The sequence below is a fragment of the Cyprinodon variegatus genome, unplaced genomic scaffold (assembly GCF_000732505.1).
Source record: "Cyprinodon variegatus isolate N-32 unplaced genomic scaffold, C_variegatus-1.0 Scaffold6, whole genome shotgun sequence".
NCBI classification, from domain to species: Eukaryota; Metazoa; Chordata; class Actinopteri; order Cyprinodontiformes; family Cyprinodontidae; genus Cyprinodon; species Cyprinodon variegatus.
The window spans coordinates 2,234,146-2,339,138 of record NW_015150459.1 but is presented as its reverse complement, the minus strand read 5'-3'; the positions used below and the strand labels follow the sequence as shown (position 1 = coordinate 2,339,138).

General features: G+C 37.5%; 2 protein-coding genes across 4 annotated transcripts; one reads left to right on the top strand and one right to left on the bottom strand.

The window, feature by feature from the left end:
- The first annotated feature begins 38,150 nt into the window (after positions 1-38,150).
- LOC107085119 (cbp/p300-interacting transactivator 3-like) lies at positions 38,151-44,351 on the top strand. Its single transcript, XM_015375282.1, has 2 exons — positions 38,151-38,377; positions 39,210-44,351. The coding sequence occupies exon 2, from the start codon at positions 39,215-39,217 to the stop codon at positions 39,986-39,988; it is 774 nt and encodes a 257-aa protein (XP_015230768.1). The 5' UTR covers positions 38,151-38,377; positions 39,210-39,214; the 3' UTR covers positions 39,989-44,351.
- An 11,370-nt stretch (positions 44,352-55,721) lies between these two features.
- On the bottom strand, positions 55,722-78,636 carry scmh1 (sex comb on midleg homolog 1 (Drosophila)). 3 transcript variants are annotated; one of them, XM_015375023.1, is made up of 17 exons: positions 78,494-78,636; positions 77,822-78,039; positions 76,714-76,782; positions 76,485-76,562; positions 76,276-76,349; positions 75,949-76,183; positions 75,400-75,488; positions 74,335-74,581; positions 64,067-64,311; positions 63,149-63,334; positions 62,850-62,976; positions 60,743-60,943; positions 60,334-60,504; positions 58,790-58,912; positions 57,687-57,806; positions 56,538-56,671; positions 55,722-56,424 (listed from the first exon to the last, which is right to left on the bottom strand). In XM_015375023.1, the coding sequence occupies exons 3-17, from the start codon at positions 76,736-76,738 to the stop codon at positions 56,305-56,307; spliced, it is 2,175 nt and encodes a 724-aa protein (XP_015230509.1). In that variant the 5' UTR covers positions 76,739-76,782; positions 77,822-78,039; positions 78,494-78,636; the 3' UTR covers positions 55,722-56,304. The 3 variants fall into 3 exon arrangements, with proteins under 3 accessions (XP_015230509.1, XP_015230518.1, XP_015230514.1); XM_015375032.1 differs by having other exon boundaries at positions 74,335-74,578; XM_015375028.1 differs by having other exon boundaries at positions 77,822-77,929.
- Between the last annotated feature and the right edge of the window lie 26,357 nt (positions 78,637-104,993).

Sequence of the window (104,993 nt, the reverse complement as noted above, 5' to 3'; positions counted from 1 at the left end):
TGATGCTGAGAAACTAGTCCATGCATTTGTTACTTCAAGGCTGGACTCTTGTAATTCTTTACTATCAGGAAGTCCTCAAAGTGTAGTTAAAAGCCTTCAGCTGATCGGAAGTGCTGCAGCCAGAGTCCTGATGAAAATTAAAAATTTTAAATTTATCCTATCTTAGCTTTCCTTCTTTGACTTCCTGTTAAATCCAGAATATAATTTAAAATCCTCCTTCTCACATATAAAGCCTTAATTGGCCAAGCTCCATCTTACATCAGAGATATGATTGTTCCTTATGTTCCTAACAGAGCAGTTCGCTCTCAATCTACAGGTTTACTAGTGGTTCCTAGAATGTCTAAAAGTAGAATGGGAGGCAGATTTTTTAACTATAAGGCTCCTCTCCTGTGGATCCAACTACCAGTTTTAGTCCATGAGGCAGACACGATACTGTCCAATACCAGTGTTGGATACAAATTTAGGCAAAAGTTAGTGTGAAATCCTAAAAAGTTTTATTTACTTCAGGTATTTTATGTGGTGAGAGTAATTTAATAATATTAATAAGGGAAGCCTATTCATGTTTTTACAAGGATTTTATCCAAATTTGCTTAGTACTTATGCTTAGCTTAGGCTATCAAGGAGAAAATCTGCAGTGTTATTCCACTAAATGTCATATTTATTTATGAGCAGGGACAGGGCAGTCAAAGTAGCACCTCAGGTAATGTTTGATTTTGTGCAAGGTAGGATGTATTAAGGCAAGGTATGCTGAAACACGAATGCATGCATTCTGACATATCTAAAAATCACACAATTTTATGCAGTGCAAACTTTTAGTATAAATGCTGCAGTCATTTAAACATGATCCTGCTTTACAGTAAGGCATTACATTAAAATAAAACTATCCTGGTTTAAAGCATATTTATAATTTTAACCAAGCTGAATTGCTCAGTTATAAATGAAGGACTGAAAAACCTACACGTCAATAGACGACGGCCTGGCCAAGAGCTAAAAAAAAAGACAGCAGACAGAAGTCTTTCAGTATGGCATGTGATTTATTTACACAGAGGTGTAGCACAACAATATTTACAAAAATCAAAAAGAATCAAATCATTGGTGAACTTGCAAAATTGTAAAAGCTAAACATAAAACAAACCAAAAATAAAGCCAAGTGCAAACTACTACACTCACCCAGTTCTGTCCTCCCAAACAGCTAAATTCTTACTGTTTAAATACTCAGTCTAAGATTACAAAATGGCCTCCAAATAAATATAATATACTATAGGTAATCTTAAACTTACAAATCCTTAATTCTTCTGTTATAACAGTCACAATCAGGTAACTTATACAGTATAGTCATTAAAATACTAATGAGTAATAATAATAAATAATAATGAGTTCAACAAAACAATGATAAACTCAAAATCTAAAATAGTTCTGATAATATTCATCCATCCATTCATTTTCTGTAACGTTTATCCAAGTGGGGTCGCGAGGGATGCTGGTGCCTATCTCCAGCTGTCTACTACAGCAAATAATCTGTATACATGTCAGCAAAATAAACCCGGGGCAGTGAATGTTTGCAGACCACAGAATAGATGGTCTAAGTCTAAATAAACCAATCAAGAATCTCAACTTAAAGGTATAGTGGAGGATGTTATTATTCCAGGTGGATCATCAAAATAAGTGGTCCTCCTAATTGTCATCATTCTGGTGATATGTTTACCTAAGGCCGTCCTACGTGCTTATCCCCATTTTCATTTACCAGTGGTGAGGTTGACATAGTGGAATAATTGCAAACCATCTTTTGGAAAGTAAGCTTGTATGAGCGATGCAAATAGCAACTTTTAAACAGAGCGTGCACGAGGAGAAATGGGCTTCTGCATGCTGTTGCATACGTTTAATAGGTCTTCCCTCCCCGGGAGCAGGTACAAGGTTGTGCATGTCCATTTTAAATTTTTTTTTATTTGTTAAAATCTTCCACTATACCTTTGAGATAATCTGTACTCTGGGCAAATGTTGTTCTCTCCCACATTGTCATATTTCACCATTAGAAATCTAACTGATTTATATATGTATGATTTGCTAATGGCCATTCAGTATGGAAGAAGCCATTTGTCCAAAAGCAACATAGAAACCTTATAAAACTTTATACAAATACATGCAGGGGAGCAACTCAACAAATCAGAGCAGAATTTCACAGTGCTGTGTATGGATTTAGAACTCATTTCTGGGATTACTGTACGACAGAAGCACTGAGCATATGATGCGTCTGGCATTTCCCCTATATTTGGCTGGGCTATGTCTATGTTGCAATCCCAATAGCTGTTGAATAAATTCACTGCTTTAAAATCAACTATGTTTCTGAGGTTAGTCCTAAACATGTTGTTATCGATATTAAAATCTGCTGATGAAGGCATTTCTCAGATAGGACAGACACTTAAAGATGATTGAGAGGTTCTGGACTCTGTCTGCATACAGAATGTCAAGGTTTGGTCTCAGTGCTAACAAAATATGGTATCAACATTTTAGATTCATTGCACAACCCTGTGTCACAGCTCATGGTAGTCACCACGCTGTGAACCACTCAAGCTGGAAAATACAAAGACAAACAGGAGTGGGTTAACTTACAGCTCTTATTCTGTGTCTGAAACTGTAAGACAACAGTAAAACATTAAAAAACAAATTTATATTACAGATAGATTGATCTTAAACGTGCTTATGCTTGCTTGTTCCATCAAATCCAGGTTTGGGGGAAAGACACTCTTAACCTGGAAGAGTATGGCCTACCATTGAGAGACAGAGACACACTTGTGACTTTTTTTTTTTTTACATAAAATAAGACTGTCAGTTTACGGGCAGAAGAGGCTTTGGCTGGGTAGTTAACTAACCATGTTACCTGCCTTTTTAAAGTAAATAGGTTAATGTGTAATATACAATAAATCTCATGGTTGGTTGCAATTTAAAGAGAGTGTTAGTGGCTTGCAGCCCCATAGCTGTGAAATTATTGCTTCTTCTGGCAGGCACTTTTGCATATTGGCTTAGTTACTACTTCAAGCCATGAAAATCAAATAGGTCTTATAAACATTTGGTAAATATAAAATGAAATTCAGAAAAATGCTGAAACAACAGGATGTGAATGGAAAGTAGAGGCAACGGTCCAGCAGTAAAAGTAAATATCATATAGCATGACTTTTGGACCCAATGCCTGTTCAAAGATGTAAAAAATGTATGGTGGGATGTGCAGAGAAAAATATACTGACAAGTTCCTTCAGAAATCGAAACAAAGTGGGTATGTTCCATATGCCAATAGCTATTTCATTGTATTTATGCCTCCAAATTAATTGATTTTTTTTTTTTTTATTTCAAATGCACTACATTTGTCTTGGCAAATTAAATGGTCTTAGCCTCAAAGTTAGCAATTCCACGTTTTCAGAGCAAGACTTAGAGATAATCTTTCAGTCATTACCCCAAGATTGTTTTAATGGATATGGTTGTTCCTCCTACACAGGTTTGTCATTTTTCACTGCACCACTCCCCTCTGAAGACTAACCTGTCCATGTGGCTCAAACCAGTCTACAACAAAAGACTGAAAACAATACCAGTCAAAGTCAGAGCTATTAATACCTGGACTGAGAGTGGCCAAAATGGCCTGCAGGGCTGACTCATGACCACTGAGTGGAACATCTTTAAGGCCACCAACAACATCCATGAATACACAGACTGTGCCTGACTACATCATCTGGTGCACATCCATCTGTGCACCTCCCAGCACTGTGCATACTAGATGTCCCCCAACCAAAAACCCTGGTTTAATGGGGAAATAAAAAAGAAAACCAGGAAGAAGAAGGAATCATTCAAGTAAAGAGACCGTGAGGAATAAAAGAAAGTCTGACATTATCTGGTAAAGTCCATCAGAGCAGCTAAAATGGCTAATTTCCACAAATTTGAAGTTTACTACCGAAACCACAACACACATACAGTAGTATGTGGTAGGGAATCCAGTCTGTGAAAAACTACAAGGGAACCACAGCAACCACTAATGCCTGAGATGTCCGTCTCCCAGTCAGTCTAAACACCTTCTATGGTAGGTTTGACAGGCTGAATATGCATCCTCTCTCAAAAGCCTCTTGTAACCTCATGGACACTCTTTTAGGTGGGATTGACTCAGGTCCTGAGGACTCTGAAGAAGGTTAACCCCCACAAGGTATTAGGACCCAACAGAGTACACCCCAGAACACTGAACGCCTATGGGCCTGTGTCACTGGTGTGTACAATAAGTTCTTTAATATGTCACTATCCCAGGCTGCAGTTCCCTGTATTTTCAAGTCTTCCACTATTATACCAGTCCCCAAAAAGCCAGTCACACCCACCCTAAACGACTTCAGGACATGGACACTTCACAACAGTTACCATTAAGGACCTAGAATAACTGGTTTTTTACCCACATCAACAATCCCATACCAGACACTGTGTAGACACTTCAGTTTGCCTACGACCCCAGCAGATCAGTGGACAATGCAATAGCACTAGCCCTCCACCACATCCTGTAACACCTGGATGGCAGCAGAATGTATGCCAGAAGGCTCTTCCTGGACAACAGTTCTGCCTTCAACACTGTCCAGCCAATCAAGCTGATTATGAAGCTGTCAGAGCTCTGCCTCACAACTTCACCTGTAACTGGAATTTGGATTTCTTGAAAGAAAGACTACAGATGGTAAGGATAGGAAGACAGTTGTTCGCTGAGCTTTTCACCAGCACAGGATCTTTACAAGTCTGATGTCTCAGCCACAAAGTCTTCACCCTGTATACACATGACTGCTTCTCAGCACAGGACAACACCATCATCATCAAATTTGCAGACCATGCCACCACCCTGAGACTCATCAAGGAAGGAGATGAGTCAAGATACAGGACTGTGGTAAACGGCATCCTTGTCTATGGAGAGGAGAATGACCTTATCCTCAACTTAGAAAAGACAAATAATTAACTTTGGACTTTCTTATAAAGTATCTTTTCATCAGATGGACTTAGGTGGAGAGGGCTGACTCTGAACACAATAGCCACAGTGAAAAAAAGCCCAGCAGAGGCTCTATTTCATCAAGTTGCTCAGGAAAGCTGGACTGAACTATCATCCTCTCACCTATAGGCCTACATAGGACAAAAAGAGAGCAGCCTAAAGAGTATGGCTCTGCAAAGTGTAATAAAGACCACAGAGAGGATTATAGTGACCAAATTTCCTATCTTGGACTCCATGTATGTGCAGTGATGTCAGGAAGGAGCAGAAGGAGTCATCAACATGAGTCACAGCAGAGCAGACAGTAGTACCATCCATACAGCTTACAATCAATTGCTTCTTTCCCACTTCAGTCAGACTGATGGCTAAACAATAACTGCCTAATAACAATACATGTACAATAATGCCTCACTGTACTTGGACAATATGTTACCCATCCAATATGTTTCTATGCAAATATGTGAAACCCCACAAGTCAGTCTATTTATTGATATTCAATGAATAGATTAGTTTCTGTCCAGCTGTCCAAGGTTTTGTGATTACTCCTATGTGAATTTAAGCTCCTGTTTGTTACCTGTTACCAGTCGAAGCCTTGTAGTGTCTATCCTAGTCATCTAGTGTTGTCCTGCCTCTGACTGTGTGTAATTAAGTCATTGAATTGATACAAAAATTTAAATAAATAAAAAAAAAATAAATAAAAAAATAAACAATAAAAAATAAAAAAAAGTCATTGAATTGAGAAGGCATCCTGTGTACATTTTTGGTCTAATTCTATGCCTTTTCACTTCATAATTCCTCACCTGCTAATGTTATATATGTATATAGTATCCATATCTGTCCGGTTGCTTCGTTATACTTTATTTTTTCAATTTTTTTTCAACATAATTCATTTATTCAATATCCCTTTTAAGTTTATTTACATTTTTCTGTTAACCACGAGAGCTCTACACAAAAATTCCAATGCATCTTGATTGTAGACTCTCACAAATGGTACTAAAAAAATCTTGAATTTCCTCTCTTTTAGTTAGCATTTACGGATGAGAGCATAATTAAGAGCAATGTTGTGTTTAGTTGATACTCTTGTAATTTAAAATAAATTTTGAAGTGGAATCTTTTTTCCCTCCAAGATTTAAATGCATTGTACACTTAAGTGTTAAAAACAAAGATACATGGGGTTAAGGTTGTCCTACAGTCTATGAAGCTTCCTTAGCCATTTTAATGTGACAATATTGCAGCTAATTTGGAAAAGCTCATATTGGTATCATAACAATATTATTATATCATTTCCCAAATAGATTTTTCTGTTCCCTTTCCTGACAAATTTGACCAAGATATGCCAAGATGTATCACTGTTTTTGTCACAATTGGAGAAATAAACCTGGCTAGGGTAGGTTTATGTGATCAGCCGATTGCTCATCTCTGATATAACAAGCAAGTTAACAAGAGTTAAAACAATTAACCTGAGAGTGTGTGCTGCTCATCTTAGGTCGGTGATTTATTTATCTATTTATTTATTTATTTATTTATTTATTTATTTATTTATTTATTTATTTATTTATTTATTTATTTATTTATGTCCTTCTATTACATATTAGGCAGTAAAGTTAAATTATATTAAAACATTTGTGCTGCTGAGCAAAACTGAGTTTACCTATCTGGTCTGACAGACTGATTTAACAGTCTGTTAAGGCTTGGTAACAGATCTTAGATTTCTTGGCATCACCTTCCTATACATTGTCGTGTATTTAACCCCACTAGCATGAGGGTTTGCCAAGGAAAGCAAGTTAGACATCAATACATGGATCTGTCAGTATAGGAATCAACTAAAGGCTAGGGGAACTCAAATTGTAGGATTTGCAGCAAGGGAAACAATTATTGGTTGTTATGAGGTGGATTAAATTACAGAGATGTGGATTCAGAGCAATCAATGGCTAGCAAATAGTTTACCGCCTGAAGTGTATTGATTTGCACAGCATTCTTTGTATGCTGGAGGGATTTTGCAAGGCAGTGATGAGTCCAGGTAAAGATATATTAGGTTAAGGAACAAAGAAATGAGTCACAAGGATAGAAGTGCATTGAATTCCCTCTTTGCTTTCAGTGTTCATGTTTCTTTTACAACTGAACTGAGTGGAACCCAGGAAGCTGCTGTAAAATGGGGCTTCCATTCCTAAAAACCTCCTGTACTGTAGATATGCAGTTATCTGCCTCTTCTACCAATGCAATAGTTTCACAATAAAAGTTTGATGTTAAAGATACCCCTGTTGTCAAAGAAGGATCATTGCGTTAAGATAAAGCAGAAGTGTTTTCCTGTTATGCAGTGTTTTGTCCTCTGTTGAAACCCGCCTTTGCATCTAAGTGGAGTGCCAGGCTTGTCTCTTTATGAGTCACTTTAAGTTTGATGCTGCCTTTAGAGAGCAGCTCACACATTCACTCAGAGCTCTTGCCAAATAACTTGCAGGCAGCCCAGAAATCAAGCAGCTACGACAGATGCTAAGTTGTTTCTATCATGTTCATACCTTAGATATATTATGTAGTAACACCTTGATTACTGTAAGTAAGACATTTATGTTTGTCAGCTCAAGTTAACAGAATACAAATATCTATAAAACTCAAACAATGGGAATTAGTTTATGTTTATTTGTTATTTTTATGAGGCAGTTTGCATACATATGTCTCCAGATAGCCAGGAAATCCCAACAGGAGGCAGCTTGTGGCATCTCACCAGTAATCAAGTATTTATTGTCCATTCACAGGAAGAACTGGGAATAAAGAACTTTGCTTACTGCTTATTGTTGAAACAAAGGAAACTTGCTCTAGATTAAAAAAACATTTATGTTTACGTGGATGCAGTGGAATATTTAGGAAATAATAAAGAACAGTAACAATATGTTTCCCAGCCATTAACAGCCTAACATTCCTAAAGTATTTTTTGTTTTGTTTTTTCCCCCATGACAAAAACAGACTTGTTCTTTTATTTTTGGTGTTTTAGTTCCTGGTACAAAATGGCACATCACATGAGGGTGATTAACGAGTGTTTTTTCCTTCTTTTTATTCAAAAGAAAATGGAGTCATTAAAGCTAACTTGGGAATGGCTCCTAGCTGTAGTCTTCCTCTTGGCACAGTTCAGAAACTGGCTTTATGTTGCCTTTTTGGAACACAAGTCACGCTTCCCAAAATAGATATGGAGGTGTCAAATGTTTTGCTTAGTTGTGGAACAAAAAGTATCCCTTGGAAACAGTTATTTAAAGTGTCCCAGGAGCAAGTGCAAGCAGATGTCCATTTTCAGTCAGGAATTAATTCCTTTTCCTTTTAGTTAAATTACTAAATTCCCAGCTTTTGGTAAGTTTTGATAAATTAATATTTTTTTATTAATTTTTCTGACTGAAACAAATATATATTTAAAAAAGGATCTAGATAGAAAAAATGTCAAAGTCTTCATGTGAGATGGCTGAACTTAAGAGTTTGGGGTCTGCCAATAAATCTGTGTTGAACTGTAAGTTCTAACTTCTCAAAATAATAAAATAATATAATAATTTTGGTCTAACAGAAGTCTGTTTCCCAGGCGTTGTTTTATTTTGAGCTATTATTATAGGCTTGGCTCATAAAAGTAAGCGCTTTAAGGTTGACCCCCAGCATCCATTTTCAGACACATTTCTGGACACAGAGGTATGAAGTAGTTCTTTCATTGCTTATAGTAAATAATCAACTAATTTAATGCTTTTTCTGGAGAAATATGCCTTGCATGTAATAATTATTTTAGTTGGTGCTGCCCTGGCCTTCTTTACCCTCCCTTAACATACACTGGCAGCCTAGACTTCACAAGTAGTTTTCTACAGTTATAGCAGGATATACTACTCTGTCCTCATTTAGATAATGACACTTAAGTATAAATACTTGTTTAGAAAAGGTAGCATTTAGGAAAGAAATTAGTTTTGAGTCCCAAGGATTAATGTGTTTGGATTAAATTGTTCAAATGGATCTCAAAGGAAAAAAAGCGAGACCTTAACAAGAGGCTTGCTGAAGTTATTATGCACTGTAAAAGGACTAAAGCCCTAATTTAATAGACATGTCTTGTAGTTTGATTAAAGAAAAAAAATTATGAATCTTGGAAGGAAAAGTCAACTGTTTTGACTTTAAAATATGGCAATGGCAGAATCATGTTGTGTGGGTGTTTCGCTTTGCACAATGTGGCTGAAGGACACAAGTCAATCTTTCTGTACTGTACCGGTAAGTATTTTTAATTTTACTTGAGTATTATTATTACTGAATTAGATTTTAATGACAACTTAAGCCCCTGCAACTAACTTCACTGAGTTAAAAACATGCGTGCTTTTTATAAAAATGCATCAGACACACCTATGGTTTATGTTCAAATGAGATATTTTATGTGTCTTTATTGGTTTGTTACTTTATTGGTTATTTTCCAACTGCTTTGTTTGCTGTGCCAGTTGGAGATCAGATAAATATAAAGTGAAATCCCCATTTTACTGTTACTGGAAGTAGCTAACCATGTTCAATTATATATAATTGTCTTCCACTTAAATTTTTTGTTATATCACCGTTCATTGCATTTTATTTTTTATTTTTTTGAAACACCAACATTTGCACATAAATTTAGATTTTTTTTATTAGTTTTATACATCTAATCAGTCATTATGATCAGTTACTCTTTAAGTAACCTTTTAAGCAAATACTCATTTTTTTATCTTTACTTGGGTGAAATTAGGCAGTTACTATTGCTATATTAGGTATTCTATTCAAAATAGAAATAAAAATCCATAAAATCTGTGGCCTTAAAATGTATGTGTGAGTAAAGCAGCCTAAAAACTTGGCTCAGTTTTGGAATATTCTGATAGGAAGAATGTGCCAGAATTCCAGCAAGCTGTTGCAAGAAACTGAAGTGTGCTGACACCACAGCATGACTTCTAGCTCCAGATAAACTGAGACACTGGCAGCAGCAAAATAGCTGAACAGACCATCTCATTTCTATGGCTAACACTTTCTCATTCTCAAATGCTTATAAGTTAAGCCAACAAAAACAATTAGATTTTTAAATATTTTTCCACTATTCTCAGGTTTGCAATGAGAACTGCAGTGTCAGCAGGTGGTTAATGAATGTGGAAAAAACAAATGGCTCACCAGAAGTATGCAAGTTGCATTTCAACATTGTTAAAAGTCAATGTGACGAGTTATTTTGTAAGCCAAAACACTCATTTCTACCATGGCTTTGTTGTGAAATTACTGTGATGTAACTTTTTATTTTCCTTTTTTTAGGTGTAAAGTTCTCTAGAGGATCTTTCTGATGTTATAGCGTTCTTTTGTGCATGTTCTGATCCCATGCCATCTCTTTCCCTGACAAACTCTAAGCAGCAGACTGGAGGTCACCGCCGAAGCTGCAGATAAGAGGGACAAAAAGGGAAGGAGAGAGAGGAGGGTATATTCCTTGACTGTGGCGCATAACATCTTATCTTGTTCTTTGTCCTCCGTGTGGTTATCTCCTGCATGTGTCTGTGAAGGTTGCATACAGCAAAAATTGAAATTGGTCACTTTTGTTTTAATAAATTGACAGTACAACATTAATATTTTAATTATTTGCTTTATTGGTAAATTACTCATCAACTATTGTAATGCTCTTAAAACAAAAACAGTGACAAAAAATAGTACCAACAGCTGTTTTGAGATACATAAAGCATATGTATAAAAGTTGCAGTGAAAATGTGTAAAGTTTGTTTTAATCTTCTCATTGATATGCATGAAGCTTGGATGGGGAATGACAATACGGTGCATGCCTTCCGCAAAAACTGATACATTTTTACCTAAGCCACTTTCTTACTGAAAACCTGGGTTTTTCAAAACTGTGTTAACAATCAGCCTTTGGCTCTTTTCCCATTTGACCGAAAAGTCAAGTCAGACCTCCTGCTGGTACGCTGCATGGCTGATGATGGCATCACGTAGGTGAGTGAGTGTTGATGATGACGACAGTGCCGCGGAAATCAGGGAAGTAAATAACGGAGGATAACATCGACAGGAGCCAGAGCGTAGTCAGTATTCTTTATTATTTCGCTCTTTTATCTGTCTGAATCTGCGTCATTTATTGAATATAAACAGAGTTGTTTCAGCTTGTTAGATCAGCCGCAACTGGTGTGATGTGTTGATGTCCCTACGTTGTGCTCAAGGGTGTCATGTAATTTAGCCGGTCCACCCGGGTCTGGTGTTCCCCCAGTATGCCGTTCAGAATCGAAGCTGAGGGTCTCTACGCCTCAGCTCACCGACCCACATCAACTAAAAGCCAATTGCTCCCAGGTTCAAAAGGTTTTTCAGCCAGTGTGAAAGAGATATTAGTTTCAATTACTTCAAAAGCAACAGGCTTGATGAACTGTGAACAATTTGTTAATTTCTTTGTTGCTATAGGTAGCAATGACAGTGCCGTACAAGCTTCAAACCAGTGTGATTGTACGAAAAACATAACTACTTGCATGAGATGCTTTCGCTCTCATGCTGACTGTCTTAACTGATCCTGGGTTTAAATTAGGAAAGTCTAAGTCATGCGATTTTGGCCAAGAACAAAATTAATTTGTCCAACGCTATTTCAAAGCCCAACACGTTATTAAAGTTGATGAATATCATGTCACAATTTCTCTTTTTGACTGCCTGAAATCAATGACTGACTCCATATGTTATTATTGTATACATTATTACCTCCACTAATAATCAGATGCATTAGTTTAAATATAAGGCTGGTGAACCGTTTGTGCCATGACAGTGTGATATCTTGAAAGTACAGAAGCCGGTGAGGGAAAAAAATAGTAGTAACAATGCATTTACTCTTGCTGGCACTTCAGTATGATAATAGGTTGCGGGGAGATCATTTGGAGACGCTAAGCCACCAATTGAAGTTTTGCCTTTTTCCACCACATTGCGGGCCCTTGCTTTTGCGGCGGCGGCCGAGGAAGGGTTTTCCCGTTCAAGGAAGTTGAAAAGGGGACTTAAAAGGCCACAAAACCCGGGGCCAAAAAAAGAGTATAAAAGTCAAGCAGTTTTCTCCAGGAAGTCTAAGCTAATAAAGGAGAAAGACAAAAAGGGATGCTAAATTTGATATGTTCTCCTTGACCACTGACAACTGAACTGTCTAAATTTGTGTAAAGCTAAATTTTTCCATTTGGCTTAATCAATGTGTTGTTTGTTACCATAGGAAGTATAATAATAGATCCTGCAAACATAGACCAATCTTCTTACAGAATTGTAGGTTTATGTGGGTATAGCAGCTTTCAAAGCTGCAGTGACTGCTGGCTTTTTGTCATAGTAAATGCCAGCTGGTAGAGACTTCACTTCGGATGACATGGTTACATCTGCGTTGTCATGGCTTTTTGAAACACGGCTGCAATACGTGGTGCACTATTGCTGAAATACATTTAATACAGTGACGTGCTAGGGTTTTGTATTCGTTTGAGTGAAATACCCCCATTTCATCACTAGATGACAGTCATTTTTACACAATGTCCCTTTAATGAAAAAAAAAATGTCTGCAAGCTTACCACACATTGCATTCCAGCTGTACAGCATTTACTCACTAACCAAGGTCCTTCTGGATGCCCATATCTCATCTGTTCCTTTTCTTTTCTTAAAGGTGCAAACATATCATCCGAAATCTGAGTTTTCACAAGAAACTCACAAAGATAAGATGGTAAAGAAGGCTACTATATTTAATTACCCTCAAAAGTAGAGGTAGATTGGGTGCTGGCAGTGGAAAAAGTTGATCAGTCATGTGAGGTAAATGTTTGCTATGTCAGAACTTCTTTTTTGAATATATTGAAAAATGACCTCAAGTGAGCATAAAAACTTTTGTTCGAAGTTTAGTTTACTGGTTCAAACTGTGACTAGGAGAACTCTATTTTTTATTATTCTTTTTTTTCCACAGTTCGCAGTCATATAAACCCTAGATAAACCCTAGTCGATTAGCCATATTGCCTAAAATAAAACAGCCCTCGACCTAGAGATGAACTTGGCCTGAGATTAATATCTACAAAGTGAGATTGTTGTGTATTAGATTCCTTTTACATCGGATGAGGCCGTGTATTTTCTGTTGACCGAAGAGGACAGCTTGGCTGAGCAATGCTGAACCTTTTACCCCTGCTGAACATATTTTAAGTTGAGGTCAGCGCTTTATTTTTTTTTTTTTGCTTAGCTGCAGAGTGAGTCTAAACTCTTGCAACTCTACTCAGATTGTTGTCTTAGTAATATTAGATAGAGCTTTTCTTTGGCATGTAGCACCAGGCTGTGTTTGGACTATGCCCTGCAAAATTGCTTCTTCCTTTGGTCTTGTTACAAAAAATATCATTAAACCTGGGCCTTCATTCTAGGTGAAGGATTTTTTTTTTAGGTTTTTGCCCAACTTCACCAGTATAAGCTGTACTTGCTGCTTGATTTGTAAACAACTTTCAGTAATGTGTTTTTTTTTTTGTTTTTTTTGTTTTTTTTGCAGCTTCTTTAAGAAAAACCATTAAATTGCTGAAGATCCCATCGAGACAAAGCATGGTATATGACCAGTTTCCATGTCAGTCAGGAAGCCCATCAAGACAAGCGGATGCAGAATCAACTACATTTGAACCCTAGAATACCTCATATGTAAAATAGACAACACAATGCATGTTCAAGCCAATCTATCCCCAACAACCATTAACTTAAATGCGCCAACAACAAAAAAACAGCTATGGCAGTCTTGTGTGTTTTAAGAAGCTACTAAATTTATTGTGGAATTTATTATTATTACCGTTTACTCCTCAACAATTCTTTTTCTTTTCCTCTGCATTTGTTGTATACACCCTACTTTTTTCTTCCTTCTTCTACCTTTTTTTATGTTTTACAGCAGTAGTGGTTAATTTTTCTGACAGTAGGCTGACAGGAACGGGGGTATGAGAGAGGGGGAGAGACATGCAGCAAAGGACCACAGGTAGGATTCGAACCCGGGTAAGCCATGTTGAGGACTAAGGCCTCCAGACATGGTTCGTGCACACTAACATACTTATTAAGTATTAAAGTTGTACAAAAGAAGATACAAAAAAGAGAAAAAAAATCTTGAGGGAAAAAATATTTCACAAAGGTTCATTTGACCATTTTGAAAAACAACTGCAGTCTATGGTGACTGATATATAGATAACATGGTCTCATGGTCTGTTTTTTTTGTAAAGAATTATACATTTCAGAGAGGGCAAACTGACTGTAAACCATGTTAGCCTAATCAAAATAATTGTCAATGGACTTCTGTCCATTTTTATTTTTATATTAGCTAGCTACATTTACTAATTATCCCTTTTTTGTGTGTTGGTGCTAGTTACTTTGCAGTAGCCTGATAAACCAGACTAAATGTGAGATTATATGTTTAATTTAGACTGGCCCCGATGAATGAGACATCTAAAGATTGTTGATGAAAGGAACCTGTTGTTTTTCAAAACATGTCTGTGCCTATTGGCCAATGCTGACCAATGAGAGCAACAGACTGTGATGTAGTAAGCGTGACAGAAAGCTGGTGGGGGAGTGTCAACAAGCAGCCTGTCAGTAAAATGGTGAATACGTCCTACTTAAAAATTAATGAGCGTAGAGCCTCTTCCTGCTCACGATTCAATGAAAACCCCAAGTCTAATCCTTCCAAAACTGATTCCAAAGCTGAGTCAAATGAGAACTGTTCAATAGTTGTTGCCATCTTCCTTGTTGTGCTTTCTTCAGCATTGCGCAGCTTTGTCGTCACGCCCTGAAAACTCCGCCCGCTTTGCATCCAGAAATTAAAAACACATCTCTGCATTGTGATTGGCCTGCCAGTTCTAGGGCCTGGGGCATTGATACAGGCTAGACCACTTCGCAGGCAAAAATGATTTTGGTTGCTGGTGTGTGGGGCTAGTTTACTAGGCTAACTTTGCAGAGCATAAGCAACCACCTTCAAATGCCAATGTTGCCTCCGAGCCAGGTTCAAAATGATCAATCCTGGCTCAAGAGTCATTCATATTTGAATGACTCTTAGTAACAGAGGAATAATTAAAGTTAACATGTTATAAATTAGTAAAAGTAGGTTCCTAAAACAAATCTTTTACGCTTTTATGCAGTTTTGGAAATGGTAAAATAACTAATTACATTATCTTGATTTAGATGTCATTTTTAAGATGTGGAAGCAAATCCTTTCAAGTGTGAAACATAAATAATTCTAAATAACCCTTTATACTAATTTAGGGGAGAATGTTACTAATTATAAAACAAGAAATTTGAACCATCCCTTTGGGGAGCAGTGGGCTGCTATTGTGTGGTGCCCGGGGAGCAGTGTCCGGTTAAGGGTCTTGCTCAGGGACCCAGAGTGGAGGCTGTGGGGATCAAACCGGTTACTTGCAACCTTCTCAAAAAAAAGGAAAACAAGCAAACCGCTCTACCCCACTAGGCCAACGCTCCCCATAACTGTGAAAGATATATAATATTCTATTCTCTGAGACAGTTGTTGGAAGAAAAGGGATGAATTGTGCTTTTCAGGGCCACCTGGAAGTCGACTGAATTGTAATGTTTCAAATTGCATTTGGTTTATAAAAATCAAATCCCAGAGAGCTTTTAAATCCCTTCTGAGGATGTTCATTTGTTAGCTTATCAATATCCCACTTACTATCTACTCCATGAATTAGGAAATAAATATCATTCTATTAACCCACATAATAAGTATTAGCCTTGCTAAAACTCATACCCTCTTTACTGCCATTACTTTTAATTCACTGCAGCCTAAGTTTAGTTTGAAACATGTATGACCACTCTTTAGCAACCTTTCCACATTATTGTTTTCACTGTGGTTCTTTTAGATTCTCTTTAAATTTTGTCGAATTTAGACATAGAAATTGATACAACAATCTGTTGCTATAAGCCTAAACAGAAGCCAGATGATGTTGTTGGAATTAAGAAAAAATGCCAATAAATCTCCACCATTTCTTTACTCATTGTAAAGAAAATACCACTAGAGATCTTTGTCCTTATTGACTAAGTAGTTGTTGTATTAAATGTTTTTGTTTAAAGACTGTCCAACTAATTGTATAAAATGATCTTGCAGTAGGAATCTGTTGTCAAAGGTCCTCAGAAAAAATATTCCGCAAAGACAAAACTTGACAAATGGTTCATTTGAGAAGGCCTTTCTTTTCTATCTCCAGCTCTTTTACATTTTACACAGGGCAGGGTTATGTAATTGCATCCACTTAATTCATTCTTTTAAAGGTCAGCACTGTTGAGATTTCTTGTTAGTGATTATTGGCATAAACACAAGTGAACCAAAGCAGAATTTAAAATATAGATTATGTCTGATGTAAAAAAAAATATCAGCTTAACACAGTGAGTCCAACATTATTAGATATGCTTCTGGTTTTTAAAACCAATGTCCACATACATCTAGCATTTTAAGAATTCAATGTACTTTTTGAAGTACATTAAATATTAGCAGGATATTTGCTTTGCAGTAAATTTAGTTTTATTGTGGGTAGATAGCTCCGGTATCTTCGGCTTTATTCTGTTTCTTCTGCTCTTCGTTCTTGGTTTCAAATACCAATATCCAGGGATGAGCCCAGAGTTGATCTTGGATAAGCCTCTAGCCCTTAGCTTAGTTCCCCACCCCCATCCTACTGGTGCTTTCTCTCTTTCTTTCCCTCTCTCAAACACACACATACACTGACTCCAAAAGCACAACAGATACTCGTTGCCAATTTAATAAAGAGAGACTTTGTCATGTGTATCTCTCCCACAGCTTCCTGGCCAGTGTGACAGGAGTGTGGGTGAGTGGAAAAACAGGAAGTGGACAGGCAGACTATATAGGCAGTGGAATTTTTTTTTTGTTATGTATATTTGTACGTGTTTACCTCTTTCTGAGGATGTGTCCATGTGCATGCGCAGCATATGTGCTAACCCGCAACGACATCTGCTCACCAGGGCATTGCTCAATATTTAGAGGATGGTGCAACAGAGATAGGCCTCTCGGTCAGGAAGGAGAACTTGTTGTTTCCTGATGGGTATGTCGAGCTGTCAGCAATCATGTAGGAGTAGGATGTGGCTCCAGCATTAACAGACCTCATGATGGGAGGACCAGTGGACAAAGGTCGCAGGGAGAACTGCAGCTCAGCATGGAGTATTTGGAAGAAATCAATAATGTATGATTTGTGTTTCCTTGGTAAAACAGTTTGGTACCAAATATCCCTCCAGAGAATAAATATCTACTGTTCTTAAATGATATACTCTAAATAAATTGCACACTTATTATAGGAGTTGCATGTTTTAACTAGCTATTAAGCTCCCTAAGATTTTTCAACATATTGAAACAAGCAGTGCGACGGTTTCACAGAGTTTCAGTATCCCAGAAAAAAAGCAAATCTGCAAAGACATTTCCATCTGATGGGTGAAGTTAGGTGAACATGGATCAGCAGCTAAAAAAGTCTGCACAGAAAAACATAGTGGTGCCAGGATCAGGCTGCGGTGATGCTTTTCTTCAGCAGGAACAGGACAAACTGGTTTGAGTTGATAGAAAAATGCATGATCATGCATGTCCTGTAAGCAAACCTGTGTTTCAATGACCCAGTCAAAACTACAACTTCAAACTGTGAAACTTGAAAGAGCTGTTCACACTCTTCATCCAGTCTGTGCTTGAGCTGTTTGGCCAAGGACAATAGGGGAGAGTGGTAGAGGCATACCCCAAAGGACTGTCAGCTGTAATTACAGCAAATTATTTTTGTCCACAAAAGATTGACTTGGGGAACTAAAACAGACTGCAAGCTTAAACTTTTTGGGCTTTGTATACATGTATAATTTTCTTTTTCCAGTCACTAAAATAACACTTTATGTATGTCTGTTATCTAAAACAAACTTGGGTGCATATGACAAGTACTTTTTTTTAAGTATCTTTACTTCACTTGAGTACTTATAAATTTCACTCCACTACATTTCAAAGTCAAATATTGTACTTTCTGCTCCACTACATTTCAAGGAAGCTGCTAGTTCCTTGTTCCTTTTGGCTATGATTAGCTTTGTAATCTGCTGTTGCTGATTTTCTTTCTTAAGATGCAATTTCAACATGGAAGATAGTAGGCCTTAGGCTGTTGTAGAGATTCATATGACATTCCACAAATTCAAAAGTGAGTACTTTAATACCTTAACCTGAGTAGATTATTGACTGAGTAAGTTGTAGTGGAGTAATATTTGACTATGAGTATATTATTTTTACTTAAGTACTACTGTTGAGTACTTAGCCCACCACTTGTCTTGATCTTTGCTTATTTCATTCACCTGCCTAGCTCCACCCAATTTCTCATTACTGTTCATCTTATTCACCTGCTCCTGCCTCTATTTAAGCTGCTTGCTCCCAGTCTTCAGTGCCTCTTCGAGCCTTTGGTGAGAGGTCTCTAGAATATCCTGTTGTTGCTCTGATTGCCTGATGAGGTCCTCCTTTGGTTGCTTGCTCCCGTTCTGATCTGTTTGGCTGATGTGTCTTCAGACTCGCTGGATTCTGCCTACTTACAGTATGACCCTGGATCTGTCTCCTGACCTCGACTTGGATTTCCCTTCGGTACCTCTTCAGATCTCTGATCTTTTGGCTTGGAGTCCTGTTTACCTTGTCGACACCGGCTTTGGCTTCACCTTCTGGAAACTCCTGCCTACCTTCTTCGGCTTGCTTCTGCTCGTCCGCCAGCTCAGCAGCCTTCTTGCTTTGGCTCTTGGATCTCTAGGCAGGGTTCTCCACGTGCTGTTGGAAATCTTCCAGCTGGATTCATCTCCCTCTTCTGGGCTCAGACTGAACTTTAAAACAAGGTTAGTGACTCACACGCACATAATCATCGTCTGTCAGATTTACGTTTTCACTAACCTGAGTTTTTCCCTCTACAGAGATTCTGGCCTCTTACGCTCTAGCTGCTGAGTCGCAGATTCAACATTAAATGTTAAACGCTTCCGTGAATCACATCTGTCTGCCTGCTTGAAATTCTGGGTCCTCAGTTGTGGTTCCTGACACCACTGCATATTACACATACTGAAATTCATACTTGCTATAGCTTGAATCATAGCTGACTGGCAGGTTTTCGACATCTTCGTTGGCAGATTTTCTTATTTCCAATTGTGCCAAAATATTTTGGAAAATTAAGATACCAAAAAGTCATTAACTTTCATGCTTTGATAGCTAATGGTTGCCTCAGCTCCCTAAGTGTATCCCTTGAGAAGAGATAGTAGCCTTGCACTTTATAGTGCTAAAGCATTGTTAACGTTATGCAAATTCCAGTAGTAAAGGTGAAATCAATCTGTTAATCTGCCAATTGTACACTACAGGTATTTTAAAGACTGCTAGAAATATTTTGCTTGATATGTTTAAAGAAAACATCCACTCTGGAGAATAAGCACAGTCTCATTATTTTTGCATATTTAAACATTTCAGACCAGTATTTCTGATACATTTTCCTTTCTCTCCCCAAATAATTTTTCCTCTCTGCTGCTTGAATACTAACTGTTTGTCCAAACAGATATCTCCTGTGAGTGAGTCATTCGACAAATATAAAGAATGACAGTGCTGACTTTCAATTTGGGCTCAGCTGTTTAGCAGTCTCAATGAAACACACAAACATACGAACACAATGACAGCCTTGCTCTCATGTGCGCACCTGTCCGTGGTTCGGACGTTCACAGAAGAATTCTACATCGCATCGGGGAGGAAATTGAATTGCAGTGGGCTAACATGGTGTGACATGAAACCTCGGCTTGAAAATAGGTCATTTCACAGGTTGTACAGTATTTGAACTGCCTGAAGGGTTATTGCACCAATGTATCAGAAGATGAGACCTGCCTCTGTTTGACAGCTATGGGGGATCTGCAGATGGTAAAGAGAAAAATGTAATTATCACCACAATCCAGATCTGTGTGCTTCTGAGAAGGCTGTTAAGTTCCAGGAATTTTCCAAGCCTAAAACCTTCATATTCTTTGTTTTAGAATTGTTATGGAGAAATGCATATAGCCCAGTCTTGGTTGTTGTGATTTAGGTGCACGTTGAGATTCAGTCTAACTGATTTCTTTTGTTTGTTTTTGTTTTGTCTTTTTCCTTTGCCACATTTGAATTATTTAAATGACCAAAGCTCGATTTAATATCAGCCAAAGATCATTTGTATAAATACCAATTTACACTTTAAATAGCGATGCTATTCATAATTAAGAAACAGTCCCTGCACTTATGTGAAAAAGTAACTTGTACCTATTTATACAAAGCTCAGCTCTGTTTAATTTTAAGGTTTGAATAAACAAAAATAAAAAATCTAATCTTTCATAGGAACATTTTTTAACGGTATGTGGTAGCAACAACACAAGAATGGTGAAAACAACGAATTGTGGTGAAAAGGGTTGGGCATCAATTGTACTTGAACTGTTCCTGTTCCGATTCCAATTCCTTTTTTGATTCTGGCTCCCATTTATTCTTGATTCTGATTCTTTTAAAAAGAAAAGGAAAATGTAAATTAGCTGGTTAACTTGAGTTCTGTTAGAATGGAATAGTTTAAACTTCTCAGAGAAATTTAATTCCTTCTACACCTACATTTGTGTTAACGTTACTATAAATTATCGCATGTTTTTTTTTGCAGCCAGAATATAAATCTAAAACCTATGAACTCTAATATAATCTTATGAATATTCCTTTCACAAACATTTTGACATAGGGCTTTATGCTTTAAAACCTCATTAAAAGATTTACACGTGTCCAGTTTCTCATGCTGCAGGTTCTTATGTTTTATAAGACAATTTCATTATTTCATTTACCTAATTCTTACTGTGGTGCGGCGCTACATTTTGTGTCTGACCTGAAAAAAAAGAAGCATAGGCATCCTGACTGAGATTATGTCCTAAGTGTCATTTACTGCACCTCAGTTCCACTCAACTTCACATGGAAGTAATGACATTTACTTTTGTGTATAGTGGAACAATACAATTTTGTCCTCAGTCATTCAGTTTGTGGGTTCTTGTCATATGAAGGCGATTCCAAATCAAGTAAAATAAACAACGGATAAAGTTACGCATTATATTATTTATAAGTTCGGCAGATCTATGTCAAAGTGCTTCTTATTCTATCCAGAAAGTGTATGAAACGAGATGGAGACATAAAGACGCAAAGTAAGTAGAACAAGAAAGAATAAAACAGGCTCAGCTCTCCCTGCAGAAGGTGGACAACAAATTTAGAGGAGGAACAAATTACTTCAGGAAAACCTACATGGCACAACACCGGTGCAGCAGGTGAAGTATTAGCCTCTCTTTCTGACTTCGGCGGGTGGCGGTGTTTAAACATGTCAGCCATGCATTACATAATCCCAAGGTCAGTGTCGGACCTAGCCGATTGGTCATTTGCTTAATTAACTTTAAACCAAACTTTTGTCGCATCAGTTCTAAAAACATCTTTAGGCGAACCCTTGTTGATCCCCGAAGAACCACTGAACCATATTAGCACCTTAAAAGGATTTTTCAATCATTCTGTTTAATTTTAATCAGAGTCTATTTACTCATCCCAGCTGCAGCCAATGGTGTCTTACTTTTTAATGATTAACTTGGTTAATGTTAAATTTCCGGTCTTCATCTTTAGTAAAACAAAATACATTGAAGCCCTTTTTAATTAACCTGGGCCATACCAAACATTTATCACAATAATCAGCCCAATTCAAATTAAATGAACCAATTAACAAACACACCATAACAGGTCAGCTGCTACCCGTTCTGATTACTTCTTCTTTTCTATTATGGTGGATTGCAAGTAACGTAAGGCACATATTGCCACCTACTGTACATAAGTGTGTAGCAACATCATAGCTATCAAATTATAGTTTTTATTGTTGTATTCTGAAGATGAATAAGTAATGCTTTCCTTAATATTTAAATATCCTTTATATTTCCTTAATTTGCCAATATTCCTCCAAGACTCCATTCTTTGCCTGTCCTTCCAACCATTGTTCTCAATTTTTCCCTTTCATATTCATACGTTTTACAGTTCATCAATAAGTGTTCTACATTTTCTTTCTCTCCACATTCTTCACAATTATCATTATTTTTCCTCCCTATTAAATATAAATTGATTTCTGATAACGAACTTCCTTGTTTGTTTTAAAAGTGGTGCGCTGTGCTCCTCATCTATACGTTAACAGCTGCCAATCAGCTAGCTAACAGCCTGTCTGCTCTGGATTGAACCGGGTAATTGCAACCTTCTCAGCGCACAAGCGCACTGCTCTAACCACTAGGCCAACACACCAAAGGACCCAGCATATAGGCCGAACAGCGTCTCCATTGGTGCTGTGTTCACTTTCAATTTTTTTTCAAAGCCATGAAAGTATACTGTGCTCATCTGCTTGTGGACAAAATACTGTTTTTGAATTGGCCCAGTTTGTTGAAGGCCCAAATTGGTGTTTGGCCCAGCTTTGTTTGGATAGTGTAGCCTGTCCCACTGGATTCCCCAGAGGGCTTCTGGCAAAGTTATCAATATTATTTTTGTCATGCAGGATTGTGGTAGTGGACAGTGTCTGTTGTTCATACTTCTGATTCTCCCCTTGCACCCCAGGGCCTCTGCATGTTACTGTAGTTAAGGACAAATAGACTGATTAGAAACAAAACACCCTCACCCACTTCTGTTCCCTGGTGAACTACATCACAACTCTGCAACTGAAAAACAACCACTCTAAAATCAAATGTTGGCTATTTCCTTAAGTTAATGGAGAAAGTATTTAGAAATATTGCTTTGAATTGATATCTGATAACATGGTCTAATATCAAAGTGTATCAAAAATTTTGACTTGACAAAAAATTAACAAAAAACGAAATGTGTAAGGGGCCAAACACTTCTTTTTGGCGCTGTTTTCTGTTTACTGAGGAGATTTGTGTGAAAGAAACAGATGGTGAGACCACAGGTACCTAAGCATACAGGAGTGCAAGCACGTAGACAGTCTTTCTCTCAGTGCAATGTTGTTATGAGGTGTTATGTTTGTATGTGGAGGCAAAAAGTGTCAATGGGTGATTTAGCCCCACCGCAGACCAGACTCCTCCTGACATGTGTGAGGTGAGTCAATTAGCTGACGGAAGAAAAAACATCCCTGCCCCCTCTCACTCACAGTGTCTCTTCTTGCAACCAACCAGGGAGCCAGTTAGGTAGCAAAAACAGCTCCTGTCTGCTCTGGATAATGGGAGTCACGGGGGGAGGGTTGCTAGTCATGGCTGGGGGTGGGAGGGTAGTGGGGGTGATGAGGTTGGATGTCAAGAATGTGGCTCATGGTCTGCTCTTTTGTGTGCTTTGTATGGGATGAATAGGTCGTGGCAGGCTGGTTTGCTTGCTGGCTACGGTTCTCCGTTGACTTGTGTTTTAAAAAGGCCTGAAGGCCCCAGCCAGACCCTCTTGAAATGAACGAGTCATATAATAAAAATTGCCAGGTGAACAGCTTACTATACAATCACTATATATAGACATAACTATTTCAGGGGGTTATCTCCTGCATGGCTTATCCTTGTCTCAATAGTGCATACACCTTCCTAATCTCTTCCCTCTTTATTTTCTGTCTGTGTGTCCATGTCATCAAGAGCCTCCTATCAGGATAGCTATTGTTTGCTATACTGAAATGGGAGTCTGTTTTTTGTTTTCATTGCTTTCCATATTCCCTTCCTCACTCATCCCCATTGCCCTTTGTATCCTCAGGCAAGTGCAATGGAAATATGCTACAGTCACACTGCTAATTATTTAAAAGTCATCACCTCATTAACAGCACAGGGAGATAATGAATGATTAATAGGTCATTCTTTACTTCATTGTCATGTTCTCCCACTCCCACTTTCTATAATGGCTTCTTGTTTGACAGGTTTTGCTTGCTGTTGTTGTCCATTTAGTTAATGCACCCCCCCAGCAAAGCAGGGCTGTATATGGATGTTCCTGGAGGTAACTTGAAACATAGCTGGCTTTAAGGCAGGAAGTGAGGTGAAGGGAACATGATTAGTGTTTGGAACAGCAAAGTTCCCTTCAGGCTAGTAAATGCTGAAGACTGGTGATGCCTGGAAACGCAGGGAGTGCACTCGTGGTGTGGACTGTAAATGAGTTGCACTGCATTATAATGTATGCTTAAGATGTAGAGGACTCTGGCGTTTGCATAGTTTGCATTAAGTCATCATTAGCAAGCCTGTTATGAAAATATTAAATGGAATCTTAAGTGTTCATTCTGGGCCTCAGCTTTATTCATTTCAATATCTGACAGACTTTCCTCATGAGCTAAGGCCGCATCTCTTTAATGATTTTTAGAAATTCTTTTGACATGATATCTCACAACAAATAAACCCAAATTAAATAATATATTTCAAATAGCTGTAATGGATTTCCTGCTGATAGGGATTAGAGTTATTAGGAAAAGTGGAAGACTCTCATGTGGTAACTGGGGTTGACTCAGAAAGTCTAACAAATAGTTTATTGATTGAGCTCCTGACCTTAAAGTTTTTACAAGAAATGTCAGCAGGGCATTGTAAAGACAAGACCATTTAGACTGTTTAAAGAAAACATTAATTATCTTCAACTCCCTAGTCTTAATAATCTGACATGAAGAGTAAGCAGATTAGACTACATTTAATGTTTTTCTAATGCACAAACTCTGTCCGCCTCCTGTCTTGATGTTGCCCTTTTAAATCCTTAGACACAAAATCAGGCATAACTAATTTGGCAAATGTGCCATGTCTTCATCCGTAGACATGTTTTCATTAACGTTTTGAATTTGTTCTTATTTTTAAGTATTGCATTAGAAAACGTGATGGAAACAACAAAATAATTTTTAATTATTAACTTCAAAAGTAAATAAATAGGCTTTTTTACATTTTTCATAACTAGCATTTACCTTACATGGGTGATCAGCTGATCTCTGTCGGTATCCCGAATGAAACCATTGGAATGGCACTACTCTCTCGACATCTCCAGAAGGCATTTCCATGCTAGTGCACATAGACATATAGGTTATACGTAGACACCTGATTGGGCACAAGTTCACACTTTGACGTCACCGGCATATTGTATGTGGCAGAAAATAGTTAACGTTTGCGGGTGTATTAAAGAGATAAAATTACTAATATGAGGTAAAAAAAAAAAAAAAAGAAAGAAAGAAAGAAAAATGTTTTAATGTTATGAGGAAAAATTTAATATTATGAGAATTAAGGTGGAACATTTTCAGAATAGTCACAGTTTGCAGAACTATTTCAGTCATGGAGTAATAGCCAGGCTAGATTATTTTAATTGTTTTTATTCTTTATGAGAATTACACCAAAGGGATACCAAATAAACTCTTATTACTATAAAAATATTACGAATATAAAGTACATTTTGAGATTAAAGTCCCTCTGGTACCGTTTAAGTGTCTGAGTCTATCAGCAGGTTTGCTACATTCAACATGGTGGACGCTCTGACTCATCCGCAGCATAGACAGACCCAGTCCAACAAGGCGTCTAGGAATATAATGTCTAAACTAGTGCACCTATACTTCCTCTTTATCAGTGCCAAGCATAACCTAAAGGTATGACATAACGCTTAGAATCACAACATTAATTTTCCCAATTAAACAAAGCTTACTAATTCACGTTTTCTTTTTTAGCATCTGAAGTTTGATCAAAATTAATGTTAAATTTACATGGAAACATGTCTATATTTATTCTAAAAGGGAAAGTGTCCTTAAAGTTCCAGAATTTCGACTGAGGCTTGTTAAAAAAGTTAGTAAATCTTATTTCTGTAGGATGATTTCTGTAAAGTTTGATAGGGGCTCGCTGACCTGACAACTAGCGGTGCATAAAGACAAGACGAACAAAACTGAAACTGAAACTCAAAGTGGATCCTGAACAAAAAATGATATATATATTAGTGGTGGGCTGTTTTGCCGTTAATGCCAGACGCTGATCGGCCAATAAAAAAAATATCACCATTAATCTATTCCCACAGTTGGGTTGGGTTGTCTATACTAATGATGACTTTCACCTCAAAATTTTAGTGCGGATGTATATCTGGGGGCGAGAACGAATCAGTCTCCCAACCTGTGTTGGCTTACTGTTAAATTACCACATCAAACGTTATGTGCTGACATGGATGCAGCTATAAGCACAGCTCTATCAGCCAAGCTAACCAATCTCTTCGCTCAGTGGATAGCAGCAAGCTGCAAGCCCATCAGCCATTTGCAACCATACTTTAAAATAAGTGAATCAGGCATGTGTTTTAGATCAAATTGCGTTTGTGCTTGGTGTTGGTTCCATCTGACCATCATTGCTGTCAGATCTCTTCCCTTCACACTGACTAAGAACTTTAGCTTACAGCAGGATGCACCCACGTAAGATATGGAAAGTGTGACGAGTAACATTAGACAGCCATTTTTAAAGCTTGTATTTGTTAAAAAAAAACAGGTGTCCTAAAACAGAGGAATCAGTTCTCGGAGCATAAGTTTAAAGCTACAGTGTGTAATTTTCAGCGACATCTAACGTCCAGACTGCAGACTGCAGCAACATGAACGTCTCCCCCCCACCGCTTCTCCCCCCCAACAGTACGGCGAGCGTTACTGGACAAAATGTCTTCCACGACGTCGGAATCACCTACTGTACCTTCTCAAGTGATGAGGTTTGTTTACATAGATAATTTTACAGATAGTATTTCATTAGTCTGTGTAGGGTATAGATTTCATGTAGACTTTAGATAATAAATATACCCGTTATTTTTTCTACATCGTTGTGACGTTTTGGTGAGCTGCTTTGCATGGTGATATAAACAGACGAAGTAATTGTAGTCATTAGTTTAACAGCAAGATTGTGTTCGCTGGAAGAATATATATTCCCCGTTTACAGAGTCCAAGTCTTGTTTGTGGCACGGGGGTTACAAGGCGAGGAAGAGGGAGAGGAAGAGGACGAGGAAGAGGGCAGAGAGGCCGGGGTGGGCGTGCAGCTAGGGCCAGGCGAGGGAGGGGAGCCAGCGGGGTGACTAGAGCAGAGGAGGAAAGGCTTGAAGATCTCCAAAGGAGCCGGAGAGAAGTAACCGAGGTATATATCCAGAAAATTATTTTACAGAAAATTACTGAATCATTACCTGTGAAACGTCAGGGACGTTGCTGAATAAGTATACTGGAGAGTAACAGCATCATCACGCAGCATGTTATTGTTTTAGACAGGTCTGAGCATCCTGTACTCCAAAAACTGCAATGATATTAGACAATTGTGTGTGTAGGATTAATTACCTGTCCAAGAGAAAACTGGCAACTTGAGCGTCACTTTGAAAACCTCCATCAGTGACTTCCATCGTGTAAATGCCGTGCCAATGTTGATCCGTGTTTTTTGTCGTTTCTTGTCACGCTTGCGTTTATTCTCGTCGTATTTCCGCTTCTTAGATGACGGGGGTTCGGTGTCCACCGCTTTTCGTTGTGATACAGAGTAGGCATGATCCTCCATTCGTCTGATGTTTGGCCACACAGTGCCAAACAGTTTGCAAAGTCACTCACGCCTGCCGCCTTGTTCACCTTTCTTGTTACTGAGGCGCAGTATACCTGCTTCTTCTTCTTCTTTGGTTTCAGGCAGACTAAACGCTTCTCAGGCATAGTACTGCCATCTACTGTTCAGTACCGTCTCAGTTAATCTCTCTCAACTTGCCGTAGGTATTTTCGAGCGTAATGGGAGATCTCGCAATTGCTAGTTTGTTGCCTCTGCGCTTGCCGTAGCGCAAAGATGTCTGCCTCCATGGCTGCGAGACCCGCTCCTATGTAATTATAAATAACGAATTCTAAGGCAACGCAAATATTATGGTTAAAAGGCTGAGCTCATAGGTGATGATAAATAACATAGTTATGTATAATATATTAAATTTCTGACTTTATATCCCTGTAATTATTACACACTGTAGCTTTAAGTAACATATGGACACAATTATCATTCACTCAAAGAGCATTACTTCAAATGTGTTAGCATTCATCTAATATTGTTTATGATTTAAATTTCAGAGTCATAAACCTGTAGTTTGGGTATTTCTAACCTGTGGGGAAAAAAAAGATAATTTTTACCTATCTATAATTCAATGGTAAAGCCTTTTTCCCCATGTCTTGTAGATTGTGATTTGTTTGTTCAAAAATATTTCATGTGGTTCTTATTTTGGCTATTTGGAAAAATGGATTGACATAACAAAGATTATAGAAGGGTCCGAAGAGGCCACTTTCAACAGAGTGTACCCTCAAGGGTCCCATTTGAGCTTAACAATAATCAATTAAGAAAAGGATTGTTTTCCCATTTTCTGAACACATCTCTCAAAACATTTTAATTGCGATATCCATGTAATTCTTGGATTCTTTTGATCTCAACAACATATGCATGTGTACAAACACTCCACACTCTTAATTTCTAATGATTTTGACAAGTAAGTTGACTTTCCCATGCAGGCAGATTCAGTTTGTGTACACGACAATGAGATTTTAAATTTTTCCACTGAAACGCCCATTTTTTGAATTCCAAAAATAGTTTTCTCTTTAAAAAAAATTAATGTTCCCATGTTTGTAAAGTCAAAGACTTTTATTCTAACATAAATTAAAGCAGGTTTAGCCTTATACTTTTTTATTTCTTTATGTATAATGTTTTTACTGACAAGAATAGGTCACACCAATAAGAGAACAAGTTATTATTATGGTATTTCTTCAGAATATTTGTTTAGGTTGCAACAAGTCTAACAGAGTGGGACTTTTGGGATTTTCCATTCACAAGAAAATAGGTCATAATAGGATATAGGTGTCATTATCAAGCTGTGAGAGATTGAAAAATCCCAGAGAACATCACTCATATATTATTGTCATGTGTCACAATCAGAGACTGTTGATGAAATACTCCCTCCATGAACCACATTCCAATCATGTCTCTATCCAAACCAAGACCTTCACACAAGGGCTCCCCCACTCATGGCAACTTCTTAGTGAATGGCAGTTACCAAGACCCCCCCCAAACACACACATGCCCCCCTTCCATCCAAAGTCCTTCCTCACCTTTTTTTCAAAACATTAGAATCAAATCTTCCCACACTGCTTCTATCTCAGCCTTGACTCAGATTTAAAGCTCTTTCATTGCTCTGCTGAACAGTTACTGTTGATTGGTGGTTGAGGAAGGACACGAAAGCCCTGGGAGTATTTATAGAGACTCTCTCATTTACCAGAACAATAACAGCCCTCCCCCACACTGACTGGGAGAGAAAGAGAGAGAGAGAGAGAGAGAGAGAGAGAGAGAGAGAGAGAGAGAGAGAAACTAACTTTTAGTTTCAAGAGCAGAAAATTAGTGCACAGTTTCACCAATTCAGTTGAATTATAAGTTATCTGTCAGAGCCATGGCAAGGATACACAAAATGATAAAAATATGGAAAACAGACTTCATACCTCAGTGATCGTGTGAAACGTGCAGAATGCCCTACAAACTTTGCTTATTCAATTCTGGTAGCAAAAATTCCCCCAGTGACTTAATAAGCAATGATTCTAAAGAACCACATGCAACCCAGTGATGTAATGAGTTTTATCGGGTTGTGTTGGTGCTGCCCTTTTTCCTTGGTACCAAGTCATGTTGCTCAGCTTTTGGAAATTCATTTATTCCTTTACGATACATTAAGGGAACTTGAAAGTGCTCATCTCAGCTAATGTTGAACAACATGATGTACCATGGAAGGATTTTTTTTTTTCATTACGTAGAATCATTTTAGCTAGTCATAACTATTGCGCTTTTTTATTAATTGTTTGTAACAAACAATGTGTTAGATGACTAATGTTTCTGTTGGGAATCATAATTGGTCTCTCGCTTCTTCTGTTTAGATGAAATCTCTTACCATCTGAATAAATAAGATTTAGGCTACATTGTGACACTTCAAGAGGTTGTTTATCAAAATAAATACAGATAAATAAACAACCCTTTAAAACCATATCCCTACCATACAAAAGATATGTTTAGCTTTCATTAACTAAAAATCTAATAAAAAATGGAATCACTGTTGTTGTCACTTGTATGGTAATTTTAAGTGTAAAAATAACAGCCAACAACTAAAAAAACCGATGATACTGGTCAGACACATTAAGAGAATCCAAGAGTTGCATCTAAAGGCTGATTTATACTTCGAAACTATGTCGTCTGCGTAGGTGTTGCAGTGAACAAAAAGATGTCCCCGCCCCCTCCATAGACACTCTGCTGCACCTCTCCCAAATTGTAGGTGACCGCAGACGGAGCTGCAGACGGAAGACCGGCTTGTTTTGTTTGTACGACCGCAATTGCGGAAAACATCTCGTGAAGTTGGACCAGCTAGAAGAACGAGGTGCGCGAGAATGCTGGGACTCTTTTTCCACCTGGATCTCCGCTCTTTTTCACCGTGATGTCCCGCTGTTGTCGGACAAACTCGCCCCCACTTCCTCACCGCCTCGGCGTACAGCGCAGACCACGCTCAAAATTGAGCATATATCGAAAATGTCTGCATCAAGCTCACTGCGACACACTGCCGCGGGGAGTATAACCAGCCCTTTAGACTGTTATGAGCATGTCTTTAGCCCCATTTACACTAGCCTTTTGAAATAGTGCCAAGAACGGTCCAAGCACAGTACCAAGATAACTGTTGATTGTAAATTAAATGCAAGTGAACTGGACCATGCCAGACACAACTGAACTGGGGCTAAATCTAGTACTAGTTCAACAGTAGGGCTCGGCACGGTTTAGTACTCTGATAAAAAAGAGCAAATGAGGAGACTGCGTAATCTCTTATTTACAGTCAGCAGACTCATTTTGTGGGTTTTCCTGTGTTTTTTTATTTGCAATTCACAGATCTCTTCAGCTGTTCACAACACAAACTTCTTCTCAGGTCATAACCAATAAATTACATCATAACAGTGTGGTGCAACCTGGGATAATGCGAGATCGAGGCTCCGAGATTCAGACGGAGGACGCTATCCAGGCCCATAAGTTACTGAATGTTACAGGCAGCGCCATTATAATTCATGTAATTCCCCACCTTGAGAGCTGTAGTACCGTGGACCGCCAATAGGAGGTGAGGAACTGTGCTAGAGTGATGTGTAAATGGTGGTAAGAACCAAGCTTGGCGCGGTTGACTGAACCAAGCTCGGTGGGGATCAGTTTTAGTGGGGTAATGTAAATGGGTTATTAGTAATTCATCAATTTTACAGCATGCAATTACCTCTTTAAGAAAAAGAGTATTGTCTACTTCTTTGTCTTTAAGTCCTATGTCTAGAAAGGTACCGGGAAGGTAGTGATTTGTTTTTTAAAACCTATAAACTAAGGTGTTTCAGACAGTTGATATGTATTACTGTGATAAAATGTGAGCTCTACCCTCAGTCGTAGCCCTGAGCACAGCCGCCTTATTGAATAACTTAATCTGTTTATACTCAGAAGGAAAACAGAATGTCGATTAAGACCATTTTCTAGGCAGCTAAGATTACAGCACAGTTTACAGAATCTTGGATAAAAAGAACTCTACTGCAACCAAAAAATATCTGCGGTTATTTTGAATGAATTATAATTTGAAATAGCAACATTTAAGCAGGTATTAAATTTTATGTTCATTAAAGCCACATTTATGTAAAACATGTTTGTTCTTTATTAGTTTTATATAATCTATTTTTTTAGTAGAAAATCCTCATAATTAACAGAGAAAGGCTTTAATATATATGTCCCTGTGTAGTTGTGAATATACTAAAATAATACAACTTTTCAAAATTTTTCTGACTTTGTTTATCTGATTTTAAGCACTATAGAGCATTGGTGAAGTATTGGGATGGGCCATTAGGAAAGCAATAGTTTTTAGATGCTCTTTGACCAAAACATTAAGCTCATTGACTGTCTGTGGGAACCATCATGTTTATCCATTATGCCATTGTTGAGACATCTGCTAAGTTTCTTTTCTTCAACAAACTTTCAGAGTCAGGGAAAATGGTTGTTATCACATCACTTAGCAGACAGTTACCGTGTGCCATCTTCACTTTAATGCACTTCAGCCGAGTTTTTGCTTTAAAGAGATTTTGAGCAAAGGACCCGGTTAGAATAGTGAGAAATACATTTCTAGATTGAGTCTGTAGGCTTTATTGAAATCATGCAGAGAGTTCAAAGAAGTGGATGCTGGTTAATGTGTTTTGGATCATTTCCCAAAATTATACTCTACTCTATTAGGACCATCCATTTGATTGTTTGTTAATTAACTTATTAAATGCATTTAAGCACAGAGATAACTTGCTGAGGTTCAAACTGAGTATCATAAATGGGATTCAATGGGTAGCATGGCCAAACCGGTCTAGGTTTATGGATCCACCAATCCACATTTTTCACTGCTAATCCGATCCCAGAATTTGGGTATCTGCCAATGTAGATACCAGAGCTCCTTTTGCTGTTGTTCTCAATATGTTGTCACAGATGCTGAAAATTCTGAACTTTTTTTTTAAAGCTACAGTGTGTAATAATTACAGGGATATACAGTCAGAAATGTAATATATTATACATAACTATGTTATTTATCATCATCTACGAGCTCAGCCTCTTAACCTTAATATTTGCGTTGCCTTAGAATTCGTTATTTATAATTACATAGGAGCGGGTCTCGCAGCCATGGAGGCAGACATCTTTGCGCTACGGCAGCGCAGAGCCAACAAACTAGCGATTGCGAGATCGCCCATTACGCTCGAAAGTAACTACGGCAAGTTGAGAGAGATGAACTGAGACGGTACTGAACACGCAGACTAATGAAATACTATCTGTAAAATTATCTATGTAAACAAACCTCATCACTTGAGAAGGTAGGTGATGTGGACGTCGTGGAAGACATTTTGTCCCATAACGCTCGCTGTACTGTTGGGGGGGAGAAGTAGTGGGGGGGAGATGTTCATGTTGCTGCGGTCTGCAGTCTGGACGTTAGATGTGGCTGAAAATTACACACTGTAGCTTTAAATTCTCATTGTGAAATCCATTCAGACAGTAGATATGACTGTGACCCACAGAAGAGATTAGCTTTTTTACTCAAAATCGAGGATAGAGAAGGATAGATGCTAGCCCTGGTTGGACACTGCCTCTTCCTGCTCTTTCTTTCTAGCTGACTTATCTGATCTACTGCTGTCCTCCTCCCTGTCTTCCTGCCTCTCCACAGCCTTCAGTGCTCTGTTGCCCCAGCAGGTCTCTCTGATCTACTGCTTTGGTCCTCCGCTCTCCTCCTGAGCTAGATCCGGCAAACTGCTGCATCTCCCTTGCTTTGGCCATGGTCTATCTGATCTAGAGCTCTCAAACTGATTTCCCGCTTCACCTGTCTAAGCTCCATAATGGCGTCTCACCTTACCTCTGTTGTCCAGGTGATTTGTTCTCCAACCCAGGACAGCAGTGGCTCAAACCGGGTCACGGATAGGCGGAAGTCCCACTGAAAGCAACTGTCAATGTTAAGTGTAAACATTCACAGTAACCTGGATTTCCTGACAGGAAACAGATTTCTTCATGAGTGGCGGAAAAAGGGCTCTCTTCTGGATATTAGCAACCAGCTAGCAGAACAGCCAAAAAGGCAGACTGGAGACTTTCAAGCACAAAACATTACAGCACAGAGGCAGCCATTGGATTGGAAATGCTTGCGGGTTGAATTGGAATTTTCTTATCTGTAAAATACATTGGTATCTGAGCCCAATACCTATACTGGATCAGATGGGTATTGTTTTGGAGAACTTAGAAATAAAAGGCAGTACATAAAAAAGGCGGATAGGGTTAAGCGGTTAAGGTGATAAAATAGGGTTTAAACTAGCACCATAAGGTGTACCTAAAAAAATCCACAGATGGTGATCAGTTGCATGTCACTAGAATTAGTTTGGTGACATCAGACAATGGGAAATGTCTTAATTGCTTTGGCACGTTGCACATAGCATGTGGTGGGGCAAAGTTCAATTACTAACGTTATCAAGCTACAAAACTGAAAGTTCTGAATGCTTCAAACCTTTGTGACTTTTATTTATTAAAGAAACACAGAGATATTTAGTGGAAAAGCTCTTGCAGTGCATATTGATTATATCATGTTTGATTGGTAGCTTGGAGCAGAGAGAGAAATTGTGAAAAAAAAAAATATTTCCTGTTCCTATCACATCATCAATGTTTGATTTTTTTTTACATTCTAATTTCCCACAAGCTGTAAGGAATAAATTTTGTTTTGTTTTCACATAAAAGTAATTGTTGCATTTTATTAGAAAAAAAGATATGCATAAGACTTTCCAAACACCCTTAATAATGAATATAAGCTTTTTAAAGTTTCTAAATCAAGTCTACCTCTTGTTAGCACATAGATGCTTTATAAGTGTTTCCTCCTTATCTTGTTTCTCAAGCATTTGCCTCAAATAACCACTTCCAACCGAAGCACTCTCACTGCCATAAAATACAGACATTTATCAGATTGGACTTTGTAAAGATTATCCAGTATCTTCCACACAGATAGACACAGTGTCTATGATAGGATCATAAAGACAAGAAAAACATCTCATTTTAAAAAAGCCATCTTTTGGAAATCGCAAACCCAAAATTTAAACTGTAAACGTAAATGTATATTTCACATGTATGGCTATTATAAAGAAAACACAATTATTACCATTATCACTGACTGAAAATGTGTTACTAAAAAGATGTGAAACAACGCAAGTCTTCATTTTTGCTTCAGAAGATAAAACTATCATGAAACTGTATGGGGCATTTATTTTCGGTTTTACAAAGTTTCATGGAGGTGTCTTTTTGTTGTTTGTCTATTTCTTTCATAAATATAGTCACGTGAAACTCTCTGGTGCCTGTGTTTCTTCTTGCAAACATGGAGCCACACCTACAGTATATGCCCTGACAGAAAGTCAGATATCAAGAGGCTGCAGGCAATGTTTGCGAAATCGCTTCCCCTAAAAACAATGACTACATCCAGAAAAGTGAATCAATCTATGGAGTAAAATCAAAACTGTTAAAACAGTAGGGCCATATATATTTTAAAGGCTACAAAATGCAAAATATGAATGATGTATTTTCTACTTTTACTTCCACAATCGTTGCATAGCGAAAGTTCCATAAGCATTCAGCTTTAGACTAGTAAGTAAACAAACCTGTGCTTAACTTTTTTTCACATGGTTACCTCTGAAAAATATTTTGACCCCCCCCCAGTTTGAGATACAATAGGAATACTCACTGATATCAAGACTACCTCTAGAAGAGTCAGAAGTTGCACAACATCCATAATATTATGTATTCAATACAGTTGATGCACATGCAAAATATAGTGAACGTTGCATGGATGTGGTTTATCAGCAATTCTAACAGTTTGTCTTTCATTAAACCAGTAGCAAACATGGCTCTTTGCAACCTCCTTTTATAATAATTAACAATTCCCCACTACTTTTGCAACTACAACGTGTTCAGTTTGGTAGGTGACATTATTCCCAGCTTTGGCATCCAAGACAAATTGAACAGACCATAATTGGTTTAGGCTTATCTTTAAGTAGGAACCCAGCTGAAACTCTGCTCAAGGTTTCCAGACTACCACTGGCTAACCATGTTAATGTAGGCATTTTCTTTGCAGTCCTTTGTAGACGTTAAAAGTAAAGAGGTATTTAATAGTTTTTTTAATTATGAAAAACTTTGAAGTACCTTTTTTTTCCTATTTGATGAGCTCTCCCTCAAACTGATTAAGCCTGAGATTCAAGATTTTTACAATGAACATAGTTTAAAAACATTAAGATCAACAAAACCTTTATATTATGTGCAAAAACATAAACTAAATATGTTGAAGCTTTTTTTGTATCAGGAACCATTTTTATATTATTATAAAAGCTTAAAAACAGCAAAATCTAGACCAGTAAAGCCTGATTAGGATGTTCTTCTTGGATTGCAGGTTCTTTAAACCAGTTTATAATATCTTATACTGTTTGTGAATCGCAGAGAGGATTTTCTTAGTTCCAGTAAAATATTTCTATTATCTTGTTTCATTCTCATGTCCTGAGTTGGATGAATCATCACTTCTTACCAAAACTGATGCAATAAATTGACTCATTTAAATGAAATAACTTTTTGATGCTATTCTTGACTCAAAGAATTTTTAATCAAGCAAACCAAAAACTTTGATTCATTTCAATGTGTTTTTGTTTGCACTACCTGGTTGGGTGATTTTCTCAGAAGCGTCTCCACACCTGGGAGTGGCTTACAACATAGACAATGTCACCCAATGACAAACCTCTGCCTGTGGCTGCTCGTTTATGGACAAATTACCCTGACAATGGACTGGCTTGCTTAAACCAAAAGTGCTTTTATTCATTTGCAACAACAGGAGAGGGGTCATTGTCCTGAAGTGAGCAATAAAGACATGAGTGCATGTGAGATATTGACGTGTAGACAGACCAAAATTTACACATGCACACACATGCTAAGACATGCCGAAAAACACATGTATGCATCCAGAGCCATGTAAAATGCATGATTGAGGCAAATGAACATCCAGGAGTGGCTGTGGTTACACTGCAGCTTGCAGCTTGAGTGGCTTAGAATAGCACAGAGGCTACATTCCTCTGCCCTCCCTCTGCAGCCAGCCAGCAGACTGCTGGGTCACATGTACTAACAGGAATCTCATGGATCTTAGAGATGGAGTGTGAATACACACACGAGGGTAACACGCTCACAACAAAAACACGTGTAATAAGGAGGTTAAGCTATCTATCTATCTATCTATCTATCTATCTATCTATCTATCTATCTATCTATCTATCTATCTATCTATCTATCTATCTATCTATCTAGAAAAAATTCTTAAGAAATATCTGCTAGAGAATTAAATTCATGCTAATTCTTTTAATGGCAAATGTCTGCTCACAGCAAAGCAGCCCCTGATATTAAACTAAACCCACAGCCCTTCACAACACACAAGGTGACCAAAGTGCTGTACATAAAGTGAACATTGTGTAAGCAGAATGAGAAAAACAACAAACAAATGTATTGTCCCACAATGGGGAAATTCTGCTTTTTGCAGCCACAAAAAGATTATAAAAAATATGAAACTGTATTGCTGAATATTAAAAGACACCTGAATTATTAGTTTTTAGGCATGTACTTAAAAAGGTCAGGAGTGGTGTGATGTCAGGAGGCAATTTGTTTGTTATACAGCCATTGGGTCCGGTGACTGAGAACGCCTGTTCACTCCAGTGTTTGGACCTAACTAAGAACTTTTAACCAGAGCTGGTTTGTGCACCTTAAGCCCCTAGCTGTGTACTGAACATACAAGAGCAGAGGGACAAGACTATTAAGAACTTCATGAAACCCTTCGAAATGTTGCGGAATTGTTGCATCAATTCCACATCATCATTCAGATCAACATGTTGCATTCTAACCAGTGTAAAAAAGGCCTTTAATCATCAAGGTTGATGAGTAAGTTACTCTCTGTGTCATTTTTTTTTTTTTTGTAACATGACCAATCCTGGGAAGCTTCACTACTGTTCCTCTTGTTTTCTCCAGTTGTGGGTAATGACTCCAAATATGGTTCGTCAAGTCTTAAAAACTATTTTGAAACCCTTTCCAAAATACTTCTTTAGCTTTGTTTTGAGTTATGTCTGGAAATTCAATGGTAATATAAATTTATATATATATATATATTTTTTATGCAGGTCCGGCAGATTCCATAACAGTCTCTTCCCCACTGCCATTAGACTGCTAAATGTTGTGTAAAATGGGTTATTTTATTTATATATTTAAAAAATTATGTTAGAGCTGTAAATATACAGTCATATATTTATTTTACTATTTTTTATGTAGTTATTAATGTTTTTCAAGGTCCCACTTTAAAAAATGAAATTGTCTAGAGCTTTTTTCAAAGAAATTTCTTTTTGTTTACATTTGTGTATACAAATTGACAAAATAAATCTAAGTCTATCTATCTATCTATCTATCTATCTATCTATCTATCTATCTATCTATCTATCTATCTATCTATCTATCTATCTATCTATCTATCTATCTTCTAAAGGGAAAGAGTGAGGTGGAGGGTATTTAAATTAACCAATGTTTCCTTAACTCTCCAACGGCCCCTTTTTTCTCTCTACGCCCATGCACAATTATATCAAGTAGGGCCAATAGGAACAAAGAAGCGACAGCGCCGAGGCTCCACCTCCCCTCTGACTTGCCTTCCTCTGAGCTTTTTAGATGTACATAATCCCTGAGTTGACCCAGAAAATAGGCAGTCGTTTCAAGATCTGATGCGCTAGTCTTTTGTGCGCACCGTTCCCTACTTTGAGCATGAAGTGTAACCCCGAGGAAACCGTCCTGTAATCCGGAGGAGCTTCGCCTCGCACAGGGAAACTCAAGTCGCGCAACTTTGAGAAAACGCAGCGGACACTGGTGAGCGATACATGTTTATTTTATTTTTTAAGAATCTGTTCATTTGTTGTGAGGAAATGTGGATTTTTGATTTCGCTCTTTGATGGTTTCAGGGACTCGTGTTCCATTGTTTGTATTCCCTTGTTTCAAAGTCGCTTATAACAAAACGGAAATATAGACTCTTTATTTTGAATAAAAAAACATTGAAACAGATTTAGTGCGTGGGAAATGGGATAAATAAACAATAATATCCCAGGGAAATATAAGCACTATTTTAACTGTTATTGCACGCCTCGTTTGGTTTTGTGGTGATTCAGCTGTTAGATGTGTTGCATGATGTCAGTGTTCTTTGTTGCAACCTTACGTGCGGGAAAATCTAACAGATCCCCCCCCCACCACCACCATCACCACCAGCTGGCGTGCATATAGGTGGGATTTAAGAAGCGGTGTTTAAGGTTTAGGATTTTCCTCCATTTGAAAACGCGCCCAGCCTATGTTAACCTGTAATTTTAAACCTGGGCGTTATTTGCTTTGGCACAAAGGGGGAAAGCGTTTTTTTTTTTTTTTTTTTTTGAGAATCAAGCGCACCACCAGGGTTTTTCTGTGCGCCTCCGTAACCAGGCAAATATCCAAGCACATGTTTTGTTCCGCTATGATGTCCCCTATTAAAGGAAACGCACTAAATTAATTTCTGAAGGAGTTTTCCTTTTTTTTCCTTAGTCTCACATAAGATTAAAACATCCAGTCTTGCAACATTGTTTATGTTCACTAGATGGCATCACATCTAAGTCCTAAACCTGTTATGAGACAGTTTTCCTGTTCCTAAATGACACTGTTTTATGTCCATACGCAGGAGGCATGGCAGATCATATGATGATGCCCATGAATCACAGCTCAGCAGGCACTGGTCTCCACGGTTACAGGATGGGCATGAATGGCGGCCTGCAGGCAGGTCACCAACAGCACGCCAACCAGCAGGGTATGAGGGCGCTTCCCAATGGCCAGATGATGCACTATGGAGGCAACCAGGCCAGCATGGAGGCTGCCATGAGGCAACGGCAGAGCATGGTGGGCGGGCCCATGAACGGACAGCTCAACGGGGCCCAGATAGGTCATCACCAGATGACCTCTGGTAACATGATGTACAATGGACAGCCTCAGCAGCAACAGCAGCAGCATCACCACCCTCAGCAGCAACAGCAGCATCATATGCATTCACAGCAGCATCAGCATCAACAGCAGGCGCCACATCAGCAGCAGCAGCAGCAACAACAGTTCATGAATGGAGGGTTAACGTCTCAGCAGCTCATGGCCAGCATGCAGCTGCAGAAGCTAAACACCCAGTACCATGGACACCCACTGGGACCTATGGGTGGGAACCACATGGGGCCTACAAACCAGTACCGCATGAACCCAGCTCAACTGGCTAGCATGCAGCACATGGCTGGGCCCGCGTTAGCCCTGAACGGAATGGACGCGGACATGATTGACGAGGACGTCCTGACATCACTGGTTATGGAACTGGGCTTGGACCGGGTCCAGGAGCTACCAGAACTCTACCTGGGCCAGAATGAGTTTGATTTTATCTCAGACTTTGTGAGCAAGCAGCAACCAAGCACTGTCAGCTGCTGAAAGGATCTTTGTTTGCAATGGCCACACTTGGAGGAGGAGGAGTTAGCATTGTCCAGGAAGAATGGAAAGAGGCAGTTTGTTTGGTTATGATTTTATGAGCAAAGAACTGTACAACTAAACTAAAGTTGTGGAGCTGGGTGTGCAGGAGAGGATTCTGGATATCCACAGCTTGTGTTTAGGTTGTGGTTGGAGATGGTTTCTCATCCTGGACATGAATGTAACAAAGAAATCCTTAAAGCCACTGAACAATACTATGACACTATGTAGCCTCTAAGTCTGGACTCTGTGACAGTTTACCAGTAAAAAAAAAAAAAAGGTGTATTTATTTATTCCTATCTGAGAAAACTGATAAATAGAAGAGTCGCCTTCGCTGTTTTGGGATCCAAGTGGTTTTTATGATCTTTTCTTGAAAACATGTTTGTGGAGGAATATGAAGATTTTGGATCTCTGCCCCTGAACTTTTCCTGTTCTGTTTGGCTTAATCTTGAAATTAGCTCATTAAACAAAGCAATGCTCATTTTCTGTTTAATCACAGAAGTGATAAAGTGGTTCATTAGAATGCACACTTTCAAGAAAACTGGTTAATGTTTGGTAAAGTGTGGCCTTTTAAAGATGTAATGTTCTCAAAACAAAATCTACTGCTTGTACTGTATGAAGCTGTATAACTCCAACATGTCCACACTATTTGTGTTCTATTGGAGATGTAGAACCGCCTTAATCATGCAGATTTTTATTTATTGGTTGTTTATATTGTTCCAATACTTTTTTTTTTTCTTTTTGTTTTGGGGGGGTGGTTTTTGTGAAGGGGGTTTTTGACGATCAATAAAAATGGCCTGGATAGAAGTGTGGCCTGCATTTTAATTCATTACATAACTCTTCCCTCAGACAGCAAAAATCAAGGGGAGTATGGGAGTTTGAGATTTCTCACTTGTCTTGGCCTCAAAATCTACCAGATCCACTTTGCATGTAACTTGGTGACAGCCACAACAAAAATATGTTTACAGTTGATGGTGGTTAAAAAATTAAATGTGAACCTAAATTACAATATCTCCAAATTGAATTTAGTCTTTCCCAAGTCCAACTCTTAAGTGAAAATGGAGTACTTGCCACAAGCACTAGTTTCTCTACACTCCTTGAAGGATTGGTGCACTTGAACTACTTGTCTTTTTGCCTGCTGCTGCTATTTGACTCCACATTATACATTGTTAATTTTGCTTTCTGGTGCGATTCTTTAAAAAAAGGCAATCATTTGGCTCATAATGCTAAGAGCCAATGTTGGGTTGTTTTGTTTCTTTGCAATGAGTGAGCCTAAGTGGCCAGTTATTAGCAGCGGTACTACTGTTTCAAAACTACAGTTCTAGAATGTAGACGGTTCGCTGTTATTATCTTGAGCTTTTTCAGCTCAACCAAAACAATTTTCTATAATTCAAGACTGGAAAATTAAGAGGGAGGCTGATGTCTGTAGTAAATCTATTTCGGTCATGTTTTTTTTACATTTTTGTTCTATAATTTCAGCTAAGGACTTGGATTCCTTTTATGGCCAAAGTATATAATTTTGTATTGTCTTATATGTCAAAGGATAATAAATTCATACGCACTAAAGGTTATAGGGCTTTTGAAAGGGAAATGGGCCAACAACAAAGATCTTGCAATGCACTTTCCAGTGGTCACAAGGTACTTCTTCAGATTTTGTTGTCCTGTTAAGCAAAACCTAACAGAATGTTTTGTTGCTTTAAAAGCTTAATCTTATCGCAATTGGAAAAAGCAAACAGTTCCAGCACATGTCCTGATATATTTTAGCAAATTCCAGGCATTTACATTTGTTTTGATAAGATAGAAGGGCTTCTGTTTTTCTGGCAAGCTTCCCAAGTGACCTTTTGTAGATGGCCTCCAGTGGTTGTTAGACTTGGTGAAAAACTGCAGCTAAAGTTTTCAAGAGTAGGCTTTGTTTTATGTGGTGTTTTTCTTTCACTTTATACCTCCCTTACCATCCTGAAATGTTGAAAGGCAGCCAGTCTAATTGTCAAGGGCTTTGAAAAATGTGGAGCATTCATTTTATATATCAAAGTGGAAGGACAGCACTGTTGTGATGCTGCTAACAGATTTACCTTCATCTAATGGAATATCAGGTTAAAAAAAATGCAATATTTGCCACTGAATATAACCTTGAGGAGTTATATTGTGAGGAGTTGGTAATTATTTTTCCTCTATATTTAGCAAGAATGAAGATGTATCTGAGTTGAATTTCTCACTGGACATGTTGGGCAATTATACCCAGATTGGATTTACCTTTACTTGAACAGTAACTCTGCTGATGGCATCATAAAGTAGGTGATGCGATAAAAGAAAATTTGTTTTGTTAAGAGTTTCAGCAACGGAAAAGAAGAAGATATTTATTATTGAAAATGGTATTGCAAACAGCTCTAGCCTACTCAAAACAAATAGTTAAAAGAGTCGTAACTATTGGCTCTAAGATGTAGGTGAACACAAAGTTTTCACTGTTTTAAAGCAGCAGCCAATAAGCCTGCTGTCCAATTGCAATCTCAGACACAACCATTCTGGTATAATTGCATTCATTGTAAAATGAGGTTAAAGAGACTTTGTGTAGTAGCGGAGCTGCTGGAATGGTTTTGTGACTCCAGGCTGTGAAAATGCTTGATTGAGGTCATGTTGGGAATGTCATCAGCATGGTTAGCTTTTTCCACACTGTCAACAGAGGCATCTTTAGCGGCGTCGTGAGTAACAAGAGGGGAAATGAGAGCAGCTTTGTAAAAATAGTGTTCGCTGATTGCTCAATTTTTTAAACTCAACTCGCCTGTTAAAGCAAACCCCTTGGCTCAATTATCCACTTGTGCTGATAGCTGGAGGGCTCGGTTTGAAAAGTGGTATCGCTGATGACAGACAGTGAGATGTGTTTGACTAAGTGGAGGGTTTGATTTAAGTAAAATGAATATGTTTCTTTCTTTAGTCAGACATTGACAAGAGAATGGCTCATAAGTAGGCCAACAGTCTTGGCACATTGCTCACTGACAGTTGCAAGCTCTTTACCCAGTGCCAATCTGGTGAGATTGTCCTTTGGTTTGCTGGCACACGTAATACTCTGGCTCCTTGTGTATCTCATAATTGTATGTTATTCTTGAGCTCTTTGTTTTGCCCCAATTAAATGCTGAGCTTTTGTATCTTGGTTGTAACTCCATGGGCAAAAACTGTTAACTACGTTGAACAACCCTGTTTGCTTTCCCAATCCCTTGTTATGACTGCTACTTGCTTCACCGAGGCCAGTCTAGACGCAGGCTAAGCAGGGTGGGACGCATACAGTTACTTGTATCTTTCTTTTTCAACCCACCCACAGTAACTGCTCCATACATCAGCGTTTCTTCCTGTGGTTGCTTGCTGATGTCTCTGTTTAAGTCAGAAACCCAAAAGCCACATACTTACAGAAATACTCAATGAAAGAAAGACGTACAATAAGAAAGGGAGAGGAGAGAAAATGTAAGAGCTTATTAGAAATTAGCTGGAGGGTTTTTTTTTTCATCTCTGCTACCTGGGGATTTTTTTTTCTCTGGGTTTTTCCCACAAAATCTCTAGGACTCCAGACAAAGTACTTCTCTGAACGTCTTCACAATGCAGTTTAACATCAATCTTTCTCTCAACCTCAACAACTGAGCAGTTTCTGTAGCTCTGTATCAAGTACTGCTCAGTTTTTCTCTTTTCCAGGCTGTGGTCCAGCTGGTGCCAAGCCTGAGCTCACGTTAATCTCCAGCCCTGGCGCCAATGACGGATAGGTGGTCATTTACTGTTGTCACGCATGGCCAGGTCTCCCACATGTCCACACACACACTGAATCTGGGCACAACCTGATCAAACAGGCTAACAGGGACACCTCAGTATCAGTGTGTATCCAGGAGAGAAGAGAAAAGATTTATGTCACATCTCAGCTCACTGAGATCCCTCCTTTTACCTGAGGTGTTAGAGATAGGCTTACTTCAATACACCTCTAAATGAGGGATGAAAGAGCATTTAGATTGTGTAAATTGATTTCTTAACAGTCAGTGTGATTAAACTTAGCAACCGCTTTCATTATATTTCCCCAACACCAATCGGAGAATTACTTTAAAGGGGTAAATACAAAGGAAATTTGAGCTATATCAAAGAGAAATTATGCTTTGTTATTAAGATAAAAAAGGTGACCACAGCACGTGTTCGATCTTCCCTACTTTACCATGGAAGCTAAGAGGTCTTTTTTTTTCTCTGTTTAAAGATCTTTTCATTAACCTTGTCTGCGTGTTTGAGTTGGCAGGGGGTAAATAAACAGCAGCTCCCTCTGGACAGGCAGGGTTCATAGAGTGGACATGTTGCTCAAGCCGTACTTCCTGATTTTCTAGCTGAACAGTCACCTTGTGTGTCTCCTTGACATTTGCTCAGATTGTTGGGGTCTTGCCTTTTCTTCCCTGAAAATGATGCAGTGATCTGTTTTTAATCCATTATCTCACATGAAGGCTCTGTATCTTATCATCTCAAGATGTGCAGTGCAACAAAAACATGTTTGTACACTTACAGATTTTTCTTTTTTGTAACACTAAAATAGTTCAAATCATCTTGCAATTTGCACCAAAAAGATGAGCAGAATATATCAAAATACTGTTTACAAGTATTACTTTAGTTATTTAGGGATTAAAAAAAATGATAAAATCCCATCCAGCCCAAGTTTCTGCATGTGAACACCCTTTTTTAATTGAGTGTGCTTAAGATCATTGATCAACTCGCTTCTGAGCTTTAAGTCATAAGTTGATGAACAAACATTTTTTTCCATTATTTATAGTGAGTTGTGCTAGAACTGAACCTCTGCTGAGCTAAATGAGGGGATTGAGCCTTTAGATTCAGGGGTGTTAGAGAAGAGATGCATCTAAAGGTTACAGGATGGTAGCTCTAGAGGCTTAGATTTAAGCACCCTGTGTTAGATAGTGTTCAACCACGAACATTGAGCTTAGATAAAGAAAATTAGACCCAGAGTTATCTAAAACTAGGTTTTTGGCGTTTTTGTTCTTCTTAGACCTCCCAGATGAGTCGATGGTTATTTATTTAAATAGTTTTGGTAGAACACTCATGCAAAGGAATATTTACTTCTAAAAAGAAGGACTTTTTTTCTCCTGTTTTCTTCATTTTATTCACATCAGGACAGGCTGTGTTTCTTTTTCTGATATTGCAGACAACTTCTTGCTGCTAGACAGGTTTTAGAATTGTTCAAATCTTTTGGTCAGACACCAATTAGGTCAAGTTTTAAAAAATATTACAAAAAATGTGTTTTATCAAAGAAAATTGATGATATAACATGAAGACAGTTACTTTTTTACTGGGTATTTTGGATAGCTAATATTTCTCTTTAATTTTCTTTCTTTTGATTCAGTTTTTTGATTGCATTTCCTAACTGTGAAGGTCTAAGGTGCTTATTACTTTTTGACTCCACTGTAAACCCAGTTATTTCTCAGTAATATTTAAGGTTCTTGAGCCTTGGCAGTTAAATAAACAACTGATTGTTGCATGTTGGGGCAGATGACATAGATGTTGCCTAGTGACTGGGAGCTCCTCCTCCAACCCCCGTACCGAAATGTGGGGTTGAGCGTATTGTCAGCTCTTTGAAGTCTAAGGGAGGTGGTGTAAATAATTTATTTGCCTTCGCACAGCTGACACTTCTGAGTCTGGCTGGCTAAAGCATCAAGGTGTCCTAGCAATGTTAAAGGTGGTAAAGATTAAATACTTGAACCTTTTAAAATAAGATGGCTAAAACAGTTCCGGAGCTGCAGTTTCGCAACAGCGACAGAAAGGATATTTAGCCTGTTGCTACAGATATTACAAAACACAAGGAGCCTGATTGTGATCAGAGTCATTCAACCACTAAAAAAATCTCAAATTTTCGTTTTTAGAAGAGAGTAGTCTCTTTGTATTGCAAAATGAACATATAACGCCTTTCAGAAACACAAGTCTTTTATTTTTATTTAGCCATCTTAAAACCAGTCTTTATTTGTATTCTGTTTGTTTATTTTCAATTCAGTTTATTTACATAGGGCCAATTCACAACACGTCATCTCAAGGCACTTTACAATTTACCAGGTCATACAGTCAAATTGATACTAAGTTTTCTATCTAAGGAAAACCAGTTGATTGCATTGACTAATTGACTCGAAGGCAATCCTACACACTAAGCATGCTTGTAGTGACAGTGGAGAGGAAAAACTCCCTTTAAACAGTAAGAAACCTCCAGCAGAACCAGGCTCAGTGTGAGCGGCCATCTGCAGAGGCCGACTGGAGTTCAAAGAGACAGAAGCAGAGATACAAAAGGCAACTGTAAAAGATGGCCCTGTCCAGGAAACACACAGCCAGGCAGACCAACTCCGAGCCAGCTCCCATGTCAGAGGATGAAGAGAGCACATCCTGCCAGTCACAGTCAGAGAAACAGGACTACACTGAAAAACAGGTCGATCTCCAACATCTATAAACAAAGGTGTTGATGGCAGAAGCACAGCTGATATTTCTATTCAGGATGGTGTCACAGCCAAACAGTAACAGACAAGGCGAAGCTACTATGAGGAAAAGCAGAGAGAGCATAATGTTACAGATTGAACTAACAGATTCTGCAGAGTGTGAGAATAGAGATAAAATGAAGCGGAGTCATGAAAAAAGTGTCCCTATTTCCTCCTGAGGTCTAAGCCTATAGCAGCATAACTATAGAGATAGCTCAGGATAACCTAAGCTGACTATAAGCTTTATCAAAAAGGAAAGTTTTAGGCCTACCCTTTAAAGTAGACAGGGTGTCTGCCTCACAGACTGAAACTGGTAGTTGGTTCCACAGGAAAGAAGCCTTAAAACTGAAAGATCTGCCGCCCATTCTACTTTTAGAAATTCTAGGAACCACAAGTAAAGCTGCAGATTAAGAGCAAAGTGCTCTGTTAGGGACATAAGAAACACTCATATCTCTGATATAAGATGGAGCTTGGTCATTTAAGGCTTTATATGTGAGAAGGAGGATTTTAAATTCTATTCTGGATTTAAAAGGAAGCCAATGAAGAGAAGCCAGGATAGGAGAGATGTGATCTCTCTTTTTAATTTTCTTTAGAATTCTGGCTGCAGCATTTTAAATGATTGACTAACATAAAGCCCAACTGCAAAGAAATAATCATTTGAATTTCCTTTTCTTTCTTTAAAAAAAATATATAAATCTGATATGTGGTGTACATTTGCATTCAAACCCCCTGAGTCAATAATTTCTAGAATCGCATATCTCTGATCACAGCTGCTAGTCTTTTGGGGCATGTCCCTTCCAGCTCTCTAAATTTGGATGCCTAGATTTTAGCCCAACAACTCAAGACCAATCAAACTGGATAGGAAGCATCTGCAGACATTAGTTTTTAAGTCCTGCCTGAAATCAATAATAGAATTTAAGATAGGATTTTTAATGGCAATTATGGACAATTATGTCATGATCATTAAAACCCCTTGAACCCTACGGACCCACTGGTGGGTCCAGCTGCTACATGACCTCGTAATTTTACCAAACCCCCAGTATTGATGTAAAAAACATATTTGGCACAGTTTGGTGACATTTATGGATAAATGTGCCAAAATGGCCTCTCCGCCTAAGAAATTTCTCACTAATACCATTCTAAAATAGATATGATTCATCTGATTGAGTCCAAATTTGGTATATTTTTACACAACATTTAGATTTGAAAGTCTGTACTACTTTTTTGTGCTATAAATAATATTTTGGTAGTGTTTTGCAATGTTTATTTTAAAGAAAATTTTGGCGAGGTTCAAAAAATGCAAAATATTTTGTATTTTGTCCCTAATATTTCAGGCAGGGTCAAAGCTACAATGGTGCTGACACCAGAAAACCATTCTATGACATCTTACCTTTACAGACGTACCAAAAGTTTCTTCTTAAATCTAATAGCTTTGAAGCTATAAGTTATTTACTTTTGTGTGTTTTTGTCAGGCAGAAATTTATTTATACCCCCTTAGGGTGTAAGAGGTTAACCTTCTTCTGTAGTTGACTCTGTATCCTGAGGATTGTTGCCCTGATGAACGCTTAACATCCTTCCACATAAAGTTAATTCCAGCTTCTGGTTTTCTTCCAAAACTTCCTTGTATTAAGCTCCATCCAGCCTTCCATCAGCTCTGATCAACTTTCCCATTTTTGACAAGGAAAAGCATCATGCTGCCACCACCCTGCTTAGCAATTAAGATGATATTTTCAGGTTGATGTACTTTTTTTCAATTTTATTTGACCCAAAATGATTTTTTTTTAAAGTGAGCATCATTAATTAATGTTACTGATGTCATATTAATAAGTAAGCTCCATCTCTCTGTCTTTCCACACTCTGTACGTATTTTTGCTTGAGCTCCAGCACTGCCAGTTAAAAAAATATAATTTTGATGATGTCTCTGTGTATATAAACTTTAAAGTACTCGACACAAAACAAAATGCAGTATGCAAAATATGCAACAAGAGAATCGCAGATAGAGATGAAACAATTTGCAACTTAATCTGAACTGAAGATGAAGAATGAACAGCAGGTAATTTTGTTTGCTGGGATGAAATAGCCGACTTTAGCTAGCTTCATTCATTATCAAATTAAAGTTGCACTGGTTGTGATAAATACAGATTTAAAAACAACACATATTCACGTTTTTTTTTTTTTTTTTTACATTTGATATATAATTACTTTTTTTTTTTTATCATTGAAAGGACTTGGAAATTTAAAGTTTCAGAGTTGGGACTTGACTTGAGTTCATGTCTTGACTTAAAAGTCGACTATGAGTTGACTCCCATTAGTTGAGATTTGACTGGCGACTTAATGACAAAGACTTGAGTTTTGCATAAAGATGAAGTGGTTCTACCTCTGGGCCATATGTAAGATTATCTGAAAACAAGGCTGAATGCAAAAGAACCGAAATTGTAAAGATACGTATGAGTAAAACATCTTGAAAACCTTTTTTTTATTATAACATTAACCACCTTCTATTGGATTATGACATAGACCAAATTGGATCACAGTGAAGTTTGCAACAAAATGGGAAAAGGTTCAGAAGGTACGAACACTTCTGCAAGACAATATGTTTCATCAGACGGTAATAGGGAAGTTCAAACTGTTGTGTTCATGTCCTGTACTCTCTGGAAAAATTGCATTTGACCTCTTTAAAGCCAGCTGGGAAATTATTTAGGCCGACTCTGGGGAGGAAGATTCATAGGGATCAAATGGAAACGAGCAGTATTAGCACAGTTTATGTTCTGTACACAGTGTCTTTGTGAGCAGGGCTTAAAGCCTGCTTGCTAATCTGGTGGTGACAGTGGCGAGCACATGCTACCAAAGGCCGACTACTGAGCGATGGGGGGTGGAGTTACAATGAGCAGCTCTTACAAGGCTTGTTGAATGTTAACCTGCAGGCAAAATTGATGATGTAACATCAATGTGTCTATTACAAGGGAGAGGCATGTTTCACATGATGCTGTTGTCTATTCACATTTCAGAAAGCTTTAGAAATGAGTAGTTTCACCAATTTATTTTTGCTTTTTAAGATTTCTTTTTTTTGCAGGGGGACTGTCTCTGCATCTGAACATAGAAACAGGTCTGCTCTGGTTTGTGAACAATAGGTTTCTGGGCTTATATAATTTACACAATTTACTCAACTACTGCTTCTCTAAAAAAACAAACTGAGAGCCACTCCTTTAGAGCATAAAAAGTCCTAGTGTCTTAGGTATTGAAACAAATAAACAAAGGATTATTCAAGACTTTTGTAATGTACTTTGTGGCCTCTAGAAAAAATCCCTGGTGTCAAAAAAATAGAAAACTACATTATCAGACACGTCTTTTTATAATCATTTTCTAAACAAATAAAAAAAAAAATCTGTTTAAAGACAGAGTTCAGACCCACCTTACTTTAGAAAAATATGTCATACAAAAGAAAACAAATCCTAGAAAAATGTTTGGTCCCTTATATTTTTCCTCCAGTTCAAGTTTTTTTTTTGCCACACATCAATTTATTAAAATTACAAAGTAGGACAAATATAAACTTTGGATATACAAAAGGCAGTCTAAAATTATGACTTCATTTAATATGCGAAAATAAAAAATGATTACACCCCTTGTTCAATCATAATTTGTGATTCTCCCCTATTTTAAAATGGATGGTGGAAAGGCTGAGTTAAAACTCAGGAACCACACCCAGATATTAGTTCTGCCAGAGCTGCAGAATCAAGAAATGACCTAAATAAGAACCTGTCTGACAACGACAGTTAAGAAATCTCTAAGAACAAATGCATCAAGCTACAATCAAAGGAAATTTCAGAACAGACAATGAAAAAAATGTCTTTGACAATAATTGTGCTATAAAGGATAACAAAACTGTTTCTACGAATTTCAGATAACCAAAAACTCAGACATACACACACAAAAGATAAAAGACATTATCTACAAAGTGAGACAACATGAAACCTTAGGAGTGGCCAGCCTATCAGAATTACTCCAGGAACTGGCAACCACGGAGAATTTCAAAGATTCAATTCAATTCAATAATACTTTATTAATCCCTGGGAAATTCAGGTAATAAACATTGCTAACGCAAAAAAGAAAACAATTCCTTACATTACCAAAAAACATCCAAATAAAATATAAGAAAATCTTTTATTTGGACTAACAGGACAAAAATGAAACATTTTGAAAGCTGTGAAAGTCTAATATAGTATCCTAAATATGAAAGAAAACATTCCAGTCAAACATGGTGATGGTAGAGTGATGATCTGGGGTTGCTTTGCTGTTTGAAGACCTGGGGAACTGGCTGTAAAAAACAATACATTCTACAATCTAACAGAAAATCTGAGGTAGAATCTGCACTTGGGTTATACAGTTTCTTTCTTTGAGTGGTTCAGAACAAATAAAGAAAACCCACAGAAATGGAATAATGAGGGGCTTAATCAAAGCCTCGGCATTAAAAACCCTGTACGTGCTCGGAAGGTGGCTAATTAAAACACTTAAGGTGAAGGTTAGCTTAAATTCCTGCAAAGACATCTAAGATTGGTGTATTGCCAATTATCTCAAATGCTCGATGGCAGCTATTGCCTCCATATGTGGCCCAACCAATCAGGTTTATGTTGCATTTATGTTAAGATTGTATTTTCACCCTTAGTAAATGCAATAATGTGGGTTTTCCCCACATCATCTTGGATAGGAAAAATAATTACATGTAATCAAAACAGCAAAACCTGCAACGGCATGAAAACTACTTTTTAGATAAAGAGAATAGAACAACACAACAATGAGGGAAATAGTAATAATAAGTATATGTCAACCAAGATTTTACCAAATAAAAGTTACTATATAAACAAACAAAAAATAAAGCTTGATAAAGGGCTGAAAAAACTTGAACGCCTTCCTGTGTTTGCGACCGTAAAAATTTAAGGTTTGTGGAATTTCTTCTCAACCAGAGATGGGCTTTTGAAATGAGCTTCTTGTTTTTGAACCTTTGTTTCTAATGGTCTGCAGAAAACAAGTCAGACCTGATGAGGAGAAAGTATGGCAACCTCTTTGCCACAATGCAACACCTAAAGTAAAGCCCTGAGAAAGTCGTTTATCTTTGTCACAGCTATGCGTGAACTGCAAGCCCGCAAGACTTCCTTTTATACAAAGCGAAACTGTTTTGATGTTTCATATACTGTCTGACAGTTAGGCAATGACTATGGTGGATGGAGGAGCTCTGTAGAACATTAATGGTAAATACTAAGGGCAGGATTTTCCCGAGTATCACAATATCTCACAGTAAAAAACTAAAGAAATGAGAGTGGCAGCTGACCAAAGAAAAAAAATCCCTCTTTAATGTTCGGAACAAAACAGAAACCTGACTTTGCATTCTTCACAAAAACAAGCACCACAAGGAGCTGTTACTTCTATAAAAAGCACAAGACACTGGCTACTATTACACATCAGCGGGCGCGTGCATCAACCACGAGCGCTGGGCTCGTCACATGTACCAGAGCATAACAAATGCAGCACAGATTGTGTGTGTGTGTGTGTGTGTCATATGCTCAAGGATACACAGACATGCATTCATGCTTCTGACAGTAACAACCTTGGTCACTGTTTTCAGCATTGTGTGGTGCACCTTCCTGTTTTGACTCAGCGGGTGTGGTTGAATTCTTCTGTTAGCAGAGTTGCTTCACTGGAAGTTATACTTTGGACCACATGCTCAGTGATCTAGTCATTTATGGACAAAACCGACCTTCCAGTTGTCAGTTTGCTTTTAAAAGGATGATGGGTGGAGCTTACTTTGTTTTCACATCATGAACCCAGTTCACCTCATGTACCTTTGATAAGTCTTACGCCTTTGAAACCTTTTGATATTTGGCCACATTACAACAAGTAAACTGTAAACAAAAGGAATGCCTACAAATCTGAAAAGGCAGGCGTGCTGTTGTTTTCAGCCACCCTCAGTCATTTCTTCAGTAGAACTTTGCATTCCTGGGTTTTCCCCATCTACATAATTCTGCCTTGTCTTCTTTTCACAATGTAATTCAAGCATAGATTGGACAAATGCCATCTGTGATGAGGAAATTGCCAGCCTTCCCACATATTCTGAGTTAAGGGCTGGTTATTCTCCAGCTGCAGTGTGTCGCAGTGTGCTAGTCGCAGGTATGACTCAGATATTTTTGACTTATGCTCAATATTGAAGCGTGGTCAGTGCTATGTTTATTCCACACCACAACGCAAAAGGGGAAAATCACAAACCAGCTGTGGGTCTAGATACGGCCGAGGTGGTGAGGAAATGGTGGCAAGTTTGTGCGATGGAGGGACATGAGGGCGAAAAAGAGAGGGGATCCAGGTGGGAAAAGGGTCCCAGCGTTCTCGTGCACCTCGCTCCTCTAGCTGGTCCAGCTTCATGAGTTGTTTTCCACAATGGCAGTCATACAAACAAAACAAGCCAGTAAGGTACCAAACAGGAAATACGCATGAGTAGAGTGGATGTAGATTTGACCAATCAGAGGCCTCCTTTCTGCGGTCCCCTATAATTTGGGAGAGGTGCAGCAGAGTGTCTGCGGAAGGGGCGGGACGTCTCTGCGTTCATTGCGAGACCTACGCAGACGGCCTAATTTCAAAGTATAAATCAGCCTTTAGGTTAAGGTCTGGACTTTGATGGCAGTTCCAAAACAAGTATCCCTGCAGTATGATACTGCCTCCACCATGTGCGACCGACAGTTTTGATGTTTTTATGGTAATTTACAGCGTTAGCTTTGAGTCCTTCTATGGTAAAGACTTTAGCAACTTAGTCTTCGACTAATTTGGGGATCTGTGGTAGAATTGCACTTGTGTCAAGACAGATATCTGGTGTAAATACTCTGAAAGTTATAAAGACTTGCTGTGGTGACACCTGGGCCAAAATGACACAATATGCAGCTTTAGCTTTCCATCCCACATAGCATTAGCAAGGCTCAAAAATTGGATTATTTGCCCTAATTAGAGCATCATAGTATAATTTCCCATCACATTTCTGTTGGTTTCATTCTGTTACTATTTCATATTTCTACAGAATAGAACCAATAATTGTCCTGTTGACATTCATAAACCTGAGATGTTGATCTCTGCAGCTCAGTCAGAGCTAACACTGGCTCTAGGAGTATTTATCTTCTTCCCAACCTTGCTATTGAAGTTCGACAGCCATGCTGGAGCAGAAGAGAATCTAAGGAATATTAAAATCTACTTTATTTACACATTACTTCTATAGAATGAACTGTAGATCAGGGTAATGGGAGCTGAATACAAACACACTAAATAAAATCTCAGAAGCAATCCTTTTGCAATTGTAACAGGAAATGTAATGTTTCAAGAGTTAGGAATACTTTTAAAAACAATGTACTATATGTTGCTACCAGTTTAAAGCAATTAAGTCTTATAGACCATTTAATCAGAGGATAATCAATAGAACTAAGCAGGGTTGTAAACACCCAAGTTTGCTAAGGGTATATAAAAGATAATTGGAAAACCCATCCAGAATCAGCGTAACAAGCAATTAAACAATTTAAATGAGTCGTGAATCTATCATGAATACCAATTAGGGAGCATGATTGCTTATGTCTGCCCTTTTCTTCTTTTTTAGAAGAAAGGCTTGATTGATCAAAAGGGGGAAAACAATCTAGTTGAGCTTAAATCTGATTTCCTTCATGGAGAGTGGCCTGAGAAGTTAGGTCTGCTGTAGGAGACATCCCAGAGCTACAAGACAGAGAAGCTCACAGGCCAGAATTGATTAGTTTAATTCAGAATGAACCGTCGCAGTGGAGTCCACCAACATACAGTTTAAGGCCATTAATGCTGCTATGCATAGAAATATGCTTAAAAACTGTTAGTTCAAGTCGATAGACCTACTATACAAACATAAAATGTTATATCTTTAAAATTGAGGAAATTAAAAGCACATCTTCCCGTTTTTATTTTCATCTTTTTAGCAAGAGTAGATGGGGTCTGTGTGGTCATAAACCCTTCAAACTTAAAATCTTCTGTTGAATTAAAGAAAACATTCACAGGGATGGGAGCCGGATTGTAAGATTAGTATGAAATAAGTGGATTTTTTAAAAGCAGTACCGTACCTTAGACTCAAATTATGTTCTCTATCTTGAAACAAGCCTAAGGGGGTGCTTTAAATAGCAAAGAATTAATGAAATAACATAGTTGCAATCTAAGGGAAGCACTGATAATGGAGAAAACTACATGAAGCAGTTGCATGGAAAAAATATCAGATCAAGCTGAGATTACCAGATGGAGAGATGGCCACCCAAGGTAGAACAAAACAGAGTAAAAAAGCATGACTTAGGATATAGGTAAATAGCTCTGTACCGCCCTCTGTTGGTAAGTCAGGTGGTTACAGTCATTTAAAATTCAACTGACTTGATAAAAACTACCTGACAATAAGAAATAATTATGAAACCAGCCATAGATGTTAACATATACTTTAATTTAAATAACTGAACATTTTATGACAATCTGTTAACACAAGTTTATAAACAATCAACTACATATTCTGTTGGAATTGCAACGCAAACGGAAAACAAAGCGGAATTATAAATTCATGAACATGCCGAGTATGACGAAGCTCTTCCCAAAGGGAGCACTGATGAAGTATAAAATGTAAAAAAGTACAAATAACACAGCATATGCAGCAAATATTTAGAAAAGAGATTAAAACTGCAAATCTGGAATAAAAGTTGATTGTTCTTTAATAAAATGAACCACCCCCCCAAAAGATTTATCTTATAAATGCAAAAGTTGTGCCTCAAACTGAGACTAGTAGAAAACTCCCAATTATTGGGATGCATTTAGTGTTTTCTATTCTACTTTTAGGGTTTCTTTTTATGATCTGACAATTAATATTGAAAAATACAATATAGAAGTAGAAAATATGAAAATGTACAGATTTAATTGTAACGTCTTGAAAACGGGCTAAAAGGCCCTTCAGCATTTAAAACGTAGCCGTGTGAGATTTCAAGTCAAACTGAAATGATTAAAAATTGAGAGGAAATTAATCTGTCTTCTTGACTGTCAATACAGAAACGGGAAAAAAAAAAGGTAGACCCTTCCAGATTCCATAACTTTCAGAGAGAACAGTAATCCAATGCACTTTATTATCTACATCAGCTATGACTTCAGAGGAGCTTCTTTAGCCGCTCATCAGTCCAATAGTTATATTTTTGTTTCCAAACAATTTAAAGCTCAGTCTTTTACAGTTAATGACAAAAACACCAACGGTATATGGCTTATCTGGAAGGGTTCCCAGAAGAAAGCTTCTGCTTTCTAAAAAAAAAACAAAAAAACAAAACACTGCAGCACATCTGGAACAAAACAACTTTGGACAGATGTGGCTAAAGTGTATTTATTTGAGGTATTTGGCCATCATGCATGGTGCCATGTATGGTAAAAAACGACAAATAGCATACAAGCAAAACCACATCATACCAACTGTGGTTCTACAGGCTCCCAAATGAAAGGTTGGACTTAAATCTCATCGCCTATGTTCACAGAAATGGATTTTCAGCCAACAGCTGTATGTATCCTGTGCTGCCTGTAAGCTAGATTGCGCTACACAAAATACACATTCCTCATTAGATGAGGGAAAAAAAGGAGAACATGGGACCATATATATGATGGTCAGAAGTAAATTGCTACATGTAAACGGTCAGTATATGTCCTTTCTGATGTGCATGGTATACTGACACTGGAAAAGGGAGATGGGGTAATAGGGGAGCCTTTTTAAAGGCTGCAGCTGATACGGCCTCTTTAAGCTCGTTTAAGCTTGTCGATGTGGAAGGTGAGTTTGAGCGCGGGCCCAAGCTTCAGACCCATGTATTTCATCATAACATCACTGCGCAGTAACAGAAGGGCTTTACCATCAATCTCCTGTAATGCAGAAAGAAAACCATTCATTAGTACCACAGAGATGCTTTTTATTTCTACTAGAAGAAAAATGGGAGCGCAGATCTTCTGTATTAAGGAGTATAAGAGATACCTACATGTTTTCTGAAAAGGTCAGCATGTGGAGCCAGAACTGGGTCACTATCTCGGATATACTGCATGACTTCCTCAACAGTCCAAAGGTTTGGATCCTGACCGCTGGGTCTGGGACTCTCCCGGAAACTGCCTGAACCTAAGAAAGAAAGAAAAAGGCGTAGATTAAGAAAACAAAACAAAGTTGATCAGCTTTCGTGTCAAATGTCAAATTTGAACAATAATCATGAAATTCTTGGGTAAAGTATCCCTCTTGAAATAAACCAGCTATATGTTATACTAGAAGAAGAAAGGAGGGATGAAGACAGACAGATAAACCCCAAATCAACGTCTTTTACCTTGATACATGTTCATTTCTGTACATTTCAGTATCCAGGAAATACATTGATTTTATTCATTTGATTTTAATAGGTAAAACTCATCCTATACGGATTAACTATGTGTAAAGAGATATACAACTAAATTTATTATACATAAAAAAGGGAACTGATCAGCCTCATTAGTCAAAAGTACCTTTAAATTAAAAGAAAATGTATTAAACATGCTTTTCCTTAAGCCCACAGTTCTGTATCCATCCTTTTATGTTAAACTTAAATGTTATTAAAATAAGAAAAAAGGGAGATTCTAATAAATGAAAGAAAAACAAGGTTTGGAAACACCAGTCGATTGTTTTACTGAATGAATCAAGTTATTGAACTACATGAATTTTAAATGTTTTTATTTATTAAAACTGTATCCATGTATGTTTATTTCTTTTAAATCTGGTGATAACAGCTAAAACTAAATCATTTTACAGATCACTGAATGCTGAATAAGAAAAAAAAGTACAGTGAACCTTTGCTAGAAAGCGGTTCAACTTTCACGACCTCAATGTTTCATGGATTCGCATCGTGTGTTGTGTTCTGCATTCTGATTGGCTAAACAGTCTCCACGCTTCTTCTCCAACTGTGTGTCAATAATGTTACGGTTTAATATTTTATTATACATGTACGTAAAACAGATTGCCAAATTTAAGTTTGCAAATTTTCTCCAAAACCCATAATGTCAACAAATTATTATAATTGATTTATGATCAATATTATATGAGGAAATGCACAAGATAATGAATTTCACAATGTTAAACAGGCTGAATGTTGTTTGCTTGTTTTTTTCACCTGCAGAGCTGTTATGATGAAGCAGTTTGGAGGGAGATCTAAGGCCAGGCGTCAGTCCTGGACAGTTTGGAGAAAGTGGGATTTTCTTTAAGTGCTCCGATCCTGAAACGCTATTCTCACCTGAGGAGGGAAAAAAAAAAAGAATTTAAAAATAAGAAAAAGGCCTGAAAGCTGTAGAGTCAATAAGACTACAGAGAGTTTTTCACAGTGATATTGGTCCAACATTCAGGGGTTTAAGTGTGTGCTATAGCCTTAAGTAAAAGAGCAGGACCTTTTAAGGAGTTATTACCCTTATAGAGAAAACTCTTCAAATATTCCATTAGCTTAATTAAAGTCTAAGGAAATTGAAAGATGATTAAATGATTAACCTCCTGCTCTAAAATGTAATACCACTCTTTCCCAAGCTATGAGCTACAGTTTAACTACCTCCTTTTTATATATGATCATTTCAAGTTTTACTAGACCAGCCAAAGCAGTCATTTTTTAATTAAAATCTTTACATAAATGCAGAGCACTGAGAATTCTGTGCCATTTAATATGTACAAAACCTACTTATCTGAGACGTTCCATCCATTGAGAATATAAAAAATCTCAAGTACAAAGGCAGGAAACCACTCTAGAATGATTGGAAAGAAATAGGTATACCACTGAGCCATATTAAATGCTAAACGGACTGAACTGATATTGCTTTTTTCTTCTACTTGCAATAATTTTGTATAAAGGAAACATGAGGTTTTCAATCTGTATTTAGAAATACAAAACAAAATCAATGACCAAGTCAATTTAACCTACATGTAAAAGATTGAATGAAAGCATCTACTTCCTATAGAGAGAGAGGTTCAATATAAATACTACATATCTGAAAAAAAGCCAACAGAACAGAAAGAACCAAACTTTGTCCTTATTTTAAAAGCATTAACAGCAGCTTCAAATCACAGTCTAGAAGTGCAAAATTATAGTATATAACATATAATTACATCCATAAGAAAACTATCAATTTTATCAATATAAGTAATAACAGTGCATTAGATGGGCTGGCACATGAAACATACAAAGAAAGTCCCTTGCTTGACTAAATAACCATAATAATAGGTAGTGCATACCATCAGCAGATAGCCTTGGGAGCTTAGCTAGTTTCTGAGACAGAGGACCGTTGACGTCCTGATGGAAGCGCTTTGTGCCTTTGCCTGGGCCAGCGGTCAGGGAGTCACCGAAACCTCTCCTCTCTGAAATCAGCACATATGGAGGAGCAAAGATCAACAGCTAAGGCAGAGGCTATCATTGCACAATAGAAGCCCTGATAAAGACACAATTAAGCTGACCAGATGTTATTTTTTGCCGGTGAAGTGTAAAAACATTGGCCGAATGGGTCAGCGTCTCCCCAATTAGTGAACAATGCTGGTAGAGCAATGTCAATAATAAGTGGGGAAGGCCAGAGAGAAAAAGCTTTAAGAAAGTCTGTGATCTAATAAGGTAGAATTCCTTTGCTATACTTGTTTCACTGATAAATGCTCTAAGAGTCAAAGCACAGATACATAACATGGGGCAGATGTTTGTACAGTTGTGAGGCTTTAAATAAGTAATATTTGTGTCCTGTAATATTGTGTCGTGCATGTGTGGATGGCATCTGGATATCATGTTTTATTATAATTCATCATATTATAATTCATCTGTCTGTGTGTTCCACAAAGCAAAGCAGGAAAAACAAGTGGAACCAGTTTAACTGCTTTAATTTACTAATATTTTCATTACAATCAGTAAAATACAAGCTTTCAAACAAAAGCAAATCTACAATGCTGTGAAATACAAACTGGGGAAAAAAGCTGATGATGAGAAGCAAACGAACCCTAATCGGTGTTGCTGCCAAATGATTTTATACCTATGAAGCTAAATTATTTTTGGTCAAAGGAGCATGACTGATTTTCAGAACCAAGGATCTGCAAAGTAAAGCTAAACAGATGTTTTACTAATTTCTGTCAAGCAGATCGCAAGCAGATCTTGTTCACTTTTTACTTTCTGCCTACAACTGTCAGCAGTTCTGAAATGTTCAAATTAGAGATGCACCGATCCAGCTTTTTTCATCCGATACCTCAGCTTAGCGCATCGGCCGATACCGCCCCGGTTCCACTGTTGAAAACATTAGCCATATATCTAAGCATATGATTGAAGGCTTTCGCCTTTACATAAACATTGTTACACAATCTATATATTTCTGTCACCATAGAGTTGCTGGTCAGTGTTTTCTGTCCCAGTAAGTTGTGTTACACAAAGCTGTTATAATGCTATTACATTTATTTCTAACAAAACAGTTTTTTATTGTACGAATGGCTACAAAAAGTCTGAAACCAGAAGGACACCCGACTCTTCTGAGGATCTTTGCACAAAAAGGAAATTGCAGAAACGGAAGGTTAATGGTTGCTCACTCTTCCGCTTTTTGATAGGGGCTGATAAACATGTTCTGTATGTGGTTTCAATTAGTGGTGTTGAAAATTAGAAGAAGAGTTGTACTCCTAACCTGTTTTCTTATCTTTCCAATTTTACCATTTTAAAATTCACTCTCTGGTTGAAGGTTTAATATATTTTTATAAAGTCTAGATGTCAAAACCCCAAAAAAGAGAGCCAATACCGAGAGAAAAGCAGATCTGACCTGCAGAGTATGACTGACTGTCATAGTGAACGCCTCCTCGTGCCACAGGCTGGCTGCCGAACAAAGCGTCGCAGTGAAGGTTGTGACAGAGTTTTTCCAAGAAACGGAGGACGTATGTGACGCTACTGACAGTGGGGAGGGTCAGAGTGTGCTGCTGCTGGTCAAAGAATGCTGGAAAATACAACCAGGTGGATAAAACAATGTAGTTAACAACCCATTCTCTTTACACTTTATTAACATTAAATTAACTTTTATACTCCAAACATGATCCCATTAAGCCTTAAGTTAAATGTTTCAATATGCTTGGGAATGGAACACTGAATTAAAAAAACAAACAAAAAAACAATGAAGCTCCAAAACAAAAACTGAAAAGAGTGAAAATATTTCCCTTTCCTGGTCCAGCTCTCACCTGAAATGACCTCTCCTCCCTGTCCCGACTTGAGGCAGGAGAAAACTGTGGCCTGGTTGTGAGCGGAGTCCACACAAGCCTGAACACACTGCTGCAGCACCGAGGAGGCCCGACCCGGACCGAAGTGGTCTGGGAGCTGCTGGACGCGCCGCAGATCTAGATGGGGTCCCACCTTACCGTACTTATTGAGATACACACAAACTTTAAGAGAGAGAAAAATCAAAACAAAGATATTGATGATTATTAAATCATAAAAAAAAATAAAAATAATAATTTTCCTGTTGAGATGGATGAATTATAGAACATTTACACCACCTGGGAGTTGTTGGCTGTAAAATATTTGTTTAAATAACACTTGTTAGGCTACATTCACACTGAAGGCCTTAATGCTCTATTCTGATTTTTTTTGTGAAATCCGACATTTTCAAATATATGCGACTTGTATGTGATCTCCAGTGTGAACTGCATTCATACAACGTAAGCGTCCTGCATGCGCAGTAGAGGACGCAATGGCGTCACAAGCAAGTGTGCTCTGTGTTTACGAAAGTAAACATGGATGGCAGTGCTGGAGCTCGTCTAGCGATCTTTCCCAACCTTAAAAACTCAATCTTTTCAAGATGGTTTGACATAAATACTACTCTCCGCATTATCGTCCACCATGGTTGTTATTTTCTTAGCACTTCTGCATAGCAAGATGCAGAATAGAATCTCTTTGTCAGGTATTAATGGCGTACAGGTAGGATAAATGCGACCTGGCCGTTTTGAAATGATCAGATTCGTATCGGATTCAGGACCACTTAGCCAAGTGGTCTGATTGGAAAACATCTGATCTGTGTTGTTCAGACTGCCATGAAAAGATCAGATCCAGGTCGCATCAGGGTAAAAAAAAAAAAAAAAAAAAAAAAAAAAAAATCAGAATGGGGTCACTTCAGGCTGCTGTGTGAGCATAGCTTTAGAGCAGGGTACTTTATTACTTTTGAAGGCTGAGCATGCTGCTATTAAGCCACTTATCTCCCCTGTAGTTTCTAGAGAAACCCCAATGTTTCCAAATAAAGTTTGGTGGGAGCTGGCAGTAGCGCTACAAAATGCTGCGGTGAACATTTCATTTGGCACATAAAAATTCTGCATGTTCAGGTATAAAAAAACAATTTGGTATTTTTTTGTTACATCTGTAAACCAAAGCTCAAGGCTGTACCGGATATTTTCACTTGATCAACAGCACAATACCACCTAGTAATACACAACCGAAATCAGGGCTGAAGGATTTTGCCAAAAATATCAAAATTGTTATTATTTTCAACCAAAATTGAAATTTTACTTCCAATTTCCTTTGCACTAACCACAAGCATGTAGATGTGTCACTCTAGGGTTTTAGTTTTTTATTACCTTGAATGTTTGCTTGTCCAGAGTCCAGTTTTACAGGACTTTACTGTAACCTTTGTTTGGAAAGTGCTTACTTCTACTTGCATGCATAGATCTGCCACTAGCTTCGAGTTCCTTTTTTTCTTTTTTGTTATAAGCAGGGCAACAACTTAACTTACTCCCGTCCCTCAATGAAAACAAAAAGCCCCAAAACTTCAGAGTTGTTTCCCAAAGGCAACAGAGGCAATGCCTTGGTTTGCTACTAAGGTAACAGGTTAACCAGCTGCATCTGCTTCCAGTGTTAGACTCTTAAATTTAAAGGCCGGCCCTCCGAAGTGAAGGCTTCTAGATGGCTTAAAAGATGCAGTATATTTATTGAGATAATCTGAGCATGTCCATCAATTCTTGTCTATTTAACATCCTAGATTTCACATAATAGAATACCAAGAAAAATTTCCCCTCTGAATGTAAGAGGGGTTAAAAACAGGTTATGGATGCAGCTAAAACGACAGCTAGGAAGACAACAGATGCAAAGTGAAAGAAATATATTCATTTGGGGTATGATTAGCACAACATAAGATCTGTAGTTATGAACTAATAATCCCCCCCAAAAATGTATAAACCCGCCCCACTACTATCAAGTTAATATCAGGAACTGAAGCGTATCTGAAATATACAATATTAATAAACAAAAAATAAATGACAATTATTAGCCTTATATTTTGAGTCATTACCACTGTTTTACCTGTAGGAGCTTGCAGTGCAGAGTTGGGGATGGTGGCATTATCTTGGGGTACAGTACTGGTGTCAGGCTCTGGAGTGCTGCTGGTGGGAGACGTTGGGACAGGATTGGGTAGCACACGAGGTTTTCTCTGTTTAAGATGACAAATATTACAACATTTGAGTCACCTATTAGAACTTTTATTTGCAAAATGTTTTCTATCACAAGTGACTGCCTCATGATCTCACTTTTAAATAGCTATAAAACAACCATCTATAATATTGGATCTTTGTGATCTAATGATCTAATTTAAAAATGAACACCTTGCTGCCGGGCTTGGGCCCTCTTTTCTTTGGGATCTTGATTGATTCAGCCTGGGCCTCCTGCAGAGCAATCCTCTGTGCCCAACTGGCAAGAAATCTTCCTCTGGTTCTCCCTGGTCCTGTCACTGGCCGTCCAGGTCCGGTCAGGGCCTCCCCAAACCAGCCATCTCTCTTTCCCCATCCCAGCTGCAAATACAGAACAAAGGTCAGGGCCACAACTTAACTACTCCCGTCCCTTAATGAAAGAAAAGCCCCAAAACTTCAGAGTTGCATAACAAAGGCAACCGAAGCAATACCTGGTGTTGCTACTAAGACAAAACAGGTTAAGCAGCTGCATCCAGAAGATGTTTTTACTGTCTTACATTGAGGGGGCTGAGATTCTTTGATATTCTTTGGTATAAATCTAGGACATTAAATAGACGAGACTTAATGGACATGCTCAGCTTATCTCAATAAAACTGTTGCTGCTTAAAAGCCGTCCAAAAGCCTTTACTTCAGAGGGTCGGCTGACAAATTAAGAGTCTAAAACAGGAAGCAGATCTTTACATTTTAAAGCTGCCAGTCAGGAAGAGAAATCCCCAAACTTTACCAGATATTTAAAATGAATAATGCAATATAGCAACAAGTAAAACCTTTAAAAAAAGTTTTTTTTTTTTATAAAGTCCCAGAAAATAAACCACAAATGTATTGAAATCACCTTTATGTCTTTTGTTTTTAAAAAAAATAAAAGTTCCACAAATAACAGGCCATTATTTCATTGTATGATCTACATCCAATCAACAGCAAGGTCTTAATATTGAACAATAATGTTTAATAATGTTTAATGGACCCTGAGAGTGATGTGAGTGGCAGAAACATGTCACAATATCTTCATGCATTAATAGATCACTACTACTGTACTGCCCACCTCCTGCCTACCTTACTGCCCGGCTTAGGTCCTCGTTTCTTGGGGATTTTGATGGGCTCCAAATCCTTCCCTGGCTGGATGCTTTGTGATACCAAAGCAGAAGCTTTCTGACTCCAGGAGCCGGTGATTTTTGTTTTCCTGCGCCCAGGCTTACGGCCTCTCTGACCAGGAGGCCTCCCCACCGTCGGGGTGGGATTCATCGCTGGGTTTTCTACACTACCCTCTGTCAGAGGACCAAGGCTCTTTGGCAGCACAGCTGAAAAGACAGAGATTGATAAACAACGTATGGTTAATATAAAAATCATTGCAATATAATAAATCCCATCAAAAGGAGTTTAAAAACCATCTTTAGCTGAATATATTAAGAGATCCATGACTCAAAGATTTATAAACCCCCCAAACTCTTCAGTTTAATCGCAGCAATTAACCCTGAACATAAAGCCCGCCACACATAAAACCAGATGCAACTGACATCTCACACACAGATGGTCTTTGTGTTTTTCTGAATTAAGGAGCAGCCAAGGAGCCATTTGAGACACAGCAGTCACATATTCATTTGAAAAACTTACAAACATGTGCTTTGTTACTAAAACATTCAGAGATGATCCAAGAAGCCAGCTTATAGGTCGTCAATAGAGGCTTTGAAGCCAATCCCCTGGGAATTTCTGCAGGACATTAGTGGATGTAAGACAAAGGCAGCTAAAGTCCCATATAACTGTATGTAGAGTAGAGCCCGACAGAATAAAACTTCAGCCGGGCACTGATTCTGTTCCCCTGCCCTCCGTTCCTGAGGGCTGTGCTGCTCTGCGCTGCCCCTACCCTCAGTGAGCTCTCTTTCCACTGCCCCTCCCTGCAAAATCTCTTTGTGAAATAAAAATAATTTTAAAAGAAAACTAAGATTATCACATTGTGTCCCATAACAATTCATGCAGGTTGGACTGGGGCTCATAAAATCAGAAGTTAATGTTTTCATTACATCAATTTTTAAAAGGATCAAACTTATGTATTTAGTTTTAATCCTGTCCGTATGTTTTAAAAGCTGCAGCATTGCCACATTAACCTAGTTTAGCCTCTTGTGTTCAGCAGAGGAGGGAACTTTTCAGCTGCATGTAAATATGACAAATTTATATTTCTAAGGTGTTCTGGTGAATAAGTCTTAAAGATGAATCAGATAAAAAAAACAACAAAAAAAAACACCTCCCATTAGCTTATATGTTATCTCTTTAAGCTTTATGCAGCCACTTGCTTTCATTTTTAAATGCTCAACCGTAAAGTGAAATCTAATTAGCAAAATACAATGCAAAATAATGTATATATATTAATTTCACAGGCAGAGGGGAATATTTAGGTGTGGAGCCACTTCACGAGGGATGTAACAGCTGCTGGATGCAGCATCTGCAGTGTTAAAGTTATTAATGGCTCCAGCATCAGTTAGTAAAAAAAAAAAAAAAAAAACACAAAAAAATCTGAGGCAATACCTAAATCAGCACCACAAAAATATATTGTATTTATAGTCTTATGTGACACTGCTCAAATTAAACTTGCTTATATTAATTCCATAGTTCTATTTTCCTTTTATTTGTCTTGAATTACATTTTATGTTATGAGAAGTTGAGTTGGACTAAAGTTGAACAGCGCATATCCCATGTATGTCCATGTGTTTTTTTAACATTCTGGCTGATATGTGTCTGATATCAGTCAGTATATCAGATATCAGTTTTTAAAGCCTCCAATATCGATATTGGCCTTCAAAATTCCACATCAGTTGGGCTCTTGTTTTTAGTTCTTCTTTCTTCTCTGTAATATCGGTTTCTTGGGACTGTGAAGAACTCATAAAAATAGACAATATGATTAATCTGACATAAAAAAAGTTGTGCATCTCCAATCTAAAAGAAAATAAAAAATAGAGCTGTCTGCCTTCCTTCTAGATCATTTCCCATGTACGTAATGCATCACTACTCTAGGTGGTGTTGTCATTTTCAAAGCACCTGATCCTGTTCAGCAGTGCAGCACAAAAGGTCAAGTAAAAGTAAACTCAGTCAGACTTCCTCTCCTGAGGCCGTCTCAGAAATGACCTTGCACAAAGTCCACTTGAAACTGGACGCTTCTTGTCATGGAGAGTCAAAAGGTAAAGCACGTAGAAAAGAGCAACACGTTACATCAGGACGCTCTGGTGATCTTTGAAGCTCCACTTTTTTCATGAAGAGTCACAGCAAATGAACAAATCAGTGCGTGGCTGTTTAATAGGTCTGGAAAGTGAAAAAAAAAAAAGTAGGACCGACATAAGTTAAAAAAATAAAATACCAAAAAGTTTTAAATTTCAACTCAATCAATCACCTGCCTCTAGCAGAGAATAATTAAAGAGGAAAAGGTTTCCCATTTTGACCAGAAGTCAGAGAGTTGGGAGCATTTGGGCCTCATTTATCAAAACCTCGGAAAGATTCAAGAGCGAAAAATTTCACTTGTGATTTATGACATGTTGCATGTGGCGGCTGTTTCTAATACAAATTAAGATCCTGCAAATATTGTACATGTGATTTTAATGTCATACATGACAAAAAGACACATTTTAACAGGTATAACTGACAAGTTCTGATGGAGGTTCTGTCTGTTGACAGCTTTGAAACTCCACTACACTACAGAGCATCATATCGAGCATCACTGTTAGGTGCTATACTTTATACCCTTAGAGGTCTGGCTTCACAGTGACCCTAAACTGTGTGGCCTCCTGCCTGCAGAGGACCAAGACTTGCAGGTTGTCATTCTGGAATGCTCTTCTAGATTTTTCTATAACACTATAATCAAATTTTTTGCAAAAAAAAAAAATCACCTCCAAATGGGCATTTTTTTTTTCCATTTGCTGTTATTTGTTTTAAATCACAAAAAGGTTTTTAAGTCATCATTGCGATGATCAGTTGTGCATAATGTCATTTAAAAAAATAAACAGTTTAGTGATAAAACTACATTTAATGTCATTGGTGTCCTGAAATAGTACGAGTCATGATCCAGAAGATCCAGAGGAATCCCATCCCAATCAGTCTCTATTGTAAAAAAATATTTCCTGTTTTAGGAGCCTAAAGGCTTCTTTTTACTATCCTCCATCTTATTGGCAGTCTACTATATAATTGAGGCTACTGTAATGAGACATCTTTGTTTAGTGCGAAGGAACTTTTTAATAAAATGGCTTCTGGGGCTTTACGACATCAGTACAATAAAATTGCAATATGGGTAATAATTGCAATAACTTTTTTTCCCCCATTTGTCTGAGCTTTAGCTCTCAGCTAGTAAGATACATTTTAAATGTAGGTGTAAGAAACAGTAAATCCAGATACATAATTGGCTTGCAGAGTTCATGGCATATAGAATATTATAGCCTATTAAATATTGCATCTAAGCAGATCTTTAAGATTGCGATAATGCGCATAATGAAATTAAAATAGCGACTGTAAATCATATTACCGTGCATTGCAGTTCTATGAGCAACATATCATCTGAAATCAGGAACTGCTGAACACCATTTTGCCCTAGTATGAACTCAAACTGCAGACATGATTTCACTGCTGTTAATGCAAACCTGTGTACACAATATGATAGTTACCATGGGATAAAAATAGATTTATCTGGAAAGGAGAATGAAAATGACCTTACATTAAAATGTCCCCTTTATCCAGTTAATAAATGCAGACAAGGAAACATAAAGAAGAGTTCTACATTAGAAAAACACCCTCCATCCAGTATTTCTGAAAAATAAAAAAATCTGTACAAAAAAGCTGTTTTTCAAATATAGCCCCCATATGGTGGTTAGTCTGCCAAGCTGTTTTTATTTAGATCTCAGCAACGTGTTTTAATAGAAAATGCTGCATCTGGTTTCATCCAGCGGGACAACTTTGTTGTAATTTCATAATAAGTGTGTGAACCATCTTAATGCCTCTCAAAGATTCTTTTTCCCTGTGTTACCAGCAGGATTTGTATTTGCTTATATATTAGATATTGGAATAAGAATTTTTTACTTTGATGGTTCTATCTGCTGCTTACAGGCAGTCATATTAAAAAAAAAATAGGTTTTTGTCACCAGATAAGCATTTAACACAGGGCTCAGTAAAACCAATTTTGTGAAATTAAAATGATATCAATTTGTTGGGATGAAGGAAAATCTAAAATTAAAATAAGAATTGGATACATATATACACCTTTATATTTTCTGCAAAAATCTTCATTGACTCTGCTGGTTGCTCTGTAAAACCTCGAACTCAATGCTATTCCTGACATTTTGAATTGAAAAAGCTTCCTGGATGGGAAGCAAAACGTCTTCAAACTTGGAAACAAAAAATCCAGTGGATTGTTGTTTTAACTTTTTTTGGAATGACTATGACCTGGAAGACTGAGAATCCTACCTAGCTGCTAACTAAGGAATCGATTTTCTGTATAAAAAGTAGGCTCTATTGAGGAAATCCTTATATGGGTTAGCACTTGGCTAACATAGTGCACAGCACTGTAGCTAAGCTACTTTAGCTAACACAGAAGCAGAACATTAATTGCAAATTGTGACTACAAGCTAAAGCATTTGAAAGAAAAATCACAGTTAACTTTTAGGCGAGCAGTAGCTGATGTATTGCTAAAAAAAAGAATGTTCCGCCTTTGCAGTCTTTTTATTAAACAACAAATACAAATGAAACGTCATGTGAAAACGTTTGTGGGATAACTCTGGATGATATATCCATTTTTCAGCCACGGCTCTATTGGGTGCCAACTACTCTTGTTACTCTAACTCCCTCTTGCTTCTTCTTCTTTTTACTAAGCTGTAAGGTCCAGTTACAGATCATGTGACTCTTTTGATGTGAAAAAAAATAATTTCCATTGCAGTTTTGCAAAGCATAAGAATTTCGCTACAACCTAAAAACCACCCAGTCGAAGCGTAAAACTTTTTATCCAAAATTGGGAGTTTTTACAAAATTGCAATGCTTTCATTTAGCAAATGTATTTTCATAAATACAATTCGCACAGTTTGACGGCTAAAAAAAACACACCTAGTGCACCTGTGGCAATAATCTTTTAATAACATGTCAGCTTGCAACATGTCATTTATGCACAGCTGCTATAATGACTTGCAGAAGCTCTGCCTTAAACATTAGACACAAAAAGAACAGACACAACAAAAAAAAAAACTTCCCATTGATGAGCATTAGATAACTACAGTCAATTTGCGTATTAGCTGTTAGTATGAGATATTTCCTGTTAGCTCGCTCTTCCTACGGATAATTTCCTCATCTTTCATGTCGAAATTTTAAAACAGCCTCTTGAAAATAAAAGCAATTGCATAATAATGTTAATAACCTTAAAGGACAAAGAGCTTTGGTATCAAACAGTATTAGTAAAAGTAGATATTCTGATTCAGGTATTGAGTTAGGAAGTAAAAATGTGATAGATGCATTCCGAGTAACAGATGGATACAAAAGAAAATTCCTAACTTACGATCGCCTTGAATTTCTAGGACTTTAATTACCAGCAAAAACAAAAGCTTCAGTCAACTGTGACAATGGATTGAAAATAATCTCCAACTTCTCTCCATGAACTCACTCTTCCTTTGATGATGGCAGAATTTAAATCAGAGCCTTGACACATAAAAGAGTCCACATTTAACGCTTAAGACAAGCTAAACAAATTGTGCACTTTACCATCAGACTTGGCAAAACTTCAGGAATGTGTGCTGTGCATACAGAAACAACCAAAGAGAGACAAAAACGAAGGAAACGAGGAATAGTAAAGATTTCTGCCAAAGAATGAACCTATGGGCCTAAATACATGCAATTAAACACACTACACAAACAAAAATGCACCGACATTCAGCCTGGATCGACCACAGGCAGATTCAGGAGGGATATAGCTACATTCATTAGCACAAGTCTTGGCCTGTGGGTCTGTATTTAATAAACGCTTTTACACAGCAGCACCAATCAATGCAAAGGCCGTCTGCAGGCTGCTGCTTTTCAGGAGGGACCAGCAGCAAGAGAGGAAGAAAATCACCTGATTGATCCCTGACTGATCAAATTCCTGGTAACATGTTTAAAGGTGTAAAGAGCTTGAGGTTACAATGAATTGTACGTTTTAAATACAGCCGAATGAATGCATAACAAGAAACCTCTTGTCTAGCTCCTCCTTCAAGTTCTTTGAGTTCATCGAGTTCACAGTGACTCCACTGCCAGCATCAGATTACAGGAACATCACTTCTATAAAATAAGAGTTGTATTTTTCACCATTACTTCAGTTGTAGTCTCATTAAATTAACTCACCGCGCTGCTCAAACCAAACCTGAAAAAGATGTGTCTGTCTGCTCTGATGTCCTCAGATTCACCCTCTCCGGATGCCCGATCCTCTTTTCCCTCTCCTCCTCATTGCTCCTCCTTCCTCTGCTTCGTTTTCTCTCCTCCCACCATCTACTAACAATGTAAACAATCCATATTTCAAGGATTTCGCATGTCTTTTCTCTTTGCCTCCAACTCCTCTTGTGGGGGAAACTCTTTCCTAGGTGTTTAATCAGACTGCGGTTGCCAGAATGCTAGAGAGGCCTGTGGAGGGGCTTGTTTCAAACCACGTCAGCTGGGTGGCTGCCAGACCTTCATAAAACAGAGGAGGGCTGCCTTCAGATTTCACTCCTTCACATGCGGCAGCCTCTACAGGTGAGAAAGGCTCACCCCGTTACAGACAAATCTGGTGTCCCTCCTTCCTTTTGAAGTTTCCCACACGATAAACCGCTTTATGATTGTTTCAAGTCTATGCTGAATATCATGCCTTGAGCTATAAAAAGCCAACATGGCTGCCACTTCTAAAATATTACTGCTTTGAAAAGCCAGGGAATTACCTCATTATACAAGTAATTTATCATGAAGTCCAATGTCATAGGTGCTGCACCGCTTTTCTTCTTTCAGGTGAAAAAAAGAGCCAAAGCCAGGCTTCACAATATAGCAAGGCCATGTGATGAGAAAAATGGAAAGGTAGAATTTCAGTTCAAGGTACTCCTGGTTTTAAGTTTGGATCAGTGAGGCAAAGGATTTCAGAAAGCTGTCTATGAACAAGTTAAAGAGAAGTCAGGATATCTGTGCCTCTTCCCAGGAGTGTTAGCATGCTTTCTGTTAACAATTACAGACATTGTTAGATCAGAGAACTTTACGGAAGAACAAAGATACTGTATAAGGACATGTAAGGGGATGCACATGCCTCACATGGGCTTACTAAAGGGAATATTTTTCCAGCCAAAGCTTACAGAATTCTATTGACTGTTTTTTTGGGGGGTTCAACAACAACACAAAAGGCAAAAGCATATCTCTGAGGAGCTTTTCTACTTTAAAAAGCTCATTAAAAAAACTAGATTTTCAGTGAAGTGACATTAAACCTTTTAGACAACTTGAGCTAATGCCAGTTGCTATGATAGTTGCTAATGCAAACAGTGCTCTGTTCTGCCCCAGCATATGAATCAAGACAGCAACATATCAATCACAGTGGGACATTAAACATGAGCAAATATAATACAGTACGAGAACTGTAAGACTGAATCAAAGGTGCATATTTCCCTACTATATTAACAACTATGCTGTTAGTTTATCTGGTCTTACGTGACTTATTTATGTCCCTGTAAAATAATATGGAGGGCCGACACTGATACATAAATTTCCCAATATATAAACTGTAAGTATATTTGCCTATAGTGAAACAAGGAATGAGCATAAACATTTTAAAATACCTAAAAGACATAGATTTGCTCAAGAAATAACCGTGCCCTTAATAAAAAGAAAGAAATAAGTGAAAAAAAATGTTGCAGCAGTATGAAGGTACTGGATTGCTCCCAAGCCAGATGTTGGCTAACGGTTTTAGCACCACAGCAGGGAATTGCATTCTATCTAGTATGAAGAACACCCTATTTGAAAAATGACAATATCAGCTTGCAAACCTTTGTTGCCTGTTTTGGTGAAAACCACCTACTTTCCCTGCTAGGCTGGGTTCTTTGACATATCACTGTTGCCACACCATGTGTCATTTTTGGAAAGTGTCCCTTAGGCCTTTTAGTCCCCTGTCCTGTCTGGAGGGTGTGTCAGGAGATGCTGAGCGAAAGCTAAGCAGCTAGTCCAACGAGCGATATGCATCAGCTTTTCTATCGCCTAATGTCCAGTCCTGAGCATGAGTGTGTGTAATTGTTAGGGGTGGGGGCTCTTAACTGATGTGGTGGGTACCATGCACTGCAAACATTAAAAAGTTACCCTTTAGTCACAACCAAAAATGACTGCAGGGCCATATTGCTGTAACTTGGCTACATCTCCTCGCCTATACAGGTGATTGGCTCAGCTTTTACAATCAGTGGGTAAAATTACAGATTTATTAAAGGCAATCATACGACACAGTACATTTCAACTAATGCAAAACAACAACTAAGCACAGCTTAGTACAGTGAAGATCACAATCTTCGACCTTTCTAATGCATTTAATGAAAATCCGCCTGACTTATTTTGTCAGAATCTCCAGAAAATGGAGGTGTAGCCCTTTACATTTATATAGAAGAGAGTTGGCCTAGTGGTTAGAGAATTGCGCTTGTGCTCTGAGAAGGTTGCAAGTACCTGATCCCCACAGCCTCCACTCAGGGTTCCTGAATAAAACCCTTAACCCCACACTGCTCCCCGGGCGCCACACAACTGCAGCTTACTGCTCCCCAAGGGGATGGGTCAAATGCAGAGAGTTCATTTCAATGCTCTGTACTTATGACAGTGTAATGACAATAAAAACTGGGGAAAAAACCCAATCATCTGGATCAAAGAACACCTGAAAAACAAATAGTTTGTAATCTGTCTAACCAGGTAAACATCAACACAGGGAACAGGACTCTCCTCTAGGGCTGCAACTAACAATTATACTTATTGATTAATCTAAAAATCTTTATCTGTAGATAATTTTTCCGATTAATTGATTAATAATCGGATAAAGATTTAAACCAGATGAAAGCAAAACTTTCCCAGTTGAGTTCTGGATAGAGCATACTGATAGAATAAAGTTTTTTTTTTTATTTTAAATGTGAAATATTTATATATTACTGCTGCTCTAAATAGGTTGCTCTATCAGCTAAGGCATGTTTTAGAGTCTCCATTATCATCCATTCAATGATTAATCAATTACTAAAATAGTTGAGGATTATTTAAATAATCTATTAATCACGATTATTCTGATTAACTGTTTCAGCCCTACTCTCATCATTAACACACTGGGTCCTTTTCTCATTTTATACCAATGACCTTCCACAAATGTATTTCAGTCATTCAAATACCTCGATGCATGCTGATTATATTATTTTTTGTCTGTTCAGAGTCAAAACATGTAAATCTTTAAGCAAATAATTTGTTGCAACAAAATCCTTTAGCAGTTGTAAAAAAAATGTTTTTCAGCCTACTCAGCTAGAAGAGATTTAGTTCCATCAAAAACAAACTTTTCTGTATTTTCAATGTATAAATATTGTGTCATTGTCACTTGACCTACAGTGACTAATTAGGAGACCCTGACTTGAAATGGGCCTATAGAAATACTTCACATTTACCAGGGGTGTAAATAATAATCGTTTTGTATCGATGTATCAAATCCAACAGCCGATGATCCGATGCATCAACATGTCCGCAACAGTATCGATTCATTTTTTAAATTTTTTTCTCCAGTCCACCGTGCTGTGGTGGCGCTAAACCTATTTTTTCCTCCTACCTTGCTTTCTTTAGCCACAACCCTCTTTCCACACACACACTTGTGTAAACACAGAGGCATTATTATTCCTCAGTGAATGAGGTTTTCATAGGTAGAGTACAACTTTGCTACTTCTGTTATATGCAGATGTTTCTCAAATAAAATGCATAACGATATTACAGCTTTCATTGATTTATTTCAAATTTTAAACATTGTCTAGCCTGTAAGGTAAAAAAAAAGACCAATTAATCGAATTGAATCGTATCGTGGTGTTTTCTTGAGTATCGAGAATAATCGAATCATTGGGTAAGGAAATTGATACTGGATCAAATCGCCCATGATGGGTGTGATTTACACCCCTACCTTTTACTAAATAACCCCCCCCCCCCAAGTTTATCAAATAATAATAATAAAAAATTCAACCTTACTCTTTTATTTTTGCTAGTCTGATTATTTATGGAGGACCACGGTTCCAAGATGAAAGTCTTCCATATAAATATCTTATTATTTATCTCCTTAACTCTGAAAACAAAGAAAAGAAAAGCTCCTTAATAGTTGAGGTCCAAACCTTTTGTGCCAGGTGGCTGAAGGTTGTCTCCAGTCAGGGCGCACCAGCCAACAGGAAATATGTCCCGCGAATCGTAGCGACAGTAGTAATCAAAGGCCCCGCGCCATCCGTCGAAGGTGACCAGCACCTCGACGCCGCGCAGCGCACCGACTGTAGCCGGACAGATGAAGTGTGGATTTTTCCGATCCACCGCCTCCAGCTTCATTCCCACCTGGAAGGAGTTCTGCTCTGGGGAGGGAGGCTCCTGCTAGGAAGGAGAGAAACACAGACAGGGTCAGATAGAGGATATAAAGTCCAGACCATAATGTATCCACTGATCTGAGATCTCAGCTCTTAGTGAGAAATTTTGACCTTTCTATGGACATTTGTTTTATTTTATTTTATTTTTTTTAACTTATGTAGGAAGATAAAAAAATTGCAAATTATTTTCTTACTTTCCTGCTGAGTATTTAGTAATTCTACATTGGAGGCAGAAGGAAAGCAATGATGAAAGAGAAATGATAGAAAACAGGATTTTACTGATATCAGAAATAGAAAAAAAAGTACAGAATTTATCTTTTTATTCTGCTAAACATCTTATATTAATAATCAGTAGCAGCATTGGTGCTAGGGTTATTAAACTTGATGTCACCATGTACATTTTATGGACAAAGATCTCAGTTTTGACTCCAACATTTCCAAATAGCTGTCAATATTTCCAAATCAAATAGATTCCATAACAGAGATAATAAAATTTGCCCTCTCTGGCTTTCCTGCAGCCTCAATAAACCATAGATGTTTTTTAACACGCCGCAGCAAATGCAGGTGCTTCTGAAACCCAAAACGTTTCTCTCCATTAATCTTAAATATGTTTGTTATGTTTGTAGCATTCAGTGATTTGAAACATAGTTTTCTAGATCTTCTGACTACCAGTTAGAACTTATCCACATTAAAATGGTCTAATTCCAGTTAACAGCATCTCCTCTACTTTTAAAACAAGAGATCCTGATGAATAAGAAATAACTTTAGCTTGTGCTTCACAATGTTTTTCCTGACTATTAAGATTTTTGAGCTTTGTACAGATACCTTGTGGAAAATGCGAGAGGGAGCCATTTCAGCACCATTTAGCGTTTTCAGCAGAAACATGGGCCAGGAAGACGCATTTAGACGGAAACCTGAAAGAGAAAATGGTTTTAAAGATTGAACGACATCTGCACTGCCTCATTCGATCAATGAATGGCAAACTACAAGGTCGATAAGAGCCCGAATTAAATTAATAATCAGAAAACCGGGTGAGTTTTAACAAAAGATTGCTTTCTTTTGTACTTTATTCAGCCTGTAAAGAGACAAATATTTGACCTGCTTCAGTTGGTTTCAAGACACTGGTCACAGATTTTAATTTTTTATTTTAAAACCTGAAGGTTTAGTTAATAGGAAGAAGAACAGGAACTACTAATTAAAAGTATCACTGCACAGCAGAAACAAATAGACTAAAGAAGGTTGTGTTTTTTTTTCTAAGTCTATACAGAAAGGATAGTGCAGGCTTGTTCATAAACAGAACCATAATGCAGTTACTGACATCTAGAGGACAAACCATAAAAGCCCTGCAAATTGGAAAGGACTTTGTACTTTTACCTAAGGGTGGCTGTAACATCCCTCCGCTCTTTTCACAGCTGCCAATTGGCTGGATCTCAGAGGAATCAACCAGGCGCCAAAAGTCGTTCTTATTGTCCGACCCGTCCAAGCGTAGCCGCAGCCTTGATCCTGTTAGGCCGACGACAGTTGCGATGCAAGTGGACGTGGTGTTCCTCGGATCCTGGGCCTCCAGCTTCATCCCCACTTTAAACTCATTAACTGGAGGTGTTAGACTCTGCATGGTGGTAACGGACAAGTAAGTTCAGAAGCATCGAAACTTTTCAGAAAAAGTACAAATATTACTATAAAGTTGCTAAATTAGGTCACCTGTTTGAAACATGAAGATGGAGCAGCGGTAGCACCTGTTTCTTTCAAGTATTTCTCCCAGCTGAAGTGCCCTGCTGCAGAACAAAATGCAAATATAAGAGTAAATCTACTGTGCATCAAACAAAAATAAACACAATATAAAAACACTAAAGCTTCTAGTTAAAATAACATTCATTTGTATAAATATTTATAGAACAGGTTATTAGTACCTTGGTACTGTGAAGGCACCCGAGAGGGCCGTCCACTCCGAGCATGCTTGATGATTCGGGCATCTTTCCATTCTATCGCTGCAAAGCAATGATTGCAAAACAAGCTATTTACTTACTGAAGGATTACTTTTAACATTCTGTTTCTTTATCTAAAATATATAACAAAATTCTACTGAAAATGCATCAGCATGAAAGAAGAAATGCTGCAGCTTAGTTATCAGACTCCTACCTTTTTGTGGCACAGGTTTCCTCATGCTCCAACAATTCAGACCAGCTAACAACACAGCAGTGCTCTCCTCTGTACAGACAAAACAATAAAGCACAACCCAAATCATCTAAAGTGGTACTTTAAATAAAAAATAAATAAACTAAATTAAAGTTATGAAACAAAAAAAAAGCAAATAGAAGTTGTTTCTGTTTCAGGCATCACTGTAACAAAAACAACACTCAGCTGCTTTAACCCAGAAACCAACTAAAAGCAAAGAAACATTATAAGAATGACAACTATATCATCATTTAAACATTTCCATTTATAGAAATTAGTATAAGATCACTTTTAGTGGCAAATAACCTGATAAAATGACCAATAATTATTAATTAAACACTTTTTAAATGTAACGGCAACTTTAAATAATATCATTACTGCATCTGTAAATGAAGCATCAGTTCTTTTCATTTCTGGAAGCCAGGGCATCTGGTTTTGAATCCAGCAAACCTTCACCTTAGAGACAGGTCAAGAGGTTTATAAGAAATCTTGAAGCCTTCTGTAACCTCAGTAATGCATTAAACATCCAATGTGCCAATGTATCAGAAATAAAATAGAATAGAATTCAACTTTATTATCATTACACTGTCACAAGTACAAAGCAAGGAAATGGAGTTTGCATCTATCCAGAAGTTCTATACAGGGTATAAATATTTATTTACATGTGTACAGAGACCATGTATGTATTGACTATTAATGGTATATGTAAAAAGAGTAATTGTAAGAGGCTATAAGACAAATAAATATGAAAAATACATACAAATTATACAGGAAAGTTAGGAGATATATATATACATAATGGCAGATTATATACAGCTATAGTCGAGAAGTGCGTGTAAGTGGTGTTGTATCTATTATATATATAAAAGGTAAAAGTACATATAATAGAGTCGTCGGCTGCTAAAGTTAATACGTGGGTATAAAAATATTAAAATGCAATAAAATAATCAAAGTAATACCAGCTTTTTATCTCCTAAATCTATCAATTAGCTTGTAGAAAATGTAATCTCTGAGATTTTCTGACAAAGGAACCGATGTGGTGTCTTGAATCAGATCATATAAACAGTCTTACCTTAAAACTTCATAACCGTTGGTCTGCGCTTCGCTTCCCGTTTCAATAGAAGTGCGCCTTTTTTCCACCTCGAAGGGGGATGGCGTCCGACTTAAAGCGACCCGCTCCCTGGAAGCGACAGGAAGATCAGAATCGGTCCTCCGCAGCAGACTCTCACTCCTCTACCTTCAGTCTAACCCTGAGCTTCTTTCTACTGCGTTTCTCCGTCCGCTCCGCTTCTTTATGGCAGATATAACGCTGCTGTCACAGCTTTCATTCCCACACATGTATCCAGATATGCTCAGAACACAAAGCCAAACACATGGAAACCTCCCCCTTCGTTTTATGAGCTAATTTTAAATCTTATTTTTTTATTTAGCGGCAAAAATATATGCTGAGAGCTCGTTCTTACAATTACGGTACTGTTCTTATTAAAAAAAACAACAGCGAATGAAAAACATGCATGCAGTTGGTGGACGCGCATCCTACAGGATACGCTAAGCACATGCACACAGACATGCCCACTGCCAGGAAAAACAGTCCTAGCATGCTAGCTCTCTGGCCCTATTGCAAATATTAGCATTAGCTAAATAGGAGCCCAGCGGGACCGCCGACTTCATCCAACGGTAATCGGGACCAGAGCTAAGCGGAACCTGAAGCGGGACGCACATCAATTACTCTGAGGAAGTTTACCTTGCTTTGAAACGTGAGAATGGTTTTCAAACGTAGATTTTTAGCGCTTGTCCGCCATTTTTTTTCAACTAGATGAGGAGGGGGTATTTTGCCAGCATTTCTACTTGGACAGGCAGACAAACAAGCGGACGGAGACATGTACATGAAGTGCAAAACAGCGCCCTCTGGCGGCCTCTGGTTGTTATTACAACCTTAAGGACTTGAATAACAATGTAATTCCATAGTTTTCAATTAACTAATGTTGATGTGACATTATACGGATTCATATAACATTTATGGTGTAAAAAGTAATGTTTTTTTAGTTGTGTTTTGTGTAAAAGATATAGTGCCTTGTAAAATAACTCTTGAACTTTACTGTTTTTGCATCATTGCAAGCTCATATCCATGCATTCCCTTAGCAAAAAGTAGTATACTTGAAGTAAATTCTATTAAGAATACTTAAGTATAAGTTTAGAAAGTATACCGAACACTGTACTTTTAGTGTACTTGAAGTATTACTAAAGTAATACTTCTTCGAACTAAATTGGGACATTTTTAAGTTTAGTAAAGTATACTTAAAGTATACTTTAGTAAACAATAAAGCAAACAATACTGTTAAGTATATGAAATATAGTTTAGAATAAGTAAACTCTAAGTGCACTGCCTTATTTTAAGTATGAAATGAGTGCACTTTTAGTATAAATAATAAACTACTTTTGCTAAGGGTTTACAAGGTGTTTTAAATGATGCATAGCACTTTACTCATAGTTAGCACCATAAGTTTCACCTCTTATTCTAAAATGCCTAATTAAAATCTGGGGTAACCTACCGCCTTCAAAGGGACCTACTAAATAGAACCCACCTGTGTGCAACTTAATCTCAGGAGAAATAGAGATGTTTAGTGGGGCATCAGAGGTTTGTAAGTGGACACTAGTAAATAAACATCATCATAAAGACTAGGGGTAAAAAACTGGCCAGTAATAAAGTTGTCCCAAAATGACAGTTCTGGAAAAAAAAAAATGTTAAGGCTGCAAATGACTCCAAACAGGGAATGGGGTTAAAAACAGCCACAGCTAAAATGGATTAGTCAAGATAAAAGGTTAAAGTTTAGACCTAAACCTACCGATAGCCTGTATCAAGATTTTAGAACTGTTTTATTACAAAAAATGTCCAATTAATCTGAGTTAAATGTCTCCAAAGGGCACAAAACTAAATGCTATTTTTTTATTTATTTATTTATTTATTTTTTTTATAAAAACATATTGAAGCATTTTGTCATTTTCCTTCCACTTTACAATATAGCACATTTTGACCTGTGGTATGTAAGCACACGGCTCCAATTACTTTTTAATAATAATGATTGTATCTCTTAATGTTCCTTTCAGGTGCTGATATTTTAGAACTTATTTATTTCCTTGTGTACTTGTATATTACTCGTAGCCTTAATCCTTTGATTTCACGAGTTTGAATCATTGATGGTTAATATGACACAGCAACGTTATTCATGCTTTCTTCTGTGAAAACTCCAACTCCTAAAAATAAAACATTTATTCTAAATACTTAATAATCAATCTTCATAATAGTTCAAATGTTACGGTTTGGCAAAGCAAGCAATGCAATTTCCTATTATGACAAACAGTGTGTTATTTATGATACATGAAACACTGCCTCTCCTCATACATTTCTTTCTGTTGTTTCCATCCAGTATGAAACCTTTTTGTAACGCATGCTGTAAAACATCAACATTTACTGTATATTTTTCCTTTTAAACAAAGTATTACAGCATTGTTTTATACATTTGCTTATTAAATGATTAGACCATAATATTAAAAGGGTGAAATTTGTGCTTACAGCAGTGCAGACACCCACTCTATTTCAGTTTAAACTGTGCTCTATTTTTGCGTTTTAAATTAAAAATGTAGGACATTGTGCTTGAGCTTAATATGAAGAAAAATATGATCATTTACACACAAAGCAGGGTTAGTAATGTCTGTACAGTTACTTTGAGAACACACCTACTATGAGGACAAAGACATTTAAAGTATCACTCTGGGAAACCATACAAAGCTTTAAAGGAATATGACCTTATAATACAGTAATAAATGCAACGCTCTGCAAATCCAAATCATCTAAAAATATGTTCAAGATAAACTGCAAATGTGTGAAAATTAAAAGTACGCTCCATTTGGTAATATCATGCCAATTATGTGAGGATAGCAACTGTAACTATGTGATTTAGAGAGACACCCAGCAGTTCAATTGTGTGTAATGGTCACCTGGCAGCACAGCTAATGCCCATTTCAGCCTACGCTGGGCAGGCCATGGCCTGTTGGCCCCCTGCACACACAGGCAATTATGTTTGGTTTCACACGGTGAAAAGGGTTAATTGGCAGCACCCACGTGCCTGCTTGGACCTGTTTCACGCTTGTCAGCCTTCATCGCATCAAAGGAAGCTCCAATTCACCGGGTGCCAATATTAGAACATGGTCAGAAACAGTCACACGCAAACCTCATGGCCTTGCCCTGTTACTGGAATCCATGTTTCTTATTGTAAGACTCTTATTTGTGAAGAAAAATTACAGGCACACATGTACAATAATAAAGTTTTCAAATACATATATTTTTATAGGAACAAATATGCAAAAAGTCAAACAAAAAACAATCAACAACCAACGACTAAACGCACTGGAATTAAGGAATATTTTGGTGTTGATAACACATTACTGTGTAAGCTGTTGCATAAACAAAGATCCTCCAAATCAAAACTGTTTCTTTCCATAAAAAAATATACACTAGGGGTCAGTGTTGTCTTTTTATAAAGCAAGGCTAAATGATCCTGGCACTTAAGTTTCCTCTCATCATGAGGCCTCTCAATCTGACCACAATGCACTTCATGCATCTCCAGTTTATCATAATGGTCTGTCATTATTAACACTTCTACATTTTGCTTGATTTTGAATGTGCATTTAGGCTGGAGAAGTTTTCATTTGCCCTTTATAATGTGAAGCTACAGTCCTGGATCAGATCAGAGTGGAGCCTCTAATTTTGTGACTGCAAGTATGAGTTCCGATTTCTGTATTAGAAAAACAGCTGGAAGTTTTAAAGTTATTATGCAATTTAGCTTGCGTCAGACATGACACTGGCAGTGTTTTAAACGTATACGCCTGCTCTTTATAAAAATCACTTTATTTAGGTATAGCACACACTCTAATGTTAGTGCAATTTGGGGAAATTTCTTATTTCTAGTGAGGCAAAAAAAAACAGCTTTCAAAGTGTATTTACCAGAAATTATAGAAAAGTATTACAAGTTTGTATCCATATTAAAAAACACACACACACACACATGTTTAGTTAATTTATTTATTTATTATTTATTATTTCAGACAGTTTTTATCCATCCATCCATCCATCCATCCATCCATCCATCCATCCATCCATCCATCCATCCATCCATCCATCCATCCATCCATCCATCCAGTACCTTTTGATTTACAGATGTAAATGTCTCATAGACAGCTTTGGTTAGAATGTTTTTGCTCCAGTTTCATGTAAAGCATTTGCAATAGAGCTGCAATACACTGACGAGGCACACAGACAGTCCTTACATGGTCTTGCAAATCTATATCCACACCTTTTTTGCACATTTTCTAATTTTTTATGTAATCATGATTCAAACTATACAAAAAGTGTTTAGTTTAAGAAAAATTATAAAAGGTTTTGGTTGAAAAAATAGGAATTTCAGAAAATGCTTGCATTTGTTTGTCATCGGTCTAATTAAATAATTTGTAGAACCACAGTTTTCAAAAGTTACATTTGCAAGTCTTTTTTTGGAATCTTTAAATATCTAGAGACTAAATGTTTGGTCCATTTATTTTTACAAAGTAGCTTAAGCTCAGTGAAACTGAAGATAGTGGACCTGTGAATAGCACTTTGAACGAATGCTAGTGTTTTATGTTCCCTGTGTGATTTTTGTCATTTCGACAGGTTTCTTCTTTTGAATTGTACACACACACATTTTGCATGCTTTTAAAAATGCATGTGAATTTCAGTTTATTAGGATAGGGCCTAAACATATGAGGAAATGAAGGAAAAAAATGGGTCTGTATAAAAGAAAAACAAACAAACCCCCAAAAAACCATTAACAAACTACACTTTTCAGGAGTTTTATTTGGGTAAAATATTTTAAAACCATAAAATAAAACATGCCGCATAGATGAATTGTCAATACTCTTGTCAGATATTTTATTAACTGATTGGGTGCCATAAAATTCTTTCTTCACTGACTCTCTGAAAAGAGTTAGTGTTTTATCTGCATAGAATCTCTTTCATGCTCTTTTCCAGTTATCACACTAAACAAATTTGGCTTTCATAGCTGGCAAAATGTTTTGGATTTACAGACATCTTGCTGAAGGTGTCCACCAGCCAAAGGCACGGCTCCATCCTCGCAGCCTGTTTCTGCACTTACAGACAGAGCGGCGAAGATCTTCCCCGTACTGTGCCTTCTTGTCACTTTCAGCACTTTGGCACGACACAACAAAGTCACCCTTCTTTCACACAAACGCTTAGACACTCACGGACACTGTGAGCAGCACGCTGTGTGTGTTCCTTTGCAACTGAGCCTCGGAGGGGATCCTGCTCTCGTCGTTTTCCACGGACGAGGACATGCATGTGTGCACACACAGTTATAATATGCACATCCCAATCTCTTCTAGCATCCTGGGAGGGACATGCAAGAGAAAGAGCAAGAGCATATGTTGGATCGACGCTTGTTGAGGGGGGAGGGATATTTCTCTTTGGATGTTGTCTTACAAGCTCTGACGGCACAGAGCAGAAAGAAGGCATTTTTTCGTCCAATTTATTAATCCTTTTAGGCAATGTTCTCTGTTCAGAAATGCAAATTGAATCAATCTGAGGCTGACTTTAAGACTTTTCAAGTGGGATTTAATTAGAAACCAGGGCCTGCAGTTTTTAATGAGAGAGGGGGTGGAGAGATGGAGAAAGAGAGAAAGAGCGAGGCATGGGGAGGGAGAGTGGGTTGCGGTTTTGATCTGGGGGTCCTGCTGGAGAAAGGATACACAAACACCCTAAACATAGACACAAACCAACATACATGCACGCACGCACAAATGCATCCCGTGGAGCAAAGTATGAGGCGGATGCTCGCTGTTTAGTTTTTCTTCACTTCCTTCATCTCGATCCTTGTGAGAGATCAACCAGGGACCTCGTTACTTTTGTGCACATCTCGTAAACTCTAATAAACCTTGTCTATATGAGCACTGATGAAGTGTAGCTGTATGCTTACGTTAACAGCAAACAGTTTACAGGTGGAGAGGCATGAATATAAGCACAACAGAAACGAAAAAGGAAGGCATGCTCATGCTGAAGGACAGTCCATGCTTTAAAGCTTTCTGCAGCTCGCTGATTGACTGGGATGCTGAATGAGATGTAATCCACTGCACTTTGTTATGTGTGATATTTACCTGCAACAGTTTAGCCCTCATTTATAACTGCTGAAAGCAAAGAAGCTGCACTCTTACTAATGGACAAAATGTTATCAGGCCATGGCTTCTTTATGAAATGACCAGGCTTTTAAAGATGCTTTCCAACAAAGAGGCACTTCCAAGCAGCCCCTCTATAAAGTCCACATGAACTTAGATACAGTGTTTAACAACATCTAGTGATCTGTGTGAATATTATGTCACCTAAACAGTGTTGCTTATGTTCCTAATCTTGTTTTCATATGAGGTATTTCCCAGAAGTTGTGCATAATTGATTCTGGTAATTAAAATGGTTTTATTCTTAATCCTGAAATGTATTATATTTCTAAAACTTTCAAAAAAATTCAATAAATTTCAATAAAATATATTTGCTTACATGCAAACTCCATGCAGAAAGTACCTGGGCCCGGAATCAAACCCTAAACGCAACCCACTGCTCCACTGTGCAGCCCCATGTATGTAATCATTAAATCAAATGATCAAATCAATCAAATGCCTTCTGAAGTTGGGTTATTGATAAATAGTGTCTCCTATCAGTACAAAAACAGTTATTATGTGAAAGCCGAATAGGTTTTTATATCATTACTGAAATAGAACAATATCACTAGCTGTGAATATTTGACAGGGCACTCTTCAATCCATCATCTTATAAAATGATTTGTTACATCTGCAAATATACAAAGACATGGCTAAGAGTTTAAAAATATGAATAATAAAAGAGTGATGATTTTGCTGATTATCAGAGGCAGGGTGGATCAGAAACTACCTCTTGATTTCTCCTTATTCACTGATCTTCTCAAAGTGTGTGTTGCTGTCAGTTATCTAGGACATTATATTACTGATGGTCTGATTGATAACATGAGCATTTATAGACATAATGGGTAAATGTATAGAGTCTGATATGCTTGAGGAAACGTTAGCGATGTTTGGTCTCAGTGAATGTAGCACTTTTTAAAGCCTGTTTTCTTTTGAACACCGCCCACTTGTGGAGGCGCTTCAAGCAAAGCAGTATGTGGAAACTCACGTAAGATATTCTCTGATTTTGTTAGATTCTGTATTTACCTTAAGTGCAGATGTAACAGTAGGCTAGCTAACTGGTAATATAGCTATCATATCACTATTATCACACACCTATCACCCCAAGTCAGGTTTAAGTCTAAAATGTGGAACTATTGGTGTTTTAGCCCTTTTATTAATTTGTGACTTCTATTTGTATTCCTTATTCTATTTAATAATTGTTCTTGTATCTTTTTATATGGACCAACTTGTGTCTTTAATAAAACGGATTATTATAATAATTGTTATTTGGGCTGCAGAGAGCCCCAAATATTCAGGGATTCCTGTTTGCTGTGATAGGCAGAAACTTTGCTTTTATTCTCTCTAAATGGTTCTTGCAGACAGCTCTCTGCTTCAATGGAAAGCTTTTCTCCTAATTTATCAGACATTTTACTGCCACTTGGCTAAGATATGCTGCCTCTGATACATTTTGGGAAAATCTGGCACTGTAAAAAGGGGTGTGGTGTAGGGGATGTGGTTTAAAAGCTCATACTCTCTAAAGTCTCTCCCCTCTTTTCTCTTTCCCATTTCTGTTTCTTGTCAAACTGAGGTTAAGGCTAAAGAGATTTGAATGTCTTTTTTTCTCAGGGAGTGTGTGAAATCCTAATGTCTTATTCTTGTGCATAAAATTACTGTTTCTTCACATTTAGTACCGTAACATGACAGGCATGTGACCTTTCACATTTTAAAAATAACTTGTCGCTGACCAACTGTTTTTTTTCTTAAAATCAGATTTTTTTGTAAACAATTTTTTTTTTACACACAAAGAAAGCATGAATTAAGGAGAAACCTCCTCTCTTAAAGCTTCTACTGACATCATAATGACAGCGGATTCTGGTGAATTAACTGTTTTAGTACCGTTATACCTTTCAGCATCCATTCAGATATAAACACTGTCCATCCATCCATCCATTTTCTTCCGCTTATCAGAGGCCAGGTCACGGAGGCAGCAGTCTAAGCAAAGATGCCCAGACTTCCCGATCCAGGCACACTTCCTCCAGCTGCTCTAGGGGGATCCCATGGTGACACCAGTCCAGCTCAGAGACATAGTCCCTCCAGCGTGTCCTGGGCCTTCCACAAGGCCTCCTCCCAATTGGACATGCATGGAACACCTCCCAAGGGAGGCGACCAGGAGGCATCCGAAACAGATGCCCAAGCCTCCTCAGCTGGCTCCTTTCGACGTGGAGGAGCAAAGACTCTACTCCGAGCTCCTCCTGGGTAATGGAGCTCCTCACCTTGTCCTTTCGGTCATTACTGAAAGGACAAACCACACTGTGTTAGATACTATTGATTTAAAATATGGGTAACCTCATGAATTCTTTTCTTTTTTACCATACATCTACTTTGCTGGTTATTAACAGATATTGTCTATCTCAGGTAAGCTATACTACTCAATAACTGACTTAAACTGTCAAGTTAATGAAGTGATTAAACAGATGTTAGAAAGTAAATTAGGAAAAAAGAAATACTTTCTTCAAACTGAATTTTAGGGGAAAAGAGGGATTCTCATGTTTAGACAACAACTTGGTCATTTGAATTCTTGTTAAAAGTTACAAAGAATTTTTTATTTTATAATTTGAGTAATATTTCAAACAAAAAAATGTTGTGTTAAAAAACAAAAAACCTAACGACATTTATTATTGTTCTCCAAATATGTTTAATGTTCTTTCCCTTTAAATAATAATAATAAAAAAATCTTGATCAATTTCAGCTGGTCCAAAATTCTGCAACAACAATTTTAGCTGGAACAAACAGAAAGATCAAATAATTGCAATTTTAATTTCTGTGCACTGATTACCTGCTTATCTTATAATTGCTTATTCAGACATTTTTAACACCTCACTGAGACATGCTATGAGTCAACCTGTCTCAAAGCCTCCATGGCCAACTCTTTCTCCAAAAAGCAAGGACCTCAGGACTAAAGGACAACAGACCCTTTACCCTGACCTCTGTGGTAATGCAGTCATTGTCATCAGTCATCAGTTCTGTAGATGATGCACCGAACATAGTCCTTCATTACATTCTGTACCATTTGGTCTCTTCTAGGATCCTGTTTGTGGATTTCAGCTACACTTTCAAAACCATCCTCTTGAACCCTGCAAAAGGACAAGCTCTAACGACTCCACCTGTAGGTGGATTGCAGACTTCCTTACAGACAGGATGCAGCAGTTGAAGCTAAGAAAATTGGTTTTTGATTCGGAGAGAATAAACACAAACACTGGTTCCCTTTAAGGTTGTATTCTTCCCCTCTGCTCTTCTTCCTCTACACCATCTGTTTCAGAATGACCCATCTGGCAGGAGACTGCGGCCCATCAAGTCCAAAACTTCATGCCACAAAAACAGCTTCTTGCTTTCCTAGCTAGCCTCAATAACCCTTTGCTATCTTCACATGTGAATATAATGTAATTTAATATGAGTTCATGTTTGTTATTTTATGTTTTTAATGATTTGCCATGGCGCTTTTCCTATGAAAAAAGTTGCAGTGTTTTGCCTATTCTTATAATATTCCTATCCAAATTATATTTGTTTATTCAAATTAATATATTTCCAAATATTTCCAATCTTATAAATATATATAATTCTCTTTTTTAAAGGTCCTTTTAAAAAACTAAATATTAGGACTTATCAATATTCGTTTCAGAATTGCGACCAAATCATTAGTTTCAGAGGTTCCAACTAACTTGGCCGTGTCAGTCTCTATGAAGGAAAGTTAGCAAAAGATAAATGTCATAAAGTTAACATCAAGCTTGGAATTCTTATGATAGGTGAGAATGAACAAAAAAGAATATTGCATACTCAAAAACAGCAATTATGAATGCCACTGGAGCTGATGTTCAGCTTTTAAGAAGCATAGAAGGAGGGAACAAATATGAGGAGATAACTTACTGGCTGCCAAATTGAGGCATGAATTTGGCCATTAATGCCACAGCTCTTGTGTGCATCTCACTAAATGTTTGACAACAAGATTATACTGTCAATTTTTAAATAATACTAATTAATCTCCATTATGGAAACATGCAATTAATCTCTCAGAGTCTCTTTGCTTTATTCTAGCTTTAAATTTAATGAAACATGAAAGAGGAACCCAAAGAGCAAATGTTGTGTTGCGGTCCTTGTGGAGACCTCATTGAGGGAGTCACATCAGAGGAGATAGCAGAGAGAGAGAGAGACAGACGGGTGGACACATTCCGACAAACAGACAGTTGCTCTAAAACTCCTCCCACTCTCATTGCTCTGCGACGGCTCTTCGTCACTCTCTCGCCGGGCGCGTCTTTGAACTCGGTCCTTCATTAACAATCTGCTGATTAACATGCTTGGAAACACAGGGGGTAGATAGATCAGAAGTAAGAAGTGGGATGGGTGTGTGTGTGTGTGGGTGGGGGGTGTAGAGAAACACAAGTATATGCTTACTGTAAGATTATATTCAGGTCACAGCACTGAGTAAACTTAGGTGGCCACTTCTATTTGGACTGTTTTAAAGCTAAGAGCCAGAGGTTAATTATCTTTTCAACTTTGCATTTTTACTAAAAACACAAAGGAATAATAACTTATGAATTAAAAGAAGAAAAGAAAAAAAACAACAAAAGAAGCATTACAGGCTTTTATATCATGGATGTAATGGAGAGACTTAAGGACTGATGTTAAATGGTTACAATGGTAGGAAAAAAAACATCTATAAACAAGATATAAAAGCCAGTTTCAAGGTTTCCTGAAGTAAAAACTATTGTGGACCAACACTATTTGATGGATTCAGTAATGTATTCTGAAGTAGCTTCATTTAGTGTAAAGGAATGCCACTCAGATGAAAAAGCGATAAGGCTTATTCAGAGAAATTATTTAAATTGCACTGAGTTCAGCTTTACATGATTAAGTCAGAACATTAATCTAAAGATTCACAAGTCATGATTGATGCTAATATGAATGCAAAGATTAAAGCAAACAGTTAGAAGGATAATCATCAATTTCAAGAACTTAACCACATGACAGTCTACCCCGGTTCCTCTTTGGGAGCTTTAATTGAGTACCACTCATGTTTGCTACATGTAAACATCTGCTTCTGTGGCCTTAACTAGGTATGTTACAAGCCAGCTTGGGGGTCATACAAATGACTATTCATGTAAAAGCTGCTTAAGCAAAGTGGATGACTTCACTTTATGACTCATAACTAAAACAAGTGCTGCATTCTAAATGTTTTGTTTTTACTTTTCCATTATGAATCTCACTCTTTATTTTACAGCCAGTAGCTGAAAAAAAAAAAAATCTAATTTGCAACTTAAACTTGAAAAAAAAAAAAACTGTCTCCAACTGCAGTTAGTTATTGTAAAAGACTGTATTTTCACTTTACTGTAAATTACCAAATGCTTTTAGGAGTCTTTACCAGAATCTAAAGGTTATGTTATGGTCATGAAAAGTAACCTCTCAGCTACAAGGTTTTGCTGTAGCTCACAAAATACTTTCCTGTAACTTATCAAAAACTTTCAGAAGCTTGTAAGTTCCAGGTAAGTATCATGTGAGATCCATGAAAGTTCTGGGAAGTGCCTGGGAGGTTTTGCTAACTACATGTTGAGTACCAGAAAGTACCTTATCGAGCAATCTAACCAGAGAGATTCCTGAAACAAAAAATCAACCTACATGTTTCAGATCTAGGAAATTAACTAATAAATGTAAGGAAAGAAATGGAAAGTTCTCAAAAGCACCTGGTAAACTCCAGAAAGTCACCAATGAGGTCCGGACAATTATGGGCTACAGATGTAGTGCCAGCCATAAGTTTAGTCATTTGTAAAACCAAAACTAACCACTAATTACAGAGAAAAAAATGGTAAAATCATATTTTACAATATTATATCATAAAGTTTAAAATAAAAGAAGAATGGAATGTGATGGAGCGCTACCGAGGGCCAATCCAAAATACAAGTATTAATTTTCAATAATCAAACATATGAATAGTAACAATGAACCCAAGCTAAGAATACATCCAAAGGCTAAATAAATCGTACAAGTGTAAATTAATTTTTTTAGAGAAAGCAGAAATTGAAAGAGTTAAACTATGTATATCCATTTCTCTTTTGTTTGTTTACCAAAAATACAAATGCTGCACAGATGTGGGGGGAAAGTCTTCTTGTGCTGGCAAATTGGCCAAAAGTTAATTTTTTTCTGAAATGGAGTTGATTTAACACCCTTTTTAAGGGGGAAGTTCGAAGACTGAGTCACCATGTTGCATTTAACCTCACAATCTTGGCTGCCACATATCCTCACAGCTGATAGTTGTTAGCAGGAGGCAAGAGATGTTAGTTTCATCAGTTCCATTGTGGCTTTTCCAGAAACTGCATAGTCTAGTTTCATAATTAATCTGCTCAGTGTGGTCCTATAGAGATGCTGAGGAAGAATGCAGATAAAGAGAAAATGAGGCTGGAAAACACAGAGAAGGAAAGACGGACATACTGACACAAGGGTAGGGAGATAGTGGCAGAAAAAAGGGACTGATGGACAAAGGCAGTGAGTGAGTACCCCTCTGATGGACAGAGAGACAGAGACAGACTGACAAAGAAATAGAAAGAGGGATGGGCCTGCTCTGAATTAATGACTGCGCTCATCAGAAGATGAATGTTCTCCCGCGCTCCCCTCGGTACTCAGCTTGCAAATGAAAAGAAAGTCAGTCCAATGAAGAATGAATACACAAATGAATAAATAAGCCAATAAATAAATGAATAAATGTGAAAGGCGGATTATGATCAATGCACACGGAGTTGTGTGCATTATGCCTGCGAGTTTTGTGAACATTCGTGTGTTATGGTCGTGTGGCTGAATGTATCAACACTTTCTGATGTTTGATGTGTGAAAGCTTGAATATGCAACCATGTTGTGTTTCCTGTGTCTTTTCTGCACTGTGCACATACATATCATAAAAATGTTTGTTGGTTCATTTTCCCATGCATGGTGTTCATGTTACTATCACTTGTGTGTTGGTACTTAGTTGCTTGTGGGTTTGTCACTGTGCCTTGTTGATGGTGTGTACAAATCCATTTTTATTAGAGTGAGATTGGACGTGTGCATGTGTGTCTCTGAGCAGGGGGCTCTCTGGTGAGTCTCCTTAACATCAAACAGCTGGAAGTAATAAAATATTTAGGAAGGGCTGGGAGTCTGTGAATATTAATAGTGTCTTTTCCTTATGTCTCTCAAATCTCCCTCTCTTTCCCCCTTTTTTCTGTTTCCCTTTTTTCCTCCTAGATTTCCCTCCACCCAGATTCACCCAAGCTCAGTCTCTCCTTCTTCGCCACCACATCCCTTGGCTTATCTTCACGCTTCTTGTAACTCTCATCCAAACTTGTAATCAGATTTTCTGCATTTACTAAGTTCCAGTACTATTGACCTAGATTATTGGATAACGAATTAATTAATGACATCTTTTGAATTGGAAGCAGCTGGTATCCAGTGTGATTTTTTGTCTTTGCATTTTTGTCATGTTAGGGTTGTTATGATTGAAAAGGAAGTCATGTCAACAGTTACCAGCACCTTTAGATCCCACCAACCTCAATAACATTTGTCTAATTTCTAATCTCCCAATCATCTTCAAAGTTCTTGAAAAGAAAGTAGCTGCTCAACTCCAAATTCATATGTCCTGCAACAATCTCTGTGAATAATTTGAATCTGGTTTTCGTCCCCATCATTTTATGTGTTTTAATGATCATCTTCTTGATGCTGACTCTGGCTTACTATCCATTCTATGTCTGCTTGATTTGACTGTGGCCTTTGATACGATCTCACACACCATCCTCCTGAACAGACTTTCCTCTATTGAGATCAGAAATTTACCTCTTAATTGGTTTCATTCATACCTTTCAGGTCATACTCAGTTCATTTAGTTAAAATCATTCACTTCCCATTCTATCTCTGTTACCTCAGGTGTTCTCCAGGGCTCTGTCCTCGGGCCCCTTTTGGTTATCATTGTTATCCTCATCTGGAAGTATCATGTTAATTTCCATTGCTATGCAACCCAACTCCTTAATCCCACCTATCTCCCTCACTGGCTGTTTCATTGAATTAAAATCATGTTTAATTAAAAAATCTGTTCTCAAATTAAATTCTTATAAAACAGAGCCTCTACTGATTTGCACAAAATCTACAATAGACAACTTTCATAACTCACTGCAGGCTAAGAGTCTGGATGTTATCCTTGACAGCACTCTTTCCTTTTCCTGTCCTGTCAGTAATGTGACCCTGTCTACCTACTTCTACCTTTGTAACATTAACTGCCGTCCTTCTCTTTCAAGTTAATCCAGTGTTTTCATTGTCCATAGCTTGGTCACTTTCCGCCTAGACTACACCAATTCCATACTTTTTGGTATAAGACTATGCAGAAAGAACTTCATAAACTACAACTGGTCCAGAACGTAGCTGCTCATATCATTATATGCACTCTCATCAACCCATCACATCACACCTGTTCTTCTGCAGCTTTCTTAGCTTCCCATCTTAAAAATTACAAAATACTTCTTCTCACCTTTAAGGCTATCCACACTCACTCACTCACTCACCCAAATCTTTCCGACCTCCTCCATGTAAGATCCTCTTCTTCCATTCATCTCACTGTTCCCCCTGCCCGTCTTGTTACTATGGCAGAGCTTTTAGCTGCTATAACCCCCTGTGAAGGAACTCGCTCCGTAACACCAATCTTCTATCATTATTAAAAATCTAAGCTCAAAACTCATCTTTTTAAACATTCTTACTCAATTGTAATTCATTTGTGTTGTCTTACCTTAACTTTTTCACCCCAATCATGCTTGTATTTATTCTACTGTTTTAACAATGTGCCTGTCATCAATTTTTTATATGGGACACGTAAAATGACCTTGAGTTTCCAGAAAGGCACTTATAAATAAAATGTGTTGTTATTATTTTTATTAATGTAGTCTCAAACAGAAATCAAACATCATAGGTATAATCTGAATAAGATGGCAATCAATATCAGTTGTGTTATTGTTTGATTTGCACAGGACCAGCATTTGTCACAGGCAATGGTCAAAGTGAAGAATCTAAGCAAAGGTCACAGACACCTGGCATGCCTAGTGTAGCTAAATTTTGTCTACCTGTCAGTTCTGCTCAAGCCAAGTCTCTGAAATGTTAAATATAATATTCTGCACCTGCCACCTTCATAGATGCCTGCATGCAGCCTGAGTATTGTGATTGTGTGTGAACTACACACACCAAGAATGACAATAGAGAAGCTTTATTTAAAAGTTACAGCAATTACAGTATAAGACGTCCCATCAGGAATTATAAGGATATAAAAACCAGGGATATCCTATTGCAAGTTTTTGAAAATTTATATACAGATCTTTAAAAGACCTGAGTAGTCTGGGAGGTTGATACACTGACAACACATCTGTTTGTAATCATCTCAGAATGTAGGGCCCAGAATTCAAGCAAGACAGACAGTGGGAAAGTTCAAAAAAGTTTTAATTAAACAAAGAGAAATGGAGGGAACTGTGGATCTGCAGGGGCTGAGGGGGTCCACTTTAAACTAGCTCCCTCCACTGAGCCAAAGCAGGAACAGGGCACGCTCAGCTTACAAGAGCCAGGACATGGTCAGGAAACACCAGCACAAGAAAAATAACCCTCTCTAACCACTTGCCAACGAGAACGAGCACAAGAACCATGGAAATAAGCCATGATCTCCAACTAAAAAACTCAAAGTCAAACAAACAAACAGACATTATCAATGATCTGACCTGATAGCTGCGATGAGCCGTATATTCTGATGAATCGGCAATTGTTGGCTGCATTGAAAAGTGTGAGGAAAGTGAAGATAGAAAACTTTGAATCAATTTCACTGTATGATCTGGTTGAACTGTAAAGTACCTTGAGATGACTTGTGTTGTGAATTGGCGCTATATAAATAAACTGAATTGAATTGAATACAGGACTGTGGTGGGCAACTTTGTCACTTGGAGTGAGCTGAACCACCTACAGCTCAACGTGACAAAGACTAAGGAGCTAATAGTGGATCTGAGGAGGACAAAAACACCTGTAACCCCTGTTTTCATCCAGGGGGTTTCTGTTGACACTGTGGAGGAGTATAAGTACCTGGAAGTGTACTTTAACAATAAGTTGGCCTAGACTAAAAACAATGAGGCGGTCTACAGAAAGGGCAAAAGCCAACTATTCTTCCTGAGGAGGCTGAAGTCCTTTAACATCTGTTGGGTGATGCTGCGGATGTTTTATGAGTCAGTTGTTGCTAGCTCGCTCTTCTTTGCTGTCACATGCTGGGGCAGTGGGTTGAGGGTCGCTGACAACAACAGACTGAACAAACTGATCAGGAGGGCCGGTGATGCTGTGGGGGAGCAACTGGACACTCTGACGAGCGTGGCAGAGAGGAGGATGCTGTCCAGGTTTCAGTCCATCTTAGACAATGACTCACATCCTCTCTATGACACACTGGTCCAGCAGACGAGCTCCTTCAGCAGAAGACTCCTCTTACCCAGATGCACCACAAAGCGCCACAGGAAATCATTCCTGCCTGTGGTCATCAATCTCTATAACGCCCCCCTCAAGTGATTCAGACACCCCCCCTCTGTAATTGACATCTATGCACTATTTTTGCACGTCACTATCACTTTATTTAGTTTTACATATTCATATATATATATATACAGAAGAGCTATATGTGTATATATTTTTATCTTTATTATCTTGTGTGGTTGGTTTTGTATATATATATATATAAAACTGTAACTGGAGCATGTAACAAAAGTAATTTCCCTCTGGGATTATTAAAGTATTTATGATTTGATTGCTAATATGAAGCAGCAGGAGCAGGTGGATAAAATGGATGATAATTATCAACCGGGGAGGGTTAGGCAGGTGAGTGAAATGAAGAATTAGGTCAGGTATCAGGGCCGCGATCATGACACTTTTATGTATTTAGGTGCTGATACATCCAGTGACTTAATGACTATTTAAAGTCTATTCTCCGAGCTATAGGGAGTGTAAGAACATCAGAACCAGGCTGATGCATTCTACTTTCTTAGTCTTAGTGAGAACAGAGGCAGCAGCATTTTGGATCAGCTGTCTGATGGACTTGTAAGACACTGTTGAAGTAATCAATTCTGCTAAAAATAAATGCATTAATTAGTTTTTTAGATCCTGCTTGGACATTAGATCTCTAATCCTGGAGATATTCTTCAGTCAAAGAATATCTGAAGAATATCTAAAGGCTGATTTAGTAACCTCTATTTAGTAGCCTTTATGTGCCTCTCAAGGTTTCAGGTCTGAGTCCATCATGACACCAAGATTTCAGCCATAATCAGTGGTTTCTAGCTGTAGTAGCAGAATCTGTGAAAAGATTATTACTTCAGTTTCGTTTTTATTCAGTTGGAAAAAAATATGGCACATCCACAAATTGATTGTTCTATGCATCAATCCAACTTTCGGCTGGGTTCATAGTCACCTTGTATCATTGTGATATAAAGCTGTGCTTGCTACACATCTGTTTGCTATAATCTAAGCTTTGGAGCATGTTGATAGGAGGGGCCCGAGAATAGAGCCTTGAAGAACCGCTTATTTTTTTGGTCTCTGATTTAGTTCCCTACTGAAACTTGAAAAATTCCTTTGCTTCAAGTAGAATTTGAACCAGTGAAGTGCTGCACCAGAAAGGCCGACCCCGTTTTCCAGATGCTTTTATAAAATCAACTGATCAATGGTGTGAAACGCTGCACTGAGCTCCAATGATACCAGCACCGTGGTTCTTCCACTGGCTGAATTTATACGGATATCATACATTAGTCAGGGCAACTGGATATTGTTAAGAAATGATTAAATTGTTGAAACACAACTTTTTCAATAATCCTACTGATGAAGGGGAGGTTTGAGATGGGGCTGTAGTTCAGCAGGAACATTTAAGCTTCTCTTTTTCAACAACAGTTGGATAATTGCAGCCTTGGAGGGAAACCCCTGACATAAATGATAAGTTTATGATTGGAATCAAATCTGAATCAAGTAAAACCTTAATAATACATCAAGACAGTGGGAGGATTAATTTAAATCCAAGATTTTATATTTACTCTTCATGTTTAAAGACAATTGATGTATTAATATATTAAAGTAAGAGCAGAAGACAGAAAAAAATAAAAAGGAGTGAATCCACTAGAATAAGGTATGTGTTCACCGGAATTTTAATTATGAACATTTAACCTACCGACCTTTATTTTTTTATATCTCAATGCTACATCAAATTAGAAAGCTAATTAAGACATAGCTAATTAAAACCCAGTATGATTTATGAATAGAGGGAATTCAAAGTAAGAAAAAATAGACAATTAATTATTCAGTTTTCTTAGTTTTGCTTTTAAATGTTTCATTAAAGTAAAATGGTATAGTATAATTAGAGATGTAGAAAGGAGCACTTAATCTTTTGTTGCTGTATGATTTATTTGAGTGTCTGCACTCGTACATGGCTGAACAATAATACATGAGGTTTGTGGAAGTCCCAAATAAGACTTAGTAACGACTATAATCCTTTTACATCTTGCTCATAGACCATGTTTGGGTCTTTTGCTGATTCATATTCTGTTAGTTTTTTTATTCTCCCTCATATTTGAAAATATATTTTAGAGATGCACTTACAATCAATTTTGTGGCAAATTTGCATGTTTTCTTGTTTATTTATATATATTCATATTATACCATTAGAAGCTTTGAGACGACTCCAAAATATTTATACTTATACACTTTATCCTGCTGCATACCTTGTGAGTGTTTGACATTAAGGTAAAAAAAAGGTAGATATATTTAAAATAAATATGCTGAGAAAAGTTGATTTATAATTAATAAGAAAACAATTCCACACTATCATTCTTTTTCTGGTATTTTCACATTTCTCATCCTAAAAAGGGTTACTTTTACATAAGCTATATGACACACATCTTCCAAAAACATTATCTCATTCGTCCCAGAATATTGTGTTTTCAAAACAATGTTTGGATCATTAAGATATTTTTCTTAATTTTGAGATGGTTCTTTTGGTCAGTGGGGAGTTTGGCCTTGAAACCATACTGAGGCCTTCTTGCACATTCTCATTCCCATGGTAAATTGTAATTGTTCACTGTATTGTGAACTGTAGGTGAAAGAGGTTTGATCTGTATTAACTTAGATAACATCCTTGATTCTATTATGAGCTTCTGGATGAACTACTAGTGCACTCTCTGAGTTATTTGGATAAGCCGGTCTCTCCTGTTTAACATTATTCAATGTTTTTTATTGGTAGATAAATGCCTTTATTTTTTCGGATGCACGCTGGGTTATTTTTTTCTCAACAAAGAGAAAAACAGTGTGGCTTTGCTTTGGTAAATTGCTTTTAAATGTTAAACAAAACAAAACCAAGCCTCGTTAAAGAGACAGGACAAGGTCTGACTATCTAGAGGACCACATCTTAACTGCCCTGTGTGTCATGTTAGTGTAAACCATCTAAGAAAAATAATGAAACCATAATTTCAGAGTAAGAAAGAATATTTAGAAAGCAAAAGCTAGGTTTTCTTTGCTCCTGTCCATCAGCTGTCGATCTTAGTGCCTAAATCACATTAAAACCCCCTGCTTTTTGCAACCATATGACCTTGGGTGATCTCAGTGTTTGCTATGCAGAAACAATTTTTGTTTGCTTTTGTTCAGGATTTATACATTTACTTTGTATTTTATAAATCCTACTCTGGGAAATTACCTATTGATGTATCTTACTGTATTGCCATTGTTTTGGGTAGTTACATTTCTAACATGTCCAAATACAGCATTAGATCATTTAGATAAAACAGGAGTGTTCGTTTGCATAAAGCTGTAGTTAGTAAGTACACATGCACCAAGCTGAAATACGCATATTTTAACATAGTTTAATAAACAAAATGCTTTCAGTGAAAAGAAAAAGACTGGCAGCAGGGGAATAAGGAGATAAATGTAACAAGGGAATGGATGGCAAAATTAGACACCTTCCAGTTGATAGTGAGACAGGTTTAATGCAAGAAATAAAGGAGACAAGGTTTGAAGGACAAACAGATAGGAAGACTGGCTGCTGTCAGCATCAGTCACAACAACATCAGCAATGTAATTATAGGCTCTGATTAAAATCAGTCTCATTTCTGCCATTCACAACTCAGTTTGCTTGCTAAAAAGATCTGAGAGTCCCTGACACCTTAACTGCTGAGAAGAAAGGAGAAAACATCAAGGTGGACAGATGGACTGTGTCTATGAAGAGAACCAAAACGTAAACCAGAGGTAACAGAGAATGCAGTGATTTGCATTAAAGCATTATTATGCACCATAATTTGTGAAATTCATTTTCTAAAAACAAAACTGTTTTATCCTCCGAAGACTTTGTGTCCAATACTTAAAAAGTATGTTTTATTTAACTTTGCCCTAAGATCGGCTGCAAATACTTTTATATTGTCATACAGTATAAACAGCTTTCTTCACAGATGATTTTGCTTTGTGTTGATATTTAATCAAATGTTGGATAAAAATCATATTGTACAACAAATTAGTTTACTTCTCCAAGTATTTTTGCTTGTTCTACCACCTGCCAAGGTTGGTTTCTCTTCACAGTTACCTGTTGACAGTGGTTGCTCAGAATAATTGAGCAGGCATGTTTCATCTGTTCTAGAGGCGAACATTTACAAACATCCCACCAAAAAAAAATTGGTTGAAAAGACGACAGGATTTATGTCCAAACCAAGTCTAGATTTGGTTGAAAAGTGAAAGGTGAAAAGCCGTAATTTTTAGATAATTGAAAAGTGAGACAAGTTTAATGCAAAAAAAATTTTTTTTGAAAAGACGTTGCAAACCAAGATTACAATGTCTTCTATATTGGACTTAAATAGGACAAAATCTCACAGACCAAACACAGGCCATATTCAAACAGTATTTCTGGACTAAATCAAGACTATGACTGACTGACCAGATTTAGCCTAAAAACCAATGTCTAATGACGTCTGGTGTTTTGGGGAATGGCTGGCTCTAATAGGTTCATATGGTTGTGATCTGTCCTTCACGTAAATTCAAACTGAGTGAACAGAATTAGTGCTGCAACTGAACAGCATCAATACATTGCTCATATTTAGCGCCGTATAATAGTAATGGTTGAGACATTATCATCTTTACAGATTTGTCCCCAAACTGCAATGGTAAAATAGAAAATCGAAGCTGTTACAGGTGTTTCAAGAGTTAGTTCTACTACATGAGAAATTAAAGAATGTGCTCCTGTTATTTTCCACTGAAGTGTGGTGATGGTAACTATGGCACAACCAGGCTCTTCACATTTCCCCGCTTAGGATCCAGAATAGCTGGTAATTCATTCTGGGTAAGAGGATCATTGTGTTTCAAACCCTCCAAAAAAAATACATTTTTGAACCAGGTAGATTAAACTTCCCTCACATTTTCTCCGTATTCATTTATATAGACTGAAACACATGATAACGCTTCCCTTGTATTTTACAAACCAGGTAATAAAGACATTTTGGGTAAATTTTTGTATAACGGATTTTAAATAATTGAAATTGAATATTATAATGAAAAAAACATTAATAATCAAAAGTAAAGGTATTTTCAGATGTATTTTTCTATATTTTTATTTTTAGTAAATAGGATTTTTTTCATGGTGCTGGAAGACGAAGACTCCCCAAACAGATTCTTATCTATTATACATAGTCACACAAACAAAAACAATTAGGTAAATAAATAAAAGGTGAATAAAAAAGTGCAAATTCTTATATTTCACTTCGTCAGATTCTGAATAGACAACAATAATTGGAAATAATTAAAGTTTAGAACTCAATAAGAAAAGAGAGATTTAAAAACAAATCTACCTTTACGGTTTAAATCAAAACCTCTCATAGTACATGCATATCATTTGTACTGTAAAGTGTCTGTATTTTTATGTTTAGTAGGATATTACCAAATGGAATTAGAGTCCAGTTCAGTGCAAAATATATTCCCCGCTTTATTTCACCTATAAACAAAATCTCATGTTTAGGCCAAACTCTTTTAAAACTTGTATTGATCAATTAAGAGCAATAATTTGGGTGTTTCATAAACTCCACTAATCAGTATAAAGTCAGAAGCATAGCATAAGCGAAGGCTGTTGGTGGTGCAGAATCTTTGGTGTAAAAACCAACCAATGTGCTCAGAAAAGTGCCAAACTCATTGGTTGAAAGCATATTTTCATATGCATGAATCTCAACAAAAGCACTGATGAAAAGTGTTCTAAGAACCCCTTTTTAATTACAGAAAAATAAAATCTAAGTTTAGCACTGAACAGCCACAGAAATATGCAAAGGGTCAGTTTACATCTTTCTCTGAGTTAGTTCAAGAGCCCATCCTAACCTACACAAAACCATGTTAATTGTAGTGCCTGAGTTTTTCCGCATTGAAAGCTTCTTTTCCTCAGTTTTTAGGATTCAAAGAGATGTGAACCCAAGAGTGAAACAAAGCATGTAGGCATATATTCATAGAGAAAAAAAGAGAAAGGATAGAGTGATGGAGGAAGAATAAAGAGAAAGGATAGAGTGATGGAGGAAGAATAACAGAGTCAGATGAGAAAGGCGTCAGAGAGAATTTATGAGTGGGGCCTGTCTGTTGGATATGGGCCTGGTTCCTCTGTGGTCCACTCCTCTGTAATATTCACTGCTCCTCAGGCTCCCATGTGTCTGCCTGTGGGTGCACTGTACACATATGCACAAATGTACACGTATAGTGCACTCATTTGAGTACTATAGAAACATAGATTGCACATGTATCGATTTCTGCCTTTAAAAAAATCCTTTGTTCTTCTGCTGTGTCAAAGTATTTTCCATTTCCCTTTTCCTTTAAATTTTTAAACTCTCCCTGTTTGCTCTTTTTTTGACCAATGGTAATATAGTGACTTTTTAGCCCCTGGAAAGAGGACTTGCAATTGGAACTTTAACCTTAAACAGAATAGGACACTAAATACTGTATCTGCAGTTCCCCAAAATACCACCAAATTCACTAAGCACAGGCTTATCTAAGATAGAAAAAATATAATAGAAATTATCATCCACACTCATCACTAAGACACATTCATAATGATAGCAATGTGTTTATGTGGCGTATGAGTTAAACATTGGTGTGGCTTAATGTTTGCTGTGGAATTTTGCAGATTTATTCTCTACCTTTAAGTCAAAAATAATTTTCCAAAATATGTCTTATTAACTTTTTAAGAAACTGTCAAATGTTGTACAACAGAGCTTACATCAGAGTTGCTTCATAGTAATAACGTATTTGCTTGACAGTTGTCCTTAGGGTCCATAATACAAAAAAATGTAAGGTACATTATGAAAGCCAGAAACACGCAACGATAATCAGGTTGTTCCTGCAAAAAAAAAAAAAAAATGAAAACACATTAGCAAATATGCTCTAAACCAAAATTTGTTAGAATTAAAGTAAATGAAAAGTAGTCATTAAAAACTGACAAAAACAATATTAAACACAGATATATTTTTACCAATGAAATAAGAATCTTAATGACGTAGCTCCAAATGACAGAGGAAGGTCGCCAGCAGGAGGCACATCTAGATAGATTCTAAGCATTTTCTGATTCTTTTTGGAACAAGCAACAAGGGAATTATTAATTATTATGAAGAATCTGTAAGAAAACATGACCCCAGGTTACTTAAGAGATTTAAAAGGACAACTGAATGTACTGAATGAAAACTAAATAAATCTATAGAAAATGAAAGAGTGACTTAGTTTAATAGACTTTACAGTACATGATATCACTGAACTGGTTGGGATTCTCTGAGGGTACTTTAGTTTCCTCCCAAAATCCAAGAGTTTGTGTGTAGAAGCTGCATATATCTGGAGGAAACAGGACTGGTAACTGGCTACTGGCCTCTTGCCCAGTGACTTCAAGAGCGTCAGGTTGTGAGGAGGTTTTCAGAGGACACAAATGCAAAGACGGAAGTTAAGGTGATCTCTTGCAGATTTACTGTTGATCCATAGGCAAAACAGAAGCAAAGTCCAAAATCAAAATACAGAAAACCATAAACCAGGAGACGTCAGGGAAAATACACATGAGGCACAAAGAAACGATCAGATACCAGCAAACAGTAACTGAAGAGGGGGAGTATATGTGCCAAACAAAACAAAGACTGGGATAATGAATTGATTAGGAGCAGGGGTGGACGGAAGAACCTAGAAGGGGGCCAGGGGGAGGAGACTGACACAAGGGGGCGACAGAGAGTTAAGGAAAAATACATAAGGACTCATATGCAAAGCAAAAAAAAAAAAAAAAACACAAAATGGAAATGAAACCAGTGAAAACACAAAAAGAAAACTTAAACAGAACAGAAAAAAGTGCAAAACCGTGTCATAGAGATAATTCCTGCTTTTGCTACCGACAGCAATAAGCCTTTATGTCAAATCTCATATATCAAAGAAGCTGAATATTTGAATTATGAATTTAAAAGAACCATACAAATGAAAGAAAACAATTCAGTTAAATGTATTGTACCCACACTATAAGGATCGCCAAAGGTTGCAGCATCAATTATTTTCAGATCAAAGGAACTTTCACTGCCAATAAGTTAAAGCATTCTCATTGAATATTGTATATTTTCATTGGTCTGAGAGAATTTACTAGTGATAGAAGACACATTTATTTCAGCACAACAATTAAGCTTGGATATTATTTTACAAACAAACCCGCAATCCCTCATTTAATTATATATATATATAAACCCTTTTCTTTTGTAATCACACATCGAAAAATATTGCTTACTTCTGATTTTTAGTAAGATTTGAAAGATTTGCAATCAGTAAGTTTAGCAGTGTTAGTGAGAAAGAGAGAGAAAAATGCTGATGGAAGTAAAAAGGGGTAGCTAGGAAGGCATTGTATTAAATGGAAGAGATAACTTAAAGTTTGAATAATAAGTGAAACAAAAACGACTGCACTTAGTGGAAGAAATGCAATGTAATTATGAAGAGAAAGTAAAAGATTAATAGATGCCTAACTGAAAGAATGGCAAAAAACTGTGCTCGAAATATGAGAAAAAGCAGAGAGATGGTTGGAGGGAAGATTTTATATATATATATATATATATATATATATATATATATATATATATATATATATATATATATATATATATATCATGAATAAAGCTACATTTTAGTGAGCATCACAGCTTCAAAGAGTATGCATTGGAAAGCAAAAAGGAAAGGGGTGGGGTGGGGGGTTAGGGGAGGAAATACATGAAAACAATAGTGGCACCAAACAACCAATGCTGTAAAAAATGTCTAAATAACGGTGCTCTAAATGGTCACCACAAAGCAGTGCCATGGTCCATCAATGTTAATTGTATTTTACCATGAAGATGTATTTGTTTATATATGCTTTCATGTTTTTTATGTTACCGAGTTCACTTATGTAACAACAAGAGGCAGGCAGTGGGAGGCTGAATTCATTTATGAATTACAAAATGTGAAAGAGGGCAGTAGGTAAAGGAGATGCACAGAACGAGCTCCTACGACTGTTAAGCAAATTGAGAGAGCGTAAAGAATGACAGAACAAGCACACAACAGAAACCACATTTTGTCTACAAAAGAACCAAAACACAAGGAGAAACTGTTGCCTCTGATACTTTGCAGAGCTAGAAGAGCTGGATTCACTTGGCAGACAGACAGTGAGACAGACGAAAGCCCTTGCAGTGAGTCAGTTCTCAGAAGTGGTCTTCTGTGATCCCCGCCACTTCCAAACAGCATCTGAAAAGAGTGTTCCTCAGGCTGCCACCCGGGCTGCCACCATAGGACCTAAATTCAAAGATCCCCCCAGCTAAACCATCTGAAAGATGTGGAAGAGTGTGAATTTAGTATGCAAAGTCCCACCCGTGTGGAATCACCTCTGATACGGACTATATATTCCATCAACAGGCCCACTAATCAACGCCCCCAGTTTGTCGGTAGTTTTTCCCATGTTTTTCTAAGTTTCCTTCCCCCAAAAAATATCTACTTCTTTTCCTCTGCTCCCATCTTTGAAGTTCTTTAAAGAGAGATGAGAACCCCAAACTTTCCCTCTAACTCGACGTCTGTGTCTGGCCCTTTCTCACTGTGTCGTGTTCCTTCCCCTTAGCACACAGAGAAGAATTCAAAGTGTACTCTTAATGGCTTACATGTGTTTCGATTAAGAAGCTGGCATGCACTTCCCATTTTAATGGGCTTTCCGTGCTCTTAGTTGACTATGGAGCTGGGCTTTGTGGTGGGGCTTTGGAGGTAACAGCTTTTAATTGCTAGGCTATGGCCGGAATGTGGTTAGTCAGATGGCAAGAATGTGGCAAGGCACACACATATTTGTTTCTGACCGTCTGACACATATGTGTGCACAGATGGTGAAACAATATAGATGCAACTTTTGCACAAAATAAAAAAAATGATGTCAACATTGGGTGCCAGGCAAGAGGTTAAGTTAGGTAAGTGAAAACGAATGCACAGCATGTGTGGAAGCTGTGCTTGTGGCTTAATGTTGAATCTCTGAAATCTTTTCTTCTTTGGAGAAAATAGTTTTGAATTATAGGCAAGGGTGTGTTGTGCAAAATTCACCACTGCTTAGGTATCTTTACAGTTATTCTAAGTGGAGATATTTTTAAAGGAATAAAGAAAAGCTTTTCCCCAAAAAGGAAAATTCAGCATTAAAGTATCATCTGTGTTGCAGTTCATAAGTGTTCACAATCTACCCATGGATTTTTACCAAATGAAAAGAAGAATTTCTTACAAATATTTAATTTTAAAGAGGACTTGGAAGAAATACTGAAAAAGATACTAAACATGATACAAAATGAGTTTTATTTAATTTAGGTCCGTTAATGCATGTCCCATTATTAATCATCCATCCATCCATCCATCCATCCATCCATCCATCCATCCATCCATCCATCCATCCATCCATCCATCCATCCATCCATCCATCCATCCAT

Excerpts from the sequence above, each read along its gene's own strand:
- LOC107085119 (XM_015375282.1), top strand. The coding sequence starts at position 39,215 with ATGGCAGATCATATGATGATGCCCATGAATCACAGCTCAGCAGGCACT.
- scmh1 (XM_015375023.1), bottom strand. The coding sequence starts at position 76,738 with ATGAGGAAACCTGTGCCACAAAAAG. Across the intron at positions 76,350-76,484 it reads GGTGCCTTCACAGTACCAAG|CAGGGCACTTCAGCTGGGAG; the intron begins GTACTAATAACC and ends TTTGTTCTGCAG. Across the intron at positions 60,944-62,849 it reads TGCACTGCAAGCTCCTACAG|TTTGTGTGTATCTCAATAAG; the intron begins GTAAAACAGTGG and ends TCTCTCTTAAAG.